The following is a 144,179-nucleotide window of genomic DNA, read 5'->3' as shown; positions in this document are numbered from 1 at the left end:
ACGAGTCCTTGTATTTTTAATATATATTTATTTAAATATTCAGGGGTTCTATCTACTCTAGCAAGGATTGCATATTTCCTAAATTTTTGTTCATATTCCCTTATATATGAAAGTTTACATAATTTCAATTGTTCTAACTTATGAAGGTATATTGCAGGTTCTTTTACATCTTCTTGTGTTGTTACTAAAAAATAAAGTTTTATTAGATTTATAAATACAGATATGATAAAATTATTTCTAACTTCTTGAAAATAACTACAGTTTTCTTGTTCCATGTTTCTAAAAAATTGTAGTACAGTTCCTCTAAGGGTGCTTTTATAAAATTCATAAATTTCTTGTTGGTTTTCAAAGGATACTATCACACCTACTAAATTTAAAGATTGCTCCCAATTTTCTATGGTTTTTTCTAAGATCTTGCGCATTATCTATATCTAATATTGTTCCATATTCATATACTGGTTGCAAAGAATTATATACTGGTTGCAAAGAACTAGAAGGTTCTATTTTAGTTTTCCATTGAGGTCCTTTTGGCTTGCTATACGGCTTATTATATTTTACTATTTCACTTTTTACAATATATTTTATAAATTTTTTTGGTTCTTATTTAACCACAAATTTAATTTTATTGTATAAAATAAGTAATATAAAAAATATAAATTGATAAAAATATAAATTTATGATACATAAGATATGGAAATATACTAAATTTAACTTAGGATAACATATCCCATGAAGAAAAAATGTATTGAAAAAAAGGTGAATAATATATTTCATTACTTATTCTATCTCATGTTTGATTGGATATAAGATAGAATAAATGATAAAATAACTTATCCTATATCATCATCAATCAAAAAATGGGTTTTGAGATTCTTAAGTGTTTTTTTCTTTTTTCTTTTTGGATATATACAAAAGTTTACAGAGATATTTATCTAGGTTGACCCATAGGTCCACCATAAATGATTTTTTCGGGGCTTACATATAACTAATTTGATAAGGCTATTTCTTTAGTTCCTTCATTGTCTTGATTGTTTCCAAACTATTGGAGAGTTTGACTAAGTTCTTGGCGATATTGTTCTAAATCTGTAGCTATTGCTAAGGAAGCTTGGCACTTGATTTTTAGAGTTAGGAATTCTACTTGATTTGGCCCTTGAGAAGAGCTTGTCAAACCTTTTGAATTTGATGATCTTAGTCTTGAAATTATTTGAAAAATCTTCTGTTGACATACAAACTCTTGATTGAATTTATCCCTGCATTTGATGTTGAATTCTTTGGAGAGAGAAAGTGGAAAAGGAGGAGGTTGCTCTTGCTTCTTGATAATATTCCATGTAAGAATCCATAGAATTCTTAGTTTGGAATAAAACGTCAAGAGTCTTGGTTGGCTAATGGATTGAGTTGAAGTCTTGCTCTTGTAGAAGTTGGATTTTTCTTGAATCTCATGAAGAAATATGGATTCTAGTAGATTGAAGAACGTCCATTTTTGAAACCAAGCCGAAAATTTGATATTACAACCTCTTGAAAACTGAATAAACCATGAATGTCGGTAGCTTTGTAAATAAAACATATTATGCTAAGCATCCATATAGTCTATGTTGTTATAACCCATGGGATGGAAAGGTTGACTAAATGCTTTGTAAGTGAAGGGTTTTTTTTTTTTTTTTTTTTTTTTTTTTATTCCAATCAACAATGGTCATGACTTTAAGAATTTTGGAAAATGTAATCCTTTAAGGATAATTTTTGTCAATATTATGAGTAATCTCAATTGAATCAGTATCAACTAAGATAAACTCCTAAAATTGACGAGTTTTCAAATGATCATTTGCATTGAAATTGACTCAATTAGGAAAGATGTAAGGAAAGATTCTAGGGATTTCTTCAAAATTAAACTCGAGCTTGATGAAAGCAATTTCTAAGGTTTTGGGTTTTTTGACATATTGGCTATTTATAAAACAAGAGGAAAATGGAAATGTTGAAATAGTACTAGGACTAGATTGACTCTGAATAGGAATACTTTTGGAAATTAGTTTAGAAGCTTGAATGAAACTTTTTGAAGGTTGAAGAAGAGGAAAGTCTGGAATCAGGATTTGAAAGGAATTTGATGTTTGTATTGGAAATGAAGGACAGATATTTGGGATATTTGAAGTCATAGCATATGAAGCTTTGGTTTTCTTACATGATGAAATAAGTTGAGGCCTAACTAAAGTACCCATTAGGATGGAGGAGGATCCTTACCCTACAAAAACTCCCGAGTAAGGAAGTCAGGAAGGGAATTCAACTCTCCTTTAATAAATTCAATTCAAAATCAAAGTTTGAATGTAAAGTTTGCCATCTTGAAAAAATTTGTTTTGAGACCAAATTTTTAACATCCTTTTGTAAAATATCTTTTGTAACTTTGCAATCAATTTTTAAAAGAATTTTTTTTTTTGTTTATCAAATCACTTTGAAATTTTGAAATGCATAAAACTATTGATAAAACTTCTTTTTTGACAATTGAATAGTTTATCTAAGCACTCAACCAAATCACTGAATGATATCTAACCATATGCACTTGATTATTATATTCTTGCTTTAATATGCCTTTATAACCTAAATTAGATGCATCTGATTCTATAATGAGTAATGCATTGGGATGAGGGATGTTAATGCATGGTAAATGTTTGACTCTTTGTTTAATCTCTTTGACTAACTTAGTATGAGACTCGGTCCATGGAGGTGCATTTTTATTAAGTATTTTATATAAAGGTTTACAAATGATTCTTAGATCTTTGAAAAATTGGATTCAATTGTCAACTGCTCCTATCGGAAATAGGATTGACTACGGATTCGAGCCATAGCACATGGTTTCATAAAACCGTACGATTTTCCCGATCTAAAGCAAGCAGTGAAGAAGATTTGGCTCAGCATGTTCTATTCGATACGGGTAGGAGAAGAACCCGACTCGGTATTCTTAAAAAAATAGAGGAATCAGAACCAAGTCAAGATGATACGGATCAACCCCTTCTTCTTGCGCCAAAGATCTTACCATTTCCGAAGGAACTGGTTCACAAATGATTCTTAGATCTTTGAAATAATCTAAGACATAATTTAAACATCTTAAAAATCTTTGCAATTGTTTTTTTTGTCTTTTATTTCATCAGGAAACTTATCAGCAAATTCTATTGACCGTTGAATTGATTTGGTTTTACCTTGATAAATCTCATGTCCTAAAAATCTAATCTTTGTTTGAAACAATTTAATTTTTGGGGTAGAACAAGCCATTCCATTTGCTTTGATTACTTAAAAAAAAAAAATTAATGAACAAAATGTTTTTCTATTGAATAAAAAAATATTAAAACATCATCAATATACACAATAATGAATTGAAATTGAGAGTTGAAAATGTCATTCATAATATTTTGAAACTCAGAAAGGGTAATTTTAAGACCAAAAGGCATGATATTCCATTCATAATGACCAAAAGGGACTGTAAAAGCGGTTTTGTATCTATCTTGCTCTTTAATTTGAACTTGCCAAAATCCTGATTTCATATCGAATTTTGAATAAACTACCGCACTATGGAGTCTTTTGAGTAAATCTTGTTTATTAGGAATAAGGTATATAATCCATTGTAATACTTTATTTAAAGGTTTATAATTAATGACTAATCTGGGTGCACCTCTTTTTAGTTCAACAACATTTTGGACATAAAAAACGACACAAATCCAAGGAGACTTTGAGAGTCTAATGAATTTCTTTTTTTATAATGAATCAATTTCTTGTTTACAATATTCTAAAAGTTTTTTATTCATTTGAATAGGTCTAGCTTAAGTGGGAATTTTGGACTCATCAAAATTTTGAATATAGGGTAGACTCACTTTATGTTTCTTTATGGTCCAAAAAGCATTTGGAAAGTCATAACAAATTTCTTTTTGAAAAAGATCTTGAATTTTTTTTTCTCTTTTGAACTTTATCTTCTAGAAGTCGTTCTTCTATTTTCTTATATTGAATTTCTTTTGATATGAAATTTATTTGAGCTTGTTTTCTTTGAATTAAATTTATCCTTTTATTTATTGAATCACTTTGGCCTTGATTTATCTCCTTTTTAGTTAAAGGTTATATATAAAGGGGAAAAATATGGTATTTCCTAATATTGTAGTTTTGACACCTTCATCAGTTATTTGAAATGGGTAAAGTAGTGTAATAAAAGGAGTTCCTAAAATTAAGGGTTCGGTTATATTTCTTACAAGCATAAATTGAGTTTGAAACAATAATTATTTTGACATATATGAACATTTTGAAGTTTGTATTCTATGTCTAATTTTCCTTTATTTGCAGCGAAAAATTCTTCTCCTATTTTTTCAAAATATTGAGTAGGGATTAATCCTTCTTATATACAATTCATATCAGCTCCTGAATCTATTATTGTTGTTATTTCGACTTCAAAATCTTCAATTATTACATTTGTATACCATCTTTGAAAATCTATTTTAGATATTGAATTTATAAATGATTCTATGAGTGTTCTTTATTTGGGATTATGATACCTGTATTTTGATTATTAGATATTTTAGTAGAATTTTCTTGTTTGTATTGTAGTATATTTCGTATTCGTTCATTTTCTTGTTTTATTTGTTCGTTTTCTTGTTTGAGTTGTTCTTTTTTCTTTTTTATTTCTTGTATTTATTCTTTTAAATCTTCAATAGTTATAGGCTTTTGAATATTTTTGAATCTTTTAAAAATTTCATCCCTTGAATATTGTGTAGGTCTAAGTTCTTGAGTTTTATTTCGGTTTTTTGTGGGAACTAAATTTTTTATTTTTTGCAAATATTGCTTTTGGGTTTTCTCATCATCTATTTTGTCTATAACATCAAAAAATGCTTGTTTATCTACTTTTGAAGATATTATATTTATTATTTTAATTTTATTTTGAATTTTTGTTGAATTATTGTTTCTTTATTTTCAATTCTTTGTACTTTACAACTTTCATCATTTTTTTTAGTCTTTTCAACCTTTTGAATAAGTATATTTATTAATTTGTCTATTGATATTGACGTTTCTCCTACTACTCTTAAATTCTTGGCTTTAAGTATTACTTTATTTATTTCACATGCCATATCTTTTTTACTTTTCTCATCACTTGTTTCATCTTCAATAATTTCACTTGATATTGTTTCTTCTTTCTCTATTATTGAAGTTGATGTTTCCTTCAGCTCTCCTGGGGTAGAAGTAAACAAAATTTGATTAAATTTCGTTTAACTTAATTCTTCTTGTTTGAACTTTGTTGATTTGAGAATTTTTTTATTATGTGTAGAATTTTCTATTGCTTGTTTTGAAGTTATTGTTGCAATTCTTTTAAGGGATTTCCTAAATTTGAAAAACCAGTGCATAAAAGGAATTTTCATCCTAGTTTGTTGCATATATTTTTCGTATTATTTTCATAAAGAGTTTCTAACTTGAGGAGGAAGTTATTTAAAATAGTTTCTTTTAGCAGTATTATAAGGAAAAAAAATCTAATTAATCCATTCTACATCAGGAATAAACAATTTTTTTTTTTAATGTATCTTCTTCTAATGATATTTATGTTTAAAGGAGGATTATTAGGATGAGGAAAAAGTATTGATTCATATTCTTCTTCAAAAATATGATTTTTTGGAACATAGTTTGACAAATTTGACAAATCTTTTAATTGATTTTCAAGTTGACTTATTTCTATGTTTATCTTTGAATTATTATATTTTTTTGGCTGAGATGATGACTTTAAAATTTTATCATGTTGACTATATGATGTAGCTAATGATTCTTTAGTATTTTCAAATCTATTTAACTTATATGAAGAACTTGCTAAATTACATGGAGAATTATATGATGCAAAATTGTCTATCCTAAGAGATCCGGATGAATTAGCTCTACTTAATTCTTTCATAATATTACTCATTGTCACAGAAAATAATCACAATCTTATCCTTAATCAATTCAAATAATTTCCCGAATAGGGACCACCATAAGTGGATCAATATGGGACTTACGCTCCTTCTACCCTTAAACATCGCTATCTAGGCTGATCAGGTTGTTCACAAGAAATTCAATTCGAACTAACTCAAAACTAAATTAGTGATTAAAGGTTGTTTCAAATCGTAATACCACTCGGTTCTTAAGCAGAACGTGGCTCTAACACCATTCACACCTAGGACGTAAAACAATTCATGCACACAAAAGATTAATTCTGTCTATGAATCATAGTAGAAAAACAAAAATTTAATATCTAATTCTGTTTAATTTATAACAGAAAATTGAACTTAAGAACACATAAATTGAATCTGAAATAAAAATTTTGTATTGAAAATTATACCTTGATTACAAGAGTGAGTTGTTGATTACAAACAAACTTGTTGATAGTAGAGGGATATGAATACAAAGGTATTTGAAAGAGTGAGATCACAAAAGCTATGAGGAATATTTTAGAGAACACTCTTGAAGGCTCTTGTTGCTCTTGTTCCACTCTTGTGCACTTTGCCCTGAGACGATCTTGATCTCCTTATTTATAAAGAAACTTAATAGACTTGAAGCTTGTTGAAATCCATGGGATCGAAACTTTTGAAATCCATAGCTTGAAGGTTATCTTGAATAGTTTTGAAAAGACTTGGTCTTTTGTCTTCTTCTACCAAACTTAACATCTTACTACTATTCACATTCTTTTTATCATTCAACTCACATCTTACAACTTGTTCTCAAAAAATTTCCTTTTAGCTTTTGTAATCTCTTTCCTTCCAAAAATCTCTTCCTTTGTATTCATATCTCTCAAACTTCTATCAAGTTTCAACTCTGTACTGAAGGTATAATTTTTAATACAAAAATTTCATTTTAGAATCAAATTTCTGTGTTTTTATGCTCACTTTTCTGTTATAAAGTAGACAAAATTAGACATTAAATCTTTGTTTTTCTACTTACTTGAAGTCTCTATTTATAGAGAGGTTGGATGGATTCGAGGCTTGTTGAAATCCATGGGTTTGAAAACTTTTAAAATCCGTAATAACATCGGGCTGGACAACTAGATGTCCTAATGAAGAAAATATCTTCTAGTGGATAAGTGGTCTTTGAGAAGAGTGCAAGGAGTGAATTCCTTCTGAAAAGAAATAAATTCACTTCTTTTATCCACGTTCTTTGAAAGTTACAATTTACTATTCAAGCACTATTAGAATAGTGTTTTGAATAGTACTAGATGCAGATTTTTATTTTTTATTTTTTATTTTTTTTACTTTTCATTCTTGCTTCTTTTCAATGATTTTTGGAAGGTGCAATACCTAATGGAAAGTATTGCATTAATGGAAGGTGCAATAACGATTTTTTTTATATTTTTACTTAGTTCTATATAAATACCTAATGGAAGGTGCAATATATTGGTATTCGTTAATATCTAGTCATTTACTTAGTTCTATATATATATATATATATATATATATATATATATATCCCCAAACCCTAGAACTAAGAGAGTTTAAATAGTATCATCAATGGCCTAACGTGTGACACACTCTCATTGGTTACTTATTACAAGGAAAAGTCATAAACAACCTCAAAAGCTTAAAAAATTACGAGTTCTAAATGAGTACAAGGCATTTTGAATTGAATGAAGGCATTTAGAACTTGTTTCCATGTGTCTCGGGGCCCAAACTCGATCACCAATGGCTGAGTTTGAAATTTAGTTGGTTCCTAATTCAATTTCATACTCATAAGTGGAAGAAGAGGGCTCAATTCGAAATCAAGATGGGGAGTTCGAAATTCACAAGGAATTTCAAACTCACCTACTACCCATGCAAAAACTCCATGTTTTTGGGTTCGAAATGCATGCCTCTTACTCGAAATAGGTAGGGGGATTCGAACTTAGCCTCTACCAAAAGTTTCCTTGCATTCCTTTAAGTTTTAAATGGCTAAAAACATTTTGAATTCAACTTGACAATTTTGAACTCAACTTTCCTATCTAACTGGTTTGCTTCAAATGCACATAACTTCCTCTTTTTAGCTCTGATTTGTGCACTATTTGAAGCATTGGATTCCTGACTTCCAGAGCTTTGAACACAATATATAGCTTGCCCAAAATGGACTGCAGAATATACTTTAAATGTAGCCTCAAAATCAAAGTATATGTTACCATTAGATTTGGAGTTCCAAATTTCCATGCAAACGTGACGAATCTTGTTTCGTGCGTCATTTCCCATGTTTATGTGCCTTATTTCTTACTTTGTAATGGTCATTACTCATTTCCAAAACTTATGATATCTTCTTCTTGTCTTTCCTCATATTGCATGAATCTTGACTCGCTCATTTCCTCTTTTAACCTTTCTTGATCTTTCAAATTTTAAAATGATTCAACTTGCATCCTTTTCTTCCTTTGAACCTAAGATAAATCTCCAAAATAAAAGTTGAACTTATGGCTAGGGCCTCAACATCGATTTGGACCAAGTAAGGTGACTTGAATATCTTTTAATGTACAAATCATATCGAATATGTGCCATCGAAAAACATATTTTAGCTCCAATCAAGTACATTTTTATGTTGCTCATTTGCATTAACAAAGTTAGTGCAAAAAAAAAAAAAAAAAAATCAATAAAATAGTGTATACTCAAACATGAGCAACTAATCTCAACCAATAATCCATGTATTCAAATACCATACACAGTAAGAATTTCTACATGCACACACACCACACAACCCATTAAACTATTTTCAAAACTAGATTTAACCAAATTTTTCATCCAATATTTTTTATAAATAACCAAATATAAAGTTTTTTTTTTAAAAAAAAAAATTTCCTAACTATTAACCATAAATCTCTATTATAATTAAAATACTAAAGCCTAAATATATGATCACCCTACCTAAGAAAAACTAAGAATGAGGTTGCCACAATTTTGTAGTATTTTAACTTATCGTCCTCTAGGACATCAACCTTCCATTGCTTTTTTCATATTATAATAACTTTCATCATCAAGGTTTTCCCAAAATGATGCGTCATTGTTGAGGTAAGAAGATGGTTATGGTATTTCTACACTGAGTTCGATTATAAAATCTTGCTCTTGAGGAGTAATAAAAGGTTTTGGAACAATAATGTGTTCTAAAGGTTTATTTCACCATATCGACATGGTTTTTGTTTCTCCAATGAGATGAAATAAGTTATTTCGAATTGGTCTAAGATCATAAATTTGAAGGGCTCTAAAACGAGTAAAAAATTTTGGGAATTCATTTGGACGGGTTATTTCCTATTCTGGTTTTTGTTGAGGAATCAGTGGTTCTTTATTACGTTTTATATATACATGGTGATAAGCTAGCACTACTGATCTATCGGTTTGAAATAAAGGTGGAATGGTTTCAAAAGAAATGTCTATCTGTTTTTTGGTTTTGAAAAGATAGGTTAAAATATCTTTTAATTTTTCTGGGAAATTTCTGGGATTTGAAATATGTGGTTCATAAAAATATTTTTTAAAATTCCCCGATCCATGAATTGGGATACTAAATAAAAAGTTTCTTTATTTACAGTAGACTTATTCACATAGGCTAAATATATAACAAAGAAAAATTCGGGGTCATGATATGCCATATACCTTGTTTTTATCCTGACATTTTTTGTTCTAAAATGTTTATACAAAAGTTCTTAATTTTTAAACACTTTGTTATATTGGGTTTTCAGAAAGAAGGTTTGGACTAAAGAGTAGTTATTAGCTCCAATTAGGTTTTTAACAATAAGTTTTTCATATTGTTCAGACAAAAGAGCTGATTTCTTAATTAAACAAAGTATTTCAGGTTGGCTATTCAAACATTTGGTTTGACTGGTTGACACTGTACTGGTTTTCAAATCCTTTATCAATCTTTCTTGATTTTCTTGGATTTTGAGGTTTTGAAATTTTTGGGTTTCTAAAGCAATTAGTTGGTTTTGAAGCTTTTGTAAATATTGGGTTAAAGTTAACACGGTTTTTCCATAAGCGTATTATAAATTTTGGTTTGGAAAGGTCTATGGTTTTAGAGACCAAAAATTATCTACAATAACCTTATGCTCTTCAAAAAGGTTTTAAGAAAATAAAGAGTTAAACCTTAAATTTGGATTCAACACTTCGTTCAGACATATGGTTCCATATTGAAAAGTTCTAGCTTTAGTGGGTTTTCTTTGAGCCATGTTCTTGTAACATAAAATCAATCATTAGTATTATAAACATGATTAATTATTCCTCTACTTAACCAATCTACTAATATATTATCTCTTCCTTTAATATGTTCAAATTTAGGTTTGAAACCAATTAAAGAGTTTGAAACTTTATCCATCTTTTGGTGGAAAATTTGAAGAATTTTTATTTTCAAAGAATTTTTTAATGTTCTCACAGTCGGTTCTTAAGGTATATTGTTCTTGGTTTAAAAATAATTGAAAATTTTCTAAGACTAATATTATTGCTTCAATTTCTAAGTTTGTAGAATTAAGGTTCTTTTGATAATTATAAAAAGTTCCACTACAATATCTACAAACTTTTTTTTCTCCTATATTAGTGACTGCTAAAAGTATACCTCCCCATCCCATTTGGCTAGCATCAGTTTGAACTATTTTATATTCACTTTCTAAGGGTAACTTCACAAGTCTTTTTATTTTTTGTACAAGTTTAATGTCTTCTTGGTTAAAATATCTCTATCATGTGTTTTTTTTTTTTTACTATAAAGGGGTCCAGCTAATATACTAAGGTTTTTAATATACGGTCTAGCATAGTTTAATAATCCTAAAAAAATTTGAAGGGTTTTTAAGTCTTCAAGTTTGTCTGGAATTTTATTTATTTTTTGTACTATATGATCTTGTAGTTTTATTTGTCCATCCTCTAGTTCTAATCCTAAAAATTCTATTTGGGTTTTAAATAATTTTAGTTTTTTTTTTCACTTTTAATCCATGACTAATTAGTCTTTCAAAAATAAATTCTAAATGCTCTATATGTTCCTAAAGAGTACATGGAAAAACAAGAATATCATCAATATATACAAGAACAAAAGAATATTTACCAAAAATATTATCCATCATTCATTGGAATATCTGAGGAGCATTTTTTAGTCCAAAAGGCATTACATTCCATTCCATTCATATAATCCACAAGGACATGAAAATGTTGTCCATGGTTTACTATCTTCTTCTAATCTAGTTTGCCAAAATCCACTTTTACAATCTAGCTAAGAAAAGTATTTACATCCTTGAATAGAATTAATTAAAAAATCTTTATGTGGAATTTTATAGGCATCATCATATGTATTTTCTTTCAATCTTATATAATTAATAACCATCCTAGCTTTTCCTCCTTTTTCTTCATTATGGTTTCTAACTAAAAAAGTTGAGGATCTATGGGGATTGAAGCTTGGTTTTACGAGGTTATTCTACAATATTTCTTCTATTTGAATTTTGAATTCTTTTGTATCTATAAGGTTACACGCTATATTTGCCGTTTTTATTTTTAAATCTGGGTTTTTAATTGGTATTTTATAGGTTGTCTTATTTTTATTCCAATGTTTTTGTGGATCGTTTCCTATAATTCCTATTTTTTTGCTTCTAATATAAGGTTTTTTTTTAACTTATGTGCATTTCTTAATTGTTCTAAATAATCATTAATTATGCTACCTTTTGTGCTTCTAATTTGTTAATTTGATGAGAGGTTACATTATTATTTTTATTTGATGCATTTTCCATGTTTGTATAAACAATTGTTGTGGATGAAAACTGACTTGGTTATTTTGTATTGTTATTCCTCCTTGTAAAGAATGTACAAAATTTATACCTAAAATAAAAGGATATAAAGTTATAGTAGGTACAAGGTAAGTTTGAGGAAATACTAAGGTTATGTTATTAATTATAATTGGTACATTTGAAATATACTTGGTTAGTATTAGTTTTAGTTGATTATATTGGACTAATTCTATTGGTTGAACTAATGTTTGCTGGTCTTCTTGAGGTACTAAGGTTTCAAATAAAAGGTTTTTACAAGCTCTATTATCTAACATTGCACCTACTTTTAATTCTATGGTTTTTAGTTTAATTAATTTTGGAAAAATGATAGATTTAACTTTATTCACCATATTTACTTGTTCTATTGTTTGTATAATTATTTTTTTCAGGACTTATTGGTTCTTTTATTTCTTTGGAGTTTGAACTACCTTCTTCTTTTCCTTTTATTATTATTTGTAAATATTTCCACATATTATAAGGTTTTATTTTACTTTCTAAAGGTTGTACAAGGTTTTCTAAATTTAAAGAGGTTTTCTTAGGTTGATTTTCCTCTTTTTCAATAATCATATAAATTTCTTCTCTTTCGGTTTCTCTATCATCTATACCATATACACTTGAATTTTCTCTTTCAAAATCCAATTCACTAATGAGTTCTTCTTCTTCATTGTGTACCTGATACTCATTTATTAAGTTGATTTTTGCTTGGGTTTTTCTACTTCGTTCATTTAATGGTTTTTTAAGTCTAAGACATTTCAATCTTATATGGCCTTCCTGACCACACAAATAGCATTTACACTGTCTTTTTCTTTATGTAGTTATTTTTCTCTTTTTCCAAAAATTTCCAAGTTTCTTATATCTTGTTTGATATGGTCGTTTTTTATAAAAGGTTTTTTATTTTCTTCTTAAAAATTTATTTTTTCTAAACTTATATTCTCTACATCCTACGTCTAATTTTCTCCTATATTTAATTTTCTACAAAGTTGTTGATTTATGTCTTGTTTCTTTATTCGGCTTCTTTCTCCTATACTTACACATTCTCTTTCTAACTAGTTTTTTTACAAATTCCATTCTAGCACATATGTAAGGAGAGTTTTTGTATTCGGAGGTTGAAAATTCATTCCATGGTCTAAGTCCTATAGGTCCTTGTATTTTTAGTATATATTTATTTGAATATTCAGGGGTTTTATCTACTCTAGCAAGGATTGCATATTTCCTAAATTTTTGTTCATATTCTTTTATATACCAAAGGTTACATAATTTCAATTGTTCAAACTTATGAAGGTATATAGCGGGTTCTTTTACATCTTCTTGAAGCGTTCCTAAAAAATATAGTTTTATTAAATTAATAAATAGAGATATGCTAAAATTATTTCTAACTTCTTGAAAATAACTATTGTTTTCTTATTCCATGTTTCTAAAGAATTGTAATACGGTTCCTTTAAGGGTGCTTTTACAAAATTCATAAATTTCTTGATGGTTTTCAAAGGATACTACTACACCTGCTAAATTTAATGATTGTTCCCAATTTTCTATGGTTTTCCTAAGATCTTGTGTACTGTCTATATGTAATGTTGTTCCATATTCATATATTGGTTGTAAAGAACTAGAAGGTTTTGTTTTAGTTTTCCATTGGGGTCCTTTTGGCTTACTATATGGCTTACTATACCTTACTAGTTCAGTTTTTACATTTACAAATTCCTTTTCTTCATTTATTGTATTTACTGATTCATTTGAGACTGTTTCTAAGTTTTCTTTAGCTCTTAGTTGAATGGTAAATTGATTTATTGTTTCTATATCTACAAGTTTTTTTATCAAGTTGGTTTTATAAAGTTGTTTTATTATCTGCTCATCTGTATAATCTTTACACATTATATCAACAAAGTTTTCTTGATCTACATGTTCTTCTAGTACTGTTGGGTTACTAAATTCTTTTAACATTATATTAACTAGCTTTGAGTTTTTGTATATGTTTTCTACGATTTCAATGTTTAGTAAAATATCTTCTTATATAACATTTACAGTTTCTATCTCACTATCTGACTCTACCTCTACATTTATAGTTTTATAGTTTCAAAAGGTTATACTTGTATTTCCGTCTTGATTTTCATATAAACTACTAGATGTTGATATTTTATTATTGGTTTATTTATTTGGGATAATTCCCACTCTTGTCCTAATAAATAGTCTGTATTTACAGGTTTCGCTTCTATCATATTTACGGCCTTACTCCCAAATGTTTTTACAATATCATCAAATTCCATCATACATTTTAAACTTAGAGCATTGGTGGTTTTTCCTATAAATCTTATAGCTATGCTAAGGTTCTTACTTCTTAATTCTGTATCATAACCTTTAGTATTTACAATAATTTTTATTTTTTTCGTGAATTCCTCAAGATCTATACAAAATTGAGGTATACAACCAATGATTGCATAATTTTGGTTCATATTTACTTCTGCATTGGCTAAAAGAGCTCGTCCTATTGTATTGTTTTTAGTATCTAAAAGGTTAATTTTTATAAGTGCTCCAATTTCTTTAGGGTGAAGTCCTATTATTCCTAAATGCATATATTGATTGGTTTTATTTTTTAATAGTTTATGTTTTGTTCGTGGAGAGACTAAGTCTAAATATACAATATTTCCTATTGAACTTATAGTATGTTGGTTTAAAAATCTAGTTATTTTAGAATTTTGAACTAATTGTTTTTTGTAAGGTGTTACTTCCTTTACTGCCTTTTAAAATTTTTCTTCAATAAATTCCTTTACATTATCTTTAGGGTTTATAGCTTCTACTATTTTCATGGTTTTATTGCTAAAATTTTTTGTTCAAAAGGATTTATTTTTCATTCTATTCTAATTACTAGTTTTTCTCCCAAACTAAAGTTTTCAAATTGTTTTAAAAGGTTATTTCATTTTTGTTCGTCCGATGATACTGTATTTCTTTGTTCTAAAAGTTTATCTACCTTTTGGTTAACTTTTTCTAATGTTTCTTTTAAATTTTGTTGTTCTAACTTTATTTGTTCTATTTCCTTTCTAACAAATTTTTCTTCTCTAACTAATTGTTCTTTAATATAATCTAGGTTATTTCATAGCAAGTTATGGTTCTTAAAGTCTTCCAGCTTCTTTTCTAATTCCTAAGACTGTGTTTAGTTTTTCTACGAATTTTATTTGTGTTCTCTGGATTTCTTTTAAACAATCTATATTATTTTGGTTTTCTTCTTGAATTTGTTTCTTATGTTCTTGTAATACTACATTTGTTATTTTTAATAATGTTTCTACTAGAAATTTTAACTATTTTACCTCTTGTGTTTGTAAATGAGGGTACATTAGTTTAATATTTTCTAATTAGATGAACTAGCATATAAATTATCAATATAATATTTTATAATTTCTCTTTTAATTAGGGTTTATGTAGCAAAAAGTTCGTCAAAGGCTTCTTGTGTAGCAATTTCGTATTCGTTCAAATATTTAAGAGAGGTTAAGTTTTTTATATCTGTGGTTAAATCTTTTACAGTAGTTCATAAATTATGCAATTTATCACAAAGTTCACTAAATTCTATCCGTTGAGCATACAATCTATTATTAAGTTCTTTTACACAATCATAATCTAAATTATATATACCAGGAGGATAAGGAATAAAAGACATCAATTCATATCAAATAAGCAAACTAAATGGACAGATCAAAGAAATATAATATCAGACTTTTAATAGGGTAAGATAAAGTTTGGTACTTTGAGAATTAATTTGAATCAACTATCTCTTTCCCTAATTAATATACTAACAATATACACTTGATTTGATACCAACTTTTCCCATCCACTTCCATAATTAGCTATTCACAGTCAAGGCAATGGCAGGAACTTTGAAATTTCTTATTCAAAATCAAAGTTTAAAACCAAAACCAATATGAATGAATTTATTATACTATTATTTTAAAATAAAAACTATCAAAATACAGTGTGAAACCATTTATTACATATTATTATAATATTTATTTAACTTAAAACTTTTGGTTTATAGTGTGAAAGCATTTATAACATGAAAGTTATGTTTTTGAAGATCGACTATTTAAAAAATTTAGAGAATAAAGTTAAGATTTTAAAACATCACTTCGTGTCAGGGTGATACCACCCTTCTGACCAAACAAAGTCTCACTAACATGCCAATTTTCTAACAAAAATGGGTTACAAGTTAAGGGTTAAAACTAAAGACTCTAGTTTCAAAACCTGATTTTACACCCAAAACTTTCTAAATAACCCGATCAAATATTTTATTTATTTTTTATTTTTTTTATTTTTTACACAGTCATTGGTTGTATACCTCTATTTTTTATAGATCTTAAGGTCTGATATGAAATTAGGAAGTAAGTACCTTAGCATAGCTATAGGATTTATAGGAAAAACCACTAATGCTTTAAGTTTAAAATGGAAGATTGAATTTGATGATATAGTATAAACCTTTGGAAGTAAGGTTGTATATATGATAGAAGCAAAACTTGTAAATATATATTATTTGTAAGGACAAGAGTGGGAATTACCTCAAATAAATAAACCAGTAATAAAATATCCAACATCTAGTAGTTTATATGAAAATCAAGATGGAAGTGCAAGTATAACCTTTGGAAATTATAAAACCGTAAATGTAGAGGTAGAATCAGATGGTGAGATAGAAATTGTAAATGTTATACAAAAAGAGATTTTATTAAATATTGAAATAGTAGAAAACCGATTCAAAAACTCAGAGCTAGTTAATATAATGTTAGAGGAATTCAGCAACCTAATGTTACTAGAAGAACATGTAGATCAAGAAAACTTTGTTGATATAATGTGTAGAAACTATACAGATGAGCAAATAATATAACAACTTTATAAAACCAATTTAATAAAAAAAACTTATAGATATAGAAACAATAAATCAATTTACTATTCAACCAAGAGTTAAAGAAAACCTAGAAATAGTCTCAAATGAGTCAGTAAATACAATAAATGAAGAAAAAGAATTTGTAAATATAAAAAATGAAATATAAGGTATAGTAAGCTGTACAATAAGCCACCAAGACCTCAATGGAAAATTAAAACAGAGCCTTCTAGTTCTTTACAACCAATATATGAATATGAAATAATATTAGATATAGATAGTACACAAGATCGTAGGAAAACCATAGAAAATTGGGAACAATCTTTAAATTCAACGGGTGTAGTAGTACCCTTGAAAACCAACAAGAAATTTATGAATTTTGTAAAAGCACCCTTAGAGGAATCGTGTTACAATTCTTTAGAAACATGGAACAAGAAAACAATAGTTATTTTCAAGAAGTTAGAAATAATTTTAGCATATTTGTATTTATAAATTTAATAAGACTATATTTTTTAGGAACAACTCAAGAATATGTAAAAGAACTTGCAATATACCTTTATAAGTTAGAACAAATGAAATTATGTAACCTTTTGTATACAAAACAATATGAACAAAAATTTAGAAAATATGCAATCCTTGCTAGAGTAGATAGAATGCCTGAATATTTAAATAAATATATACTAAAAATACAAGGACCTGTAGGACTTAGACTATGGAATGAATTTTCAACCTCTGAATATAAAAACTCTCCTTCTATAGGTGCTAGAATAGAGTTTGTAAAAAATTGGTTAGAAAGAGAATGTGTAAGTATAGAATAAAGAAGTCAAATAAAGAAATAAGACATAAATCAACAACTTTGCAGAAAATTACATATAGGAGAAAATTTAGACGTAGGATGTAGAGAATATAAGTTTAGAAAACCTAAGAACTACAATAAATTTTTAAGAAGAAAATCAAAAACCTTTTATAAAAGACGACCATATCAAACAAGATATAAAAAACCTGGAAAGTTTTGGATAAAAAGAAAAAGAACTACAAAAAGAAAAAGACAGTTTAAATGCTATTTGTGTGGTTAGGAAGGCCATATAGGATCGGAATGTCCTAAACTTAAAAACCCATTAAATGAACGAAGTAGAAAAACCCAAGAAAAAATCAACCTAATAAATGAGTATTAGGTAGACAGTGAAGAAGAAGAACTCATTAGTGCATTAAATTTTGAAAGCGAAAATTCAAGTGTATATGGTATAGATGATAGTGAAACCGAAAGAGAAGAAATTTGTATGATCATTGAAAAAGAGGAAAATCAACCTAAGAAAACCCCTTTAAATTTAGAAAACCTTGTACAACCTTTAGAAAGTAAAATAAAACCTTATAATATGTGGAAAGACTTACAAATAATAATTAAAGGAATAATCTCAGAAGAAGAGGAAGGCAGTTTAAATCCTAAAGAAATAAAAGAACCAATAAGTCCTATTAAAGAAATAAAAGAATGAATAAGTCCTAAAAAAACAATTAAACAAACAATAGAATAAGTAAACATGACAAATAAAGTTAAATCTATCATTTTTCCAGCAACGATTAAATTAAAAACCATAGAATTAAAGGTAGACACAATGTTAGATACCGAAGCCAGTAAAGACCTCTTTTTGAAACCTTAGTACCTCAGGAGAAGCAACAAACATTAGTTCAACTGATAAAATTAGTCTAATATAATAAAAAAAAACTAATACTAACCAAGTATATTTCAAATGTACCAATCATAATTAATAACATAACCTTAGTGTTACCTCTAACTTATCTTCTACCTACTATAAGTTTATACCCTTTTATTTTAGGTTTAAATTTTGTACATTCTTTACAAGGAGGCTACAAAATAACCAGGTCAGTTTTCATCCTAAAACCACAACAATTGTTCATACAAACATGGAAAATGCATCAAATAAAAATCATAATGTAATCTCTCATCAAATTAACAAATTAGAAGCACAAAAAGATAGCATAATTAATGATTATTTAGAACAATTAAGAAATGCAGATAAGTTAAAAAACCTTATATTATAAGCAGAAAAAATTCAAATTTAACAATAAAAACGACATATATAGCATGTAACCTTATAGATACAAAGGAATTCAAAATTCAAATAGAAGAACTGTTTCAGAATAACCTCATAAAACCAAGTTTCAGTCCCCATAGATCTTCAGTTTTTTAGTAAGAAACTATTTTGAAAAAAAAAAAGAGGAAAAACTAGGATGGTTATTAATTATAAAAGATTGAATGATAATACATATGATGATGCCTATAAAATTCAAAATAAAGATTCTTTAATTAATTCTATTCAAGGATGTAAATACTTTTCTAAGCTAGATTGTAATAGTGGATTTTGGTAAATTAGATTAGAAGAAGATAGTAAACCATGGATAGCGTTTTCATGTCCTTGTGGATTATATGAATGGGATGTAATGCCATTTGGACTAAAAAATGCTCCTCAGATATTCCAACGAATGAAGGATAATATTTTTGGTAAATATTCGTTTGTTCTTTTATATATTGATGATATTCTTGTTTTTCCATATACTCTTCAGGAACATATAGAGCATTTAGAATTTATTTTTGAAAGACTAATTAGTCACGGATTAATAGTAAGAAAAAAAAAACTAAAATTATTTAAAACCCAAATAGAGTTTTTAGGATTAGAACTAGAGGATGGACAAATAAAACTGCAAGATCATACAATACAAAAAATAAATAAATTTCCAGACAAACTTGAAGACTTAAAAACCCTTCAAAGTTTTTTAGGATTATTAAACTATGCTAGATCATATATTAAAAACCTTAGTAGATTAGCTGGACCCCTTTATAGTAAAAAAAAAAAACACATGATAGGGATATTTTAACCAAGAAGACATTAAACTTGTACAAAAAAATAAAAGAACTTGTGAAGCATCTCCCAACCTTACATTTACCCTTAGAAAGTGAATATAAAATAGTTCAAGCTGATGCTAGCCAAACATGATGAGGAGGTATACTTTTAGCAGTCACTAATATAGGAGAAGAAAAACTTTGTAAATATTGTAGTGGAACTTTGAATGATTATCAAATGAACCTTAGTTCTACAGACTTAGAAATATAAGCAATAATATTAGTCTTAGAAAAATTTCAATTATTTTTAAACCAAGAACAATTTACTTTAAGAACCGATTGTGAGAATATTAAAAAATTCTTTGAAAATAAAATTCTTCAAAATTGTCCAGCAAAAGATGGTTAAAGTTTCAAAACTCTTTAATTGGTTTCAAACCTAAATTTGAACATATTAAAGGAAAAGATAATATATTAGCAGATTGGTTAAGTAGACATAATTAATAATGTTGATAATGCCAATGATTAATTTTATGTTATAGAAACATGGCTTAAAGAAAACCCACTAAAGCTAGAACCTTTCAATTTGGAACCATATGCTTGAATTAAGTGTTGAATCCAAATTTGAGGTTTAACTCTTTATATTCTTAAAACCTTTTTGAAGAACATAAGGTTATTATAGATAATTTTTGGTCTCTAAAACCACAGAGCTTTCCAAACCAAAATTTAGAATATGCTTATGGAAAAACCATGTCAGCTTTAACCCAACATTTATAAAACCTTCAAAACCAACCGATTGCTTTAGAAACCCAAAAATTTCAAAACCTCAAAATCCAAGAAAATCAAGAAAGACTAATAAAGGATTTGAAAACTAGTACAATGTCAACTAGTCAAACCAGTTGTTCGAATAGCCAACCTGAAATACTTAGTTTAATTAAGAAATCGACTCTTCTGCCTGAACAATATGAAACACTTGTTGTTAAAAACCTAATTGGAGCTAATAACTACTCTTTAGTCGAAACCTTCTTTCTGCAAACCCAATATAAGAAAGTGTTTAAAAATAAAAAAATTTTGTATAAACATTTTAGAACCAAAAATGTCGGGATAAAAATAGGGTATATGGCATATCATGACCCTGAATTTTTCTTTGTTATATATTTAGCCTTTATATATTTAGCCTATGTGAATATGTCGACTATAAATAAAGAAATTTTTTATTTAGTACCCCAGTTCATGGATCGGGGAATTTTAAAAAAAATGTTTTTATGAACCATGGATCTCAAATACCTGAAAATTTCCCATAAAAATTAAAAGATATTTTAATCTATCTTTTCAAAACCAAAAAATAGATAGACATTTCTTTTGAAACTATTCCACCTTTATTTCAAACCGATGGATCAGTAGTGCCAACTTATCACCATGTATGTATAAAACATAATAAAGAACGATTGATTCCTCAACAAAAGCCAAAATGGGAAATGACCCATCCAAATGAATTTCCAGAATTTTTTACTTATAAAGCCCTTCAAATTTATGATCTTAGACCAACCTGGAATAAATTATTTCATCTCAATGGATAAACAAAAACCATGTCCATAAGGAGAAAAAAAAATTTAGAACACATTATTGTTCCAAAACCTCTTATTACTCCTTAAGAGCAAGATTTTATAATTGAACTCAGTGTAGAAATACCAGAACCATTTTCTTACCTCAACGATGACACTTCATTTTGGGAAACCCTTGATGATGAAAGTTATTATAATTTGCAAAATGCAATGGAAGGTTGATGTCAGCAATGACGACATTGAAGCAGTAAATGTCTTCAACTACAAAAATTTAATGTAGCAGTAGAAGTTCAGAATCAGTAAAGCCATGTACAAGCCACATATTCTGTATGTGATAGAAAAGAGAAGAAAAAGACAAGAAGAAAGTGACCAGACAGATGGTAAAAGAAGAAACAAAAGTCAAATCTTATAAGACTTTACCATCTTTGTATTTATTGTTAACCAAACCTCTAAACACCTTGTAAATATTTGTCCTGCCATCTATCAACTACCCCAGCAGCTTGAATTAAATTTCACTTGTCGTTTGTAAATGTTATGCCTATAAATAAGTCATAGAAGGAAAAAGAAAAGTAAGTGAGAGTGAAGTTAGAAGTGAGTGATCAGAGTTTCAGTTGTATCTTCAGCCTTGTAAATTTCTACGATCAACAATAAGAAAGTAATAAATTTGTGTTAAATTTATGCTCTCATTTTATTTCAAATTTATTTTATTTTGTGTCTTTTTTCTTACCTTTAGGGGGTAAAAGGGGAAAAAAGATAAAGTAGGGAAATGAAAATTATTTGATTCATAGTTCAGTTTTCTTTTACTAGTTAATATCTACAATATACATGGATCCTTTATATATAAAATATTCCCATCAAGATAAAATAAAATAAAATTGGGTTATTGAAAAAGTTTTTGGTGTAAAATCAGGTTTTAAAACTAGAGTCTTTAGTCTTAATCCTTGACCTGTAACCCATTTTTAGCGGAAATTTGGTGTGTTAGGGAGACTTTGTTTGGTCAAAATAGGGGTATTACCTTGACATGAAGTGATTTTTTAAAATCTTGATTTTTATTGCTTGAATTTTTTAGATATCCGATTTTCAAAAACTTAACTTTCATGTAATAAATGATTTCACATTGTAAACTGAAAGTTTGGTTTTAATTAAATATTATAATAATATGCTTTCACACTAGTTATTGAATGTTTTATATTAAAATAATTGTATAATAAATATGTTCACACTGGTTTTGGTTTAAAACTTTGATTTTTATTCAAAGTTTTTACCGATTGCCTTGATAATAAATAGTGGATGGGAAAAGTTGGTATCAGAGCTAGTGTATATTGTTAGTATATTAATTAGGAAAAGAGACTGTTGATTCAAATTAATTTTCAGAGTACCGAACTTTATCTTACCCCATTAAAAGTCTGATTATATTTCCTTGATCTGTCCATTTAGTCTGCTTATTTGATATGAATTGATGTCTTTTATCCCTTATCCTCCTGGTTTGAAAAATTCATGAAAATTTATTTCAAATTAAGAATACCAAAATATCTTAAGGCCACATATGCAATTGATCAATATAACATATAATAAAAACAAGGTAATAATTTTAAAAAATATTTCTCATGGGGTTTAGGAATCCTATTGCATATTTGGTAATTAAAAAATGGATAGAATCCAAATTAACAAAATAGCTTTACAACCAAAAATTAGGGTTAGTACAAATTGAAAAACCCTAAAATGCTCAATTGCAACAAAAAAAATCGACAGAAAAAGAGGCCCAAAAAATGAGACCAACAATCAAAAGGAATTGGACCTATATGTAATCCCATAACATCATGCTCTTTACATAACCTTACTTCAATTGGTTATATCTCCCTTGTTTCAACTTCGAATTATGATCCATTTGAAGCGTTGGATTCCTAACTTCCTAATATTTAGAATCATATGTGATTCGCCTCAAGAAACTCATGAGAGATAATCTCAATTTTGAGTAAAAGTTGATGTCACTATGCTTTCATGGATCCCAAAACAAGAACTTCTAAGAATCGTTCTTTTTTCCTAAATCACTATAGGATTTCAAAAAAGAAACTTTAAGATTCTTTCTTTTCTCTTAGATCATCATAGAATCTGAAAAAGATATTTCAACAATTTTTTCCCTCTTTGGTCACCATAAATTGATATATATATATATATATATATATATTACAATAATAAAAGTTCTTATGCTCCTATAATGAAACTTATAACCCATCTATTGAAGAGTTTGAAGGTCTTATGCACCTAAAATCTTCCACTCGATAACTTGAAATACAATCTTGGCATTCTAAAGTGTGGCCATTGGAAGTGAGTAATCATAGGCTCTATCTCTCTCTTTCTATGGAGGTGGAAGACAAATCTGATACCAAAAAAAAGTGATGGACACCCTAACCTCTAAGAGAGATTTATAGGGTTTTCCTACTAGGTTTAAGTGACTTGAGCTCAATAAGGCTTGGGTCACTTAATCTATCATAAAAATGAGTCCTAATTGATTAGTTAACCACACAAGGTCATTTAATTAATCAATTAGCCTAATCTAGAGACTGTTCACTATCCCTTGTGCAATATTGTGTATTTACCAAAACACCCTTATGCACATGAATGAACCTAAAGTCAATCCAACCCTCACAAACTATGTTATCATGGTATATGAGATCAAAGTAGGAACCATTGGAACTTAGAGGAGTATTAGCTCTCTCATAATCCAATTTTGAAGTTGATTCAACATTTCATTAAAGAGAATCAACTGCACTTTTGTACCTTATGTAAATAACAATGAGACAAAGTTCGAATTCGTAAACTACTATTCATTGCATGCAGACTCGCCATGAACTAGTATTTGTAATTTAATAAGATAGTGTTATAACTTATCAAGATTACCTTTCAAATCCTTGAGTTACAGATCTCACTTATTATGTGATCAAGTGACATACTTTAATTTCAAGGAGTATATGTCAAATTCCATTAAAGGAATTACTGCAACCACAGATTTCATGATCATATGTTCTTTACATCACCCAAGGGAACACACCGTCTCAATCCCATGAGATATTATGGTGCTCTTATTGAGAATACCTATTGCCACTAGCCTTCATCAATAGTGACCCAATTCATAAAGATATATGACCACTTTAGGGTCTCACTCATAGGTCAAAACATCCTATTGATTTTAACATAGACTCAATATCATCTAAAGGTTGAGAGTCCATGTAGTATAATAGCTTGGTAAATCATGATAATTGAAAGCATTGCCTCATGATTCACCATAGATCCTGTCCAATGTGCATCATATATACTAGTGCACTCACCATGGGAAACTCATCTCGATGGTCAAGACAAGTTATCCCTCCAATTAGGAGGTGATGCACTATAGTCTCTATTGGATTGCCCAAATTCATGAACTGATTATGGACAACTTATCTACTTATAAGGAACCTAAGAATCGTATCTTCTATGCAACTCCTAATAGAAGCAAGTCATGTACAGTGTAAGAGATATAGGTTGAATGCTTAAATTAGTATCAATGCATAAAAAAAAATAGCAAGGGAACAATCAAGTCTGACTTTATTACATCATGTCTTGCTTTTAGGGTCTCAATCCTAAGAGGTTTGTGAAGGTTGAATTGATTTTAGGTTCACTTTTGTGCATAAGGGTGTTTTGATAATTACATAAAGTTGCATAGGAAATAGTGAATAATTTTCTAGATTGGATTAATTGATTAATTAGATGACCCTATGTGTTTAATTAATCAATTGGGACCCATTTTGGGCTAAATTAAGTTACCTAAGCCTTATGTCACGGACTTAGTCTTTTCCTAAGCTCATGTGGCACTTAGACAAGTCAAGACACTTGATCTTACTAAGTCAGCCTTGCTCCAGATGCTTAGCTTACAAGGCTAAGATGCTTATGACTTGGAAGCTTTAAAAGTCATAGTAGGTAATTCTTGAGGAATGGAAGCTTTTATTACTTAAAGGAACCTTTACAAGTGTTTTGGAACTCACTTGCTTGGTTGGTTAGGTTCTTGGGTCGTGTCTTGGCCAAATGAGGTCTTAACCTATTTATAGGCACCTTAGGAAGTCTCTAGAACCTTGAAGGGTTCCTTACAAATCAAGAATAATCTAGAAGCTCCTACACTAGTCTATGTACAAGGGTATGTACAAGATGACTTTGGAAGATTCTAGAACACCCCACATTATTCCAATGCTCTCCTAGCCAAGTGTAAAGATATGTGGACATCTCTAACCCTCTCTAGAAGCTTCTATACTTTTCCACTTTGTAGCTAAGTGTAGATGTCTCCAAGGGTTTCTAGAAGCTTCTCACTTCTTATATAAGCCCATGGGAAGGGTCATTTGAAGCATCTTGTGACACTTTTCCCCACCCATGCTATCGACATCCCCCTCATTGCCTATTTTTAAAACATCTCGATGTGTTTCCAAAACCTTCTCAAGGCATCTACATGTTCCCAGCTTACCTACCTCTTAGGTAGTCATTTCTATCGAACTAGATACTCTATCACAGGAGGAACCCCTTGTCTCCTAATGACCCGTTCAACCAGGATATTCTTTACCTCATTTTCCCGTGAAGCCTCGAATGGATGTAGATACCTATACTTTCGATGCTTGGAGTGTTTCTTCCTCTTGCCCATCAAGTTCACCTTCCCTTGGTGACCCTGTCCATGTGTGTCAAGCTACCTCAGCTCACTCCCCTTTTGCCTTATTACTTGCACCCCTAATAGTAAGGGGGTCTTAGGCGTACTGGGCTTTAGGTTAACTTGGAGGGCACCTAGTAGCTGCATCTAGCCTATATGTGTTTTGTCTTCCTATTCCCTATTCTCGATCATGGCACTGAGCGCCTTCCTTTTTAGATAATCCTATGCCCAATGTGAATTGTCACATAGGAAGCATTTGATTTTAAGCATAAACTCCTTCCTTTCCACCTTACCCCTTCCTTCCCAGACGTTAGACGTCTTGCCTAATCCCACTTTAGGAGCATTGTGGTCCCTTGAAACCTCCTCCACCCATGGCATGACTATCCTCCAAAGACTCAACCTTGGAGGAGTCTCCTTCCTTGTAATCCGTTAAAGACTCTGCTACTACCATAGCAATGGCTAAGTCTTGAACACCTCGACACTTTAATTCCTGCTCGTCCCACCCTTGCAGGTTATCCATGAAGTTGAATAGAAACTCCTTCTCAGTCATGTTAGGAATCTCAAGTATGAGCGAAAAGAATTCCTTGACATAGTCGCGTATCAAGCCTGTGTGCTTGAGATGCCTCATGTTTTTCCTAGCCAAGTAAGCCTTGTCCTTAGGGTAGAACAACCTCTTGATCTCCCTTTTAAAGTCCTCCCACGTCTGTATGGTGCAAATGTTTTTCTCCATATTGGCGAACGTTTGACACCACCATAGAGTAGCTATGTCAGTAAGGTATAGGGTTATAGTCCTTACCTTTGCCACCTCATCAATTAGTGCGATAGCCTTGAAGTATCGCTCCATATGCCATAAGACGTTGTCCAACTCCTTGTCATCCCACTTGCCACTAAACCCTTATGGCTTCGGCACCTCCACCCTAGATGCCTCCTATGTGGCCATGACCGATGCCGATTCGTGTCCAGCTGGTGCTCCTTGATTGAGGGATTAATCAACAAAATTTATAACCTATTACACCATATACTAGGGTAGCAAAGACAAAGCTACTATAGCATAGTGGCTCTAGGATCGTTCACTGGGATGGGTTTTCACTTCACAAATGATATTAATTCAAAGCTGAATTGGTGCCTTTTCATTTCAAGGTTAGCTTTAAAAGAAAACATAAAGACGTTTGAATGAAAAAGGATTGGTTTTAAGCTAACCAAAAGTAGTAACTGATTTTACTTATAAAGAAAGGTGTTTCTTGGAGTTTAGATCACTGGGCTCAGATTCCTCATACAAAAAGGGAGTTCCGGTCACTTGTTTCTTTTCCTCGCATTAGAGAATTAACATATAGTTCCTTCTCCAACCGGTGTTGTACAGATGCTTCCCATTAATGGGTTCAAACACTAAATCCCTCTCACTGATGCAACTTGCAATGGCTCATACCTCTCACTTAGCACTTGCCATTCAAGGTGATCTTTAACCTTGGATTTCCCTTCACAAGCTCGCAAGAGATAACTAATGGATGTCTCCTTGGAGTCCAAAAGTTTACCAAGTGTTGGCAATTCTAGAAAATCCTACCTTCAACTCACCTCCCAGAGGCTCGCAAGGGGTAAACTAGTGAATCTCCATGGATGGAGATCACTTGCCTTACCAAGTGTTGGCCCAGGTGATTTAAAGGTGTTTTAAGTTAACTAAAAAGATAAAAACCATTCATGGGACACACTTACTCTTCATTCCAAACTAAAACAACAAAACTTCCAATTTATGCCTGAGGAAACTTACCCGGTTACCTTAGCTCCAAGAGACAAAGAGCCTAGCCTCTCATCCTCTGAGAAAACATCTCAGAGAATGTTTGGCTAGCAAGAAAATGAAAATGAAAGAGAAAATAAGAATATAAAGAAGAAACAGAGCAAGTGCTCTGTTCGTCAATTTCACATATATTATATGATGGATTATATGGAACAACCTCCTCCGAGAGTCCTCCTGAGAATTTATATAGGAAGGTAATTTACCCTTCCTTGCATACTTCCTAACTAAGGAATTACATGAGTGGCTGAATACAAGGAGAAAATGGAAATTTAGACACAAAAATATCAGAAGAAAAGATCTAAAAGAGTCGGTGCACAGCTATCGGGAAGCTTCAGGACCATTTCGCAGGTGAAAATGAGGTCTGCGAGATTTTGCAGGTGCATAAGAAGGGCTGCGAAATTTCTTTGCAACAACCAGCTGCTTCAACACCTTTGCAAAATGGACTTCCATCTTGAGGTGTTTGGCTTCCATCGTGGCGTGAAACTTCAGGGGAACTCCATAGCACTGTGCAAAAATGTTGCGAAATATCTCGCAACAAAAGGGTGATTCAGCAACACTTTGCTGAATCCTTCCTTCAGCTTGGAGTGATCAGCTTCCAACAGCTGTAACTTACTCATTTCAGCTCCAAATTGTACACGGTTTGAAGCATTGAATTCTTGACTTCCTGAGCTTTGAAATGGTATATAGCATGTAGAAAATGGACTTCGGGAAGTGCTCCAAAAATGCGAAGGAAGACTGCAGCTGCAGTCCTCTGTTTTCTTCTTTCTTTGCTTTTCTCCTCTTTGCTTCTCTCCTTGCATTCCGGATTTGCTTATGGCAAAGGACTTCAAAGCTTTGGTTCTTCATGTTTCTGAGCTCTTCATTGCTTTGCCATGGATTCCAAATAACTCTCCTCAATCTTGGATTGCTTTGGTGATCAAATTACTAACAAAAACACCAAAACTTACACAATTTGATTAGAAGTGATTGTAAGGGTCCTTAACATGTTAATTGGGTTAAAAGACAATAACTACTACTCAAAAGTGTTTAAAAGGATTAATTAGAAGCTATCAAATAGCACTTTTTGAGTAGTAATCACTCCCCCCAACCGACATATTGCTAGTCCCTTAGCAATGAAGGAGAGAAAAATAAAATAAAAGTACCATAATTTACAACATCATGCTGATCACTTCAAAAAATGTTTAAGTGGCATGACTAATCAAACTCTCACATGGAACATTAAAGAAATAAAACTCAAACTTCAACAAGAGTTATCAAATAATTTGTCTAATCACAATTCTTAAAGAGAAGGCATTATGCAAATTTAAGCTTCAAAATAATTTCCACTCCCAAAGGTCCAAACCTTACTCTTCCACAAAAATCTAAGTGTTACTTATTAGTTTCCGAATATAGTATGTCAAACTAATCTCTCCCCTCAACCTAGTTCTTTTCAAAGCTTAGCAAACTAATCAACCTCCAATAGGCTAAGAACGCACCTCTTTTTTTTCACAATTTTTTTTTTCATTGTAGGAGTACAAGGCTTAAAGGTATTCTTTTCTAAATTGTCCATGTAACGGGGGTCCATCGATGACTCCCAACCAATCAAGGTTTAGGGCATCAAGCTTTAAGGATTTTTCAACCACTAACTCCTCGGATTTCACCCCGGACTTTTGATAATGAATTTTAATACCCAAGCACCTATAGTATGTTAAACTCCACCTATCCACCCTTATAACGAGCATTGAGGTCGGTGACTCCCAACCAATGAAGGCTTAGGGCACCAGGCTTCAAAGATTTTCACCATATACCCCTCAGACCTTGCTCGGGTTTCAAGGCAAGCAAACATTTTTTCTTTCTTTCTCTTTTTTTTTCAAAGACTCACTGGCCTTTCATAAGGTGTCCCAACACTATTAAATGAGGTCAAAGGTACCAAGTCTAAATTTTCCTAAGTCAAGGGGGAAAATAGTTTTTCATCTTATACTCGGAACCTATTGTGCACAGTGTGTGGATAGCTTAAAGTGGAAGAACTAAGGTTGAATTCAATAGAAGTTACAACAATTCATCAACTTTAATAAGCATAATACAAACTCTAAGTCAAGTAAAAAGACAAAAATTCAATTTCTCCCTTTTCATTTTGAAAATTTTTCCTTAATAACCATGGAGAAAAATTTTAAATTTAAGCAAAAAGCAACTAAATTACCAAAATAACTTAGCATTAATAACAATACTTACTTCCTCAACTCTCCCCCCAACCAAGCTGAACATTGTCCTCAATGTGACAAAAGCGATTAAAAAATAGGGAGGAAGTGGTACCTCTTGAGTGACATGGAGTCTGAGTCGTAAAGGAGAAACCACATGTTTGAAAAAAAACAAAAGAGTTAGTGAGTAGAGAAAATAGAAAAATGCCAAGCTTAAACAAAAAAATGATGTCTATGTATACTAATATAATATGTAAAGACAAAAAATAAAAAGATGATCAAGTAATGGAAAGGTCCTGTGGAGCTGATGCATCTGTGGTGGCCTCTTGAGTGGATTGGATCAGGACTTCAACCTCTGTTCTGGTAGTCTCCTTAGATGGCATAGCCTTCTCAGCTGGAGCTCTCAGTTGGTAGCTATGGAATTTGATGGTTTTAAGGAGGTAAGAAATGGAATGAGAGGCTTCATGTGTGTGATCTCAGGGTGCACGGGGCTTTCCTCTAGTCTTGGCCATGGCTGAAATGGAGAGGTGGCTGTTCATGAGTTCCAGAGGGTACTCAGCTGGTGCGCAGGGCTCTGTTGGCATTTTAGCAACTTCCCTTAGCTTTGCAAGGTGTTTTTGCAAACTTCCCTCCATTTTTCAAGTCAATTTCACAATTTGAAGGCCATTTCGACTTTTGGTGGTGATATCGTAGCCATTTTGAAGCTTGGAGGTGATTTCGTAGCCCAAAAGTGATGAAAAGAAGGAAAAAATTTTTGGCAGCCCATTTTGCAGCTGCGAAATGAGGGTCACTGTGCTGCGAAATGGCACTCGTGTGCCAAGAAGTGGTTTCGCAGCTGCGAAACACCCTTCCAAATGGCGTCTCAACTGTGAAATTCCCGCTCAGCTTTGCGCGCTCGTCTTCAAACAACCATAACTTCTTCATTTTACCTCCAAATTGCATACCGTTTGAAGCGCTGGACTCCTGACTTCCCAAGCTTTGAAACGAGATATGGTATGCATAATTTGAGCTCCAGAAAGTGCTTCAAAAATGTGTCCAATAGTAGCAAAATGGAGGTGCGACATTTCCGCTCATGGTTTGCACAGTCATCTTCAAACAGCCATAACTTTTCCGTTTCAAATCCAAATCGAGCACCGTTTGAAGCTATGGACTTCTGACTTCCCAAGCTTTCAAACGATATATGGTATGCATGAAATGGACTTCGGAAAGTGATCTAAATGTGTCCAATAGTTGCCGAAATGGGGGTACAGCTATGACAGGTCTGTTCATGGTGTGTGCGCTGAAGGATTTTAAGGTGTGGAGGTTTCGTAGCCATTTTGCAGCTGCGAAATGAGTGTACGGGGCTTCCAAATGGTACTCGTGTGCCAAAAGTTGGCTTCGCGGCTTTGAAATCCTCTGCGAAATGGAGCTTTCCCTGCGGAAATGGAATCTTTCATGCTTTGGTGGTTCGCAGCCGTTTCGCAGCTGCGAAATAAGGGTTACTGTACCGCGGAATGGCGCTCGTGTGCCAAAAGTTGGTTTCGCAGCTGCGAAACACCCCGCGGAATGGAGAAATCGCTGAGAAATCGCTGCGGAATTGCATTTTTTTATGCCTTAGTGGTTCGCAGAGCACTTCGCAGCTGCGAAATTGGGGTTCCTGTGCTGCGGAGTGGCACTCGTGTGCCAAAAGGTGGTTTCGCAGCTGCGAAACACCCTTCCAAATGGAGCTTTCCCTGCGAAATGGAGGATTTCATGCTTTGGAGCTTCGCAACCCACTTCGCAGCTGCAAAGTGGGGGCTCCTGTGCTGCGGAGTGGCACTCGTGTGCCAAAGACCGGTTTCGCAGTTGCGAAAACTTTCGCAGAGGAGTCAATTGAGTTGCGAAACGGTTTTGCAGCAAAAGGCCGATTTCGCAGAGGCTGCGAAATCTCGCAGACCCCTGTTTCTCTCCTGTTTTTGCTCTGTTTTTGCTCTATTTTCGCTCCGATTTCTTCCCGATTTCTTCCTTTGCAATTCCTCTTGATTTTGATCATGCAAAAACCTATATTACATCAAAACAAAGTAGAATTAAAGCATTAAAATCAAAATTAAAGCATTGAAATCAAAATTAAAACATTGAAATCAAAATTAAAACAAGTAATAAATAAAACAAAAGGCTATGGACTAGCTAGTCTTTAGAAAGACTAAGTCCATCAAAAAATTTTGATCCTGACTCAGCTTGCCCGGATCCCATATGAAGTTTGCATCTCTCACTAGAGATTTTCTGAGTATGATGGCAACAAAACCAATTCCCTTTTTGCCATGCAAAGCTTGGAGAAAAAGCGGATGCATGTGTTTCTTAATTTTTTCCTTGATGACTATCCTCTGTGGTTCTTCATCCAATTTAAGATCATAGTCATCTTTCTCTATGCTTTTCCCATTTTTCTTTCCTTTGATTTCCTCCCTATTTTCTTTCTCTGTTTCACTCTCTACCTCATGCTCTAACTTGCATGTGGGCAGATCAACCTCTTTACCACTCCTCAGAGTGATCACTTCTTTGACTTCCCTCTTTTGTGAGGATTCTCCCTCCTTAGCCTCCATTTCATGGATACTCATGGAATTTTGATAAGGTTGAGAAGGAGAGTTTTCTTTCTCTTGCACTGTGTTGAGGTTGGCAAACCTTGAGATTGAATCTTGGAGATTATCTATCTTTTGAGATAGATCATTTTGCACTTTATCCATCTTTTTCTCTACACAGTCATTTCTTTGACTGAGCTGAGCATTGATGGATTTGTTAGCTTCAACAAAGTCTTCCATGACCTTGTTAAGATTCATCATAGCTTGTTCAAGGTTTGAGGCTTGCTGTGGTGCTTGAGCAGGTTGCTGATACTGAGGTGGCTGTGGTTTCCAAGAGAATGTTGGATGGTCCCTCCAATTGGAATTGTAGGTGTTGCAATCACCATACATTTCCCTCACGGCTGGAATGGTAGGACACTCCTTCACCAAGTGCTCATAAGATAGACAAATGGCACAAGGCATAGCTTGCAATGGTGTCTGAGAGATGGCTTGCACTGGTTGCATATTCTTCATTTCTAGCTCATCCAATCTCCTTTCCATAGCTGCAATCTCTGCCTTCATGTCCATGCCATCATTCAAAATATACATCTCACCCTAGCATTAGGTTGAGACATCATTCTTCCCATATCTCTAGCATTTGGTTCACCCCATTCTCTTGAAAGTTCAGCCACATAACTCATGAAGTTCATGGCTTCCTCTGCTATGGTATTCAATATGGCATGCACAACTAGGAATTTGTGAATTAAGAACAGAGAACACAAAAGAAAATAAAAGAAAATAAAATTCTAAAGATTAAGACTAACTAAAACTAGCTGAAAGGTTAACTAAAACATAAATAAAGAAAAAGAACAATTAAAAAGAGTTAGTAAAAAGAAAAGAAAAGTCACCAAACTTGTGATGAAGATCACAAGTGTTCTCAAAAGATCATATCACTGCAAAGTGGCACCATCCCCGGCAACGGCGCCATTTGATTCATGCCTAATTGGTGTCTCAGCCGATTTGTGTCCAGCTGGTGCTCCTTGATTGAGGGATTAATCAACAAAATTTATAACCTATTACACCATATACTAGGGTAGCAAAGACAAAGCTACCATAGCATAGTGGCTCTAGGATCGTTCACTGGGATGGGTTTTCACTTCACAAATGATATTAATTCAAAGCTGAATTGGTGCCTTTTCATTTCAAGGTTAGCTTTAAAAGAAAACATAAAGACGTTTGAATGAAAAAGGATTGGTTTTAAGCTAACCAAAAGTAGTAACTGATTTTACTTATAAAGAAAGGTGTTTCTTGGAGTTTAGATCACTGGGCTCAGATTCCTCATACAAAAAGGGAGTTCCGGTCACTTGTTTCTTTTCCTCGCATTAGAGAATTAACATATAGTTCCTTCTCCAACCGGTGTTGTACAGATGCTTCCCATTAATGGGTTCAAACACTAAATCCCTCTCACTGATGCAACTTGCAATGGCTCATACCTCTCACTTAGCACTTGCCATTCAAGGTGATCTTTAACCTTGGATTTCCCTTCACAAGCTCGCAAGAGATAACTAATGGATGTCTCCTTGGAGTCCAAAAGTTTACCAAGTGTTGGCAATTCTAGAAAATCCTACCTTCAACTCACCTCCCAGAGGCTCGCAAGGGGTAAACTAGTGAATCTCCATGGATGGAGATCACTTGCCTTACCAAGTGTTGGCCCAGGTGATTTAAAGGTGTTTTAAGTTAACTAAAAAGATAAAAACCATTCATGGGACACACTTACTCTTCATTCCAAACTAAAACAACAAAACTTCCAATTTATGCCTGAGGAAACTTACCCGGTTACCTTAGCTCCAAGAGACAAAGAGCCTAGCCTCTCATCCTCTGAGAAAACATCTCAGAGAATGTTTGGCTAGCAAGAAAATGAAAATGAAAGAGAAAATAAGAATATAAAGAAGAAACAGAGCAAGTGCTCTGTTCTTCAATTTCACATATATTATATGATGGATTATATGGAACAACCTCCTCCGAGAGTCCTCCTGAGAATTTATATAGGAAGGTAATTTACCCTTCCTTGCATACTTCCTAACTAAGGAATTACATGAGTGGCTGAATACAAGGAGAAAATGGAAATTTAGACACAAAAATATCAGAAGAAAAGATCTAAAAGAGTCGGTGCACAGCTATCGGGAAGCTTCAGGACCATTTCGCAGGTGAAAATGAGGTCTGCGAGATTTTGCAGGTGCATAAGAAGGGCTGCGAAATTTCTTTGCAACAACCAGCTGCTTCAACACCTTTGCAAAATGGACTTCCATCTTGAGGTGTTTGGCTTCCATCGCGGCGTGAAACTTCAGGGGAACTCCATAGCACTGTGCAAAAATGTTGCGAAATATCTCGCAACAAAAGGGTGATTCAGCAACACTTTGCTGAATCCTTCCTTCAGCTTGGAGTGATCAGCTTCCAACAGCTGTAACTTACTCATTTCAGCTCCAAATTGTACACGGTTTGAAGCATTGAATTCTTGACTTCCTGAGCTTTGAAATGGTATATAGCATGTAGAAAATGGACTTCGGGAAGTGCTCCAAAAATGCGAAGGAAGACTGCAACTGCAGTCCTCTGTTTTCTTCTTTCTTTGCTTTTCTCCTCTTTGCTTCTCTCCTTGCATTCCGGATTTGCTTATGGCAAAGGACTCCAAAGCTTTGGTTCTTCATGTTTCTGAGCTCTTCATTGCTTTGCCATGGATTCCAAATAACTCTCCTCAATCTTGGATTGCTTTGGTGATCAAATTACTAACAAAAACACCAAAACTTACACAATTTGATTAGAAGTGATTGTAAGGGTCCTTAACATGTTAATTGGGTTAAAAGACAATAACTACTACTCAAAAGTGTTTAAAAGGATTAATTAGAAGCTATCAAATAGCACTTTTTGAGTAGTAATCAAATCCCCCCTTTCAAAATCTACTCTTTTGTAATCATCTCCTTGTAGTCATCCCTCTGCTGTCAACAAGCCTGTAATCAACAACTTTTTGTAATCAAGGTATATTTTCAATACAAAAGTTATTTTCAGAATCAAATCTTTGTATTTTTATGTTGAATTTTCTACAATAAATTAGATAGAATTAGACATTAATTATTTCTGTTTTTATACTTGGAGTTCATAGACATAGTTAATTTGTTGTGTGCATGAACTAGGGTGTGAATGATTTTTTTGGTATGTTAATCTTTGTGGGACAAATTCCTATATAAAAGAAATTAAGATGAAAGTAAAAGACAATCTTTGAATGAGGGAAAATAATTAACATCTTATACCTAAGGGTTTGAAGATGTCGAAGAAGCAAAGGAATGAAGATTTTAGATTAAAAAATTAAGAAAAAATTTGTTGATCTCCCTCCATGTTGTGTTTAGATCATAAATATTTTGATTTGCTATTATAATGACCTCTCTTTGTTTGGTATCTTTTTTCACTTAATTTTTTCAAAATGCGGGAGGACATGAAATACAAGTGTGGAAGAGGTAAGGGTATTTATGTAATTTAATAACATTTCACCTTCCAACAAGACAACCAACTGAAGTCCCCTTCCTCTTCAGCACGGCTGCACCCACGCCTCAGGCACCTTCTAATTATTATTATTATCATCTTTATAATTATCGTTACTGTTATAAATTGTTTATTAGTAAGTTTATTAATTTTGTTTTGTTTATATTTATTTATAGATACAGATAGTATAGAAAGCACTCCATTTGGTTTCTGCTTTCTTAAGAAGCCACAGATAGGGCTCGCTTGGATTCGCGGAATTTCTGTGGAATTTGATCAAGGAAGAGAGGGTTCGTAGGAAGATTCGCAGGCATGGCTTTCCAGGCGAAGAAACTCATCAATGATCCAAATGGTTTGAATTTTTCCTTCTTCTTAGCATTTTCCTTTTAGTTAGGGAAATTATGTTGCAATTATGATTATTTGTCCTTGATTAGGTTTTGTTTATATTTTCTCGGCAGCCAGATACGTTTGATTTGTGTAAAGGGGTTCTAGTTCTGGTTTATTGTTAGAGTTATGATTCATACGTTGATACACGCTTGCTCCATTGACTTCAATATTTTTACTCTTTCAAGGGAACAAACTCGTCGATTATGGGAATGATCCCAATTTAGAAGTAAAATGCTTTTGTTATTGTGGTTGCAGATGTGGTAACGGAGTTCATCGAGGGTCTTGTGGAAACTTATCCTGGATTGCAGTACCTGGATGGTTTTCCTCAGGTCATTGATTTTTTCAATTTTTGTCTCTTTACCGTTCAATATTTCAATTTTTTTTTTGTACATATGTTTTACCATTCAGTGGTGGCATATCCCATGTTGTACGCAGGTTAAAGTGGTCTTACGTGCTGATGTTTCGGGTGCAACGTACAACAAAGTTGCAGTTATATCAGGTTTGAGATGCTGCATAGTGTTTCAAATTTTCGAATTGCTACTTCAATTGGAAATGAAGCATCAGTTACCTAATTGAAATGCATGAATCGTTATATATTTAAATAGTTTCTGCCTTGGAAAAGCGCTATGGATATGGGTAGATTTATTGTAGTTTGCACTTTTATTTCCCATGTTTTGAACAAGAAATGATAAATGATATTTGGAGCTTTTTGTTTAAGTGGTGTTCATTTTATTATTGTTTTTATTATTTCTTAGGCAATTAATGATATATTAAAGTGCCCTAAAGGGGTGAACAAAGGCCGGGCAAAATTAGAGAAATGGAAAGCCCAAAAGAAGGCCTGGCTAGAAAACATGCCAATGCCATCCAATCAATATGATCAAGACGTGATAAACTCCCTTCTTGAATGCCAGCACCAGGAATGCCATATGACTTGTGGATTCTTAGAACTTCAACCCTGAAAGCTCTGCCAAAAAAGGCCTTGTGCAGCTGTTTACTGGACCTTCCTCCTTTTACACCCAACCAAACTACCTTGCCATGACAAAAGGGTGCCCTTTAAAGCTTCACTTGACAATTGACTTTCCTTTTAAAAATTAGAAGTAACACTTGACCTTTGCTGCATAAACTTCCAGAACTAGTTTAGTAAATTATTAGAATAACTTTGTTAAGTAATGGGAATCTAATTGAATACCAATTTTTAGTTGATCAATTAACACACTGAAGAATGAAGGGCCATTGACTTTTGAGGAAATCCCGTATGATTTGGGGGGTGATTTGTAGGATATTGTGGTAGAAGATTGAGGCCCCAATTAGATCTAATATTTAGGCTAAATGTTTGGTTTGACTTTTATTTTTCCATATTTTGCTCTCTGTGTATATGTTAAATAGGGACCCGATTATGTAAAAAACATACGATTGAATATACAATTTTATTATTCTCAGTTTCTACATGGTATCAGAGCACGGATTGCTCTAAAACCCTAATCAATCCATGGCTGCCCTAAAAGGAGACAACCATGAGTCCAGTCAATTGGTAACCCAAGAAAGAGAGTCGAAGATAAACTCCTCCATGGGCTCAGCCGGTGCATTCGACAACTCCCCACTCCATCTTACCGTTGAAAAATTGAACGGTAAGAATTACAGAGAGTGGGCACAGGCAATCAAGCTTGTTATTGACAGAAAGGGAAAGCTAGGGTTTCTTACCGGTGAGACTTGGCGACCACCTCCGATTGATGCAGTAGCATCCCATAAATGGCGGTCCTAAAACTCCTTCATCACCTCATGCTTGATCAACTCCATGAAGCTAGCCATTGGCAAAACCTACATGTTCCCCCGACGACAAAGGATTTGTGGGATGTGATACGGGAAACATACTTCGATGCCGAGAATGCTTCCCAAATCTTCGAACTCAAGACGTGGCTTTGGCAAATGAAGCAAGGAGATCGGGAAGTCACGGAATACTACACCAAGATGTTGGGTTTGTGGCAAGAACTCGATCTCAGTTGCAAAAAGGAATGGGAGTGCACGGGTGACAGTGTGCGATTCAAGAAGAAGATGGAGAACAAGAGAGTCTTCGAGTTTCTAACGGGGTTGAATCACGAGCTTGACTATGTTAGAAGTAGAGTTCTTAGTCGTTGGCCGTTGCCTTCCATCCGAGAGGTCTTCTCTGAGGTGCAACATGAGGAGAGCAGAAGGAAAGTGATGTTGTGGGAACATCTCACTTCTGTGCCCGAGGCTTTAGCACTTGTAATTCGTGGGCCTTACGCTGGATCTGGCCTAAGACAGTCTAAGAGGACTTATTGTGAGCATTGTAAGAAAATGGGCCACACTAAAGACACTTGTTGGACTTGACATGGCAAGCCCGCAGATTGGAAGCCTAGACAACCCAATAAAGCCCATAGTCATCATGCCTCCACCGAAACCCAGGTAGGCAAAACACCCACAGAAAATCATCAGTCAGCTTCTAATGTGGGGTTTAATTATGACCAGCTTGCGAAATTATATGAGCTTTTTTTCTAATTTCCAAGCCTCTGGTCAATCTTCTACTAATTTGTCCTTTGATTCTTTAGCCCATAAAGGTACCTTTCTGACAACACTTAGCACCACGTCTCATATTACTCCCTGGATTATTGACTCTAGTGCATCTGATCATATGACTGATGCTCATCATTTATTTTCTACATACTCTCCTTGTGTCGGTAATTTAAAAGTAAAAATTGTAGATGATACTTTATCCCCAGTTGCTAGCAAATGGAGTATTCGTATTTCTGAGTCTATTATTCTCAACCCTGTCCTACATGTTCCTAAATTATCTTGCAATTTGCTGTCTATTAGCCAGTTAACCAAACAATCTAATTGCTTAGCTAAATTCCTACCCTCTCATTGTGTTTTTCAAGACCTATCATCGAGGAAGACGATTAGCAGTGCTAAGGAACGTGAGGAGCTATATTACTTCGATGAAGCTAATGTGCGTGGATAGTGTCCTCCTACTGTTTGTAATTCTAGATCTAGTCCTGGGGAAAGTGAACTTTTGTTATGGCACAAAAGGATGGGTCATCCTAGTTTTCAATACTTGCAACATTTATTTCCTTCACTATGTTCAAATAAAGCTTCATGGGATTTTCAGTGTAAAGTGTGTGAACTTGCCAAACACCATCGTGCATCTTTTCCTAAATATAAGTATAAACCATCCATACCATTTACTCTAATTCATAGTGATCTATGGGAATCGTCACGTACCCCTAATGGGACCCATAAAAAATGGTTTATTACTTTTATTGATGATCATACTCGCCTGTGTTGGGTATATTTGTTGACTGATAAAACTGAAGTTTGATCAGTCTTCATGAATTTTCACAATAGGATACAAACTCAGTTTCAGACCAAAATTCAAATTCTTCATACTGATAATGGTACTGAGCATTTCAATCACTCATTGAGCACTTATCTACAAAAAAATGGTATTATCCATCAAAGTTCTTGGTTTGACACCCCTTAGCAAAATGGGGTTGCAATACGGAAAAATAGACATATTCTTGAAGTTGCTCGTGCCTTGCTGTTTACCTCTCACATGCCCTCACAATTTTGGGGTGACTCCATTTTGACAACCACATACCTTATTAATCGAATGCCTAGTTGGGTCCTATCTTTTGTCACACCTCTCTAGAAATTCCAAGAGTTTTTTCCCCATTCTAAACTCGTTGCACATCTTCCATTTCATGTCTTTGGGTCCACTGTGTTTGTCCATGCTCATGCACCTAAGCGGAACTAATTGGATCCCAGAGCGCTTAAATGTGTCTTTCTTGGCTACTCTTCCACACAAAAGGGCTACAAATGCTATGACCCAATTTCACAGAAGCTATATGTTAGCCTAGGTGTCACATTCTTTGAGCATACTCCCTACTACTCGCTTCAGGAGGAGTCCGTGAGTGAAGCTAGACCAACCTTAACCTTAGACTACCTTGATGTTGCTGTGTTCAAATCCACTCCGTTCCTTATATCTACCCCTTTGCCTAATTCAGAAGGACACTTGAACTCAAGGAGAGATACGGAAATACAGACAAATAGGGAAACGCTGGTCTACTCAAGGAGGCCAAAATCGAAGTCCAATGAGACACTCACCTTCGAAGCACTAAAAGAGTCAGAATCGGTGATAGTTCCAACCCCTCAGGAGTCTGGCTCCAATCCTGATCAGGTAACAAATGACTTACCCATTGCTTTTAGGAAGCAACCTTGTTCATGTACTCTCCATCATATCTTGAAATTTGTGTTTTATAATGCTCTTTCTGCAAAGTGTCGTGCTTTTACGACTAACCTTGATAGAATCCAGATTCCTAAAAACATTCAAGAATCCTCGGAGATTCCAGAATGGAGAGAGGCAGTGATGGAAGAATTAAGGGCATTGGAAAAAAATGGGACTTGGGAAGTGATGACTTTGCCGAGAGGGAAGAAACCAGTGGGCTGTAAATGGGTATTTACAGTGAAATATAAGGCGGATGACATAGTAGAACGATACAAAGCCTACCTGGTTGCAAAGGGGTTCACTCAGACCTACGACATCGACTATATCGAGACATTTGCACCAGTGGCAAAGCTGAACACTATACGAGTTCTCTTATCCTTGGTAGCAAACAACAGGATCTTTGAGGATAAAGGGAGAACGGAAGAGGCGGTTTGGGATTTGATCCGGTTTTATTCTTCTCTTTGGGCGTCTTGTACTGAAGCTTTTAGAGGAGTTCCTCTAAGCATTCTACAACTCAATTGGATTGGGGTTTGCGTTTCAAGAGTTTGAAGATTGTTGGGGTTTCTTTTGTTTTTAGAGTTCTATTGTTGGGTGTTTTCCTTGGTATTTGTGTAGGAAGGACCTCTCATTCTTCCCTTGGTTTTTTTCTCTTTCTTTTGTCTCTTTTTTCTCTCATGTATTTGTTCTTTTATTAATATAATCTTCTTTGTTTCTGATAAAAAAAAAAAACCTAGACTGGCCACTCCATCAGTTTGATATGAAGAATGCCTTTCTGAATGGTGAGCTAGAAGAAGAAGTGTTTATGACGCTACCACCAGGGTTTTGTAAGGAAGAAGAAGAAACCAGGGTATGCAAATTGAAGAAATCTCTGTATGGTCACAAGGAATCTCCGAGAGCATGGTTCGATAGATTTGCAAAGGTGATTAAGAACCAAGGATACCAACAGGGACAGTCGGATCATACTATGTTCTTCAAACAGTCTAACGATGGAAGGATGACCATCCTAATCTTGTATGTTGATGACATCATTCTCGCTGGAGATAACACAAGAGAAGTGGAGAGGTTGAAGAAGGTCTTAGCCACAGAGTTTGAGGTAAAAGACCTGGGTCAAATGCGGTATTTCCTTAGGAATGGAGGTCGCTAGATCAAGGAAGGGAATTAGTATCTCCCAGAGAAAGTATGTATTTGACTTGCTGATTGAGACTGGCATGCTTGGTTGCAAGCCAAGCGATACCCCTATCAAGGCAAGAAAAAGGACGGAAAGTGACGGAAAACCCGTGGATAGAGAGAGATATCAACGACTAGTAGGTAGACCGATCTACCTTTCTCACACTAGACTAGACATTGCTTTCGCCGTAAGCGTGGTTAGCCAATACGTGCATTCACCAAAGGAAAGTCACCTGGAAGTAGTGTATAAGATCCTCAGATATTTAAAGGGTTCTCCAAGAAGAGGACTATTCTTTAAGAAGTGTGACAGTAAGAAGGTAGAGATCTATACAAATGCAGATTGGGCGGGATCAGCAGAAAACAGAAAGTCTACTATCGGCTACTGTACCTATGTCTGGGGAAATCTAGTAACATGGAGAAGTAAGAAGTAGAGTGTAGTAGCCGGAAGCAGTGTTGAGGGTGAATTTAGAGCAGTTGCACAAGGTATGTGTGAAGGACTATGGTTGCAGAAACTATTGGAAGAACTACACATTACAGTAGAGCTCCCCATCAAACTCTATTGCGACAACAAAGCCGCCATTAGTATGTCTCATAATCCTGTTCAGCACGATAAAGCCAAACATATAGTAGTGGATAGACACTTTATAAAGGAGAAAATTGAGAAGGGGACTAGTTGCATGACTTATATCCCTACAAGGGAACAATTGACAAATATATTCACTAAGGGGTTAAAGAAATCTAGTTTTGAAGATTTTATTTGCAAGTTGGACATGCTTAATATCTATGATCCTACTTGAGGGGGAGTGTGGAAATCCCGTATGATTTGGGGGGTGATTTGTAGGATATTGTGGTAGAAGATTGAGGCCCCAATTAGATTTGATATTTAGGCTAAATGTTTGGTTTGACTTTTATTTTTCCATATTTTGCTCTCTGTGTATATGTTAAATAAGGACCCGATTATGTAAAAAACATATGATTGAATATACAATTTTATTATTCTCAATTTCTACAACTTTATAACACCATTTGTGAGACACATCTCTCTTGGCCTATAAAAAAAAAGGCACATTTCTCTTGATCTTAACAATGTTCAAGAGTGGAGTATTTACCTATCTCTCAAGATGGTTCTAATCGGTGTTGACCTTTGCCTAGATATTTGCTTTGTTTTCTTTTCCTCCTCTTTTTCTGTTAGGAAGTTGAAACAATTTGTTTGAATTTCCTTAGACATTTGTTTAGAAGTTGAACGTCTCTAGTGATCCAACTCTTAGTTTTAATCAAATATGTATTATTGTTTTTCTTTATTTATTTTTTGGTACTGTCGACAACAATAAGAACCTTGAAAGATGTTATCATTTCCGACAATCCTGCATTAATGTGTCTTCACTTATGATACAAATTATGAGATGCCATGAAAAAACAAAGCAAATTATTAGTGTTATTTTTATTTTGATCAGAAACAAACTATTTGTTTATTGAAGTGCACAAACATATGCAGCAGGAAGTTATCCTTCTCAGGAAAAAGAAAACATCTGACCAAAAAAAAGAGTGAACCATAGAAAGAACAACATACAGGGTGAGGTGGAAGGATGCTAAAAAGGACTTTTTTTTTGCAGTCAAATCTTTTTATTTGGTATTGAAACCTGGAAGGTCAATCCCCTTTCCAACAAGCATTATTTGGAATTTGTGAGTCCCTTTCAAGGTGAGCTTTTTTTGTTTGGGAAGCCACTTAGGGAAAAGTTTTGATTTTAAATCAACTTCAAAAAAGAGGGTGATTGCTAGTGATAGACGTTTCCTTTGTAAACTAGAGGGAGAGACTACTGATCATGTTCTATTTCGTTGCACCAAAGTAAGGATTCTATGGCAGATGTTGTTTCCTTTTTTAGTGTAGTTTGGGTGATCACTTCTTCGGTGAAAGATAATCTGTTAAGTTGACATGACTCTTTTGTAGGGAAGAAAAGGACGAAGGTGTGGAGAGCCGCTTCTCTTTGCATTTTTTGGACAATTTGGTGGGAACTAAACCAAAAAGCTTTCAAAAACAAGGAAATTGTTAGATAGTGTACAGTTATATCAGTTATTTACTTTTCCTTTTCTTTCCTTATTGTATTGTGGGTCCCACTAACATGTATATATGTACCTAAGTCCAATGTGTATTATTAACAGTTTTTTAATAACAAAAATTAGGGATTCTCCCTTTTCTCTCTTTTCACATGGTATCAGAGCCTAGTGTCACGGACTTAGTCGTTCACCTAGCTCGTGCGACACTTAGACAAGCCAAGACGCTTGATCTTGCTAAGTCAGCCTTACTCCCCAATGCTTAGCTTGCTAGGTTAAGACACTTGCGACTCAAAAGCTTAAGAAGCTTGGTAGGCAACTCCTTAAAGAATGGAAGTTCTTATTAACTCAAGAAAGCCTTTACAAGTGCTTGGAAGCTCACTTGCTTGGTGCTTTGGCCAAATGAGGCCCTCACCTATTTATAGGCACCAAGGGAACTCTCTAGAACCTTGGAGGGTTCCTTACAACTCAAGACTATTCTAGAATGTCCTACATTATTCTAGGTACAAGCCTATATACAAGTATATACAAGAGACTTCTGGAATTCTCTTGAAAGCCCTAGACTCCTCTCATGCCTTCCATCATAGTGTAGAATTGTGTGGATTCCTCCAGGCTTCTCTAGAACCTTCCACACTCTTCCCACTCTAGGAGTCTCCAGAAGCTTCCTGGCTCTATATAAGGCCATGGGGAGGCTCATTTGAATCAGCTTGTGACACTAGGGAGAAAAAAACCTAATTATTTCCGGTTTAAACGTGAATCAATTATGGGAAACCTTTCAGTGACCGTGTTTCATTTTGGTCACCTTTCCCATTTCTTAAAGCTTTCCGGTCCACCGTATCGCTGTTAGAAAACCCTCACCGCCGGCAACTTTTCCGGTCACTTTTTCGGCGACTTTTCCGGCGAAGTCCTTTTCCGACACCGACCATACCATCAGGTGCGCAAAGAGGAGATCTTCAAGTTTTGTCAACGCACCGAAGGGAGAATCTCAGTCATGTGCCGGCCATGCGCGTTTCTTCTCCGGCGGCCTAAACCTCACGTTCCGGCACATGAGGGCGCGTGGAGGACTTTTCGGTCATGCGCTTCCACCTCCAGCCTCGCCTGACGTCGTCTAGCCACTCTCCATCTGTGCTTGTGCCATCCGAGCCCTGCAAGTGCATTTTTTTGGGGTTTTTTGTCTCCGCCAGCCCTTTAAACAGCCTTTCTGGCGACCTCCGGTGACTTCCTCTCCAGCTCGAGTCCTACACGTGTCTTAGGAAGTGTTCTTCTACCCTTCCAGTAGTGCTACATTTGTTTTTCTTTACTATTTGGTCTCTCACAGCCGCGGAATCCGGTTTTTCTTCTTTCAGTAGCGATCTGAAGCCGTATTAGGGCTCTCTTCAATCCAAACATATTTTGTTCTCCAGATAAGTAGATATGACTACTAAAAGTTCCATTTTTTCCTCTGTTATATTTGGATCTCCTATGATTACTTCGGAGAAATTGGTTGGCAGTAAAAATTATTTGTCCTGGTCTGCCTCTGTGGAGCTTTGGTTTATGGGTCAAGGTTATGAGGATCACCTTGTTACGCAAGAGGCGGATATCCCTGAGGTTGACAAAGTACATTGGAGAAGATAGATGCACAGTTATGTAGTGTGTTATGACAATCAGTTGATCCTAAGATTTTGCTTCATCTTCGGGCCTACAAAATATGCTTTAAATTTTGGAATCAGGCGAAAGGGCTATACACGAATGATATCCAACGTCTTTATAAGGTGGCTTCTTCTATTGTCAATGTCAGACAACAAGACATGAATTTATCTACTTATATTGGCCAGATTGCCTCTCTTAAGGAGGAATTCTTGGCCGTGATGCCTCTTGCTACTGATGTTGGGGATCAACGAACACAAATTGACAAGTTCTTCATGGTTCTTACGCTTATTGGCCTTCGTCCAGATTTTGAGACCGTTCGTGATCAGATTCTTGGCAGTTCCTCCGTTCCATCCTTGGATGATGTGTTTGCTCGCCTCCTCCATATCTCCTCCACTCAGACTTTGCCATCTGATAACACTTCAGATTCTTCTGTGTTAGTTTCTCAAACTAACTCTCGAGGAGGATGCAGTGGTAACTGAGGTAGAGGTCAACGTCCTCATTGCACCTATTGCAATAAGCTTGGCCACACTCGTGATCGGTGTTACCAGTTACATGGGCAGCCTCCCTGCACTGCCCACGTGGCCCAGTCATCTGATCCTTAGCCGCCTCAGCCTTCGAGTTCCTCCACATCTCAGGGTATTTCCCTCACTGATAGTGAGTATGATGACTATCTCCGCTCTCAAGCCACCAAGTCAGTTTCTGTTGCTTCTGTTGCCCAGACTAGTAATGCTTCTGCTTGTTTTACCCACACATCTTCTCTTGGACCTTGGATTCTAGATTCTGGCGCTTCTAATCACATATATGGTAATAAGGATCTTTTCTCTTCTATTACTACTACCCTTGCCTTACCTACCGTTACCTTAGCTAATGGTTCTCAAACTCTGGCTAAAGGCATTGGTTTGACACATCCTCTCCCTTCTCTACCTCTCACTTCTGTCTTTTATACTCCTGAGTGTTCCTTTAATCTTATGTCCATTAGCAAAATCACTCGTACTCTTAACTGCTCTATTACTTTTTCTGATAAATTTGTGACCTTACAGGACTGGAGTATGGGGAAGACGATTGGCATAAGACGTGAGTCTTAAGGCCTCTATCACCTCACCTTGCCTTCAACTCCTGCAGTTTGCATTTCCACTGATGCTCCCCTCCTCATCCACAGTCGCCTGGGCCACCCTAGTCTATCCAAGTTCTAGAAAATGGTCCCTCGTTTTTCGTCTTTGTCGTCGCTTGCGTGTGAGTTCTGTCAGCTTGGGAAACATACTCGTGTCTCGTTCCCAAAGCGTTTGAATAATCGGGCAAAGTCTCCTTTTGAACTTGTCCACACTGATGTTTGGGGTCCGTGTCGGACCGCGTCTACTTTAGGATTTCAGTATTTTGTCACTTTCATTGATTACTATTCTCGATGTACTTGGTTATTTTTAATGAAAAATTCGAGCTGAGTTATTCTCTATTTTCCAGAAATTTTATGTTGAAATCCAAACCCAGTTCAATATTTCTATTCGTGTGTTACGCAGTGACAATGCCAGGGAATATTTTTCTGCACCATTTACTTCATTTATGTCCCAACATGGGATCCTTCATCAGTCTTCTTGTGCTCATACTCCTCAACAAAATGGGGTAGCTGAACGTAAGAATCGACATCTTGTTGAGACAACTCGTACTCTCCTTCTCCATAGTAATGTTCCTTTTCGTTTTTGGGGGGACGCTGTTCTTACAGCATGTTATTTGATTAATCGTATGCCCTCATCTGTATTACACGATCAGATTCCTCATTCCCTTCTTTTCCCTGACCAACCACTTTATTTCCTTCCTCCTCGTGTTTTTGGTTGTACTTGCTTTGTTCATATTCTCACTCCTAGACAGGACAAACTTTTTGCCAAAGCCACAAAATGCATCTTCTTGGGATACTCCAGACTTCAAAAGGGTTATCGTTGTTATTCTTTTGAGACTCATCGCTACTTTCTCTCCGTTGATGTCACCTTCTTTGAGGACTCACCATACTTTTTCACCTCTGAGTCTCTTCCTGTTTCTGAAGTCTTACCCCTTCCCATTATCTCCCCACCTGATGCAATGCCTTCTCGCCCACTTCAGGTTTATGATCGCCGTCATCGTGTCCTTGTTCCTCCTTCTTTGGCCAAGGTACCTGCTGACTCACTTCCTATCCCTTCGGCTTCTCCTGCCCCAACTCTGCCTCCTTCTGCTGACTTACCCATTGCTCTTCGGAAAGGTAATCGATCTACTCGTAATCCTCATCCCATTTACAATTTTTTGAGTTACCATTGATTATCTTCACCCTATTCTGCATTTGTTTCTGCTATATCATCTATTTCTTTTCCCAAGAGCACCCCTGAGGTTCTTTCCCATCCAGGCTGGCGACAGGCAATGGTAGATGAAATGAATGCTTTACACTCTAATGACACTTGGGATCTTGTTGTTTTACCCTCTGGTAAATCTACAGTTGGTTGTCGTTGGGTTTACATAGTTAAGGTTGACCCTGATGGTCAGGTTGATCGCCTTAAGGCCTTCTTAGTTGCTAAAAACTATACTTAGGTTTATGGTTCTAATTATGGTGACACTTTCTCTCCTGTTGCCAAGATAGCTTCTATTCGTCTATTGCTCTCCATGGCTGCTATGCGTTCTTGGCCTCTTTATCAGTTAGATATTAAAAATGCTTTCCTTCATGGGGATCTTGCTGAGGAAGTTTATATGGAGCAACCACCTGGTTTTGTTGCTCAGGGGGAGTCTGGTTTAGTGTGCAGGTTTCACTGTTCTCTATACGGCTTGAAACAATCTCCTCGAACATGGTTTAGCCGCTTTAGTTCTATTGTTCAGGAGTTTGGCATGTTTCGCAGTACAACAGACCATTCCGTTTTCTATCATTATAACTCTTCGGGGCAGTGTATTTATTTGATGGTTTATGTGGACGACATCGTCATTACAGGCAGTGATCAAAATGGTATTCAGAAACTAAAGCAACACCTTTTCACCCACTTTCAGACTAAAGACTTGGGGGAACTCAAGTATTTCTTAGGGATTGAAATAGCTCAATCCAATTCTGGTGTGGTTCTTTTCCCAAAGGAAGTATGCTTTAGACATCTTGGAAGAAACCAGTATGTTAGACTGTAAATTGGTAGACACTCCTATGGATCCAAATGACAAACTTATACCAGGATAGGGGGAGCCTTTAGGAGATCCTGGGAGATATCGGTGACTTGTAGGTAAACTAAACTACCTCACCATTACTCGTCCAGATATTTCTTTTCCTGTAAGTGTTGTTAGTCAATTCCTATAATCACCATGTGATAGCCATTGGGATGCTGTAATCTGCATTCTTCGATATATCAAAAGCACATCAGGCCAAGTTGTGTTGTACGAGAACAGAGGTCATACCCAGGTTATTGATTACATAGATGCAGATTGGACTGGCTCACCCACAGATAGATGTTCCACTTCCGGGTATTGTGTTTTTATTGGAGGTAACCTAATATCCTGGAAGAGTAAGAAACAAGATGTAGTGGTCAGATCTAGTGCTTAAGCCGAGTATCAAGCTATGACTCTGGCAACATGTGAACTCATATGGCTGAAACATCTTCTTCGGGAGTTGAGATTTGGAAAGGATGAACAGATTAAGCTCATCTGTGACAACCAAGCCGCTTTGCATATTGCATCTAATCCAGTCTTGCATGAAAGGACCAAACTTATTGAAGTTGACTGTCACTTCATTAGAGAGAAGATCGCATCAGGATATATGGCGACTAGTTTTGTCAATTCAAATGATCAACTAGCAGATATTTTTACTAAATCTCTCAGAGGTCTTAGAATTAAATACATTTGTAACAAGCTTGGTGCATATAATATATATGCGCTAGCTTGAGGGGGAGTGTTAGATAGTGTACAGTTATTTCAGTTATTTACTTTTCCTTTTCTTTACTTATTGTGGGTCCCACTAACATGTATATATATACCCAAGTCCAATGTGTATTATTAACAGTTTTTTAATAACAAAAATTAGGGATTCTTGAATTGTCCATCAAGGGATCAAGCACTGTTAAGTTGTTTACTTGATGTCACTCATCCTTATCTTCATAGCTGTAATATTGAGATGGAATTGTCATTTACCCAATGATATCAGCAGTTATGTTGCTTGGTCAGTTTTGAATTATGTGTTGAAAGATTGAGTACAAAATTTACTGTTGGAAGGCCTGGTAATGGAAAGATTTGACGTGGAAAGAAAGGCTTTTCAGGTTAAGTTTGAAGGCATCAATGGGGGAATGTGGATTTCAATAACAGAGAGAAGCCGAGGTTATGCTGTCTCATTAGGCTTTGGTGAGGAGGAGATGGATTGGTTGGTGGAACATTTGAAGAAAGCTGTGGAGTTGGAGGCTTCCAGGGGTTTTACTCGGAAGATGAGGGGCAAAACGAGGACGCATTTGATGGAGATTTGCATCAATGGTAGAGGGAGATTTATGAAAATCACAGAAATTGTTGCAAAAGAAAACCTCTAGTGCTAATTGTTCCTGAGGGTGTTAAAGGCAATGGGTGGGAAACCCTTAGGAAGGCGATTTCTAGAGTCCAAGATTTGTCTGATCAGGCTGTAAGAGCCTCGAAGGAGAAAGATAATGAGTCTCAGGTGAGCAAAGGAATGTACAGAGAAGGGCGGTCCTATGCAGATGTGGTTGCAGAGGAAGGACATAGAAACCGAGCTTCGGTGCCAGTTGGAAAATGGGCAAGAGCTGTAATTTGTGAGAGTAAAGGAAAAATACTTGATTGGTTTGATGTAGGGAAAGGTATTGCGAGGATGATGGGCACGAAAGGGATGGTGTCGGTAACTCCCATTTCCGAATACAAGGGATGCTTTTTTGTGGATTCTGCAAGGAAAGCTATGTGGTTTCAAGACCAAGGGAGTTTAACAGTGAGAGGAGGGGTTGTTGCGTTGAGGAGATGGTCGCCAAAAGAAAACTCGGTTGTGGGTGGAAAGTTTAGAAGGGGTTGGTTAGAACTGAGAGGCTTTCCGTTCCATCTATGGGATGAGATTCATTTGAGGTACATTCTGCAGAAATGGGGGAGGGTAACGAAGGTGGCAAAGGAAACTTTGAAGCTCGTAGACTTGTCGAAGGCAAAGATGTGGGTGGAGATGAATCCAAATGTCGTGCTACCAGCATTGCTAGAGGTGGAAGATGGAGCCTGGTCATTTACGGTTGCAGTTTCCGTCATCGGAGAAGCTGAAGAAGACGCTCTTCTCAGGCCAGAGTCAAATCGCAGCAAGGACGAAGTTACGTCAGCGGAAGGTTGCGTCTATCAGAGGCCAAAGAATGTTGAAGGGCTACGAGCTACTGCTAGGGATAATGAGTACCACAGATGGAGGCCTCGTTAGCGCTTTCGTGCTCAGTCTTCAGCTTCAAATTCAGCTACTAAAGTGGAGAAAGGAAGGGGGAAGAACTGTTTGGGCCCAACGGAGGGAAGTGTTGACGGGCCAACAATTCTAGAAGCCATTTTTAAAGGCCGTTTTGCTAGGGCCCATTTTGAGGAGAAGAACATTGAGCCTTTTGCTGGTGCGGGTCCAGTCCACGAAACTGAAGCAGGGTCTTCTAACGATGGCCCAGCAACGCCTTCGTCTTCAAAGCTTCAGCGATCAGGAACCTCTGCAAAGGAGGTGTTGCCGAAAAACACATTCTCAAGAGTCAGCAAAGCTAGAAGGCAAATCAGTTACCGCAAGACGCAAGGCGAGGAGTTGGCCGCCGAGCCTAAAGGTGACGTCTTTTGACCCAAAGAGCAACCTAGATGGGGATGATGCATTGGAAGCAAATCGAGGCTTTATTTGGGGTAGATCAGTATTCAAGAAGGGCGCCCTTTCTCATGTTTCAGAAAAATCCCGACACTTCACCGGGGAGACAGAGGGAGACGAAGGGATCTCGCCTTGCAACTGGGTAAAAAAGGTTCGTCCTCCTTCCTTAGCTTTCTCTGAGAAGGGTCTTCCTTTGGCTGGGGCTTTTAATCCAAATATTCTTTCCGAATCCTTTGTTTCTTCGGTTCTTCCTTCTCGATGTCAGGCTTTTTCTCCGATTCCTTTGGAATCAAGCCCTGTCTCTCAGCGTAGTCCCTTTCCGAAATTTGCTGTTGTTGAACCCAGTCGTCATGTTGGCGTGTCCCGTTCTGAAGGAGTGGAGTTTCCTCTAGAAACCTTTAACCGAAATTCTGAAGACTGTCCTTTATCTAAGGATGCTCTAAGTAGCCCAGAGAAGCTTTGTGTCTCAGGGAAGGCTCCGTCCCCAAACCCAGAACCTCCCATCCTCCTTTGGAAGGTTTTAGGTTGAGGGACTCACGCCTAGAAATATGGTCAAGGTTCAGTCGGTTTTGGAGAGTTTGAGGATCAGAATAGTCAGAGAAAATGGAAAAGATGCGGAAGAAGAAAACCAGAGTAATTCTCTTGCGGACAAGGTTTATTCCAGAAGGAAAAGGAGAAATGCTTCTGGAAACCGAGGAGAGGATTAGGTTTGGATGCTGGTTATACTGGGTTATTTTTGGTTTATATGAAGATTTTAAGCTGGAATACGAGAGGTTTAGGATCCAAGAAGAAAAGGAGGACTGTCAGAAGGTTTTTAAGTACTCACAATCCAGATATTGTGATGCTTCAGGAAACAAAGAGGGAAACTTAGGACAGGAGGTTTATGAGCAGTGTTTGGAAAGGCAAGAGTTTGGAGTGGGCTGCACTTCCAGCCTGTGGGGCCTCAGGGGGAATTGTGATTTTGTGGATTCTAGTAAGTTTGAGTGTACAGAGAAGGTGTTAGGATCCTTTTCTGTAACTGTGAAGTTTAACTGTGGTGAGGAAGGATCTTTTTGGTTAACTTCAGTGTATGGCCCGATTAATCCGTTGTGGGAGGAAGGACTTTTGGTTGGAGCTTCAAGACCTATATGGTCTAACATCCCCAAGGTGGTGTGTAGGAGGGGATTTTAATGTTATTAGGAGGATATCTGAGAAATTGGGTGGGACCAGATTAACTTTCAACATGAGGTGTTTTGATGAGTTTATAAGGGAGAGTGGCTTGCTTGACCCCCCTCTAAGGAATGCCGGCTTTTACATGGTCAAATATGCAAGTTGATCCTATTTGTAAGAGATTGGATAGGTTCTTGTTTTCTTCTGAGTGGGATACCTTTTTCTCTCAAAGTTTTCAAGAGGCGCTTCCTAGATGGACCTCTGACCACAGCCCTATTTGTTTGGGAAACAAATCCTTTAAAGTGGGTCCGACTCCTTTTAGGTTTGAGAATATGTGGTTGCTCCATCCAGAGTTTAAGGAGAAGTTTAGAGTTTGGTGGCAAGAATGTACGGGTGAAGGGTGGGAAGGTCACAAGTTTATGAGGAAATTAAAGTTTATTAAGTCAAAGTTGAAAGAGTGGAATATAATGGCCCTTTGGTGATTTAAAAGAGAGAAAAAAGCTCATTCTGACGGACTTAGTAAGAATTGATCTAATTGAACAAGAAGGGAATTTGAATCTTGATCTGGTGTTAGAAAGGACTTTAAGAGAAGGGAGTTAGAGGATGTGTTATTAAAGGAAGAGGTTCAATGGAGACAAAAATCTAGGGTTAAGTGGATTAAAGAAGGGGATTGTAACTCTAAATTCTTCATAGAGTGGCCACAGGAAGGAGAAGTTAGAAGTTCATTAAGTCTCTGATTTCTGAGAGGGGGGAGACTTTGAACAGCATTGAGGTTATTTCTGAGGAGATTGTTAATTTCTTTGGGAATCTTTATTCCAAACCGGTAGGTGAGTCTTGAGGATTGAAGGAATAGACTGGGTCCTATTTCTAGAGAGAGTGGAGTTTGGCTGGATAGGCCTTTTACTGAAGAGGAGGTTCGGCATGCAGTTTTCCAATTAAATAAGGAAAAGGCCCCTGGTCCTGATGGTTTTTTACTATTGCAGTTATCAAGAGTGTTGCGATGTGATAAAAGAGGATCTTATGAGGGGTGTTTATTGAGTTCCACACCAATGGGGTAATAAACCAAAGTACAAATGCCGACCTTCATTGCTTTGTGCCTAAGAGAAGTCAAACTTTTAAAATCTCAGATTATAGACCCGATTAGCTTGGTTACAAGTTTGTATAAGATAATTGCTAAGGTCTTATCAGGGCGTTACGCAAAGTTCTTCATGAGACAATATCTGGTTCTCAAGGAGCCTTTGTTGAAGGGAGACACATTCTAGATGCTGTGTTGATAGCCAATGAAGTGGTGGATGAGAAAAGAAGGTCAGGGGAGGAAGGAATTGTTTTCAAAATCGATTTTGAGAAGGCCTATGATCATGTGGATTGGGGCTTCTTAGATCATGTGCTTCAAAGGAAGGGGTTCAGCCAGAAATGGAGATCATGGATAAGGGGCTGTTTGTCTTCTTCTAGTTTTGCAATCCTAGTTAATGGGAATGCAAAGGGTTGGGTTAAGGCTTCTAGAGGTTTGAGACAAGGAGACCCTCTCTTCTCCTTTCCTTTTTACTTTAGTGGCAGATGTTCTAAGTAGATTGTTGTTTAGAGCAGAGGAAACTGGATTACTGAGGGTTTTTCTGTGGGGAGGGATAGGACAAGAGTGTCTTTGTTACAGTTTGCAGATGACACTATCTTTTTCTCTAAAGCCTCTTTGGAACATCTTCAAAACCTCAAGATTATCCTTTTGGTTTTCGGGCAAGTTTCTGGTTTAAAAATCAACTTAGAGAAAAGCACCATGGTTGGTATTAACACTAGGCAGGAGCTATTGTCTAGTCTGGCTTCGGTTTTTGATTGCAAAGTGTCTGAGTGGCCTTTATCTTATTTAGGTCTTCCTTTGGGAGGGAACCAAAGACAATAGGCTTTTGGGACCCAGTGGTTGAGAGAATTTCGAGAAGGTTGGATGGTTGGAAAAAGGCCTATTTGTCTTTGGGAGGGAGGATTACTTTAATTCAGTCGTGTTTGTCTCACATCCCTAGTTACTTCCTCTCCCTATTTAAAATCCCAGCTTCAATTGCTTTAAAGATTGAGAAGATGCAAAGGAATTTTCTGTGGTCTGGGGCAGGGGAAGGGAAGAAAGATCATCTTGTCAGATGGGAGGTTGTTAGCAGACCAAAGGAGTTGGGAGGTTTGGGTTTTGGGAAGATTTCTTTGAGAAATATGCTCTCTTAGGGAAATGGCTTTGGAGGTTCCCTAGAGAAAGGAGTGGTCTTTGGCATAAGGTTATAGTGAGTATATATGGGACACATCCTAATGGATGGGACGCCAACATGGTGGTTAGATGGTCACACAGATGTCCTTGGAAGGCTATTGCTCAAGTTTTCCAGGAATTTTCCCCTTTTGTTCGTCTAGTGATGGGCAATGGGGAGAGAATTCGCTTTTGGGAAGATCTTTGGTGGGGTAACCAATCTTTGTGCTCGCAATTTGCTGATCTTTATAGAGTTATTTCTATGAAAAACCTCACTGTTTCAAATGTCCTTGGCAATTCCTTTCCATTGGCTTGGAATTTAAATTTTCGCCGCAATCTTACCGACTCAGAAATTGATCTCCTTCAGAGATTAATGTCCTCCCTCAGTTCAGTGCGTTTCTCTCCTTCTTTGGCTGATTATAGAGCGTGGTCTTTGTCTTCATTAGGCCTGTTTTCAGTGAAATCTTTTTTCTTGGCCTTGTCAAAAGTCTCTAATCCTATTTTGTTCCTTCCGGCCAAGTTTTTGTGGAGTTCAAAAGCCCCTTCAAAGGTTAAGGCCCTCGCTTGGTTAGTAGCTCATGGGAAGGTGAACACCAATGACAAGTTGCAGTTGAGAAGACCTTACAAGTCCCTCTGTCCTCAATGGTGCATTCTTTGCAAAGGAAATGGGGAGTCGATTGATCACCTTTTTCTTCATTGTCCTGTTACCATTGGACTCTGGAACAAGTTGTTCAAGCTAGTTGGGCTGGTTTGGGTCCCTCCAAGGAGGTTTGTGGACATGTTGGTTATTGCTTTTAAAGGCTTGGGGAACTCCTTAAGAGGCAAGACTCTTTGGCAAGTTGCTTGCCTCACTTTGGTTTGGATAGTGTGGCAAGAGCGAAACAATAGGATTTTTGAGGATAAGGGGAGATCGGAAGAGACGTTATGGGATTTGATTTTGTTCTATTCCTCTCTTTGGGCTTCTTGTTCTGCAGCTTTTAGAGGAGTTCCTTTAAATGTGTTACAACTCAACTGGAGTGAGGTTTGCGCTTCAAAAGTTTGAGTTTGGGGGTTTCTCTTTGTTTTTAGCTAATGTTGGGGGTTTTTATGTTGTTCAGATTGTGTAGGAAGGACCTCTCATCCTTCTTGTGGTTTCTTTTGTTTCTTTTTTCTTTCTTTCTCATGTATCTTTCCTTCTATTAATATATTTCTCTTCGTTTCTGATCAAAAAAAAAAATTAGGGATTCTCCCTTTTTTCTCTTTTCACAGAAATGATTAACCAAAATTTAAAACATTCTTTTCTTTGTAATCTTTCAACTTGGGTATGTGCATAAGAGAAGGCTCAATGCCATTGATTGATTTTCAGATTGGGTTAGGTCTTTTTAGATTGATTTTGTTAAGGGTGGTTTTTTGTGTCTTTTCTTTCAAGGCCTTTCTTTTTGGTGCCCCTCGTTTATGTGCTGTGTACTTTGGTGTACTTTTCTTCATTTTTAATCTACATGTATGTATCTTTACCTATCAAAAACAAAAAAAAAGGGTTCGAACAATAATTGCAAAAACACTCGATAATGAGTAACTCCAAAGCATACACTAGAACTACTGCTCAAGGAGGTAAAAATTCTCCACAAACTCAATGGAGATAGAAACTTGGAGACTTGGTTTTGTTTTGGGTCATTATTTGTTTTATTAGTCAAATATTAGTAATCATATATATGAGATTCCATTATTGATTGGTTGAGCTCCAAGTAGGGAGAGTGAAATTGTTTTTTGTTTTCTCTCTTCCTTTTTGCTTGCCTCATGGTGCTTATAGATGAGATTCCATTATACATCATGCTTACCTTGGTGCGCCATTTTTTAGACTTTTTTAATATATTTTCTCCTTTTGCCTTTAAAGAAAAAAGAGAGATTCTATAGAGAATTTATCAAGTACCCGGAATATGTGTTCAATTTTCAATCTGAAATCTAAATAAATGAAGTATCTAGACGAGTAATTAATTTTGTGAGTCCTAAGTATGCGTGAATTCATTAAGTAGTTGAACTCTTTAATCTTCCACTTTTAAAGTGTTGAGAGTTCCCATGATTCTACAAAAGAGCTTCATGTAGGAGTTTGAGAGGAATGAATGCAGATGAATAAGAGTGCAGCAGAGATTTATAATTCTTGTGAGTGATTCACAGATTCAGAGGGTATGGAGCCTTCTCTATGTGTGATGATACCTAGGCCCTATAAGTGTGATTGTAGTTGGTAATGTTACCCTAGCAGGTATTACTCTCATGTGTTTCTTCTTTTAGATAGACAGCATGGAATCTGATGTCCTCTTGCAAATGAATTGGGTCTGTCTTAGTTATACAGATGTGTTGCATGATACAGGAGGAGGAAGTGGTCATGAACCTGCCCATGCTGGTTTTGTGGGGGAAGGGATGCTGACAGCAGCTATATGTGGAGATGTTTTTGCCTCCCCATCAGTTGATTCAATTCTAGCTGTATGGTTTCTTGCTTTTTAATCTTATAAATTGAAGAAACATGCATATTATGTACCATTTGGAATATCATCTTTCTTTAGGTGACTACTGAATGATATTATTCAACTTTAGGGTATTCGAGCTGTTACTGGTCCCATGGGTGCTCTTCTGATTGTCAAGGTATCTTATCTTCTAAACTGGTTAGACAGCTGGAAATTCACTGAGTCGGTGTTTAGCGATGTTTCTATATGTGAAATGACATCTAGACCAGCAGACAGCCCATCCCTGTGAAATAGTTTATCAGCTTTGCTATTTATTTATTTTTGTAAGAAATTTGGTTGATTCAATTAATATCAGCACGGATTATATGAGGCATTCAGCTAATGTTTCTTGACTACTAGTGTCGTCTTCTGGATTTTGACAGAATTATACTGGCGATCGGTTAAATTTTGGTTTGGCTGCCGAGGAAGCAAAATCTGAGGGATACAAAGTTGAGGTATGTGAAGTCAACTTGAATTTTTTTTCTTTGAAAATCATTTAACAAATAATCAGAAAGGATAAAATCAATGGGAAGAAAATGATCTTTGCCCATTGCAGATTGTCATTGTTGGTGATGATTGTGCCTTACCACCACCTCGAGGCATAGCAGGACGAAGAGGCTTGGCTGGGACTATTCTTGTTCATAAGGTTCTTTCTGTGTGTGTGTGTGTGTGTTTACATATGTATACATATATGCATATATTTATTTGTGTCTATGTCAATAAGTGTGTATTTATATGTGTATGTGTGTATGTATACATATATGCACACACACACACACTCGAAGATTTTCTAGTATGGTCACAATGGTCATAAAAAATGAGGAAAAAGTTGTTGTCCATTTGAAATCCTATGCATGATATTTTAATACTATTGGCCTAGTCACATTTTAAATGTTATGAGAGAAAATGTAATCATTTTGAAGCCCCATCTTCTGTTTTTAATTTTATTTATTCATTTATTATGGATAGGCTAAAAAGCAGAATGTATTAAAAAAATGTGTCTAAAAAAAAATAGGATGCAACCCATGTACACACAATGTATACAAGCAAATCTCAGAAAAGTAGATTAACAACTTTGCTAAACTTTTTTGATAGGCAAATGATAAGATTTTATAAACAAGCACCAAAGGAATGGTATACCAAAGTACATAGGAAGCATACAATGTGTGTCAAAAGGCACAGCTAAAAAAATATGAAACACAAAAAAACAACTCCTTTTAGCAAGAACTCAACCAACAAAAAAAAGAAGATAAGAAATCCAAAAATCCAATTTAGCCTCTGTTTGCTAAACAACTCCCTTTATTGTCACACTACCCATAAAACCAAAAGAGGACAAGAAAGGAAAACATTGGTATATTTGGAAACTGTTCTCAGGAGCAGTTTTTTTTTTTTTTTTTTTTGTTTTTGAGAACAAAAAAATGTAAAAACATGTTTGGTCGTTAGTTGTTCCCAAAACAAGTTTTTGAGAATTATTCTAAAAACAAGGTGTTTTCTAAGAAGATATTTTAATTGTTTTCACTTGTTTTCTAGGGGCATTTTAAAAAATAATTGTAAAAATATGAAGAATGATTGAAAATGTAGCATTGCAGATAAAAGTTATTTTTAAGAAATTTTTGGAAACATAGAAAACAGGTTGAGAGCATTTCAAGTTCCAAAATTATAAAACATCAGAAATCTGTTTTCAAAACCGTTCTAAAAAACTGTTGTTTAAGAACTATTTTAAAAAATATTTCCAAATAAGCTCTTAGTTTCCCACCTAATCACAAGAATAGTCTTGAGAAGCACATCTTTCAACTCCACGCACGACTGCTCTAATCATTCATGTGTTATTCTATTATGCCCTCACCAAGTGATCTAGAAGATACATAACACATGTAGCCTCTAAATAAATAGCTTTGCTTTGGCTCCAACAAAAGTGTTGGGGCAACTATGAAGAATATCTCTAATTGAGTAGGGAAGTGCCCAAGAAGCGATAATGAAGGCATCATTGGCCATAAATTAGAAGTCCATTTGCAGTGGATGGGGGGTATAGGAAATAAGGTTGACCCCTAGAGGATGGTTTGAAGAAGATATCCTTCATGGGTATTGGAGGCAATGTTTGGTTTGGGATTGAGTCAAAATCTTTTGAAATTTCGGTTGAGTCTCTCAAAGGAAAGATTTCTGGTGTTATCACTGAGAGGGGGTGAAGTTTCTTGTTGTGGATTAGGTTTGGAGACGGGGGTCTTTCTCTTTTCCTAGAAGGGGTGGAGTTTTGTTGTCAGAAAGAGAACTTGAAGGTGTTCAGCAAGTCTTGGTTAGAGGGAGGGAGGAGCTACAGGCTCCAACTTCGAATTAATGAGGTAGGAAGGTTTCTCTTGTGCTCAATTTTTTCTGTGGAAGGTAAGAGGTTTGTTTTGATTTTTCCTAAAGGTAGGGACTGCCAGGAGGGTGGGCAGTGTTTGCTCAGAAGCTGAGAAGTTGTGGGGTGGTGCTTCCTCATGAAGTTGCTGAAGTTCTTTTGGCTGGGGATACCTCCATGCAGAGGAAAGCGGCTATGGGGTTGAAGGACTTGTTGCCTTTGGCGGAAGTGATGGGTGTGCCTCGGAGGGGGACGAGTGATATCATTTAGCTGCAATTTGGGGGTATTAACTCTTTTAACAAATTGCAGTCCCTCAACTGGTGCTTGGTGGGGCGTTGGGGTGATTTTAGCAACGATGCCCCACTCTTACCTCCATTAAAAGAATGGGTGAAGTTTCAGTGGAGTTTAAAAGGGTACTTAAAAGAATGGGAGGTCTGCTCAAGATGATTTTGAAGGATGGTTCTAAGGTGGATTTCTTGGTGAGTGGCATGAACCTTGATGTTGACGCTAAGGAAGGGGAGGAAGCGAGGCCTATGCAGGTCAATGGTCTTACCCTAGAGGGGTAGATGAGGAGATCCATTATGTTAGAAGATGGTTTCAATATGCTAACCTCTTTTAGCAAATTTGTGGGGCTACCAGTTGATTGTTTTGAGGAGGAAATCTTGGTGCTTTTAAGAAGCTTGGAGCTTTGTAAGAAAGGGAAGGCTATGAGGTAGGGGTTAAAGAAAAGCCTCTCAGTTGGCTTGAAGTTCGAGAGGGAGCTTTGAACGCTGGAATACTTTGTTAATTGTAAGTTTGATACTGCTAATGAGAGGAGAGGGGGGAGAGGGGGGGGAAAGAAATTGATATATAGCCAAAGTTTGTCAATGAAGCTTTGCATTCTATTGTGGAACGTTAGAGGGATAAGCATAGAATCATTAAGTTTATGATTTGTACGCATTCGGCTGATCTTGTCTGCCTTCAAGAAATGAAGGTAACTAGATGTCTGTGTCTTTGGTCAGGAGCTTGGGTATGGCTAGGCGTCTATAATGGGGGGCAGTAGATTCTAGGGGTCAAGCTAGGGGATTTTGGTTTTTTGGGATAACAAGGTACTACAACTCATTGAGATGGAGGTTGGGGCCTTTTTAGTTTCATGTCATTTGAAGAACTGTGAGGATAATTTTCTTTGGATGTTTACAGGCGTTTACGGTCCAGTTTTAAATGAGGAGAGGGAGTGGTTCTAGAATGAGTTGAGTGCTATTAGAGGTCTCTAGAATGACCCTTGGTGCATGGGAGAGGATTTCAATGTTGTGAGATTCTTGGGGGAAAGGAGGAATTGCTTTAGAAGTTTGGGTTCTATGAGGTGCTTCTAAGAGGTTAACCGCTTCCAAGAGGTTATTGAAGATCTGGAGCTAAAAGACCTCCCTTTATCTGGTGGTTCTTTTACTTGGTGTGGTGGTTTAAATAATAGGTTGGCTTCCAGGTTGGACCATTTTTTGGTTTCTAATGATCGGGAGGATCATTTTAACGACTTGTTCCAAAATAATAGGGGATTGGTTGGATCAGATGGTATATTTTCACAGTTCGTTCCTCTATTTTGGTCAATGGATCCCCGTTCGGGTTCTTCCAAAGTTCTAGAGGTTTGAGACAAGGTGATCCTATGTCCCCTTATCTATTTATCTTGGCAATGGAGGCCTTCTCTCGTATCCTTATTAGAGCGAAGGAGGAGGGGTTTTTTGAAGGCTTCTTAGATGAGGTGGAGGCTTTATTTATGAGGTTGCAAGTTCAGACAAGTAATAGAGATATTGAGGATAAAATGATTTGGCTAAACTCAAAGAGTTGCATCTTTCTTAGTTAAATCTTTCGATTTCTTTTCATCAAATGGAAAAAAGGAGGCGTTCCTGTTGGAAAATATGCAGAACCTGTATGAAGACTTTCCAATTGGGAAATATTTTTGAATTAATTTTTTCCTTATTAGTTTAGGTGAATGATTCTTTTTTGTGAATAGAGATATCCTTGGCTAGAAATGTAATGGTGGAAAATTTTAATTCTGTGGATGGTTCTGCATTGTCTTTCTCTTAGTCAAATGTTAATGGAGTCATGACTACCACTATTGTTACTGCCAATGCTATGAATTCAGGAAAGAAGGAAGGCCGAAAACCAAGTGAAAAGGACTCACTTTGGTGCAACTATTGCCACAAGAATCGTCCCTCCAATGAAAACTGTTGGAAGCTACATGGCAAGCCTTCAAATTTCTTTGGAAAAAATAATGGCAGCATAAGAGGAAATTCAGGTTACAAATCCCAGAGTTATGTTGCTGATATAGAAGCGAAACAGCTAGAAAATACTATTACAAGAGAAATTTTCAACAAGGAGGAGATTGATAAGCTGAAGCAATTTCCTTGTCTTATTTTTTCATAGTGCTTCCATTTCTTCTTTTATCACTTGAGCCCACTTCAGATTTGTTAAGGCTTTTTGTATTCTGTTGGGAACATTACATGAAGACAAGTTGTGTACAAACGCCTTGAGAGGTTTTGATAATCTCCAAGTTGATACATGGTTGGCAATTGGGTATGTTGATCTTCTTTCCTCAAAATCTTGTGAGTATTGATTTGGGGGCTTTCCACGATTATGTCTGAAAGGTAAGCTTCAGCCATGGTTTGAAGAGCTCGGCTATTAGGTCGCTTTTTTAGTTGCTATAGCTACCCATGAATTTTCCGGCAAGTTTCCTTGGTATGCGATGGTTTCTTGCAGTGATCACACCAAGGCTTTTTTCTCTTGTCTCCTTTCGATTAAGGGCCTTGTGAAACAAGGGCTGAGCTTCTAGGTTCTGTTTTGAGACTTGGTTCAGGACTGCTAAGCATAATTCTCTTCCTGCATTCTTCCTGCCTCACTTATGAGAAAACCTCATGGATTGATGAAGAAGGCTTTTGATCAAGAATCCATCCTTTCACCTCTTCCAAGCAGCCGTTTACACCTGTGAGAAACACATAAACCCGATTGTTTTCTTCACGCTTCATATACCTTGCATAATCATTGGGATTCTCCTAGACATCATCGTAGCAGTGGTCCAATTACTGCCACAAAGTTGCCATCTAGTTGTAGTAGACAATAACTTCATGATCTCCTTGTTTCAATTCAAAAATTTGGGAGGAATTCTCCAAATCAGAGTAACTCTCCCGTATAGAATCCCATATGGCTTTTGTTATAGGCATGAACATATTGGGCTTAGCAATAGACGACTCCATAGAGTTGAGAAGCCATGCCATCACTAAAGGGTTTTTTGATCTCCAAGTTCTAAAATTTAAGTCCCTTTCTGCAGGCTTCATCACTTCACTTGTCAGATATCCTAATACATATATTATATTTACATTTATATTTATTATTTATTATTTATTATTTATTATTTATTATTTTTTTTGATAACGAGGAGGCTTCCATGGTTAAGCCCTTAGGACTCTCCATGGGGACCCAAACCTTGGGTTGCTAACCGCCCCGCAACAACTAGTATCGGATAAATTCAGGGTATCATCAATGACAATATATATATATGTTGAAAGAGAGAGAGAGAAAACCTTAATTCTCATTCATATGTTTAACATCTTACAATAGAGAAATATATATACAAGGTTAGGTTGAATTAACTACCATATATGTGACTTATATTAAGAAAGGAAAGAAAGATTGTACACTGTAAATACATTATATTCAACACTCCCCCTCAAGCTGGAGCATATATGTCATATGCACCAAGCTTGTTACAAATGTATTTAATCCTAGGACCTCTGAGAGATTTAGTGAAGATGTCTGCTAGTTGATCATTTGAATTAACAAAACTTGTAGCAATACACCCTAATGCGGTCTTCTCTCTAATGAAGTGATAGTCAACTTCAATATGCTTGGTCCTTTCATGGAAGACTGGATTGGATGCAATATGTAATGTGGCCTGATTGTCATAGACTAGCTTTATCTGTTCATCTTTTCCAAATCTCAATTCCTGAAGGAGTTGCCTCAACCATATGAGTTCACATGTTGCCAAAGCCATAGCTCGATACTCAGCTTCGGCGCTTGATCTGACCACTACATCTTGTTTCTTATTCTTCCAGGATATTAAGTTACCTCCAATAAAAACACAATACCTTGAGGTGGAACGCCTATCTGAGGGTGAACCAGCCCAGTCTGCATCTGTGTAACCAACAACTTGGGTATGACCCCTGTCTTCATACAATATACTTTGGCCTGGTGTTCCTTTAATATATCGAAGAATGCGGATCACAACATCCCAATGGTTGTCACCTGGTGATTGTAGAAATTGACTAACCACACTCATAGGAAAAGAGATGTCTGGCTGAGTGATGGTGAGGTAGTTCAGTTTGCCTACAAGTTGTCGATATCTCCCAGGATTTCTTAGAGGCTCCCCTTGTCCTGGTACAAGTTTGACATTTGGATCCATAAGAGTGTCAACAGGTTTACATTCTAACATACCCGTTTCTTCCAAGATGTCTAAGGCATACTTCCTTTGTGACATAACCACACCTGAATTGGATTGAGCTATTTCAAGTCCCAACAAGTACTTGAGTTTGCCCAAGTGTTTGGTTTGAAAGTGGTTGAAAAGGTGTTGCTTTAGTCTTTGGATACCCTCCTGATCATTGCATGTAATGACAATGTCATCCACATAAACTACCAAATAGATGCACTGGCTCGAAGAGTTATGATGATAGAAAACTGAATGATCTGCTTCACTCCGAAGCATTCCAAACTCTTGAACAACTGAGCTAAAACGCCCAAACCATGCCCGAGGAGACTGTTTCAAGCCATATAGAGAGCGGCATAACTTGCACACTAAACCAGACTCCCCCTGAGCAACAAAACCAGGTGGTTGCTCCATATACACTTCCTCGAGAAGTTCACCATGAAGGAAAGCATTCTTAATATCCAACTGATAAAGAGGCCAATGACACATAGCTGCCATAGAGAGAAATAAGCAAACAGAAGCAATCTAGGCAACAGGAGATAAGGTATCACCATAGTCACAACCATAAATCTGAGTATAACCTTTAGCAACCAAGCGTGCCTTAAGGCGATCAACCTGATCATCAGGACCAACTTTACCAGTGTAGACCCAACGACATCCAACTGTAGATTTACTAGGAGGTAAAGAAACAAGATCCCATGTGCCATTGGAGTGCAGAGCAGCCATTTCATCAACCATTGCCTGTCGCCACCCAGGATGAGAAAGTGCCTCACTAGTGCTCTTAGGAAGAGAAACAGAGGATAAAGTAGAGACAAAGGCAGAAGAGGATGAAGATAATTGATGGTAGCTCAAAAAATTATAAATAGGATGAGGATTACGAGTAGATCGATTACCTTTCCGAAGAGTAATAGGCAAATGGTCAGTAGATGACAGGGCCGGGGTAGGGGAAATCGGTGGGACAGGAGGTGAGTCATCAAGTACCTGAGCTAAAGAGAGAGGAGGAGCAACAACACGATGTCGACGATGATAAACCTGAAGAGGACGAGAGAGCGCATTTGAAGGGGGGGATATATAGGGAAGTGGCAATACTTCAGAAATGGGAAGAGATTCAGAGGATGAGAAGAATGGAGAGTCCTCAAAGAAGGTGACATCAGCAGAGAGAAAATAACGATGAGTGTCAGGGGAATAACAACGATAGCCATTCTGAAATCGAGAGTATCCTAAGAAGATGCATTTCGTAGCCTTGGCGGAGAGCTTGTCCTGTCCAGGTGTGAGAGTATGAACAAAACAAGTACAACCAAAGACATGAGGAGGAAGGAAATAAAGAGGTTGGGTAGGAAAAAGGAGGGAATGAGGGATTTGGTTATGTAATATAGATGAGGGCATACGATTAATCAAGTAACAGGCGATAAGAACAGCATCCCCCCAAAAACGAAAAGGAACATGACTATGGAGAAGGAGGGTACGAGCTGTCTCAACAAGATGTCGATTTTTATGTTCAGCAACCCCATTTTGTTGAGGAGTATGAGCACAAGATGACTGATGGAGGATCCCATGTTGGGACATAAAATAAGTAAAGGGTGTAGAAAAATATTCCCGAGCATTGTCACTGCGTAACAGTCGAATAGAAACATTGAATTGTGTTTGGATTTCAACATAAAATTTCTGGAAAATGGAGAATAACTCAGCTCGATTTTTCATTAAAAATAACCAAGTGCATCTTGAATAGTCATCAAGGAAAGTGACAAAATACTGAAATCTTAAAGTAGATGCGGTCCGACACGGACCCCAAACATCAGTGTGGACAAGTTCAAAAGGAGACTTTGCTCGATTATTCAAACGCTTTGGGAACGACACACGAGTATGTTTCCCAAGCTGACACGACTCACACGCAAGCGACGACAAAGTGGAAAAACGAGGGACCATCTTCTGGAACTTGGAGAGACTAGGATGATCCAGACGACTGTGAATGAGAAGAGGAGCATCAGTGGAAATGCAAGCTGCAGGAGATGAAGGTGATGTGAGGTGATAGAGGCCTTGAGACTCACTCCCTATACTAATCGTCTTCCCCGTACTCCGGTCCTGCAAGATCACATATTTATCAGAAAAAATGATAGAATAATTAAGAGTGCGAGATATTTTGCTGATGGAAATAAGATTAAAAGGACACTCAGGGGCATAAAGAACAGAATGGAGAGGTAGGGAAGGGAGAGGATGAGCCAAACCAATACCTTTAGCCATAGTTTGGGAACCATTAGTTAAAGTAACAGTAGGTAAGGCAGAGGTAGTAGTAGTAGAGGAGAAAAGGTGTTTATTACCAGAGATATGATCAGATACTCCAGAATCTAGAATCCATGGGCCAAGAAAAGGAGATTGAGTAAAGCAGACAGAGGCATTACTGGTATGGGCAACAGAAGCAATAGAAGCTGATGTGGCTGCCTGATATCGGAGATAGGCATCATAATCACCACTAGTAAGGGTGATACTCTGAGATGTGGAGCTCGCAGCGGAGTTAGGTCGAGATAGCAGAGGATCAGATGACTGAGCAATGTGGGCAGTGCGAGGAGGCCGTCCATGTAACTGATAGCAACGATCTCGAGTGTGACCAAGCTTATTACAATAGGTGCATTGAGGATGTTGTCCTCGACCCTGATTGCCACTACGTCCTCCTCGAGAGTTAGTTTGAGAGGCTAACATAGATGAATCTGAAGGACCATCAGTCGACAAGGTCTGAGTAGAGGAGAGGCGTAAGAGATGAGTGAACACATCATCCAATGATGGCACTGATGGACTAGCAAGAATTTGATCTCGGACAGACTCAAGATCTGGCCGGAGGCCAATGAGGGTTAACACCATAAAGAACTTGTCAGTCTGTATTTGTTGAGCTTCAGCACCATTAGTGAAGGGCATCAAAGTTAAGAACTCCTCCTTAAGAGACGCAATTCGGCCAATATAAGTAGACAGATCCATGTCTTGTTGTCTCACATGAATAATATCAGAAACCACCTTATAAAATCGTTCAATATCATTCGTGTATAATCCTTTAGCCTAAGTCCAAAATTTAAAGCAGGTTTTGTAGGCACGAAGATGATGTAAAATTTTGGGATCAACAGATTGCCATAATACGCTGCATAATTGTGCATCGATTTTCTTCCATTGCACTTTGTCAATATCGGGTATAGCATCCTCAAGTGTAACAAGATGATCCTCATAACCTTGTCCCATAAACCAGAGTTCCACGGACGTTGACTAGGAGAGATAATTTTCACTACCAATCAATTTTTCTGATGTGATAGTAGGAGATCCAGAGATGGCGGATGTAAAAATAGGATTTTTAGTCGCCATATCCACTTCACTTGAGATTGAATCACGTTTGGATCAAAGAGAGCCCTAAAGGGAGGTTGGATCATAGCTGTGGAAGAAGAACCTGGTATGTCGGGACCCAAACAAAGGAGAAAAGTGACTGGAGATGAAGAAGAGGCCTTCCCAAGGCACACACAGGTCTCGGTCAAGGAAGGGAACTGTCGTCGGAGGCTGAAATACCAAAAAAAAATGGAGAAGCAGGGTTCAGAGAGGACTGACGAAGGCTTAGAAGTGCAAGACGACGCCGGACGAGCCTGCTGGTAGAAGCTCAACACCGGAAAGTGGGCCACGCACCCTCACTCGCTGGCACGTGGGATTTAGGCCGTCGGAGAAAAACGGTGTGTGGAGGCTCGTGGATCGGTGTTTGGCTCCGGTGCATTGAGAAAAGTTGCAAATCTCCTCTTTGCGCTCCTAATGATGTGGTTGGTGTCGGAAAATATTGTCGGGGAAAAGTCGTCGGAAAATATCGCCAGAAAAATGTTGACGGTGATGAGGGTTTTCTGACCACGATATGGCTGACCGGAAAGCTTTGGGAGATGGAAAAGGTGACTGGAATGAAACACGATCACTGGATGGATTCTCGGAATTAATTACACAGGTAAACCAGAAAGACTAAAGTTTTCTCCCTTGGCTCTAATACCATGTTGAAAGAGAGAGAGAGGAAAACCTTAATTCTCATTCATATGTTTAACTTCTTACAATAGAGAAATATATATACAAGGCTAGGTTGAACTAACTACCATATATGTGACCTATATTAAGAAAGGAAAGAAATATTGTACACTATAAATACATTATATTCAACAATATATATATATTGCGACCATTCTAAGTAATTCTTACCATTCAATTCATGAATGGTTATCTGCAGAGAGGAATTTGCAAATGAATGGTCCATGCCATTGGTTGTTTGGGTGGCTTCAGATGTAGCCTCAAATTCTGTTGATGTCATGTTGATTTTGGTCATCGCCATTTTAACCATTGAAAGATTGATCTAAGAGCCATAGCTCTGATACCATAAAGATTTTTAGAAGATAATACGATTTCTTTGTAATAATAAATCAGAATACACAACAACAAATAAATTAGACTCCTAGCACCACAAGATCCTAACTTGTGGGAGATAACAAAAAGAAAAAATATTATTACTAATCCAATTTTGTTACTTGGATTTTATTGAACAAAAAGGCATAAAAATCTTAACTTTCCTAACTATATTTGACAATTACCAATAAGACTTGAGCTTGGTTATCCCATTTTTGTTTTGGTCATCCATCTTTTTATTTGTTAAAAAGGATGTTTCCTCTTATGTTTGGAAAACTAGATATTCAAGGTTTTCATTGTGTTGTGTGTGAATTTGCTAAACACCACTGTGTGTCTTTGCTAAACACCACTGTGTGTCACTCCCTTCAGGGAGTAATTAAAGTTCCATTCTATTCAATCTAATCCACGCTGAGGTTTGGGGGCTTACTCAAATTCAAAGTATTTCTGGGGCAAAATGGTTTGTCTTTTATTGATGATTGGACAAGGGTCACATGGGTATATCTTATGAAACACAAATTTGATGTTACTACTATCCACCACCCACCCACCTTTTCAGTGAGGATGAGCCTAGGATAAAGTCAAAGCTCCCCCCACCGACCCACTATGCAATGATGAATGTCCTCAGAAAATCCCATTGCTTCCCCTTTCCTTACCTCAATCTACACCACCTCTCCGACTGCCAGATGAGTATCATCAATTGCCACCTGGCGAACTCTGACAGTGTCAACAAATGATTTTTCCTTCTTCAAAGCCAATGCATTACCCATTGAGGATGGGAAGGTCACAAGAGGGGCAGTAGAGGCACTTGAGGAAGGGGCAACACCAAAGTTTCTTAACTTCCTCACCAACGTAATCTAACCTCCCAGGTGCCCGTTTCCCTTCATGGAAGACCAAGGTAAACCTCTTAGATTCCACAAAGCAAATGGAACACAAAATAAAGTGACCTGCAACATTACTCTGAAGCTCCGACCTATAACTCGTCTCCCCTTTCTTCCATTCCTTGAAAGGCTTCCCTGCAACCTTTTAGGCAGCAATCCTCCACCTCTACAAGCAGGGCTACCAAGCTTCTTTCTCCAAATCTAATCCATCTTTAAAAGTCTTGACTCCTTTCCCATACCAGACCAACAAACTTCCCTTTCACCAACTCAACATAAATCTCCAAAGGATTTCCACTCCACTGCAAACCACCCTTTACCTTCCTTCATGGTTGGGTGATGATAATTAAGGTTATAGTTGCATAGTATGAGAATTTCAGAAAGTCAATTTGTTAATACTGTTTTCTCCTTTCCTATCTTATGAATACTTAAAACTTTCTACATCAATTTAAAACATTGTTTAACTTTGAACACACTTACGCACACAAAAAAGACCTATTAGCTCATAAACTAATTATGCATCATAAGAAAAACATCGTCATTGGTTCCACATCAATTTGTGTCATCCAAACATGCTTAACCTAAACTCTTGCAATGAGAATACCAAGTCTCCCAACTAATGTAAAAAGCTTTTGAAAGCCCTTGGTTAACATGTACTAGATACAGGGGACTGAAACCCAATCTAGTTATTGCTTTTCATTTTGAAATAATACTTGTTCTTTCTCCTTCAGGTGCTGCTGTAGATTCACTTGTTTTTATTGCTAGCTTGACAAAGTGACTAAAATTAGTTTCTATTTCAACTGCATATTTTGTTCTCAGAAAGAACAATTCATTTATATGTCAATCATAATTTCAATGAGTTCCTCAAATATTTTTTCCTTTTATAATTTATAAAAAATAGGTTGCTGGAGCTGCTGCTGCTGCTGGCCTTTCGCTTGCTGATGTTGCTGCAGAAGCAAGACATGCATCTGAAATGGTTGGAACGATGGGTGTTGCATTAACTGTATGCACACTGCCAGGTCAGGTCACATCTGATCGTCTGGGTCCAGGAAAGATGGAACTTGGTCTTGGGATTGTAAGTTAATCTCAATAAGTCCCCTTGTTCTCATTATTTCTGATCATTAATGCAGTTTGCATTAATTACTTAGCATGTATTTTGAATTGACTTTGACATGGAGTTTACTCTATATTTTCAAATTGTTGAGTTACAACTTTTGTTGGCTACTCTTGATGCTATGCACTTTACTTAGTGGCTAATTATTGATTATTATTATGTTTTTTGCAGTCTCCACTGAATAACTGGTGCTTTTTATTGATTTTACATTGTTTTTGTTGGCATTATTTACTAAATAATTGGTTCTTCTATTTACCTCTTAATTTAACTCTGATCCTACTTTTGAATATCCAGTTAGCTAAACATGCATTTCTTTTCAGCATGGGGAACCTGGGGCAGCTGTTGCTGACCTTCAGCCTGTGGATGTTGTGGTTTCTCATGTTCTTAAGCAGATTTTATCACCGGTATGTTCTGACATATATTCTGCCTTATCGTTTGGATAATTAAAGATAGTCATCTTTTTGTCAGGATTTCTGCTTTTAATAGTAAATTGTGTTGCAAAAATAATGTTCTAGGTTAGTCTAAGTTGACTCACACATGCTAAATTTGAAATGACAAACCTTTGAGGGGTTTTACAGCATTTGTGTGTCCTTGAAGATTTTTTGAGCACAAGATTTCTGAGTAATTTGATGTGCTAATTTCTTTGACCTTAGGATGTTAGGTAATCACATTAATCCTTAATTCATTTTATTAGAATTTGATGAATCAATTTGGAGCAACTTAAGTTGGATTGATTGAGCATTCCATGTGCTAGTGAGAAATTGGGCATCAAGAATCAGTAACTATGAAATACTATTGATGAAAGAAAAAGATGTCTACTAGGAAGGATGAGAAATTGTTCACAAGGAAAAGTTCCTGCAAAGTAAGGCCTTAGTATAGTCCCACTACACCCAAACAAATATCTCTTGGTGAATAGTGTTTTTTTAGGAATAAACAACTAGTTCATGCTGTATTTTTGTTGAGCATTACTTTGTAAGTAATCTAATTTTTTTTCATGCTCACTAAGTCATGGCAACATCATAAGCCTCATTTTTGGAACCACTCTTCTCTTCCTTGCAAACTCTTTGTCATCTCTTCTTGAATATGAAGCTACTAGGCAGCAAATTTGTGTTCATGCAATTTAACAAGAAAGTAGTTCAATTTTGAGCAGTTTGCTTTGCCTTTACTTCTTCTGTATGAATGCTTCGAAGCTAGTGTAATATAATAAACTTGTGTGTGTGTGTGTGTGTGTGTGTGTGTATGTTTAAGTTGACTATATGAACCATTGGATTTCAAATAATGAATTTGTAATATAATAAACTTATTTCCTTGCTTCTCTTTGGGTTTTCTGTTCCAAGGTTTTTAAGGGGACTCTCCTTAATGTGTTACAACTTGACTGGTTAGCGGTGTGTAATTCCAAAGGGTTGGTCTAATCTAGAGAGTTTGTTTGTTTTTATTGTGTACTTTCTTGTTTTTGTATTCTTGTAGTTTAGTTTTCTTTGGTGGGAGGATTTCTCATCCTTCTCTCATACTTCTTTTTTTCTATCAATATATCCCTTTGTCGTTTCCTATCAAAAAGAAAATAAAAATAAAAATAATGAATTTGTACAATCTTATAGGTTGGCATCTATATACAATAGAAAAGGAAAAACTAACTTCCCAAATTATTGATCCTAAAATCAAGGAATCACAATTACATTGAGAGAATAGGACAAAATAAGTAATTTCCTAAATTTGAAAATTAGGAAACAATCAACTTTTGGCTTCCCTATTCTATAGGGATGCTTAGCTGTACCGTTAACACTCCCTTGAAGTTGATCAATAGATATTGTTCATTCTTAGCTTGCTCCTGATCATTTGGAATCCTTGACTTAAAAGTCCTTTAGTTAAGATTTTTATCAATTGTCCTTCCGTTTGAAACATAAAGAGTGCAAATCAAGCAAATATTCAAATTCTCTTTGATGAAGTGTTTGTTAACTTTCACATGCTTTGTGTGATCATGTTGGATAGGATTGTGTGCAATATTAATTGTCCATTTGTTTTTCAAAATACAACTTCATTGTTTCTTTCCATTTAACTTCAAGATCATCAAGAATAATTCTCAATCAAAGAAGCACACATATTCCTTTAAACCTTGCCTTTGCCCTTGATCTAGCACAACTCCTCACTTCTTACTTCTCAAAGTAACCAAGTTCCTCCTAGGAACTTACTATATCTTGATGTTGACCCTTAAATCTATAATTGACCCCACCTCATTGATATTAGTGTATGCTTGCAAGCTCAACTCTATACTTCTTTCAAACAGAATACCTTTCCAAGAGTGAATTTCAAGTATCAGAGATCATATAGTCTACCCCAAGATGACTTTGTTTTGGTGAATGCATAGACCAACTTATAATGCTCGAGGCATAGGCTATATCCCGGTCTAGTATGGGATAAGTATATCGACTTTCCAACTAACCTTTGATGCATATGTCGGTCTACAGCTGCCTCCTCCTTAACATCATCAAGTTTGTGATTCTATCCACTAGGAGTGTCAACCGACTTACATCCTAGCATCCTAGTTTCCCTTAGCAGATCAGAAACATATTTTTGTTGTGATATAAAAATACCACTCCTTGAGTGAGCCACTTATATATATGCAAGAAATGCTTCAGTTTTCCAAGATCTTTTATTTCAACTTTGCAGCTAGAATTTTTTTAAGCCATTCTATTTCCTCTAAATCATTTCTAGTAACAATTATGTCATTTACATAGACAATTGGAGCAGTAACCATTCCTAAAGTTGAGTGCTTAAGAAAGAAAGTATGATCTCCTTGACTTTTTTGATACTTCACCCCCACTATAGCATTAGTGAATCTACCAAAACCATACTCTAGGAGATTGCTTGAGTGCATATGGAGCCTTTTTTTAGCCTGCACACATGGTTGTTATTGAAATTCTTATTAAATCTTGTTGGAGCTTCCATATAGACTCTCTTTCAAGTTACTATGTAAAAATGCATTTTTGACAACAAATTCCTACTAGGACTAACCAAGATTGGTAGTCAAATACAACTAGATACACATAATATTCATCTTTGCCCTTGGGGCAAACGTCTCTTGATAATCAACTCCATAGGTCTTAGCTACTAATATAGCTTTGTGTCACTCTAGAGTCCCATGTGCATTGTATTTCATGCCAAATACCCATTTACACCCATTTGGCATATGTCCCTTTAAGAAGTTATACATTTTCCCATGTTTGACCCTTCTTAAGTGCTCTTACAATCTTATTTCCTTACTTATGGCTTTTCTCTAATTCTCATTCCTAAATGCTTTGCAGAAAAATGTAATTTGTATGTAGGTTGGCAAATTGGCTAAATTAGGGAAGTTATAACTATATACTTCTGTAATTAAGGAGAGAATTAGGACAATCTCGTAATCAAGGGGATCTAATATAATTAGGTTAGGAAGGTTCCTATTTTTGGTGCTAGGAATAATTGTATAATATGTGAGTCTGTGTAGATTGAAATTAAGGAAAAATTTATTCTCTTTCTTCCTTCCAATTCCTTAGATTCTTCATGGTATCAAAGCTTTAGGCTCATAAATCTGGGAATCAAGCAGAGAAGTGTTTTTGGCCTTCATTATAAAGTTCGAAGATCATTGTCAACCTTCATTATTGACCTTTAAGGGTTTCCTACTCATCTGAATTGCGCCATTGCTGCAAACACGGTTTGTATAGTCACTCTTGTCTTAGCCTCACACTAAGCTGCAAACACAGATTGTGAACTCATCACCAAAGCAACAGGAGACCAACAACCACCTTTGTCCTTGCGCCATTGGTACAATAGGAGATTGAGAGCTTAATAGGAGATTGAGAGCTTAGGACCTCTGATGCAATTACCTTGATTGTCATTATCCTAGATTGCCACTAGCTAGGGCTTTAACACAATTCTGGGCTCTACGTGTTGTCTTCAACATGTTCTTTAACTTTCTAAAACCTTTGGAGTTTTTATATTTGAACCACAAAAAAAAAAAAAAAAAAATGTTAATGAGGTATTAGAAACTCCCACTATAACCACTCAGTCTGAGGAAGTTATAACCAGTCACACCATGGGAGAATTATAGAATATTCAAGCACCTACAAATTTAATGGGAACAATTATTTAAAATGGTCACGACTTGTTTGTGCCTTTCTGAACGAAAAAAGGAAATTAAGTCATTTCTTAGGAATTGGACCAAAGAGAGGAGATCCTCAGTTTGATACCTGGGACAAACACGACTCAATGATTATTTATTTATCTTATTTTGTGTATTGTTTGATACCGAGCCAAGACACCAAGACCGATATGCCTCGGGGCCCTCTAAGTCGATGATCGCTATCGCGATCGCGACTTTGAACCATGGTATAATTTTGTAATTAAGGAGAGAATTAGGACAATCCCATAATCAAGGGTATCTGATGTGATTAGGTTAGGAAGGTTCCTATTTTTGGTGCTAAGAATGTGGGTTTGTGCAAATTGAAATTAAGGAAAAATTTATTCTCTTTATTCCTTCCAATTATTTAGATTCTTCATGTTTCTTGGATTGTTTACGAAATTTCGATGAGATTTAGGTGACAAAAGAATGCTTTGTGTGAAGATATCAATTTGTCGGTTGAGACAATGGAAATTGGTTGTTGAGTGTGCTTTTGTGTTCCTTTTTTAGTAGCAATAGCCCTTAGGTATCCTCAAAATCAGGTTCATCATGAGAATCATCAACATTTTCCAACCTATTTTTATTTTGTTCTGGTCATGGTTGTTTCCTTCTTTGATAGACCTGCAATGTGGCGACACTAGGGCCTCCACAAGCCTGTTTAAGATTTGTGTTTAAAAACAGTTTTCTATTATGAAAGTGGGAAAGCTGTTTTCCAGACTTGAAAAAATGTTTGGTAATTTTTTGATAGAAAACAATGTTTTGAAAACTTGTTCTGAAAATAGTGATTTTAATATTTTTTTTTTCAGTTGTTTTCATTTATTTTCTAGGGGTTGTTTCAAAAAATAATTCTAGGAATATGGGAAATGATTGAAAATAAATCATTGTAGATTTTTATTATTTTTAAGTAATATTTGAAAACATAGAAAACAGGTTGAGAACATTCCAAGTTCTTAAACAACCTTTTGATTTAGGAAACATCAAAGAACTACTTTTGAAAACTATCATCCAAAATTATTTTTTGGTAAATGTTTTTGAAAATGTTCCCAAACAGGCCCATGTCTCTCACCTTTCATCTGTAATTTCAGAGATGCAGTAGGTGGGATCAAGGGAGACATAGATTGTTCAAGTTAAGAAAAAAGATGGCTTATTTTCCACTAAAGGCTCCCCTCTGAAGGTAAGTCTTGGGATAGAATGATTGGTTTTCCACAAAAATGACATCCATGGTTGTGAAGAACTTTTTGGAAGATGGGTGTTGCGTTTGTAACCCTTTTTTTGTTTCAGAATATCCTATAATTTGTTCTTCTTTTAAGAATGGATATGAACATAGGGGACACAACCAAACACTTTAGAAGGGAGTTAGCAAAAACCATTAACATCAAGGAAAAACTTTGAGAAATCAATCTTTGGAGATTGATGATTTGAGACTCTAAAAGCATTTTGGTTAGGTGCTCAACCTTTAAAACTACTTCCCCCCAATAAAACTCAAGCACATTTTTGAAATATTAGGGTTGTTATAACTTCTGAAGATGCCTATTTTTTCTCTTTGCAAACCCTTTTTTTATTATTTTATTTTTATTTTTATTTTTTGTTTTTGTGAAGAATCATTACAAGAACATTGATGAAATGATGCATGTTTCTTGGAAAAATGGTGCTAAAATTGGATTCAAGTATCCCCTCTCATTATTGTTTTTTGATAGGTAAATTTTTTTGTCATCATGGGGCTTGAACTTGGAACCTTCCACAAACCCTTCCCAACCCTTTTATCACATGAGCCAAGCCTCAAAGTATTCCCTCTTATTATTAGAATGAGAAAGGAAAAATGTTACCTTGCAATTTAAATCTTTGTTCATTTGATAGATTAATAAAAGATTAACAAATAGTTTTGGCACATGAATATTGACTTCAAGGATAAAGATGGTGACCAATTACTATTGCTAAAGTACCATAAACTATGTAAATATTTTTATTTCCAGGACATGAACTGTATGTAGAGAAAAAATGTGCATAATTTGTCATATGTGTGGAAGACTTAAATTAGGAAAGTCGTGATTTTGTGGAGAGAATTAGGTAATCTTGTGATCAAAGGGATTTTTTGTAATTAAGTTAGGAAAGTTTTCTATTTAGGTGCTAGGATTTTTTGTATTTATATGAGTCTTTGTACAGGCAAAAGATTAAGGAAAAGAATTTTTAGCTTGCATTCTTTCCAGCTCTCTTCTACAATATGTTCAGTAATGCCTGACTCATTGATCTTGGAGTTTGAGAAACAGTCTTTTGTGATGGTAAGAGCATGAGAATGAAAATAATTACTTGAGTGTAAAGAGCACAAACCATTTGGGTTTTCTAGTGATTAGAGGAGATTTCTAAGTTACTCAATTTTCTTTTTATTGAACTCTCCAATTTCAGTATTGTTTGTTGCATTCTCTTGGAAAACTTCTTCAGAATGATCAACATATGCTTGTCTTCCTCGCTTTCCAGTTTGTGCTCCTCGATTGTCATTGTTTTCGCTTACTGACTGAAGTTTGCCATGAAGCTTCCAATGGTTCTCCTTGGTCTGCCTTGGCTTTTTATTGTAGTTCTACCCCAAACCATCTTTATTAATAGTTGATTTGCTAGCTTCTATTTTCATGGATTGTAGAAAGTTTGCTGTTGTTATTCTGCAACCCTTAATTCATAACTAGCACTCTATTGTTCGGTTTGGCTGTAACAAGTGTTGAGCCTTTGATGGATTGATTATCAAGCATTATTGTCTGATGTCCTTCTTTAGTCTTTGTTATTGAGACTAGCCAGGAACTCAAAGATTCTCTCTCTCTTTTTTTTTTTTGCATAATTCTGTAACATAGTAGCATCTTCACTATACTTCATTTTAAATTTTTAGTAATGGTCCAACTCATAGCGCCTTCATTGTATTATAATACTCTGACAAACATGATTCCTTGTTTGGTGGTTGTGATTTTTGTCTTGATTTCATTGAATTAGGCAACATCTTTGACCTTGGAGTATGTTTGTCGCATTGCTTCCTAGATCTCCTTTGCTGTGGTTATGAGTTTACAAGTGCCACTGATCTCAGGTTGCATAGAACTTTAGAGCTAGGATAATCATCAAATTTTGTTCATCCCAAACATCAAATTTGGAATCATCACAAATAGGCTTTGGTCCAATTAGATGATTTAGCTTTCCTTTACCTTTCAAGAAAGTTAAAACAAGTTCTAACCAAAGGAGATAATTCTTTCTATTCAATCGATAAGATGCTTGAAGATTCTAATACTCGACTGTAACCTGTTGAGAAGCAACAACTTGGTTGTTTACCTCAGATATTTGAAACATGGTCTGTTGAGTAAAGGCTAAATTTGTAACTGCATAGAATGGTATGAAAAAAGAGATGAAAATGGTTCTTTGTTGCCAATAGCTGAAACTGTGAAATAACTAAAGAATGAAAGACAAAAGCTTTGATACCATGAAGTTGAATGTATGATTGATTATATTTCGAATAATGAATCTGTATAGTCTTATAGGTGTCTATATATAACTATTAAAAGAAAAAACCAACTTTCCTAAAATATCTGTCCTAAAATCAAGGAACCAAAAAGCCTGTGGCTTCCATATCCTATAAGGATTCTTAACTGATTCATCAACGTTTTTTATATTATTTCATTTGACACCTTAATTCGATGTTCCTTGTTTTTCTTATTCTTTAATCTGTTTTGCTTTAAATAATATAAAAGAAGTTTCTTATGGAGATGACTAAAAATTGCATTTATGCTTTAAATTATTCACTGGAATGACAGCTCATTGACATGAAACTTTCTCTTTGGACATCCAACTTGGTATTATTAGATGAATCAAGTATCACCTAGATAGCCTCAGGATTAATACCTTTTTATTTTATTTTATAATTTTTTTAATTTTATGAAATTTTAAAATGATGAAAAACTAAGAAATATTTATTAATGAACTTTTACTATTAGAAACTGAGAAATATTATTAATGAAACAAAAATAAGGGTGCTAGCAAGGATGAGAATCCTTCACAAGGAAAAAGACCTAGCTAAATAAGACCCCCTCAATGTAGTCTCAATAAGACCAAGCACATGTAACTAGACTTTTCTGGGAATGAATGACAATGGTCATGCTCCATTTTTGCTTTCGTAGTACCTTGTAGGTAATCTGATCTTGATTAACTCTTACAAAGTCATGGCAATATCATGAGTCTCACATATTATGAAACTATTATTCTCTTCCTTGCAAGCTCCATGTGTCATCTCTTCTTGAATATGAAGTTACTAGGCAGCTAATTTTGTGGGTTAAAGTATTGCAATTTAACAAGAAAATAATTCCATTCTATGAGTAGTTTGCTTTGCTTTGCTTTTTGCTGCTCTTACATGAATGCTTTTTAGCTAGTCTATTTCTTTATCCCTTTAATAGGATTAAACTTAATTTCTTTTATGTTATATCTCTTGTATTGTTACAAAAAACATATAATATCTTTTATATTTAACTTTACACCTGATTTGATATTCTATTGTTTTTCTCATTTCTTTTTATATTTGTAGGAAACTAACTATGTTCCGATCACTCGAGGAAACAGAGTGGTGCTCCTCATCAATGGGTATATTCATGGATTTTCTTTTATGCTTTCTAATCAAGTTAGGATTACTCCAACAATATAAAGGAAAATAAGCGCACCCTAATGTGAATGACTTGAATACTAGAAGTATATGCTTACCAATTGAGTAGAATAAATTTCTTGCTGTTTCCCTTGACTAGAAGAAAATGGTGGATGAGCAATGAGACTCAAAAGGGAATTAAAAATCAACATATGGTTTATTGACTCTTTTATTCTACCCTAAAAAAACATCTTGTCATCGGTACAATGAGAATTGATTTCAACTTGAAGCTTCATGTCAACAGTTATAGGTTGTCTTCATGAATCTTATTTTAGCATTCTTTCCATCTAGGTAAGAAAAATATGGAACGTTTTCTTTTCTTTTCTTTTTTTTTTTCTTTTTTTTTGTCTCCCATTTATAGGGGAATAGCTCATGTCTTAGTGATTTTTCATGGCAATCATACTATGGCTTTAAGAAGTAAATACCAATGACATACTACAGTTGAGAAGGCCATTCAAAGCCCTTAGCCCTGATTGGTGCACCCTTTGTAGGAGGAGTGGAGAGACAGTTGATCATCTTTTCCTACATTGTCCGATTACTTTAGGGTTATGACACAAGATATTCCCACAAGCTGGGATGGTGTGGGTTCAGCCATACAGTATTTGTGATATGATGGAGTTGAAGAATAGGGTTTCACGGGAATAATATTCTTTCATTGAGATTATTCTTTTATAGAGTTTATAACATATACAAATCCTTCAAATTACGAAACTAAATCACTGATTAAAAGGAAAGAATAACTCCTAACAATTACTTTCCTAAAAATACAAAGATTGACAACTAATAAATAACTCCTAATAATTACTTTCCTAAAAATACAAAGATTGACAACTAATAAATAATTTATAGCTTTACAAAGTTATTTCTTTCCATATCAGTTTCGGTTTTCCAACACTTTCCCTCAAGCTGGCTTAAAGATATCTTCCATAGCCAGATTGCCAACTAGAAAATCGAATTGCCTGTTGTGTAGTCCTTTGGTGAAGACATCAACCACTTGTTCCTCAGTAGGGATATAGGTTATACAGACCAATCCGTTGTCTATCTTCTCTTTAATGAAATGCTTGTCCACTTCCACATGTTTGGTGCGGTCATGGAGAACCGGATTGTGAGCTACTGAAATTGCTGCCTTGTTGTTACAATACAACTTCATAGGAGATGAACCCGTCATCTTTAACTATTCTAGTAATCTTCTTATCCACATAATCTCACAAATACCATGAGCTGCAGCTCTAAACTCAGCCTCGGCACTACTTTTAGCAACCACGTGCTGTTTTTTACTTCGCCACATAACCAAGTTGCCACCTACAAATGAACAGTACCCAGAGGTGGACCTTCGATCCACTATGCTTCCAACCTAGTCTGCATCGGTGTAGGTTTCAATTTGTAGGTGTCCTCGTGACTTGAACAGAAGACCTCTACCTGGTGTCCCCTTTAGATACCTTAGAATCCTGTAAACAACTTCAAAATGCTCTGGTCTAGGCGCATGCATAAACTGACTAACCATACTCACTGAGAATGCTATGTCAGGGCGTGTATGGGATAAGTAAATCAATCTCCCAACAAGTCTCTGATAACGATCCCGGTCCTTCACATTCTTGGCTTTTGTAGGTTGCAGTTTTACATTCAGCTCTATAGGTGTTTCATCAAGCTTACATCCTAACATACTTGTCTCATCAAGAAGATCAAGAACATACTTCCGTTGATTTACAAAGATACCTTCTTTGGACCTAGCAAACTCCATCCCAAGAAAGTATTTTAATGCCCCCAGGTCCTTAATCTCAAAGTCCTCAGCAAGTTTCCTTTTCAGCTTCTCTAGTTCATTGCAATCATCCCCAGTTAACACAATATCGTTAACATACACAATTAAAATGACTATTTTACCTTCATTTGAATGTTTGTAGAACATCGTGTGCTCAACTTGACTTTGAGTATATCCATAATGCTTTATTACTTTGCCAAAGCGCTCAAACCAAGCTCTAGGCGATTGCTTAAGTCCGTATAAGGACTTCTTCAATTTGCACACTTCCCAACTCCAAAACTTTCTTCAAAACCTGGTGGAGGACTCATGAACACTTCCTCCTCTAGGTCTCCATTAAGAAAGACATTTTTAACATCCAATTGGTGTAAGGGCCAATTGGAATTTACTGCAAGGGATAACAAAACTCTAATCGAGTTTATTTTAGCTACGGGGGCGAAAGTCTCTTGGTAGTCTATCCCATAGGTTTGAGTAAAACCCTTTGCCACAAGTCTGGCTTTGTATCTCTCAACACTTCCATCTGCTTTACTCTTTATTGTAAACACCCATTTGCACCCTACAACTTTTTTTTCCCTTGGTAAATCTACAACCTCCCAAGTGCCATTCTTTTTTAAGGCATTCATTTCTTCGAACACTGCCAATTTCCAACTCGGTTCATCTAGTGCTTCTTGAATATTTCTAGGTACCACAAGTTTTGAAATATTTGTAGTGAATGCTCTATAGTTGTCAGAAAGGTTACTATAGGAGATATATTTGGCAATGGGATGTTTAGTGCAGGCTTAGGTTCCCTTTCTAAGAGCAATAGGGAGATCAAGGTCAAGGTCCTGTGCAGGAACAATTGGGGCTAATCCTAAACCGGGTTCGAGTGCAGACATTTCTGGACTTGGACCAAAGTGTGATGGTAAACTTAGATCAGTAACAAAAGAAGAAGAAGCATGTATATGAGTAGGAATAGAAGGAGGGTTACCTGAGACATTTAGAGAGCCATCGCCCAGGGCTTTCGGTTGACCATGTGCTGGGATGATCGGCTGGTCTTTACTTCTTCCAGGGACTTTTTTCCTTGAATAAACCATAGGCTCAAGATTGTTTCTATTTTTTTTCATTCGTAGTATTTCTTCTTCTGACAGACCAATTTCAGATTCAGATTCAGTAGGCTTAGTTTTCTTATTTTCTTTTTCAAGAGAGATATCAAGAATTACACTAGGGAAAGGTTCAACAATTTCCCAAAAATTTGGTTCCACTAATTTCTCCCCCTGAAGTAAATTTTTGGTAAAATATGAGACATTTTCCATAAAGGAAACATCCATAGTTGTGTAAAAACATTTTGTAAGGGGATTAAAACATTTGTAACCCTTTTTATTAGGAGTATATCCTACAAAAACACATTTTTCTGCTCTTGGGTCTAACTTAGATCTTGACCTTTTTGGAATGTGTACATATGCAGTGCAACCAAATATTTTCAAGGATAATTCAGAATTAATTCGAGATTCTGGAAATACCTTTTTCAAGCACTCCAAAGGAGTGGTATACTGCAAAATTTTTGTAGGCATCCTGTTGATTAGATATGAAGCAGTTAGTATGGCATCCCCCCATAAGTATTTTGGAATATTCATGTAAAACATCATAGCCCATGCTACTTCTAACAAGTGTTTATTTTTATGTTAAGCTATTCCATTCTGTTCAGGGGTATCAGAACATGAGGATTGATGTAAAATTCCTTTCTCGTTTGAAAAGGTTTCCAAAACTTTATTAAAGTACTCAGTCCCTTTATCGGATCTCAAAATACTGATTTTTGTTTGAAATTGGTTTTCAATCATTCTGTAAAATTCTTTAAAAATCCTTTCGACTTAAGATTTTTCCCTCATTAAATATACCTAACAAAGACGTGTATGGTCGTTTATAAAGGTCACAAACCATTTTTTTCCTGAAATTGTGGTTACTTTTGAAGGTCCCCAAACATCACTGTGAAAAAGATAAAATGGTTTTGATGCATAGTAGGGTTTTGGAATGTAAGTTTTTCGTTGGCTCTTTGCCAATAAACAACTTTCACATTGAAATGATAAAGGATCAACCTTTTGAAATAACACTGGAAATAAATGTTTTAAATAAGAGAAACTAGGATTGCCTAATCTGCAATACCAAACCATTATTTGATCACGAACAAAAAGAGAACTAATACTACTTAGTTCTTGAGCAATTTAATTACTAGGTAAATTATCCTCGAAATAATAGAGACCATTGATCATCATAGCACTGCCAATCATCTTCCCCGAGCTCTGGTCCTGAAAAATACAATGGGATTCATAGAAGATAACACAACAATTAGAATCCCTAGATAATTTGCTAACAGACAAGAGATTACAAGTAAGTTTAGGAACATGGAGAACAGATTTAAGATCTATTTCCTCAGAGATTTTTATGAGACCTTTTCTTACAATAGGTGAGAAATTACCATCAGCTATCCGAACCTTTTTATTTCCAGGACACGGTGAATAGGATTCAAATATGTTTGAGGAATTGGTCATGTGGTCGGATGCTCCAAAATCGATTATCCATGGAGTAGATTTAAAACGACAAGATAGAGCATATAATTCATTACCTGTGTGTGCCAAAGAAACATTAGAAGTATCGGATGTCAAGTTAGATTTCAACAGTGCAAGAAGATGCTCCATTTGCTCAGTGGTGAAGGGGCTGGTCTCAGCCTCCTTAGCAGTAAGAATAATGGCTCGGCCTGGTTTGTTACCTGTTTTTCCTTTCCAATTTGTAGGTTTCCCATGGATTTTCCAACAGTTCTCACGAGTATGGCGAGGTTTGTTGCAAAAATCTCACCAAACCCGTGGTCTTTCATCTGATTTGCGCTGAAACGCAGCAACTTTATTATAGCCTCCACCTGTGGTAACCAAGGCTGAACCTTCAATAGCAACTCCAGGTACCTTCTTGCCCAGCATCACATTCCTCCGACTCTCTTATCTTTTAACTTCTGAAAAAACTTCACCAATTGAAGGCAGAGGTTGTTTTCCAATGATTCTCCCCCTTACCTCATCAAACTCGACATTAAGGCCAACCAAGAACTTGAAGATCCAATTGTCTTCCATGGTCTTCTTATGATGAAGTCCATCCTCGGCAGATTTCCACTCATAGGTGTTGAAGAGGTCAAGGTCTTGCCAGATCCGCTTCAAGGAGTTGAAGTACTTTGTGACGTTGTCCTCCCCTTGTCGTATCTCACCAAGTTTGAGGGTTAATTCAAAGATCTGTGATTGATTCCCTAAATCAGAATACATATGATTTACATTCTCCCAAAGCTCTTGTGCTGTTGGATAGCACATGTAATTAGAGCTAATGTCTTCTTCTATAGAATTCACACGCCATGTCATCACCATGGAATTCTCAGCATCCCATATAGCATAGTTCGGATCCTCCACTGCAGGAGCCTTCTTTTCACCCGTCAGGTCTTTCCACGTCCTCTAATGTACATCCGAACTGATTGAGACCATCTCAGAAAGTTGTCACCATTCAAGCAAATAGTGGTGATTTGGACAAAGTGAGATTCCGAGGTGGTAGGACTAATTTTTGAAGAATCAGTGATGATGGGATTGTTTAGAGAAGGTTGAGGAACAGTAGTGGACTCGTTTGAAATATCCGACATGGTTTCAGAGAACAGGGATTGAAAGAGAGGAAGAAGGAGGATTTCGGCAAATAAATTGCTAGCTCTGATACCAAATTGAAGAATAGGGTTTCACGGGAATAATATTCTTTCATTGAGATTATCCTTTTATAGAGTTTACAACGTATACAAATTCTTCAAATTAGGAAACTAAATCACTGATTAAAAGGAAAGAATAACTCCTTACAATTACTTTCCTAAAAATACAAAGATTGACAACTAATAAATAATTTATAGCTTTACAAAGTTATTTATTTTCATATCAGTTTCGGTTTTCCAACAGATGGTTATCTCCTTTAAGTGTTTTGGGAACTCTGTTAGAGGCAAAACTTGTTGGAAGATTGCTTGTCTCACTTTGTTGTGGGTTTTGTGGAGAGGGAGGAATGCTAAGATTTTTGGGGATACTTGGAAGACGCTTGAGATGATGTGGGACTTACTTCATTTCCATGTTTCTTTTTGGGCCCACTATATTGGCATTTTTAAACCATTTCCATTGAGTGTAATTTAGTTTAATTGGCTTTCGGTATGTACACCTCAGGGTTAGGCCTACTTGGTGAGGTCCCTAGATGAGCGTAAGGAGATGTTATACTTGTATAGGGCTTTTTTTTTTGTTTCTTTTGTATAGTCCTCCTTGTAAAGCGGAGGTTTCTTTGGGTCTTTTGATCAGGTTTGTATTTTATGGGAAAAATTTCTCATCCTTCTCATGTTTTTATTCATTTTAATTAATACATCTTTTGTTTCTGATAAAAAAAAATAAAAAATACTATAGCTTTATTTCTATCACAAAGAAAATATACATTAGATTTGTTGAAGGATTACAGGAATGTTGGGATGCAAACCGATTGACACTCCAATCGATGCAAATCATAAATTGGGAATGAATATTGAGAACAAGGCTGTAAATAAGGAGAACTATCAAAAACTGGTTGACAAATTAATCTATTTGTCTCAAACAAGGCCCAATATAGCCTTTGTAGTAGGAGTTGTCGGTCAATTCATGCATAACCCTAATGAAGATCATATGAATGCAATATTTATAATTTTGAAGTATCTGAAAGGGACTCTATGAAGGGGACTTCTATTCTCAAAAAATGACATGCTAGAAATTGAGGCCTACACTGATGCAGATTGGGTAGGTTCAATTAGGGACCATAGGTCTACATCTGACTACTGTACATTCCTTGGAGGCAACTTGGTAACATGGAGAAGTAAGAAACAATCGATTGTGGTAAGGTCAAGTACTGAAACAGAATTTTGGTCTCTAGCTTTGGGAAAATGTGAACTAATCTGGCTCAAATCCTTAATGCAAGAGTTGAAGCTAGTTAACAACCATCCTATGATACTTATTGTGATAATAAAGCAACTTTTGACAGCTCACAATCCAATTCAATATGACAGAACCAAGCATGTGGAGGTAGATAGACATTTCATCAAAGAGAAACTTGAGAATGGCCTCGTTTGCATGGCCTATATTTCCTTTGATAAGCAACTAGCTAATCTTCTTACGAAAGGACTATTGAAAAAAAAATTCCAGGAAAAATTGGGTTTGAATCATATTTCTGAAAATTTTGAACACTTGGCATGTCTTTGATTTTTCTCAGAGAAGATAAACCCATGTAATTCGTGTATGATCATTGGTGAATGTAATGAACCATTTTTTACCATTTGAGGTTGTGACTTTGGATGGTCCCCAGATGTCATTGTGTATCAATGAGAATGGTGTAGATGGTGTATATGGTCTTGGATGAAATGACACTTGGATATGTTTAGCAAGCTGACATATCTCACATTGAAAAGAAATCGAAGCTTTATTATCAAATAATGAAGGTAACAAACGTTTCAAAGATGAAAAATTAGGGTGGCCTAGTCTATGGTGCCACAATATTATTTCCTTAGTACTAGAAATTGAAACATATGATTGGAAGTGCTTGAATCAATGATCCAAGGTTCCTCAGAATAAATTGAAGATTTCAAGGCTGAGTGATGGTTATCGGATTGAGCGACTGAGCATGACCCTAGATTTGAACCTGCTTGAGAATAGAGATGAGGTGGATGAGGGTTGATTGAGAAGGCGATATAGATGTTCCACTTGTTCTTTACTAAATTGGATTGAAGTCCCAATTATTTTATTTTTTATTTATTTATTTTTTTTGCATTTCCATCCTTGTCACTGCTTGATTTAGTTTGATTGGCTCTTCCTTCTACTTGTCTTCGAGGTGCTCGATTGGATGGTTTATTATGAATTTTCTAGCATATTTCTCTAGTATGGCCGTGGCGATTATAGTGATCGTACCACATTCTTTCTCCTTTGCATGGAGTCTTTGGTTTGTTTTTGGCTTGCCCAGTTGGTGGAATATTTTTTTTTTTTTTTGATAGGAAACCACACAAGAATATATTAATAAAAAAAGAAGTACACAAGGAGGATGAGGAATCCTCCCTCAAAAAAACTAAACAACATGAAAAAATAACAATACACTAGGCCGTCCCATTGGAACTATTGGAACTACACACTGATAGCCAATCAAGTAGTAATACGTTAAGGGGGTGCCCTTAAAACCCGCTGAACAAAAAGCCCAAAAGGACGCAAGGAAATGAATGGAATCCCAAAGATTCCCTGAATTCCTAGCCTTGTCCTCAAATATCCTAGCATTTCTTTCCCGCCACACAACCCAGATTAACGCTATACTCGCGTTTTGCCATAGCATTACCCCTCTCTTGGACTTGCCGAATCCTTTGTAATTGATGAACATCATGTCTGAAATGCTTTTCGGAGGAACCCAATCCATCTTGGCTAGCTGAAAAAGTCTGTGCCACAACCCCAACGTCACTGAACAATGGAGAAAGAGATGATCTGCTGATTCTCCTTGTTCCATACACAACTTACATATGTCAGGGCTAATAGCTTTGTGGGGTCTCCTCAATTGTAGCAAGTCATTGGTATTCACCTTCTTATGTGCCACAAGCCAGACAAAGGCCTTAACTTTGAAAGGGACTTGAGATTTCCAAACAAACTTAGTGGGGAACAATGGAGATGAATCCGGCATTTGGGACATGGCTGTAAAGAAAGATTTGACTGTGAACAAACCTGAAGAACATAAGGACCATGATCTCGCGTCTGAAACGGAAGTGGATAAGTTCATACAATCTAGGGATTGCATGAGGCGTTCTAGATCTTCTATCTCAAAATCGGTTAGATTACGACGGAAATTAAAGTTCCATGAGAGAGGGCGAGACGATCCAAAGATTGAAGATATTGGAATATTTTTATCCATTACTACTCGATATAGTCTTGGATATTGGTCTTTTAAAGTTTGGTTCCCCCGCCACAAATCTTCCCAAAAGCGAATTCTTTCCCCATCTCCTACGATAAACCGAGTATACTTGGAAAAATCCTGAAAGCCTTGTGCTATGGCCTTCCAAGGACAACGGTGTGACCATCTAACTATAGTATTGGCATCCCAACCATTTGAGTGTGTCCCGTATATGCTAAGAATGACCTGATGCCAAAGAGATGTACTCTCCCTAGGGAACCTCCACAACCATTTCCCTAGAAGAGCTCGATTCCTTAAAGGAATCTTCCCAATCCCCAAACCCCCTATAACCCTCGGCTTGCACACTGCTTCCCACCTAACAAGATGATCTCTTTTACCTTCCCCAACCCCTGACCATAGAAAGTCCCTTTGCATCCTCTCTATTTTTGCAGCCACTGAAGCTGGAATCTTAAACAAAGAAAGGAAGTAGCTAGGGATATGGGAAAGGCAAGAGTGTAGGAGAGTTATCCTACCACCAAATGATAAGTAAGCCTTTTGCCATCCGTCTAATCTCCTAGAGATTCTCTCAATCACTGGATCCCAGAATCCACAAGCAGTTGGGTTCCCTCCCAAAGGAAGACCCAGATAAAGAATGGGCCACTCTGAAGCCTTGCAGTCAAGCAACACCGCTAACCTAGAGAGATGATTCTGATCAAGGTTGATGCCAAAAAGATTGCTTTTGTCAAGATTGACCTTAAGCCCAGAGATTTGACCAAACACTAACAATAAACTCTTAAGAGTTTGCAATTCTTCCTCTCTAGGGTTAGCAAATAGGATGGTATCATCTGCGAATTGCAGATGGGTCACCCTACATCTATTTCTGCCAACCCTGAAGCCCTCCAGCAAATTTCTTTCCTCAGCTTTCAACAACATTCTACTCAGCACATCTGCAACAATAGTGAATAGAAAAGGGGATAAAGGGTCACCTTGTCTTAGACCTCTAGCTGCCTTGACCCATCCTTTAGCATTACCGTTCACTAGAATAGCATAAGAGACCGACGACAGACACCCTCTCATCCAACTCCTCCATTTAGAGCTAAAACCCTTCTTCTCCAACACGTGATCTAAGAAGTCCCATTTCACATGGTCATAAGCCTTTTCAAAGTCTATCTTGAACACAACTCCCTCCTCCCCTGATCGCTTTTTCTCGTCCACAATCTCATTGGCTATAAGAACTGCATCCAGAATTTGTCTCCCTTGAACAAAAGCACCTTGAGTGGAGTGGATGGTCTCTTGTAGAACTCCTCTTAGACGCCCTGACAATACTTTTGCTATTATCTTATATAGACAAGTGATCAGACTAATAGGTCTATAATCCGAAATCTTCTTTGACTGACTCTTTTTAGGCAAGAGGACTATGAAGGAAGCATTAGTGTTTTGATTAATAATCCCACTATTGTGAAACTCTGCAAACACCCTCACTAAGTCTTCCTTGATCACATCCCAACAGTCCTGAAATACTGCTATGGTGAAACCATCAGGCCCCGGTGCCTTATCCCTATCTAACTGAAAGATGGCATTAAAGATCTCTGTTTCGGCGAAAGGGGAATCCAACCTAGAAGCACTCTCTTCTGAAATAGGGGACCAATCTATACCTTCTACTCTCCATGACTCGCCAGGAGGACTCGAGTAGAGCTTTTTGAAATATAGTAATATCTCCTCTGTGATTCTCTCGGAACTGTCCAGCACCAAACCACTTTCATTCTCCAAGAATTTGATGAAGTTCTTGTTACGTCTCCCATTAGCCACTTTATGGAACAACTTTGAGTTACAATCCCCCTCCTTAACCCATTTTATCTTAGCTTTTTGTTTCCAATGAATTTCTTCCCTTAAAATTAGCTCCTCTAACTCCCCTTTTCTTATAACTCTTTGAGCTACAAGATCAGAAGAGAGAGCCCCTTCTTGTTCAATGGCATCAATGTTAGCTATTTCATCCAATATGGTTTTTTTCCTTTCCTTAAGCATTCCAAAAGTATTCTTATTCCAGTCTTTCAATTTTGCCTTAACGAATTGTAACTTCCTCATGAACTTGTGACCTTCCCAACCATTTCCTTCAAATTCTCTCCACCAACTGCTAAAGCTCTCTTTGAAATTGTGATGTTGCAACCACATATTCTCAAACCTAAAAGGTGTTGGTCCCCACTTGAACGGGTTAGTATCCAAGACAATCGGCCAGTGATCTGATGTCCATCTAGGAAGTACTTCTTGAAGGCTTTGGAGTTGGTGGAATATTTTTGGAATGAAGTGTTGATCCATTTGGAGTTGTTTGACTTGGTGGTCTGTCATTTGGCAACATTACTCTCTGCTGACATTCTTCTTGTCAAACCTCAATGAAGGCTTTTTCAGTGTTTGGGAATGGGATTCTGCTCGACACCTGATCCCTGATTTCGTCGAGGTTTCTATTAAGTTTGACAAGGAAATCGTAAACACACTCCTTTTCGAGATTCCGTTGCTGTTTTACGTTGCACTCGACACATGTAGAATCGTCTTTGAGAAATAAATTGAGCTCCTACCACAGGTCTTGCAAATTAGAGAAATACTGGGTGACAGATTGAAATTCTTGTTTCATCTCTTTCAATTTCAATTGAAGTTCAAAGACTTGTGAAGTGTTCCCGAGATCGGAGTACATTCTTCGAGCCGTGTCCTTGACTTCCTTTTCTGTTTTAAGGAACAAATATTTTTTTTTTTGATAAATCATTTTAAAGAACAAATATTGACGGCTATTTTTTGGCTCCATCGAGTTAATGAGCCAAGCGAGTATGATGGAGTTCTTAGCCAACCATGTTTTGTACATTGGGCTGGTTGGTGCGGGAGCTTTAATTTCTTCGGTGTTGTATCCTAGCTTTCCTTTGCCACAAATGAAAAACTTGACAGATTGGGCCCATTGCAAGTAATTCTTGTCGTTAAATTTATGAGTTGTAATTTGGAGTGAACCTGTCTATCCTTCGTGAAACGTCGCTACGAAATGATCGATTCAGGTCTGGCGGCTGGAATTTGCAAACTTGACGATTTCTCCTTTTGAAGATCCTGTCATGGCAGTTTTAGCCATGTCGATGTAGCCCTTAGGTTCTGATACCATGAATACAGTTTGAATACTAATGTTGCGTTATTTTATTCAATTGAAGGTAATACATTTAAATAGACCATGGACGATCAAGGACTAACAACAAATCCCTAAACACACTCTTGGGATCACTGGAAATTGATATAGACCACAATATGACTTTATTTGAAATTAAAAGCAATTTAAAACCAAATCCTAACAACCGGAAATAACAACCAAATCTAAAATAAATAACATTGACTAATTCAAACCTCCTAATCAAATCAGATCTGATTTGATTTGATCTGCCAACAGGAATGCTAGAATTTTTTAGGACAAAATAAATCTATGGACAACCAATTAGAGGGTTTTTTTTTTTTGTTTTGGATGCTTGCCACCAAGGAGTTTTGTCTTGTGATCTTGCTCGACTGTAGATCAATTTGTTTCCCCAGAGAGGCAGTCAGACAGTCACCTGGAAGGAAGCTTTCACACATGTTCCGTAGGTGATCAAAGTTGAATGGGTATTGTTGGGCCATTTAGACATAGAGGGGTGATTATCAGGTATTTCTCAAATCAAGAAGGTTGTTTCTTGGGTGACTTGGGATAGAAAGGGACCTTGGAGATATGACCATCGGTTGTGGAGGATGGCACGCATTCCAACATGGTGGGATGATCACCAGAGGAGCTAGTCCCATTCTGCTTCCTTTGGGACTATCTACTCTCTTGAGAGTTTCAGGATATGTTTTGGTCAGGGGCTTTGTATAGGATGCTCTTAATTTTATCTTCCGTCTTCTCCTGTGTTTTCTTTTCTCTTTCTCTTTGTATCACATGTTTTTTTGGAGGATATCTCATCCTCATAAATTCTTCACTCTATGTAGAAACTGTTCTTGTTTCTTAGCACGAAAATATTTATACATATTGTTGACTGTCTTCTCCATCTTTCATATGCATCATCCAGCTTTTTACCTGCTTTTTACCTGTTTTTCCAAAGTCATCATCAGTCTAAAAGTATTGTTGTTTCTGAGGAAAGACTTGGCCACTTATTTTTGGTTCTTTTAATTGCAGCTTAGGTGCCACCCCTGCAATGGAACTGATGATTGCAGCAGGAAAAGCAGTCCCTAGATTGCAGCTGGAACATGGACTAGCTGTTGATAGAGTGTATACAGGATCATTTATGACTTCTCTTGATATGGCAGGTTTGTTATTGTTGGAAAGAGCTTTCTTTTTTGTCAGATAAATAGATGTTCTCAGTTCTGTGTTTTTGGCAGGATTTTCAATTTCTGTAATGAAGGCAGATCAAGCAATTTTGCAACGTTTGGATGCTGCGACTAAGGCTCCACATTGGCCTGTTGGTGTTGATGGTCAGTGATTGTGTTGGAACATGTGGTTTTCTCTCTAGTATCACTTTGTTTCAGTAAAGCTTCTCAGTAGAATCATGCAGTGATGGTCTATAGTATTCTTGTATCAAAATAGTTATCAACTTTTTCGAGTAATGACCGGCCATCTTTACATCTTAATACAGTGATAGAAATGAAGTTTGTAAATAGAGGCTAGAAAATAAATGAAATAGCTCCTTTAATTTATTTGAATGAACAACCAATACATTTATATAGGAAAATCTAACAACTAGATAGGAACTGAAAAAGCTTCCTAATCACCTACAACAACTATATTTAAATTTTAGAAAAAGAATATTAATAAAACTAATATAACAAACTTGATCCTAATCAATATTCTCTCCACTCCTCAAGTTGGGAAAAAATGTCTAGTATTCCCAACTTGTATGTTAGATCCTCAAAGTTTTGTCTTGGGAAGCCTTCTGTCAACATGTCTGCAGTCTGTTGCTTCGTAGGAATGGTGATGCATATTAGCTCTTCTTCTATCTCCTCTTTGATAAAATGATAATCAATTTTCACGTGCTTTGTTCTATAGTGATGGATTGGGTTGTAAGCTATACTTATGGTAGTTTTGTTGCTGCAATTGAGGTTCATAGGATTGTGTGAGGGCATCCTCGACTCCTTTAGTAGTAACTTCAACCAAATCATTTCACAAATCCTTAGCCATAGACCTTAACTTGGCCTTAACGCTGCTTTTAGCAACTACTCTTTGCTTTTTTACTTCACCAGATCACTGAATTTCCCTAAAGAAATGTGCAATATCTTGAGGTAGGCCTCCTATCTTCTACTAAGTTAGCCCAATTAGGATTGGTGAAAGCTTAAATCTTCTTCTCTACTCTCTTCCCTAAAAACAATCCCTTTCTTGGAGTACCTCAATATTCTATTCATTGCCTATAAATATTCCTCACATGGTGCATGCATATGCTGAATTACCACACTTAAGATGAATGCTAAGTCGAGTCTAGTTTGTGCTAAGTAGATAAGCTTACCAACTAGCCTTTGGTACCTGCCCTTATTCACGGGTGTCCCTCCTTTATTCCATCCAAATATATACACCTCTTCATCCAATTCTCCATTTAAAAAAGCATTCTTGACATCTAACTGGTGTAGTGGCCATTCTAGATTTGCTGTAAGAGATAGTAGAACCCTTAAAGGATTGAGTTTTGCAATAGGAGCAAAGGTCTTATGATAATCTACTCCATAAGTTTGAGTAAATCCCTTTGCCACCAGCCTCACCTTGTATCACTCAATTATGTCCTGTAAATTGTACTTTATAGTGAATACCAACTTGTAGCCCACTATACTCTTCCCTATAGGCAAACTCATCAACTCCTAAGTGCCATTCTTTTCTAATGTACTCATTTCCTCTTGAGCAACCTTCTTTTGCTCCAAAATAGCTAGTCTTTTCTAAGGACCTTAGGATTTCTACATTAAAGAGATTAGTAGTAAAAGCATGAAAGGAAGGTGATAGTTTTTTCATAAGACACGACCTAAGAGCTGGGATGAAGTGTACATGACTTGACTCCCTTCCAAAGGGCAATGGGCAAATTTAACACTGTAAGATCATGTTCAATAGATGAAATTGAGATGGGAATGGAATTGAGATTACATGAATTATTCTAGTTTGCCACTTCTGGTTCAAATTCTTGACCATGAGGAGACATGAGGTGTTGTCCACTTTGAGGTTTGAATCTCCTTAAATAGACATGAAGCCTTGGTTGGTTTTGCCTTTGAAAATCTCTCCTTGCTTCTAAGTTTTCTTGATTTGGTGATTACATAGTAGGTTCGACCATGACATAAGGAGAAGAAACAAAAGGGATTGAAGCAGGATTGAGCAATGATAATTCCCGAAAACAATCTTCACTTGGTATAAGGAGAAGAAATAGGAGGGGTTGAAGCAGGATCGAGCAATGATAATTCCTAAAAACAATCTTCACTTGGTTATGTCTCCCCTTGAAGTGAAGTGGCTAGGAAATTGGGTTGAGACTCAGAGAAGGTAACATCTTTGGACGTTAAGAATTTTTTTTTTGTAATTGTACAATAGCATCTATAACCCTTTTGATTAGGTGAATAACCAAGAAAGACACATTTAGTGGCTCGAGGCTCAAGCTTACTTTGGTTAGCTGAATGATTCTGAACAAACTTTGGACAACTAAAGATTCAAAGGTGTAGAGAATTAACAAACTTGAAATGGTGATAGGATTTAATGAGGGTTGAAATTAGAGTTTGTAGTTTAGGATCCTAGATGGCATTCTCTTTATCAAGTAAGAGGTAGTAAGGACGACCTCTTCCCATAGGTACTTAGGAATATGCATAGTGAACATTAAAGCCCTTGCAACCTCTAGTAAATGTCTATTTTTTCTTTCAAATCTATTGTGGAGTGTCCACACATGAACTCTAGTGAATTATCCCTTGTTTTGCTAGCTACTCTCCCAAGATATAATGGAAATATTCTCATTCATCATCTATTCTTAGAACTTGAATTAGTGTTTGGAACTGATTTTGGACTATGGAATGAGAGTTTTGAAAGATTTGGCAAGTTTCAAAAATTTCCTTTTAAGAGATAAACCCAACATACTTGTGTATGTCCATCTGTAAATGTTAAAAACCATTTTTACTAGAGATCTTTGTTACTCTAGAAGGCCCTCAAATGTCACTATGAATTACAAAAAATGGCTTTGAAGATTTTTAAGGTTGAGCAAGAAACATTGCACAATTGTGTTTGGCAAGTTTGACATACTTCACATTGGAATAAAAATGGATTTTAATTTCTGAATAACAATGGAAATAGGTTTTTCAAACAAATAAAGTTAGGATGGCCTAACCTACGAAACCATGACATTATTTCTTGATCACTAAAAACAGAAATAGATTTACAACTAGAAACTAGATTTTGTTCACCCTCGGGTTCTTCCTCTTTAAAGTAGTATAACCCTCATGTTCTCTACCATTGCCAATCATCCTCCCCAAAAGTGGTTCCTGAATTCATAGTGAGATGGAGAGAATGTAGCAACACATTTTTGCTAATCAAGAAAAGTTGGCAAGACAACTTTGGAACATGGAGAATTGAATGAAATGTTAAGTTTTTTGAGATTTTTATTGAACCTTTTCAAGCAACAATGAAAAGTAACCCATCGACTATCTTAACCTTGTAGTTATGAGAGCATGGAGAATGAGAAACAAAGGATTGTGGACTACAGGTCATGTGATTTGAAGCTCCCAAATTAATGATCCAAGTCTCCCTTTTATTTTGACCAGCATGAAGAGCAGTAACAAATGTACTTGTTTAGGCTAGAGTGCATGCGGAAATATGGACCATTGGCTGTGATTAAGATTGGGACTGATTTGGGAGCTTATACAGGTTGTCTAGCTGCTCTTTAATTTGTTCCCTGTTGAGTGAATTCTCCCTTGTAGTACTCTCAGATTTGGTGGCAGCATGATCATCTACTATTGCTTGGAAACCTCTTGCATTAGTTGGTTTACTTGGTTTCTAGTTTGGTGGCTTGCCATGCAGCTTCCAACTGGTTTCCTTGGTGTGGTGAAGCCTATGACAATGGTCACACAAGATGGTCGCCCTTTTGTAGAATACTACAATGTGTTAAACTCGATATTCATGGAGCTTGATTATCGAAGAACCACTTATATGACGTGTATAGCTGATATTGAGAAATGAAGGAAGCGTATTGCTGAGGATCGGGTTTATATATTTCTTGTAGGTCTTGATCATAGTTTGGATCAAGTTAATGATAGTGTTTTGGCACCTCTCCTTTACCAAGTCTAGATGAAGCCTATTTGCTAGTCCGTTGTGAAGCGCAGAGGTAGGTCACCATGGGAACAAAAGATTACTTTGAAACTTTTGCAATGGTTGTCTATAAGAATAACACATGACCAACATCTTTTACTCCTACTGACTGTTCTTTTCGCTTCTGCACTCACTGCAATAGCATCAAACATACAACAAATGTTTGTTGGAAGAAGCATGGTTATCCAGAGTGGTACAAGCTTAAACAAGCTAAAAGGAAGTAGAAGAAATCAACTCAGATTGCTCTTACTGATGTTACTTCTCTAGCTTTTGCTTGTCAGGTTTCTTGATTATCTTCTCAAGAAGGTAATTTTGGTTTAGCCTTTATTTCTATTGCCTCTAATACTTGGGTTATTGATTCAAGTATGACTAGGCATTCTTCCTTACTTTACTTTCTAATGCCCTCACTTGTTAAGTCTGCTCAAGTTGCTAATGAGACTCCTATGCTGATTTCAGGAGCCAAGAATGTCTCACTTTCCCCCACACTCTCCATGTCCTTTGTCTTACTTGCGCCGAGTCTCTCTAATAGTGTTCTTTCTATTAGCAAGATTACCAAACATCTAAGCTGTTCTGTAACCTTCCATTCTACTCATTGTGTATTTCGTGACAGTTTTATGAAGATGACAATTGGCATTGGTAAGGAGACGGGAGGTCTTTACTACTTAGAGGGGGTAATAGAGTTACAATCTGAATTTGATCATATTTTTCAAGTAGCTAGAGAAACGTTTGATACAGAAAAGATCTTTTGTGGCATTGCTAATTAGGTCATTGATCTTTTTCTTATTTGGAACGTTTATATCCTTGGTTGTTTCGAAATATTTCAATTTCTAGTTTAAGGTGTGAACAATGCATTTATGCTAAAAATCATTGTGTGCTGTTCAAAATAAGTCTCATTAAAAGCCCGGTTCTTTTTACTCATGTTTTTACAAATGTTTGGGGTCCTTTTTTTACTCCTTCTGCTTTGAGGCATATATACTTTGTGTCTTTTATTGATGACTGTACTAGGGTGAGGTGGGTATATTTGCTTTAGTCTAAGAATGATGTTTTACATGTTAATCCTCAATTTTCCAAAATGATTGCCACACAATTTAATACTCAGGTTAGGGTTTTTCACTCTAACAATGGTTGTGAGTTTGTGAATTAGTTTTTGTTGATTTATTCAAAGAAAATGGAATCCTCCATCAAACAATGTGTACATACACACCACAATAGAATGACATAGTAGAGCGTAAAAATTTAGGTGGCCTAAGCTTTAAGCTTGAAGCTTTACCATGTGTGTTCCAAAACGTTTTTAGGCTAAGCCTGTCATGAGTATTGTCTTTCTCATCAACCGAATGCCTGCTTGTGCCATTGATTATCAAACTCCTTTGCAAATGTTATCACAGTTTCACTTTATTCGTTCTACTTTGAATATTTGTCCTAAAGTTTTTGGTTGTGTATGTTATATTCATCTACACTCTCATTAAATGGGTAAGCTTGGTCCTCATGCTTTTAACTGTGTCTTTCTTGGTTACTTTAATTCCAAAAAGGGTTATAAATGCTTTCATCCTCCTACAAGCAAATACTATGTCTCCATTGATGTTCAATTCTGCGAAGGGGAGTCTTATTTTTCTGGGAATGTGTCTTTGGTTCCTCTTCAAAGAGAGATTAGTAGTAAGGAAGAGGAAAGGTTATGGTTAGAAGAGAAGAGGTTATGGATTTCAGGTCGAGAAGGATTCAATTGATTTGGGAAAGGGGGAGTCTTTAGATACTCCCAACCCTATGACAATTGAGTTTGAATTTGAGGAAAGAAGGGATGGAAGACCAACCAAATTATTTCAACAAAGTTATACAAGGAAGAACAAAGATTCTATTGTTATACCGCCTTCAAGCTCTAATACTCCTCTTGATGGTACTACCATGCGACCGGATGACTCTTTTGAGACTAAAACTGAGGTACGTGTTCCTTCACCTTTAACTTCCGAAAATGCTACCTTGAATCCACAAGTTGGTGAACAAGGTAAGGGATATCCTCTTCGTGATCGTAAAAAACTTGATAGGTTAGGTTTCTCAAAATCATCCTCTAATGTTGTCTATCCACTGCCCAAAAAGAGTATGACAAAGAAAATCTCATATTTTAGACCCATTAGTTTGATCACTAGTCTCTACAAGATAATAGCCAAAGTGACTGAAAAAATTGCATTTATAACAAATTCATACCAATCCCCATAGTTATTCAAATTTTTATGTAAAAGGTTTGTAGCCGGATTTAACCATTTCGATAATATATCAAAATCCATTCTTTCTTGATTGAAAGGAATTCCTATGGCTCCAACGAACAAAGTAAATAGGGCTAATGCAAACAGAGGGAATAACATAGTATTGTCTGATTCTTGGGGATACAAAAAAGTGTTAGAGGGGTCCTACATGAAACCATCCACTCAACTCAAGGCTCTTTTGTTCAAGGGAGACAAATATTGGATGCGGTTCTCATAGCGAATGAGATAGTGGATGAGAGAAGACGATCAGGGGAGGAAGGTGTCGTCTTCAAAATTGACTTTTTTGGATCACGTAAGGTGGGATTTTTTGGATCAAGTGTTGGAGAAGAAGGGGTTCAGTCCTAGATGGAGGAAATGGATGAGTGGATGCTTGCCCTTGGTATCTTATGCAGTATTGGTGAATGGTAGCGCTAAAGGGTGGGTTAAGGCTTCGAGAGGATTAAGACAAGGTGACCCTTTATCCCATTTTTTGTTTACTTTAGTAGCAGATGTACTGAGTAGGATGCTTTTGAGAGCAGAGGAGAGAAATATGTTGGAGGGTTTCAGGGTGGGTAGAAACAGAACTAGGGTTTCTCATTTGCAATTTGCCGATGATACCATCTTCTTTTCTAACACTAGGGAGGAAGATTTGCAGACTCTCAAGAGTCTTTTGTTAGCGTTTGGGCATATTTCTGGGCTCAAGGTCAACCTTGACAAGAGTAATATTTATGGCATCAATCTGGATCATGCTCATCTTTCAAGATTGGCCGAGACGCTTGACTGCAAGGCTTTTGGCTGGCCTATACTCTATCTGGGTCTTCCTTTGGGAGGGAACCCCAGGGCGGGTGGATTTTGGGATCTAGTGATTGAGAGAATTTCAAGAAGATTAGATGGATGGCAAAAGGCATACTTATCCTTCGGAGGGAGGATGACTCTTATCCAATCTTGCCTTCCCCATATGCCCTATTACTTTCTTTCTTTATTTAAGTTACCCGCTTCAGTCGCTGCAAAAATCGAGAGGTTGCAAAGGGATTTTTTATGGTCAGGAATTGGGGAAGGCAAAAGAGATCATTTAGTGAGGTGGGATGTTGTGTGTAAACCGAAGGAAATAGGGGGTTTGGGTTTTGGGAATATTCTCTGAGGAATCTCACTCTTTTAGGGAAATGGCTGTGGAGGTACCCTAGAGAGGGTTCAACTCTTCGGCATCAGGTCATACTAAGCATTTATGGTTCACACTCCAATGGTTGGGATGCTAACACTTCAGTCAGATGGTCACATCGCTGTCCTTGGAAGGCTATTGCACAAGTCTTTCAGGAGTTTTCCTTGTTTACTCGGTTTGTGGTAGGAAATGGGGAAAGAATTCGGTTCTGGGAAGATTTGTGGTGGGGGGACCAACCTTTGGGAACCCAATATCCAAGACTATTTAGAGTAGTCTTGGATAAAAACATCCCTATTTCTTCAGTTCTCGGTCCTACTCGTCCCTTCTCTTGGAATTTAAATTTCCGTTGTAACCTGTTAGATTTTGAGATAGAGGACTTAGAAGGCCTCATGCGGTCTCTCAATAAATTGCATTTATCTCCTTTGGTTTCAGATGCCAGATTTTGGCCTTTATCTTCTTCAGGGTTTTTTTCAGTTAAATCCTTCTTTCTAGCATTATTTCAATTTTCTGGACCTCCTCAGGTTTTCCCTTCTAAGTTCGTTTGGAATTCTCAAGTTCCTTTCAAAGTGAAGTCCTTTGTCTGGTTAGTGGCACACAAGAAGGTGAATACTAATGACATACTACAAGTGAGAAGACCCTACAAAGCCCTTAGTCCTGATATTTCTATTCTATGCATGAAGCATGGGAAATCAACAGATCATATTTTTCTTCATTGCTTCTTGACGATTGGGTTGTGGCACAGGTTATTTCAATTAGCTAAGATGGATTGGGTCCCCCCAAGGAGCATCTTTGACATGATGTCCATCAAATTTAATGGTTTTGGTTCTTCTAAGAGGGGGATAGTTTTGTGGCAAACTGCAAGCATCGCTCTTATTCAGGTTGTGTGGTGGGAAAGAAATGCGAGGATTTTTGAGGATAAAGCAAGGAATTCAGAGTATCTTTGAGACTCTATTGTTTTCCTTGCTTCTCTTTGGGCTTTTTGTTCCAAGGTTTTTATGGAGACTCCCCTTAATGTGATACAACTTGATTGGTTAGCGGTGCATACTCCATAAGGAATGGTCCTTTTAGAGTGTTCGTTTGTTTTTCAGTGTAATTTACTGTAGTTTAGCTTTCTATGGCGGGAGGATTCCTCATCCTTCTTTTTGTACTTCTTTTTATCTATCAATATTTCTTTGTGTCATTTCCAATAAAAAAAAAATGTTGTCTATCCCATTTCTGATTTTGTCCTTTATCATCACCTATATACGACTCACCTTGCTTTTGCTCTTCAGTTATCCTTTGTGTCTATTTCTAGTCATCACCTATCTAAGTGAAAGTTTGTTATGGTAGAAGAGATGAACACTCTTTAGAAGAAGTCTACTTGGGAGATGGTTGAGCTCCCTTAGGAAAAGAAGATAGTGGGATGTAAGTGAGTGTTTTTAGTAAAGTAGAAGTTAGATGGGACAATTGTAGATACAAAGTTAGATTGGTTGCTAAGGGATATACCTAGACTTACGGAATTGACTATCAAGGGACTTGTGCCCATGTGGCCAAGATGAACACGGTTAAGAGTCATACTCTCTCTTAGGGTCAATCTGAATTGGCCATGAAGATAGTTTGATGTAAAGAATGCCTTTCTCCATGGTGATTTGTTAGAGGAGGTGTACATGATCCCCCTTTAGGGTTTACACCAAAAAGAAGCAAGGTATGCAAACTAAAAAAGCTTTGTATGGATTGAAGCAGTCATCAAGGGCATGGTTTGATAGGTTGAGTTAGTCGATGGAGTATGGTTTTAAGCAAGCGATGACATATCACACTTTGTTTTATAAGAGAGATGGTGATGACATTACTTTGCTTATTGTTTATGTTGATGACACGATTGTTATAGGTAGTGATTTTACAAAAATAGAGAAGCTTCAGAGCTATTTGGTCAAGGAATTTGAAATGGACTTGGGTGCTCTAAAATACTTCTTGGGCACTAAGATGTCTCGGTCCAAGCAAGGACGCTTCCTCTCATTACGGAAGTATACATTAGATGTCTTGGTTGAAACTCGTAACTCTGCTTGCGAACCTATAGATACTCCAATTGAGATAAATCATAGCTTGTTCATTTGCCCTGATCAGATTCCAATGAACAAAGAAATATATCAAGGACTAGTGGGAAAATTAATCTATTTGACCCACATTAGACTTGACTTGTCATATGTAGTTAGTGTTTTAAGTTAATTAATGCATAATTCAAGTGATTGACATATGAATGAAGTAAATCGTATCTTGACCTATCTAAAGTATTCTCTAGGCAAAGGCATTATGTTCTCCAAACATGGATATCTAGATGTTGAGGGCTGACTCTAACTTTATTGGATCCCATATTGGATAGAAAGTCTACTTCAGGGTATGTGTCATTTGTAGGAGGGAATTTGGTGATCCGGAGGAGTAAGAAACAAAATGTGGTCTCGTTATCTAGTATAGAAATTAAATATTGTGTGTTCCATCATACGACTATGGAACTTACTTGGCTAAGAATTCCCCTAAGCTAGCTTGGGTTTAGTCCTAGGAAACCTATGGTGCTCTTTTGTGATGATGCAACAACTATTGAGATTGCTAATAATATGGTACAAGATGATCAAACTAAGCATATGGAACTTGACAGGGACTACATCAAGGATAACCTAGATTCTATCATGATAAAGTTTCCCTACATCAAGAGTGCAAATCAATTGGCGGATATGATGACTCATGCTGTTACTAGTGGTCCATTCTATGCATTATTATCCAAGTTGGACGTGTGCAATATCTATGCACCAACTTGAGGGGGAGAGTTAACATATACAATTGTGATGTATAGTTGTGTATAATTGTGTACAACTGTGTATATAACCATAATTGATTGTGTAGTTGTGCTTTATACAACAGTACATTATTCTGTATAATTGTCTATTATTTTGTATAGTTGGCTATCCTAAAATAAATCAAGCTCTTGCCATAAGTTCTTCAATGCATTATAGTATTGAGTCACAGATTGACTACCTTGTTTTATATCCCATAGCTTTGATTTGATCTCAAATACTTGTGTAGAATTCCCCAAATTTGAGTAATTCATTTTTATAGCTTCCCTAACATCCTTTGCAGTTCGCAAAAAAAGGTATGTTTGGCCAATTTTAGTCTCCATAAAATTAATCAGCCACACAATTACTATTCAATTTTCTACATCCCATCCTTAAAAAGTAGGATCATTCTCCTTTGGTTGATCTAGTCAAGTGTCTGAATTTTCCTCACTCTCGAATAACCAATTTGACCCACTACGACCATTGCAAGTAATTTTTGTTGTTCAACTTGTGGGCTGTGATTTGGAGAGACGCGTTGTCTCCTCCTTGCAATATGCTTGTCCCAACCATGATTGTTTTAGCCATTAAACTCTTAGACTAGGGGTACAATTCTGATACCATGTAAATAGAGATTAGAAAATAAATGAAATAACTATCTTAATTTATTTAAATGAACAACCGATACATTTATAGAGAAAAACCTAACAACCGGATAGAATCTAGGCTAAGCAATATCCCTAGAAAATAGGAATTGAAACTTCAGAGATAAACTTTCCTAGTCACCTACAACTTTATTTTAAAATTTTAAAAATAATATTAATAAAACTAACATAACAAATTTGATCCTAATCAATATTCTCTACAAGGTTGAACATGCATTTCACTTTTCCTGGATTCGGGGATTATTGTTAATTGCAGGTAATCGCCCAGCTGCCAAGATTCCTGTTCCAATGCCACCTTGTCGTTCAACAAAGAGTGATGAGGTATGTCTTCAAATTTCTTATCACCTTCTAATGGATTTTGTCACGGAAAAACAAGTTTATTCTATGAGAAGTTATTTACTTGCTTTGAATTTAAAATCATACTAGCTTTTGTTGTATAAAATAGTAGTTTCATGAGGTTAAAGCCTGCTAAAATAAGATGGCGCCTTCATTTTAAATCCATATTACGTATTAAACATTTGATGACTGATTGGAAAATATGATATTATCAAAATGTGAGGGGGTATCCTATAGTGATGATTGAAGAAATATTGCATTCTTTTAACCCAGATGTTCTGGAACTTATATTTTATTTTCATTTTTTTCCTTATGTTCTCAAAGCTTTATCTGTGGCAACTTGGTACTTATTGAAAGATCAGAGTTTAATTCTTTTTACCAAAGCTATGGGATACCCCATATTAGTACCAAAAAATAGTTGAATTTGAACAATGATGGAAGTATTAGTATATGATTTGCTTTTTATAAACAAGATTCAATAGAAAATAGTATAGATAATGACTTGGATTCAGAATTAGAGACTGGAGAAACATTTATGATGGATTCATTTACCAGTGAAGATATGTTAAAATTGATTGATGATAGATGGAATGTTATCTTAGAAGAACTCAAAACTAAAAATGGACATTTACAAAAAGAGGCTGTAGAACACTTAGTGTTGGAGAGTATGATATACATCATGAACCTAAATCCTACAAGCTTAAGATTTTAAGAAAATTGGTAGTTTAATATAGTATCAGAATAAGTCAGTGATTGACTTGTATTCTGTCTTTTTGTGGCCTTCATTGTGCAAAAACCCTTTCTGTTTTCAGTGGCCTTCATTGCCAAATATTTTCCTTTCTCTTGTAATCTTTCATACCCATAACGTCATTCCTTTTTGGCCTAAATTGCCATTGTGAAACATTACTGTTGAAATTTGGCATTCAAAGTTAGGGTTTTTAATTTAGGAAAGTATTTTAGGAATAAAAAAGGAGAGATCATTTAGGATGATTCAGTTTCCTAATTTTAGGAGAGAATCAAGCTAGATTGATTTTTTCTTATTCAGTCATTTGTGTATATATATGTGTATGGTGTGTACCTAAAGTATCAATAAAGGAATTCAAAAATTCTTCATGGTATCAGAGCCAGTTTTCTGAAACCCTAATCCCTTCTGGCCATCTCTTATTCAGGCCATCATTCATTCCGGCCAAATCTCTCTGGCCATCTCTCAATCCGACCATCTCTCATTCCGGTCATCAGTCCCTGTTCTCAGAGCCAAGGGAGAAAACGCTTTCCGGTCGGTCGAATCGTCGTCAGAAAAACATTCACCGCCGGCGAACTTTTCCGGCGAACTTTTCCGGCGAACTTTTCCGGCGACGGTTTTTTTTCACACCGTAAGGAGCGTCTAGAGGAGATCTACAACTTTTCCAAAAACACCGGAGCCAGAAAACCATCCACGCGCCGCCCACGCGCGTTTTTCCGGCCGGCGACTGCATCTCACGCGCCGGCGCGTGAGGGCGCGTGAGCCACTTTCCGGCGACGCGCTTCCTACTCCAAGCTCACCTGACGCCGACCAGCCACCCTACGTACCTGTTTCTGCCATCCAAGCCCTGCACGTGCCTCTTTTGGGGTCTTTTTGCCTCCGCGAGCCCTCCGATCAGCTTTTCCGACGTCCTCCGGCTATTTTTCCTCAACTCCAATCCCTGCACGTGCCTTGGGAAGTGTTCTTCTACCTTTCCGGTCCATGACGAAATACGGAATGACATCATCACAAGTATCCAGCGTCACGTCACCAGAATTAGGAGGCAGATCTGAAATTCCAAACCTTAGTGGCAGTGATTCCTCTCCTATTCTCATCACAGGACACAAATTAAATGGCCATAACTACTTACAGTGGTCACAATCTGTGTTGCTGTTCATTTGCGGTAAAGGAAAGGATGAGTACCTCACTGGAGAAGCAGTCATGCCAGAAACTACAGAACCGGGTTTCAGGAAGTGGAAGATTGAAAACAGCATGATCATGTCATGGCTTATCAATTCCATGAACAATGACATAGGTGAAAATTTCTTGCTGTTTAGGACTGCAAAGGACATATGGGATGCAGCCAAAGAAACTTACTCAAGTTCTAAAAATATTTCAGAACTTTTTCAGGTTGAATCAGCCCTACATGACTTCCGCCAAGGAGAGCAGACAGTTACTCAGTATTACAACACACTCACAAGGTATTGACAGCACCTTGACTTATTCGAGACTCACTCATGGAAATGTCCTGATGATGCAGCAACATACAGGAAAATTGTGGAACAAAAGAGACTGTTCAAGTTTTTCCTAGGACTAAACAGGGAATTGGATGATGTTAGAGGCCGAATCATGGGCATTAAACCCCTGCCAAGTCTCAGGGAGGCTTTTTCAGAGGTTAGGCGTGAAGAAAGTAGAAAGAAAGTGATGATGGGATCCAAAGAGCAACCTGCCCCAACATTGGATGCCTCTGCCCTTGCGGCTCGGTCATTTAATAGTAGTGGTGGAGATCGTCAGAAACGGGATAGGCCTTGGTGTGATTATTGTAAGAAACCAGGCCATTATAAGGAGACTTGCTGGAAGTTTCATGGCAAACCGGCTGATTGGAAACCAAAGCCACGGTCTGACAGAGATGGCAGAGCACACGTGGCTGCCAACTCTGAGAGCACATCTGTTCTCGAGCCGAGTCCATTCAACAAAGAGCAGATGGAGATGCTACAGAAACTATTAAGCCAAGTTGGCAGTGGCAGTACTACCGGTGTAGCCTTCACTGCTAATCGAGGAGGAATGAAGTCGTGGATAGTGGACACAGGTGCTTCTGATCACATGACAGGAGATGCTACCATTCTTCAAAATTACAAGCCAAGTAATGGTCATTCATCCGTCCATATTGCTGATGGTTCAAAGTCAAAAATTGCCGGGACAGGTTCTATAAAACTTACTAAAGACTTATATCTTGACTCTGTTCTCCATGTTCCAAACTTGGATTGTAATCTTTTGTCCATTAGCAAATTGGCCCGTGATCTCCAATGTGTTACTAAATTTTATCCAAACTTGTGTGTTTTTCAGGACTTGAAATCGGGGAAGATGATTGGCAGTGCTGAACTGTGTTCCGGGCTCTACCTCCTCTCATGTGGCCAATTCTCAAACCAAGTCTCTCAAGCAAGTTGCGTACAGTCTCAGAGTATGTTAGAGTCTTTCAATTCTGTGTCAAATTCTAAGGTCAATAAAGATAGTGAGATTATAATGTTACACTATCGCCTTGGTCATCCTAGCTTTGTTTACCTTGCAAAATTGTTTCCCAAATTATTTATCAATAAAAATCTAGCATCTTATCACTGTGAAATTTGTCAGTTTGCAAAGCATACTCGAACAGTCTATCCTCAAATCCCATACAAACCTTCGACTGTTTTCTCTCTAGTACATAGTGATGTGTGGGGTCCCTCCTGGATAAAAAATATTTCTGGCACTCGATGGTTTGTGACATTCGTTGATGATCATACACGGGTAACATGGGTTTTCCTTATGAAAGAAAAGTCAGAGGTCGGGCACATTTTTCAAACCTTCCATCTTATGGTTCAAAATCAATTCAATTCCAAAATTCAAGTCCTCAAGTCAGATAATGCAAAGGAATACTTTACTAGTAGTCTCAGTACTTATCTTCAAAATCACGGCATTATCCACATAAGTTCTTGCGTTGACACCCCACAACAAAATGGGGTGGCTGAACGCAAGAATAGACATCTCTTGGAGGTTGCCCGGTGCCTTATGTTTTCCTCTAATGTTCCAAACTATTTCTGGGGGGAAGCTATTCTCACAGCTACTTATTTGATTAACCGTATGCCATCCAGAGTGCTTATCTTTCAATCCGCACGTCAACTTTTCTTAAAACAATTTCCTCACACCCGTGCAGCCTCTTCTGATTTACCACTCAAAGTATTTGGTTGCACGGCATTCGTTCATGTGTATCCTCAAAATCGTAGCAAATTTGCTCCTCGAGCGAATAAGTGCATTTTCCTAGGGTATTCTCCAACCCAAAAAGGGTACAAATGCTATTCTCCAACCAACAAAAGATTTTACACCACCATGGACGTCTCTTTCTTTGAACATGTCTTCTTCTATCCCAAATCTCATGTTCAGGGGGAGAGCATGAATGAACATCAAGTTTGGGAGTCTCTTCTTGAGAGTGTACCTTCTTTTCACTCAGAGTCACCAAATCCTTTTCAATTCGCGCCCACTGAGTTGTCCACACCCATACCGTCATCAGTCCAGCCATCTCCTGTGACCATCCAGTCTCCCATGCCTATTCAACCTATAGCTCCACAACTTGCTAATGAGAACTTACAAGTTTACATCAGGAGGAGGAAAAGACAGGAATTAGAGCACGGATCACAGTCAACATGTGGCCAATATATTGACTCCAATTCAAGTCTTCCTGAAGAGAACATAGGTGAGGATAGGGCTGGAGAGGTGTTAATTCCCAGCATTGATGATTCTACTCTGCCGATTGCATTGAGGAAGGGTGTTAGGAGATGTACAGATCACCCAATTGGGAATTATGTTACATATGAAGGGCTATCACCATCTTACAAAGCATTTGCTACTTCTCTTGATGATACTCAGGTTCCCAACACAATACAAGAGGCATTAAAATTTCAGAATGGAAGAAGGCAGTACAAGATGAGATTGATGCACTTGAGAAGAATGGGACGTGGACTATCACAGATTTGCCGGTTGGGAAGAGGCCCGTGGGGTGCAAGTGGATTTTCACCATAAAATACAAAGCAGATGAATCAGTCGAGAGATTCAAGGCTCGTTTGGTAGCTAGAGGGTTTACACAATCCTATGGGATAGACTATCAGGAGACTTTTGCTCCTGTTGCAAAACTGAACACTATCAGGATTCTTCTCTCATTGGCTGTCAATCAAGATTGGTGCTTGCAACAACTGGACATAAAAAATGCGTTTCTAAATGGTGACCTAGAAGAGGAAGTCTACATGGAAATACCACCTGGTTTCGAAGGAAGTATGGCAAAGAATCAGATTTGCAAACTCCAAAAATCCTTGTACGGCCTTAAACAATCTCCCCGAGCCTGGTTTGATAGATTCACAAAAGCAGTCCTGAAGCTGGGTTACAAACAAGGTCAGGCTGATCATACTCTATTTATCAAGAAGTCTCATGCCGGGAAAATGACCATATTGATAGTCTATGTTGATGATATCATTCTATCTGGGAATGATATGGAGGAATTACAGAATTTGAAGAAGTATTTGTCAGAGGAGTTTGAAGTTAAAGACCTTGGAAATTTGAAATATTTCCTTGGTATGGAAGTGGCTAGATCAAGGAAGGGAATTGTAGTCTCTCAAAGAAAATACATACTCGATCTTCTTAAGGAGACCGGTATGCTTGGATGCAAACCAATTGATACTCCTATGGATAGTCAGAAGAAACTTGGTATCGAGAAAGAAAGTACACCGGTAGATAGGGGGAGATATCAGCGGCTCGTCGGGCGCTTGATTTATCTCTCACACACTCGGCCAGATATTGGCTTTGCAGTGAGTGCTGTAAGTCAATTCATGCACAGCCCCACTGAGGAACACATGGAAGCAGTCTACAGGATTCTTAGATATTTAAAAATGACACCAGGGAAAGGTCTATTCTTCAGAAAGACAGAGAACCGTGACACTGAAGTATACTCAAATGCGGATTGGGCAGGAAACATCATTGACAGGCGGTCCACTTCTGGATATTGTTCTTTTGTCTGGGGAAATCTTGTTACCTGGAGGAGTAAGAAGCAATCAGTTGTAGTCAGAAGTAGTGCAGAAGCTGAGTACAGAGCTCTTGCACAGGGAATCTGTGAAGGGATTTGGATAAAAAGGGTTCTTGGTGAACTGGGGCAAACGAGTTCATTTCCAATTCTGATGATGTGTGATAATCAGGCAGCTATAAGCATAGCAAAGAACCTCGTGCATCATGACAGGACCAAGCACGTTGAGATTGACAGACACTTCATCACAGAGAAGGTGACTAGTGAGACGATTAGATTGAACTATGTTTCTACCAAGCACCAAACCGCAGACATCCTCACCAAAGCTTTACCTAGGCCTAACTTTGAAGACTTAACTTGCAAGCTGAGATTATATGATATATATTCTCCAGCTTGAGGGGGAGTGTTGAAATTTGGCATTCAAAGTTAGGGTTTTTAATTTAGGAAAGTATTTTAGGAATAAAAAAGGAGAGATCATTTAGGATGATTCAGTTTCCTAATTTTAGGAGAGAATCAAGCTAGATTGATTTTTTCTTATTCAGTCATTTGTGTATATATATGTGTATGGTGTGTACCTAAAGTATCAATAAAGGAATTCAGAAATTCTTCATTACCTTGTCCTATCTTTCCTATATCTGCATTCGTAACTCAGCAAAGAGGTTGTGGAAAAGGAGGAGGCCAATGAGCAAGCCTAGGCAAGATCATCAAGAGGAGATCATGGAGAACAATTCAAAAACAACATTTTTTAGCAATGTTGAACTGGAAAAGCTGAGAAAATTACTGAATCAGTGGGATAATGTGGGTCTGAACTCCACTCAGGTTACAGATACTTGTTCCATGGCCCCCCCAGGTAATAGCTATACCTGAAATGGCTCTTTTGAAAATCATTCCAACACTTGGATCATTAATTCAGGTGCTTTTGAACGTATGACAAGTTATTCAAATTTTTTCTCAACATATTCTACTTGTTCGGGAAAACAAAATATAAAAGTGGCAGATGGATCTTTCTCTGCTATTGCAGGCCAAAGACCAAGATCAATAAAATAAATCCTTCTTTAACCCTAAAATCAATTCTCCATGTCCCAAATTTATCTTACAATTTGTTGTCCATTGAAAAACTCACTAAGGATCTGAATTGTATTGTGATGTTTACATCCACTGGCTGCATCCTTCAGGACTTGGCAACTGGGAAGATGATTGGGCATGTTGAAATGAAAGAGGGGTTGTACTGGCTGGATACCACCAAAGGGATGGCATTGTAGAGCCTCAAGGTTTAGTTTCTACTTCTTCCCAAATAGTGGAAAAATATGTCTTTGGCATGGACGTTTAGGCCATCTTCCTTTTCCTTTGTGAAAGAAGTTATTCCCTTCTTTGCTTGAAAATAGAAATTTTGGTAGCTTTCATTGTGATGCTTGTGAACTTGCACAACATTGTTGTGTTTTATTTCCCCTAAGAAGTCCAAAAATTATTTCAACATTTAGTTTGATTACATAGATGTTTGGGGTCCTTCTCGTATCCCAAATATTTTAGGTGCTAGATGGTTTGTTACATTTATTGATGAGTGCACTAGTATTATTTAGGTTTACCTTATGAAATATATATTAGAGGTTACATGCACTTTTCTTATTTTCCATGAACTTGTTTCTACTCAATTTGGGGCAAAAATATTTACTCTTCAATCTGACAATGATAGGCAATATTTCAACCAAACGATGATAAAATACCTAGAAAATGAAGGGATTGTATATCACTCATCATGTGTGGATACACCCCAACAAAATGGGGTTGTTGAGAGAAAAAACTGACACTTATTAGAAGCGGCTTGATCACTTCTATTCCAAATGAAAGTTCTGAAGCACTATTGAGGAGATGCCATATTAACAACTGCCTATTTGATGAACAATCTACCATCCTGAATTCTTGGTTTCATATCTCCTATATAAAAGCTTACCACTTTATTTCCAAATTTTCAGGGAGTTGAGAACCTTCCACCAAAGATATTTGGTTGCGCCTCATATGTCCACATTCATAACCATTTGAGACGTAAATTTGATCCTATGTCTCTTCAATGTATATTTCTAGTTTATTCTTCCACACAAAAAGATATAAGTGCTATCATCCACTCATTAGAAAACACACATGTTACCATGGATGTAGCTTGTGTTGAACATCAACCTTATTTTGGGAACATGTATCTTCGAGGGAGAATCGTAATAGTGAGGAAGATAAGTTATTTTATAACTATGGGAATGAGAGTAGTAATCTGAATGTTGCTCAAAACCAAATTGTTCCTAGTCTTCCTGATCTAAACTAGGTCCCACCAATGTCCCCAAACAATTTCAATACAAAAGAGTCCCAAACCATACTTCCATCAAACCATTCTCTAGAAAAAACACCTGCTCAAAATTAAAAAATGCAAACCTCTCCCATTCCTATGAAAACTAAGAACTTGAGGTCCAACATGCTTAATATGAAGGTGTATTCTAGGAAAAAATAGCTCTTTGTCATTCCACAGGTTATAAATTTGACTTGGTATTAGGTAATGAGAATGTAATCATGATGTTAATATTAACAATGATTTGGATTTGCCCATTGCTCTTAGGACGGGAACTCGGTCATGCACTCAAAATCCAATCTCTCACTTTGTGTCATTTGAGAGACTGTCACCACCACAATATCGTGCTTTTATTTCCAAAATATCAACCCATAAAATTCCTACAATAGTTTATGAAACATTGTACATGAAATAGTAGAAGGAGGCCATGGATGATGAGATGCGAGCCTTGAAAAAAAAAATAAGACAGGAAATTGTAGACTTACCCAAGGGGAAGAAAACAATTGGATGTAAATGGATCTACACCATCAAATACATAGTAATGGGGTCATTGAACGATACCAAGTAAGATTGGTTGCTAAGAGGTACACTCAAATATATGAAGTGGATTACCGAGATACATTTGCACTAGTAGCAAAGATGAACACCATCAGGATTCCATTGTCTTTAGCAACTATTCTAGACTGACCACTGCAACAATTTGATGTAAAGAATACCTTCTTTCATGGCGATCTAGAAAATGATTTGTACATGGATGTCCCACCTGGATATGTTCACAAAGTATTGATGATGAAAGTGTGTAGATTTAGAAATCTCTTTGTGGACTCAAATAGTCCCTACATGCATGGTTTGGGAGGTTTGCAAAATCCATGGTAAAAAGAGGGTACCTCCAACATCTAGGTGAGCACACCTTGTTTATAAAGCATTCACCCCAAAAGAAGGTAATTTCTTTAATTTTCTATGTGGATGACATTATAGTCACTGGAGATGATCAACGGGAGAACTTGGCAAACAAGCTTGAAATTAAAGATTTGGGAAGTAAACAATATTTCTTGGGTATAGAACTTGCTCAATCTAAACAAGGGATTTTAATCTTGCAACAAAAATATATGCAAAATTGGCTAAATGAAATAGGTACAATAGGATGTAAACCAGTTGAGACTCCTATCAAGGTAAACCACAAGCTAGGGGAGAAAATCGAAGAAGGTTCAGTAGATTAAAGCACTTATCAATGAATGGTGGGAAAATTGAACTATCTATCACACACAAGGCCAAATATTGCTTATGCCGTAACTACAATCAGTCAATTTATGCATGCTTCACTCAAATCCCACTTAGAAGCTGTATACAAAATTATCAAATACCTGAAGGCTACCCTGGGTAAAGGAGTTATGTTTCAAAGAAATGGTGACTTAAGGTTGGAAGCCTACATTGATGTAGATTGAGTAGGATCTATAGTAGATAGAAGGTCAACAACTCAATATTCTATGTTTCTAGGGGGTAATCTCATCACTTGGAGAAGTAAGAAACAACCCATTGTTGCTTAATCAAGTGCAGAAGTTGAAGGAAGCTATTAATATAGTTCACAACCTGGCCCATCATGATTATATGAAACATGTAGAAATTGATTGACATTTCATTAAAGAAAAATTGGAGACTAGCCAAGTGTTCATGCCTTATATATCTTCATTAAAACAATTGGTTGAAATATTGACCAAAGGTCTCCCTAATTTGACATTTCATCAAATGTTAAACAAGTTTCAAATGCAAAATATCTTTGCACTCACTTGAGGTGGAGTGTTGGAAGATTTATGGCTGAATATGGGCCTAGTTACACACATTTCTTTTGTATAAGTACTCTTGTATAGTTGTACATGTGACAACTATCTATATAGTTGTTAGATATCTGTTAGATAGATGTTTAATTGATACAAATTGGGTCTGGAATTTGGCTATCAAATCTGTAATTAGGCTAGGCATATTCTTTCCTCATTTTTTAATTTTTTGACAACTCTTTTCTATTTTAAATACCCTGCATAGACTCATAATAAAAAGAAGAGAAGAAATATTTTTTCCTTCACTACTTTCATGGTATCATAGCCTCGTTTTGGTAGTAGGTCAGGTGTTCGAACCTCACCATCATATGTTTATTTCCCCAATTTATTAACTCACCTACGTGTGATCCCAAAAAAGGAGGCTACATGTGAGGGAGGGTGTTAGAGAGTATATTATATATTATGATTCCAAATCCAACAAGGTTGGGCTTTTAGGAAAATTGGTGGTTCAACATTTAGAAGCATAAAATGATATATTGCATAAAGGACAAGACTGTATAGACATTTATTTTAAGGATGAAACAATAGAAGAAATGATGATGAACATAACACCTCAGGACCCACAATCAAGTAGACAAAGTAGTACACCTTTATCAGGAGCTACATTTGTAGGAACAATACCAGTGGTAGAAAGAGGAGACAATTAGAGTGATCAGGAAACCATGGGTTCCAACGAGATTTTAATTTTTTGCATGGGAGTTATCATGGGGAAGAACCATGACTTTAGATTGCTTGAAAATAAGGGGGATTTCTTTGGTAAAGAAAAGCTTTCTATGTTAAAGGGAGGAGGAGTCCATTGACCACTTGCTTCTACATTGTGTTACAATTGGTTATTTGTGGCAGCTGATGTTTTCCTTATTTGGGTTGCAGTGGGTGATGCATTCTTCGGTTAGATTGATGTTGCTAAACTGGAGTGGGGTTCAAGTAGGAAAAAAATGGAACAAAGCTTGGCTAGCTGCCCCTTTGTCCTTTTGTAGGTCATTTAGTGTGAACGAAATTGAAGGGCTTTTGAAGACGTGGAAACTTCATATCAAGCGCTTAAATCTGCTCTTTTGTCTTCCTTACGGCACCATGTTAGGATTCATTTAGAAGGAATTCCTATGTCTTTGATCGATTTTGTATATTGACTAGGAGCTAAGTAGTTGTGGGCAAGTGATTTTGTTCTTTGCCTTTCTTTTTCTTTGTTCTTCCCTCTTGGCTCCCTTTGTCTACTCTTGGTGTATGTTGGCCAGTTTCAGCCTTTCTTACTATCTATAATATTTTCTGCTTACTTATTAAAAGAAAAGAAAAAAGAGTTTTGTTAAGTATTGCTAGTCCCTATTTGATTTTGGATTATATGGCAGGAAAGAAATGTGAGAATCTTTTAGGATGTTGGGAAGATACTACAGCATTTTGGGACTGGTTTCACTGTTCTTCCACCCTATGCTAATGAAGCCTTCACATGTACTTCTTTGAGTGTTTTTTATTAGATTGGAAACTTGTATGCAGGTTTAAGAGGTTGGATTTTCATGTAGCTCGCCACCTAAAGGTTTATGTTAAGTTGAACTTTGATGAATGTTCTTTGGGCATGTCAGGGCAACTTTGAATTGGGGGAGTGCTTACACATTATTGGGTATAATGATAAAAGCATACACTAAAAGTTTAGGTGAAGGTGTCACTGTTAAGTCTGAGATTCTGGCTCTTCTAGAGGGCCTTCTGTAGGCCAAAGCTTTGGGGCTTTCCATCCAATCTTGTAGTTGAGGGATTCTATTGTTGTGGCTAAGAAGCAAAGCAGCTCATGGAGTTGAGGTGTGCTTTTTGCTTAATTCCTTAGCCAATCAAGTGGTGGACCTTCAAGCCAAAAAAAAAGGGTCTCTTTAGTTGGTGATTTTTTGCCTCTCTAGGTTGCTATTAGTTTTTGTTTTTGGTTTGCTTTTAGATTTTGTTATCTTCCTCAGTTGTGCAGCTTGCACTACTTCTCTTCAACTGAGGCTAACATGAAGAATTGCTTAAGATGGTTTGAGCATTTGCAATGGAGATCAATGGATGTGCTATTCTGGAGGGTTTTTTATTCAGGTTGAAGTTGCTGCAAGGATAAGGGAAAAGACTAAAGGGAACTTGGTCAAGGTGATGAGAAAAGACACAGTTGTCTTAATTAGTCCAATGCGGAATCTAGACAGAGCTGAATTGGCAGTGGAGAAGTCATGTGACAGATCCCAAATAATTCAGAATTATGGCTTCATTAGATTGGTATTGTTGTGAATCTTGTTCAATCAGTAGAAGCCATTGGCCATTATTGAATATTTGTGTAATGTGACTATTAAATTTGTACTTTTGATGTTCTAAATGGAAGGGTATAAATAATGGATTAAGTTACCAGGAGAAATTACTCTTATGAGGCTATGGGCACATGCTGATGTAAATAATCCAGACTTTGTAAGTGAATGGATCCTGAAATGAAGGGGGCATTCATTAGTCTAAGGTGAATGCTACACACTCTGGTTCCTCTTGCTGCATCAGGTATAGATAGTTCATTGTAGATTCTAATGTAGGATACTTGTGTTTGATTGCTAGAAGGCTCTGAACCTTCCAAGAAATCTTCAAATGGAGGCTGGTTCTTGGGCCTTGAAGGAAGTGTTTCTTTGTATGGTTGTATGGACTCTTTTTGAAAGAAGCAATTATAACTGAATAATAAATATAATGCACAATAATATATATATGTTAACACATGAGAGTTTTGATAAGACCAAGAGATGTCAAACAGTGATAGCTCTTGATGACGGTTAGAGCATCTTGTTCATAATGTTTTTCTTCATATTTGAATAATGGTTTTTAAATTATTTCCAATAAGCAGAAGATTTTCAAGACTGCTTAGTGTATATTGGCTGACAACCCTTCCATAGTCTAAGTTATTCTTGTGCTGAATATGGAGCACAATGACAAATGGTGTGATGAGCTGTAGTATAAAAATGGTGTGTTGGTGCTACAACATCTCCCCTCCTCTCCCCCCCCCCCCCCCCCCCCAAAATTCACTTCTCTCTTCTAACATTTTTCCTATTTTACTATTACCTTTTCAAAACCTGACCACCATGTCTTCTTTTGTTCAGTCACTAAGCCGGCCTCAACTGCTGAATGAACAAGGCTGTATTCTTGAGGTGGCTATTGAAGCAGCAGCAAACTCAGTTATCAATCTTAAGGACTGGTTAAATGAATGGGATAGCAAAGCAGGTGATGGCGACTGTGGGTCTACCGTGAGTCCTCTCTAACCCTATTTTCATCTGCCATGCACTGCACTTCTTGGTGCACATCATTGACATACTGGATATGATTCCTTTTATGATTGCAGATGTTTAGAGGTGCAACAGCTATTTTGGAGGACATGAAAAAATTGTAAGTTTCCTTCTCAGTTGTTTTATATTGTTGTTCTTTGTTTTATTAAGAAAATATATGACATCGTAGTTCTGGTTTCTAGTAAATCTTTAACAGTACGTGCATATTGTAGGCATATTATAATGTACTGTTCAATGGATTATTCAGAGTGGTAGGCTGAAATTTGAGGATAGTTGATGGATGTGGTCACATTTGATTTGATTTGTATTTAAAACACTTTGAGAAAGTGCCAGTGTCTTAGAGGGGTAGTGCCAAACACAGTGCTATTGTGTTTGACCTATGATACTTGGACTCTCCATCTTCAGCCATCAGACTAATGTAGACATGGTTTGGGTGTGGGTGTGAGATCCTTGTCAGATACTCCTATTTTGCTTTGATGATTTCCAGTAGGTTTTTCTTTTACTATTGTCATGCCCAGGTATTCATACCTATTATTACAGATATTTTTTACCTAAGTTCTGTGGCCTAAATTTGCAGGCATGAAGGCTGAAATGCCTAGACACATAGCAGCACCTGAGTCCATACAATATAGTGCTTAATAAATATTTTAGGTCATTTGTATAATTTTATTTCATCCTATGTTGCTTCCTTGGTACCATGTGCAATTCAAAAAGGAGTCATGTCTGTTTTGACATGGGTGGCCATGTGCTTGACATGTCCTGAAGAGGTTTAAAAATTGAATATTTTTTCTATTTTTTTTTTTAAATTCACAAAATGAATCTGTGTTTTAAGTTTCCTGCAATGTATCTCATCTCCGAGATGCAGAAGTTCCAAAGAGAATTTCCTAGCCTAATTGGTGCAGTTGCTTTGAAGTTTTTAAAAAGGCTATTTCTTGTTGTTCTATGTCTCTCTTCTGTTTTCTATGCAATAGAGCTGTTTCTATTTTTGTTTTTCCTTTTTTCTTATTTCCAAATTTGTTTGGGCCCTTTGGCTAGAGTGGAAAGGCCCTCCTCCACTTTGTTTCTGATAGCTATACCATTCAAACTTGCCTGGTGGCTTAGAAATTTTCATATTATTCAATTGTGCTCATTCCAATGTTGTGAATATGAAATGGATGCTTTTGAATTTCTGAATTGTGTTCTGAAGTTTTTAACTCTTATAGAATGATGCAAAATGAACTTTTTCCATTGGTTCCGAATGTTTGCAATTTCATATTAACTTTTTATTGATGGAAAATTGTTTCCTGTCAGTTATCCTCTGAATGACCCTCCAGAAACAGTAAATGAAATTGGATCTTCTATCAGAAGAGCTATGGGCGGAACGAGTGGGATCATGTATTGTGTTTTGTCTTCCTTCTTCAAGCTAGGTCCATTCAAGTTGCATTAGTCATAATCTCACATCTCTCTTTGGAACAGATATGATATATTCTGTAAGGCGGCATATGCACAGCTAAAAGGCAACACCAAAACAGTTGTTACAGCAAAACAATGTGAGATAATGATCTTAATGTGATAATTTTCAGTCTCAATACGACTTGATTTAATGACTAATGGTTCAGGGAAAGATGCACTTGAAGCTTCCATTGCTGCTGTCAGTAAATATGGAGGGGCTATTGCAGGCTATCGCACAATGTTGGATGCTCTTATTCCAGCATTAACCGTTCTTCAAGAGGTCATCATAAATGGTCACCTTGTTTTGCATTCTTTTAGTTGATATGGCTTCATATCCAGCTATTGATGCATCTATCTCAACAGAGGTTAGATGCTGAAGATGACCCTGTCACTGCTTTTGTTCTTTCATCCGAAGCAGCATTGGCTGGGGCTGAGTCCACCAAACACATGCAAGCACAAGTAAAATTCTAATTTATCCTTTTCTCTTTTTTCTTTTGCATTATTAACTCTATGGTTTTAATTTTTCCTATTGTTGTGTGAATTTCATTTCTTTGATGAAAACCACATGTGCAAGTTTCCTTTGAATTGCTACAGCTATGGTGACGCATATTCATCTTTCCATGCTGCACAACAAAGTTGGAAACAATTTCCATAATTTTTCTTCTTTATTTCATTTTTATTTTCTTTTTCTGATGAGAAACAAAGATAATTGATGCCTATAACCCCTTTTTCAGCCTTTAGTGGGAAGAGTTATCAAGAATGTTGGGTACGAGGGGAATGGCGTCTACAGTCCCTTTTTGGGCCTTTAAAGGGTTGTTCTTTGTGGACTCCATTGAAAGAGTAGTTTGGCTTCAAAAGTGAGATGGTGGTATTAGTGAGGGGAGGCCATAGCATAACATAACATTAAGGAGATGGTCAACAAGTGCTTGGAAAATTTAGGTAAGGATGAATCGAACTAAGAGGCTTTCCTTTCCATCTGTGGTTTTGATTTAGCCGGAGGTGGCTTCTTCTCAAGGCAACATCAGGTGTTGCGAACATGTGGCAGCACCAGGGAGAAGATAAGAAACAACGTTCCCTCATTTCCTCTCTTTTCAATTTCAAATTCAAATATAAAAGCCAAATGGTGGCTTAAAAAAGAGGACAACCCATTCTCAGGGGATGAGAGGCCCAGCAGACGAGGATAGCAGCCCACTTAGTTGAGGAAAAGGTTTAAGAGAAAGCAGGCCCAGTTCTCCTTTAATATACAAGGCCCAATTTGGTGGGAGCTCAAATCATGCAATAAACTCCGGACCCTCTGTCTTAGCAATAGGGAGGCGAGCCCATTTAGACAAAGGGAGCCCAAGTAACATATTGGGCCATAATCAAATTTGAACTGTGTTGAAACCTAATTTTTTGAGGAAAATAAAGCATGGTTCCAGAGTAGGGAGGGGGCCGTACTGCAAGTTGGGTCAACCATCGTTGATTTTAGATGTTGGCTCATTTGCTTCCAATCTTCCAAAGGCCTATGATAAATTATAGGTTTCTTTTTTTTTTATAGTTCATTAAGCCTTCTGGGTTTTCTAAAGCTTATAAGTAAGACAATTTGATATAACCAAGAGATTAATGAATGAATGAATGAATGATACATTATACCAAAACTTCAGCATACCTTGTAACTTCCAATGGTGAGAGCCCATTGTCTCTTCTAGCTGAGACTCTTACAGGCCCTTAGTGAAAACTCTAGGTTTTTCTATCTCTTCATTTTTTTCCTGTTTTTATTTTCTTTTCCCTGCTGTCCTAACAGTTCCTTGTTCATCTTCTTAAATTCTAAATTAGTGAATGCCCACCGTGTTTGATTGTAGACAACTGCCCCTGGGTTGTTCTACATCATTTCAGGTAGAGAAATATATGAGGAATCCTTCCAAGTTGAAAAAAAAAATAATTAAAATTTAAATGAAAGGAGAAAAAAAAGAAGCAAGAATAAGACCATCAAACCCCAACAACTGGTCACAAGGAAATGATTTCAAGTGGGAATATGATCTCCACGAATCCAGAAGCAGAATTAGTCCTCTTTTAACTGGTTGGCTTCCTGATTTAATATCTTCCTCAAATTCAGAGAAAAAAAAAATCTCCATTTACCTGGCTAGAAAGAAAATTTGACAGAAGACTTAAAAGGAAGGTGTAAGGCTGCTAATCATGTGATCATCCATGTTGTTTGATGAGAGACAACTGAAATACAGGACAACTGTTGGTAATTGATCTTCCTACTAATCACTAACCAATGGACACTTCATAAACTATTCTAGCAAATTAAAAGTGGAAGACTTCAATAGAAGTGGGAAAAGGAAAAGATTTCTTTAAGAAATAGAAGTGGGGAGATGTGGGAAAAAGGAAAATATTACTTTAAGAAATAGAAGTGGGGAGATGAGGACTAGTTTTCTTGTCTTTTCATGATGATGCAAATTGTTTTCCTCATCTGCTCAAAGCATAAACCACAAAGTTGAAATATAATGCTTTCTTTAGTGACAACACATGATCATCATTAGTTTCTATTTTAAGTTGAAGTTCATCATTAGTTTCCTATTTTAAGTTTATTTGCTTTACTATTTTGTTTTAAGATTGATATCCTAGTTTCCCTAGTTTCCAATTATTTTTAGTTTCCTATTTTAGTTATTTCCTTTAGCATTGCAAACATTCTTTAAAGGCTTATTGTAATTGTTAGAATCAGTTCAATATAATTTATTAGAATTATTCTCTAATTTTCAGATCCTATTGTGATCTTTGTGTTTGTTTTTGAGTGTTTTTTCATTTTGTTTTGAAACAAACCTTCCGTTGCACCAAAATTGGTATTAGAGTAAGGATTTTTACTTCAATCTGATGGTTGACAATGGTTCTAGTGGGAAATGAACAACGGTTCGAAAAAATTGAGCAATGGCTCAACGGGATCGATGAAACTCTTTGCAACCTCACGTAGATGATGGCTGTGTTGACTATCGAAGGGAAACATGGACCCATGGAGTGACTACCAGACCAGTGTGGTGACCTATAGGAGGGTGGCTATGATGATTGATGCCGGCCACAAATCTGGTCAAGAATCAACGGCGGAGATGCGATTCGCGCGAGTCTAGTCGTGAATTGCGATTTTCGTGAGCCCCTTCCATTATGGGTGTATGAGTGTCGAAATTGAGGAGCTCCTAGGCAGTGTGACGACAACTCCCTTTAGTGAGGGGTTTCGATTGGCGGCAATGGTGAGTTCAAAGCTGGTGGTGGCCTTCCACGAGTGGCTGCAAGGGTTTTTGATGAGCAAGATGAGTTTTTTTCCACCTTTTCAAGATGGTGATGATTTTCGACTTCCATAGTGAAGGAATATTCAACAAAGGCAGCAATGGAGGCTGGATTATTCATTTGGAGAAGAAGATGATTTCCCTTTTCAATTATCAAGCTAATTATTAGGGTCAAAATAACAAAAAATTTAAGATGAAGATGGATTTACCGAGTTTCAACAACCGATTACACATTGAAGATTTTCTCGATTGGTCCATATCGTCGAAAACTTTTTCGACTATTTGAATACTTCAGAAGAAAATCAAGTAAAGCTTCTGGCGTATAAGTTGAAAGGTGGAGCTTTTGCATGGTGGGAACAACTTCAATATAATCGTCAACGGCAAGGAAAACAACGTGTTTGTACTTGGCCCAAGATGAAACAGTTGTTACAAAGGCGATTTCTCCCTCTGGATTATGAACAATTTTTGTACCAACAATATCAAAATTATCTACGGGTCAACTGTACTGTGAACGAATACACAGAGGAATTTTATCAATTAAATGCTCAAGTTAATTTATTTGAGACGGAGGTGTAGACATCAAAATTTTTAGTGAAATAAACTCTCACTAAATTGGTCTTAAAAAAAAATGTGGCCACCCAATTCAACAAAATTTAGGATCGACAAATGATATAGGTCTTACACACATTTGCTACGTGACATATATTAAAAAAGTGACAAGTGGTGAAATTTGGAAGACTACAAAATTTAGTTTTGAAAATAAAATCGAATCTTTCAATTGTTGTGTCAAAAGAGAATTAAAAATAAATAAATACTCTCATTGACAAATTTCCAAAGAAAATAAATATTCCCACTAAAATCAAAAGAGACTAAAAAAAATAAATAAATATTCTTTTGTTGACAAATTTTCTTAATGAAAAAGACAAGTTGCTAAAATCAAGGAACCAAATTCTTTGAATTAAGTAACTAAATCTTGGGGAATTCCAAAATTTACTTCCCTAATTTCACTTATAAATAGGGGTGACTTCCTTCAATTAGGGGATTTCCTTCAATGAGGGGACTTCTTCAAATTGATAAAAATGACTCCACATGAGAAACAAGACTTCATGAAGAAGAAAAGGCTTCACAAAATCTCCTTATAAGTTCAAGAAATTGTAGAAGAACTACATATGTGTTCTTTGCCTTTTTGACAAAGTTATTTAGGAATAAGCCACTATAGGCCTTCGATCAACTTTGAAAATAAAGAAAACATCTTCGTCATCTACATACGCAATCTTTGCCATTCATCGAGTTCATTTGGGAACAAGGTACTTGTGGCCCTCGATTGATCTTTGAAATCAAGAAAACATTTTTGTTGTCTCCCAAATTGTGATCAAGGTGAAAGAATAAGAGGAATTTGTTTTTTTGTAGAATAATATTACCATGAAGATTGTACCCTATAATTTATTAATTTTAATAAAAAAAATTGTTTCGCATTATTTTTCTTATTGTTTTGCTTACATTGCAGGACCTTTACGAAATTTGTGCACGTACAAATTTCAGGCACGCTTGGTGGGACATCTTTGCCTCTCATTTCTTTCGCTAAAAAATTGATCATTATTAAGATGATGACATCTAAAAAAACTCAAGCTACGCATGTCAAAAAGGGTGATGACAAGATTGTCATTACTCAAGCAACAAGTAGTACCTCTTCGGGCCCCATGACTAGTAACAAAGGGAAATCTGAAGCAAGATGTTGGCCATTTCGTCGAAACTTGTAGCCAAGTAGGTATAGAGTGTGACCTCTTGGTCAAACAATTTGTTCAATCCCTTCAAGGGAATGCCTTTGATTGGTATATTGACCTTACACCCAAGTGCATTGACAATTAGGACCAAATGGAGTGTGAATTCCTCAATTACCTCTATAACACTTGACAAACTGTAAGTATGATTGAGTTAACCAATACCAAGCAAGTGAAAGACAAGTCGGTTGTTGACTACGTTAATCGTTGGCGTTCCTTAAACCTTGACTATAAGGATAGGTTATATGAGGTGTTAGCTATGGAGATGTGCATACAAGGCATGCATTAGGGTCTTTTGTACATTCTCCAAGGGATACGATCCCACACCTTCGAAGAGTTGGCTACACGAACACATGACATAGAGTATGTTATAAAAATAAATGAAAGTAAAAGCATGTCTATGGAAGAAATTGAAGATGATAGCACTAGAGACAAAAACATCACTAATGAGGATGAAAACATCACTGATATCTTTGAATACTTTTCCCCAAATGAGTTTTCTTTGCAACCACAAAACTCGAGAACGAGTTTTCTTCAAGTGGAGGGGATTGATGCAACACATGATCATCATTAGTTTTTATTTTAAGTTCATCATTAGTTTCTATTTTAAGTTCATCATTAGTTTCCTATTTTAAGTTTATTTGCTTTACTATTTTGTTTAAGATTGATTTCCTGGTTTCCATTATTTCTAGTTTCCTATTTCAGTTATTTCCTTTATTTTTTTTATTACATTGGAAGGTTTATTGTAATTGTTAGAATTTGTTCAATATGATTTATCAGAATTATTCCCTAATTTTCAGAACTTATTGTGATATTTGTGTTTGTTCCTGAATGTTTTTCCGTTTTGTTTCGAAACAAACCTTTCCCTTGAAGGCTTAGAAAGGAGGGGAAATAAAACATTCAAAACTGGAATTAAAGGGCTTTTTTTGTAGTGGAAATGAAAATAGTTGTCTTTTTGGCTAGAACTTTGTCATTCTACAAAATGAGATTTTATATTTTTTTAAGGACTATTATTCTTTAAAAATTTTGTGGTTTCAAAAAGCCTTATGTTTTCTAAAGGGTTTTTTTTTTGGTTATGCTTTAGTTTCAGTTTTTGGAAGATTTAGGAGTTCTATGAAAAGAATTAGAATATCTAATATAGGTTCAGTTTCTCTTTTTCTTCTTTTTTTTCTTCCTATTTTTTTAAATAGTTTCTTTGAGTCTTTTAAGTTAGTATGAGGAATCCTAGTAATAATTTGCATCCTTTGCATCTTTTTATGTTGAAAATACGGTATTTTTCCTTGGAGGTGAGACTCTTAGAAGGCCTTATTGAGAATTTTAAGATTTTTTTCATTCCTTTTTTTTTTCTCTTTTAAATGAGAATTCTAAAAGGCCTTGGTGAGATTTTAAAGTTGTTCTTCTTTCTCTTCTATCCATTCTTTATTTTTCTCAGTTTTATTTTTTGCCTACTACCATAACCATAAGTATTTGTTCCCTTGAACCCTAAAAAATGATGCTACCTCAACCTTATTTGATCGTTGGCAACCGCCTTAGGATTCTTGTTCCATTGTGAGCCATGATGCTTGGTCTTGTACAGAATCAAAATTATTGTAGCCCAATTAGCATTTATAAGGCCTCAACTTGCCTTTGTCATGAATGCATATACCAATGGATAATATTAATAGTGGAAACAATGCTTGGTCTTGTGGGGAACAAATGAAGGAAACTTTCTACAAGTCTCTAATACATAGCTTAATTTGTTAAGAAGAGCCCACCTCATCACATAGCCATGGCTCTCAAGAATTGGAGCTTCTCCCATCACTTTGGCCTTTTAGGTTTAGTTATCAAATCCAAAAACATATTACCTTTTTTTCCAAACAAAGCTCAAGCAAATTTAAGATAGCTATAACCCTTAGTCTTGAACTCCATTCCTAGGTATCGTTTCAACAAGGAGAGCTTTGTCGCATCATTACCTGCTAATACAATGTCATCTAATTTGACAATCAAGCTCTAAGGAATCCCAGTCTTAGTCGAAGCTCCATTGAATTACTCAGAGCACACTCTAGGTGATTGTCTCAAGCCATACATCAAGTTTCTTTGGGAGGTATGATTCATCTTCACTCCCTAAAGCCATGGATATGTTTTTTTTTTCCTTAAGATTTCTAAGCAAGAAACATTTTTCACATTTAATTGGGAATAGAGTCTAATTTTGATTTGCAACCAAGAGCAAACAAAAGGTAGAGTTCATCTTAGTGATGTGAGGATAGGTCTCCTAATGGTGGCTATCATTTGTATGGATAAACTCTTCAACTATAAGTCAAGAAGATGCTATTTTTGAGTCATATCTAAGTATTATTCAAGATTATTATTTAGCCAAGTCCTAATATCCCAAAATTTGAGATGTGAAGGTCCAACACCTAGACATGCAACCACACCCACCCATACTTGAACCCATGTCATGTAGCTCTTCACACATCCTATCCTACATAAATTGCTTCTTTTTACCAAGGGTTATCCTCTCATGAGTTAGTATATTGTTAAAATATTCAAGCTTAGGGTAGACAAAATTATGAAGGACCTCACAAGGAAACACCCCTTCACATCCTTTAGGACTTAGCCTCTAACAAATTGAATGTCCTCCAAAAATTGACCCCCTAGCCCTAATTTCTAATCCTTAAAAGACTTTCAAAAGCAAGGCCTCTAATGACCCTAGGTTGCCTTTCATTGCCATAGCTCTACCAACTCTTGCATTATGCAGTAGCAAGATCATAGAGACAAGGAAAAACGTCTTTCAGTGAGTGCTCCTTATAACCCATCTATCTAACCAAAACTTGATCCTGAGTCCATTTTAAATTGAAATTGAGGTTTTGTGCTTGAACTCTTTCCATTCCCTTTCAATAACTTCACACGAACCCACCCTAAAAAGCCTCTAACAAATTGAATGTGCTTCAAAAATTGACCCTCTAGCCTTAATTTCTAATCCTTAAAAGACTTTCAAAAGCAAGGGCTTTGATTGCCCTAGCCGCCCTTCATTGCCATAAATCTACCAACCAACTCTTGCATTATGCAGTATAGCAAGATCATGGAGACAAGGAAAAACTTCTTTCGATGAGTTCTTATAACCCATCTACCCAACCAAAACTTGGTCCTAAGTCCATTTTAATTTGAAATCAGGGTCTTGTGCTTGAACTCTTTTCGTTCCCTTTCAATAACTTCCCACGAACCCACCCTAAAAGCTTCTCTGACCTCTCTTATGCTCCAACCTCCACTCCCTAAACTTTCCTTGAATGACCCTCCTCCACAAGCTTTCCATCTTATTTGTGCATCTCTACAACCACTTCCCCATCTTCTGGCTGGGCCTATACTTTATCTGGGTCTTCCTTTGGGTGGGAACCCCAGGGCAGGTGGATTTTAGGATCCAGTGATTGAGAGAATTTCAAGAAGATTAGATGGATGGCAAAAGGCATACCTATCATTCGGAAGGAGGATAACTCTCATCCAATCTTGCCTTACCCATATGCCCTGTTACTTTCTTTCTTTATTTAAGTTACCCGCTTCAGTCGCTACAAAAATCGAGAGGTTGCAAAGGGATTTTTTATGGTCAGGGATTGGGGAAGGCAAAAGAGATCATTTAGTCAAGTGGGATGTCGTGTGTAAACCGAAGGAAATAGGGGGTTTGGGTTTTGGGAATATTTCTCTGAGGAATCTTGCTCTTTTAGGGAAATGGCTGTGGAGGTACCCTAGAGAGGGTTTAGCTCTATGGCATTAGGTCATACTAAGCATTTATGGTTCACACTCCAATGGTTGGGATGCTAACACATTAGTCAGATGGTCACATCACTGTCCTTGGAAGGCTATTACTCAAGTCTTCTAGGAGTTTTCCTCGTTTACTCGGTTTGTGGTAGGAAATGGGGAAAGAATTCGGTTCTGGGAAGATTTGTGGTGGGGGGACCAACCTTTGGGAACCCAATATCCAAGACTATTTAGAGTAGTCTTGGATAAAAACATACCTATTTCTTCAGTTCTCAGTCCTACTCGTCCTTTCTCTTGGAATTTAAATTTCCGTCGTAACCTATCAGATTCTGAGATAGAGGACTTAGAAGGCCTCATGCGATCTCTCGATGGATTGCATTTATCTCCTTCGATTCCAGATGCCAGATTTTGGCCCTTATCTTTTTCAAGGCTTTTTTTAGTTAAATCCTTCTTTCTAGCTTTATCCCAATTTTCTGGATCTCCTCAGGTTTTTCCTTCTAAGTTCGTTTGGAATTCTCAAGTTCCTTTAAGTCCTTCGTCTGGTTAGTGACACACCAGAAGGTGAATACTAATGACATGCTACAAGTGAGAAGACCCTACAAAGCCCTTAGTCCTGATATTTGTATTCTGTGCATGAAGCATGGGGAATCAACTGATCATATTTTTCTTCATTGCTCCTTGACGATTGGTTTGTGGCACAGGTTATTTTAGTTAGATAAGATGGATTGGGTCCCCCCAAGGAGCATCCTTGACATGATGTCCATCAAATTTAATGGATTTGGTTCTTCTAAGAGGGGGATAACCTTGTGGCAAGCTGCAAGCATTGCTCTTATTTGGATTGTGTGGTGGGAAAGAAATGCGAGGATTTTTGAGGATAAAGCAAGGAATTCAGAGTATCTTTGGGACTCTATTGTTTTCCTTGCTTCTCTTTGGGCTTATTGTTCCAAGGTTTTTAAGAGGACTACCCTTAATGTGATACAACTTGATTGGATAGTAGTGTGTACTCCATAAGGAGTGGTCTTTTTAGAGTGTTCGCTTGTTTTTCGGTGTATTTTTCTATAGTTTAGCTTTCTTTGGTGTGAGGATTCCTCATCCTTCTTTTGTACTTATTTTTATCTATCAATAAATCTTTGTGTCGTTTCCAATCAAAAAAAAAAAAAAAAAAAAAACAACCACTTCCCCATAATGGCTCTATTTAAAGTGGAAAGCCTTTGATTCCCAATCCCCTCCAACCAAGTCCCTCTGTAAGAATTCTCCTTGGTTTTTATTTCAATTTGATTCTAAGCACCATAGGTTTGACAAACAATGAAATGAACTAAATCAGCAAACTTGTGATGGGAGTCAATTTACCCACTTAGACAAGTACTAGTTTCAAGAAGCTAGCCTCTTTTGAAATTGATCCTCCACATGAATCCCATAGTAAGAGTTAAAATAAGCTTCCAATGGAAGTCCTATATAGATGGAAGGAAAGCCACCTATGCTATAACCTAACAAAGAGGCTAATCTTTCTAGTCCCTCCACTCACCTACCAAAATCATCTCCCTTTGTAAATTGATCTTCAGTGCAAGGTAAGCTCAATGCAAATAAGTATTCATTGAAGGTACCTTGTCTTCTCCTTGCAAGCCTTAAGAAACAGGGTATCATCTGTAAAAAAAAAAAAGGAGACAAGGAACCTTCACCTTTACTCCTCCCTTACCTCCAAGCTTGAAGCCAGTGATAGAACACCCCCTTGCAATGCTTTGAAATAAAACAAGAGCTTCCATGACCAACATAAATAAAGAGAGAATGTGTCATCTTGCCTCAAGTCCTTGGAAATTTTTATGGGAGTGCCATTCACCAACACTAGAAAACTTGGCTATACAAATGTTTGCAGTTGTTCCAGCCCATCCATTGCTGCCTTGATCTTGATTTCTCCATAACTGGTTGCAAAATAGAATAAAATTGGATATTGATCCAACCTTTGGTTTACTGGTTTTTTCTTTATCCAACTTGCATATTGATCCTACTCTTGAAAAATGGAATAAAATTGGAATAGGATTATAAAAGAGAAATCATTTATTGGAACTTTTCTTTTATTTATTTATTTATTTTAAAATTTTCTTTCCCTTTTCTGTCGTTTCCTTTCTCTTTCTTGCTTCCTTAATAAACTTTCTAAGCTATAGACAAAGCAGAAGTATACTGAAAAACTTGAGAGGGTGCTGTTAGTAAAGGTTAGTGCTAAGAATGAATCTCCCAGATCTACTCAAGGGAAGGAAAGGAATAACTAAACTTTACGAAGGATTAGTGTTAGTTGGAATTAAATTAGGATTAGTATTTGTTGGAGCCAAATTAAGAGTAGCTAATTAGGTTATAGGAGAAATTAGAATTAAATTCATGATAGGTTATTATAATACTCATAGAATTTGGATTTCTAAAGAAGCCCATAAATAACGGCTAAATGATGTAAATCAAAGTATAAATTATTAATAATATTATTGTTAGATAGTGTACAGTTATTTAGGTTATTTACTTTTCCTTTTCATTTTATTTCCTTATTGTATTGTGGATCCTACTAACATGTATATATATACCCAAGTCCAATATATATTATTAACAGTTTTTCAATAACAATAATTAGGGATTCTCCCTTTTCTCTCTTTTCACATGGTATCAGAGTCTAAGGAGAAAAAAACCCTAGTTATTTATGGTTTATCCGTGAATCCATTCTGGGAAATCTTTCAGTGACTGTGTTTCATTACGGTCACCTTTCCCATCTCCTAAAGCTTTCCGATCAACCGTATCGCTGTCAGAAATACCTCATCGCCGTCAGAAAACCCTCATCGCGGGCGACTTTTCCAGCGACCTTTTTCTAGCGAAGTCCTTTTTCGACACTGACCATACCATCAGGTGCACAAAGAGGAGATTTTCAAGTTTTCTCATAGCACCGAAGGGAGATTCTCAGCCACGCGCTGACCACGCACTTCCACCTCCAACCTCGCCTGACGTCGTCTAGCCACCCTCCATCTGTGCTTGTGTCATCTGACCCCTGCAAGTGCATTTTTTTGGGTTTTTTTGTCTCCGTCGGCCCTCTAAACAGCCTTTCTGGCAACCTCCGATGACTTCCTCTTCACCCCGAGCCCCGCATGTGTCTTAGGAAGTGTTCTTCTACCCTTCCAGTAGTGCCACATTTGTTTTTCTTTACTATTTGGTCTCTCACAACCGCGGATCCTTGGTTTTTCTTCTTTCAGCCTTGATCTGAAGCCGTATTAGGGCTCTCTTCGATCCAAACAGATTTCGTTCTCCAGATAAGTAGATATGGCTACTAAAAGTTCCACTTTTTCCTCTGTCATATCAGGATCTTCTATGAGGCATTCGGAGAAATTGGTTGGCAGTGAAAATTATTTGTCTTGGTCTGCCTCTGTGGAGCTTTGGTTTATGGGTCAAGATTATGAGGATCACCTTGTTACGCAGGAGGTAGATATCCCTGAGGTTGACAAAGTACAATGGAGGAAGATAGATGCACAGTTATGTAGTGTGTTATGGCAATCAGTTGATCCTAAGATTCTGCTTCATCTTCGGGCCTACAAAACATGCTTTAAATTTTGGAATCAGGCGAAAGGGCTATATACGAATGATATCCAACGTCTTTATAAGGTGGCTTCTTCTATTGTCAATGTCAGACAACAAGACATGGATTTATCTACTTATATTGGCTAGATTGCCTCTCTTAAGGAGGAATTCTTGACCGTGATGCCTCTTACCACTGATGTTGGGGATTAACGAACACAGATTGGCAAGTTCTTCATGGTTCTTACGCTTATTGGCCTTCGTCCAGATCTTGAGACCGTCCGTGATCAAATTCTTGGCAATTCCTCCGTTCCATCCTTGGATGATGTGTTTGCTCACCTCCTCCGTATCTCCTCTACTCAGACTTTGGCATCTGATAACACTTCAGATTCTTCTGTGTTAGTTTCTCAAACTAACTCTCGAGGAGGACGCAGTGGTGACCGAGGTAGAGGCCAACGACCTCATTGCACCTATTGCAATAAGCTTGGCCACACTCGTGATCGGTGTTATCAGTTACATGGGCGGCCTCCCCGCACTGCCCACGTGGCCCAATCATCTGATCCTCAGCCTCCCAGTTCCTCCACATCTCAGGGTATTTCCCTCACTGACAGTGAGTATGATGACTATCTCCGCTATCAGGCCACTAAGTCAGCTTCTGTTGCTTCTGTTGCCCAGACTGGTAATGCTTCTGCTTGTCTTACCCACACATCTTCTCTTGAACCTTGGATTCTATATTCTGGCGCTTCTGATCACATACCTGGTAATAAGGATCTTTTCTCTTCTATTACTACTACCTTTGCCTTACCTATTGTTACTTTAGCTAATGGTTCCCAAATTATGGCTAAAGGTTTTGGTTTAGCTCATCCTCTCCCTTCCCTACCTCTCCATTCTGTCCTTTATGCCCCTGAGTGTCCTTTTAATCTTATTTCCATCAGCAAAATAACTCGCACTCTTAACTGTTCTATCACTTTCTCTAATAAATTTGTGACCTTGCAGGACCGGAGTATGGGGAAGACAATTGGCATAGGACGTGAGTCTTGAGGCCTCTATCACCTCACCTCACCTTCAACTCCTGCAGTTTGCATTTCCACTAATGCTACCCTCCTCATCCACAGTTGCCTGGGCCACCTTAGTCTATCCAAGTTCCAGAAAATGGTCCCTCGTTTTTCATCTTTATTGTCGCTTGCGTGTGAGTCCTGTCAGCTTGGGAAACATACTCGTGTCTTGTTCCCAAAGCGTTTGAATAATCGGGCAAAGTCTCCTTTTAAACTTGTCCACACTAATGTTTGGGGTCCTTGTCAGACCACGTCTACTTTAGGATTTCAGTATTTTGTCACTTTCATTGATGACTATTCTCGATGTACATGGTTATTTTTAATGAAAAATCGAGCTGAGTTATTCTCTATTTTCTAGAAATTTTATGTTGAAACCCAAACCTAGTTCAATATTTCTATTCGTGTGTTGCGCAGTGACAATGTCAGGGAATATTTTTCTGCACCATTTACTTCATTTATGTCCCAACATGGGATCTTTCATCAATCTTCTTGTGCTCATACTCCTCAACAAAATGGGGTATCTGAATGTAAGAATCGACATCTTGTTGAGACAGCTCGTACTCTCCTTCTCCATAGTAATGTTCCTTTTCGTTTTGGGGGGGACGCTGTTCTTATAGCATGTTATTTGATTAATCGTATGCCCTCATCTTTATTACACGATTAGATTCCTCATTCCCTTCTTTTCCCTGACCAACCACTTTATTTCCTTCATTCTCGTGTTTTTGGTTGTACTTGCTTTGTTCATATTCTCACTCCTGGACAGGACAAACTTTCTGCCAAAGCCACAAAATGCATCTTCTTGGGATATTCCAAACTTCAAAAGGGTTATCGTTGTTATTCCTCTAAGACTCATCGCTACTTTCTCTCCGCTGATGTCACTTTCTTTGAGGACTCAGAGTTCTTCTCCACCTCTGAGTCTCTTCCTGTTTTTGAAGTCTTACCCCTTCCCATTATCTCCCCACCTGATGCAGTGCCTTCTCTCCCACTTCAGGTTTATCATCGCCGTCATCGTGTCGTTGTTCCTCCTTCTTTGGCCAAGGTACCTGCTGACTCACTTCCTATCCCTTCGGCTTCTCCTGCCCCGACTCTACCTCCTTCTTTGGCCGAGGTTCCTGCTGACTTACCCATTGCTCTTCGGAAAGGTAATCGATCTACTCGTAATCCTCATCCCATTTACAATTTTTTGAGTTACCATCGATTATCTTCACCCTATTCTACATTTGTTTCTGTTATATCTTATGTTTCTCTTCCCAAGAGCACCCCTGAGGCTCTTTCTCATCTAGGCTGGCGACAGGCAATGGTAGATGAAATGACTGCTTTACACTCCAATGGCACTTGGGATCTTGTTGTTTTACCCTCTGGTAAATCTACAGTTTGTTGTCGTTGGGTCTACACAGTTAAGGTTGACCTTGATGGTTAGGTTGATCGTCTTAAGGCCTGCTTAGTTGCTAAAGGCTATACTTAGGTTTATGGTTCTGATTATGGTGACACTTTCTCTCCTGTTGCCAAGATAGCTTCTATTCGTCTATTGCTCTCCATGGCTGCTATGCGTTCTTGGCCTCTTTATCAGTTAGATATTAAAAATGCTTTTCTTCATGAGGATCTTGTTGAGGAAGTTTATATGGAGCAACCACCTGATTTTGTTGCTTAGGGGGAGTCTGGTTTAGTGTGCAGGTTACGTCGTTCTCTATATGGCTTGAAACAATCTCCTCGAGCATGGTTTAGCCGTTTTAGTTCTGTTGTTCAGGAGTTTGGCATGCTCCACAGTACAGCAGACCATTCCGTTTCTATCATCATAACTCTTCGAGGTAGTGTATTTATCTGGTAGTTTATGTGGACAATATCGTCATTACAGGCAGTGATCAGAATGATATTCAAATACTAAAGCAACACCTTTTCACCCACTTTCAAACTAAAGACTTGGGGAAACTCAAGTATTTTTTAGGGATTGAGATAGCTCAATCCAGTTCCGGTGTGGTTCTTTCCCAAAGGAAGTATGCTTTAGACATCTTGGAAGAAACCGGTATGTTAGACTGTAAACCGGTAGACACTCCTATGGATCCAAATGTCAAACTTATACCAGGACAGGGGGAGCCTTTAGGAGATCTTGGGAGATATCGGCGACTTGTAGGTAAACTGAACTACCTCACCATTACTCGTCCAGACATTTCTTTTCCTGTAAGTGTTGTTAGTCAATTCCTACAGTCACCATGTGATAGCCATTGGGATGCTGTAATCCGCATTCTTCAATATATCAAAAGCACACCAGGCCAAGGTGTGTTGTACGAGATTAGAGGTCATACCCAGGTTGTTGGTTATACAGATGCAAATTGGGTTGGCTCACCCACAGATAGACGTTCCACTTCCGGGTATTGTGTTTTTATTGGAGGTAACCTAATATCCTGGAAGAGTAAGAAACAAGATGTAGTGGTCAGATCTAGTACTGAAGCCGAGTATCGAGCTATGGCTTTGGCAACATGTGAACTCATATGGCTGAAACATCTTCTTCGGGAGTTGAGATTTGGAAAGGATGAACAGATGAAGCTCATCTATGACAACCAAGCCGCTTTGCATATTGCATCCAATCCAGTCTTCCATGAAAGGACCAAACACATTGAAGTTGACTGTCACTTCATTAGAGAGAAGATCACATCAGGATGTGTGGCGACTAGTTTTGTCAATTCAAATGATCAACTAGCAGATATTTTTACTAAATCTCTTAGAGGTCCTAGAATTAAATACATTTGTAACAAGCTTGGTGCATATAACATATATGCTCCAGTTTGAGGGGGAGTGCTAGATAGTGTACAGTTATTTAGGTTATTTACTTTTCCTTTTCCTTTTCTTTCCTTATTGTATTGTGGGTCCCACTAACATGTATATATATACCCAAGTCCAATGTGTATTATTAACAGTTTTTCAATAACAATAATTAGGGATTCTCTCCCTTTTCTCTCTTTTCACAATTATGTTTTCTTGTATGCTTTGCAATTCTCAATGGCAATACTCCATTAATTTTCTTTTTGGTGAAATTCCTAGAACGCCTTAATGCTACTCTAAGGTTTCCATTCTTCTTCTCCTTATCTTCTTTCGCTATATTTTTTATTTTATTTTATTTTGTAGCCATAAACTTTATCCGTTAATCCATTCCTTAAACCCTGAAAGATAAAAACCCTAGGGTTGCCCTACATTAGTTAGCCTACCTAGTTGGTTTAGATATTAACTTTAAAAAATGCAAGTTTCCTCTCAAAAATTCCTCCACCAAATTCTGTACTACATTATATTTGAAGAAAGTACCCAATAACAAATCCATATTGGAAGACAAGGAACTAAGCCGCTCTACACACATATATGAAGTGCAAACAGTCACATTCTCCATATTCCCTTCCCCCCCCTCCTCCATATTCCCCACTGGAATAATTTCTTTCTTATGTAGGTCTACTTTTAAATTGCTTCAGTGATAGCAAGATACACTTGAGATGCAGCAACTGCTCACCAGCCATGTCACACCATAACAGTGTCATCAGCAAAAGGAAGAACAAATGGGATATCACCACCCCCTAGCTGCCTGCTCTTCCCGCTCTACCAACCAGAATAAAGCAGCCTTGACCAAGACGAATAGATAAGGGAAGAGCAGATCTCCTTATCTCAGACCACAGAAAATCTAGAAAATAATAATAATAGTCATAATCTGCAGGAACTCCATTCACCAAAACTAAATTCTAACAATAGATACTCAAATTCTATACGAGCAACTGCCCATAGCAACCCTTTCTCTACTTCAATCCAACTTGGTGGTCCAGCTTTTTCTATTTCCAACTTACAATCTCATTTGGAACTCTGTAATTTAGAATAAAGAGTTCCAATAGAAATGAGAATAGCATCTAGGATTTGTCTATGCTCAGCAAACACATTATTGAACTCCAAACCACATGCCTTAGCCTGTTCGCAAGAGTGTCAGCCAGAAGTTCATATAAAACTCCCATGAGCTTAATATGCCTAAATTCCTAATATCCTCTACTCCACCTTTTTGAGGAACCAAAACTAAAATGTGGCTTTTAAACTTTTCTTTGTGAAAACAGAAACCCAGAACTTCCTCAAAAACCCCAAAGCATGCTCTTTCATAGTCTCCCATTTTGTTTCCTAAATGCCAAAATAGAGTTGTCAGAGCCAAGGACCTTATCCTCATGCAAATCATGAAGCACCACCTGCAATTCCTCATCAAAAAACTTCTCAAGAGTAGTCCTGTCATCCTCACCTATAGATTGATAGTTAGCCCACTCCATAACAGCCTTCTAACAATCTGATCTTAATATAAGAACAGGAAAAATGGCAACACTCCCTAATGTTACAAACTTCTAATAACAAAAATCAGCTACCCATGCCCCCCCAAGCCTTGTATGTAGGGAGAGCAAATTGACAACTACTAAAATATTCTGATTTAATTAATAATGTAAACTCCCAGCATGACTCACCACCACTTATCATGAAACCAATTGTAATAAACCATTCGACAAGATTCAAGAACATTCATTTAAAAAAAAAAGAAAAAGAAAAAGAAAAAGAAATGATGACATATTACCATTGTCTTATGCCAAGGTCTTTAATGTTCCCAATATTTTTTTGTCGATATCAAGAATGTCTTACTGTTTTATGGTGTGTTTATCTTTTATGGGTCAAGTTATATACTTATAATGCTATTGTCTATGTGAAGTTTTAAAAGCCTTTCCAAAGAAAGAGATGTTCAGAATAAAATCCCAAATTCGTGATGAGAACCCCATATACTGCTTTATCATAAGAGGTGCATACCGCAGGCATTGATAAACCTTGATGCTTGCTGGGGTATTTCTTTTGAGAGCCTCAGACTTAAAAGGCTTGTTGAAATTTTGAGGGCCATTGTTATTCAGATAGCTATGGCTAACATGATGCCGTATGGGATCAAGATCCATTATTGGGCCCAACCTAAGCTAGGTTGAGATTTATCAGCCTAGCTTGTGTTTTTTGTGCTTGGTTTGGGGTGGTTTGTCACCCTACACAAGAGATGAATTATATGTCATTTATGTGCACTTTATTACTATATGTAATGCCTGAGCTCCAAAATTTTCATATCAGTTTACTTGTAAATGGAAGTCTGACCAGTTATCTAATGTAGGCTGGCCGCTCAAGCTACATCTCCGGAGAGATACTAGCATCAGTTCCAGACCCGGGTGCCATGGCTGCAGCGTCTTGGTACCGAGCAGCGGCCTTAGCTGTCAAGGACAAATGCATGGCTTCATGAGGAGCTCTACTCCTTTTTGGTTGCGTATTTTAACCAAGTAAAATTTTTGCTCATCTCATGACTTTACATCAGCATGTAACAAAATTAGGGCTTCCGCTGTCAGCTCTCCGCTTATGCAATGTATGCATAACGCTGAGAGAGTAATGCCGAGAAAGTTTCATCCATTCGATCCGGCAATGTAAATGTGGAGATTGTTACCCGTCAGTTGAGAACAATGCCCGTCAAACTCTGAGCAAATGATTCCAGATCTTTATAGTTTAATCTTTTTATTATCACTGTTGGAGAATGCCAAATCTTGCAATCACTGCCAACAATTTGGAAAAATCCTTCATTTACTACACTCGTACTCGTGTCTCAATTTTAGTCTTTGAACCTTCTTTTTTCCCCCCTTTTTTTCTTTTTTTAAGCAGTACCATTGTGGTGGTTTAAGGGGTAAATCAAACAAATGTTTTATGCGACTCTTAGGTTTTTTAATCTTCTCTCTTCTTGATTCATCAATTTGAAAAGAGAAAATTGGGCTCTTTCAATTCCCGGAAACTTCCAACCGGTGATTGAAAATCTACAAGGAGAAATATTTCCATCCTTTCAAAATAATATTGTAGTTTTGATGAACCCTGATAAAACTCCTGAAAATTTCAAAGTTTTTATTGCAAAAAGAAAAAAAAAATAAAGATCGAGGGGTCCCTTAGCTCTGTCTGTCAATGATTCAAAAAAAAAAAAAAAAAAATCAGCTCTGGATGGCTGCTAGTAAAAATAGTTATTTCTTTTTTGAAGGACAATTTTATTTAGAGATTTAAGTATAAAAAATAATCATATTTTTCTTTTTCTAAAGCAAGAAAACATTAAAAACAAGTGAAATTTGTTCTTCGAATAGATTTATTCTCCGTGTATTCTTATTTCTAAGAATAGTCTATAAAAAACAAGCCAAGACACTTGAGTAAAAGATTTGTCACATCATGTTTTTAATATGCTTAAAGGAAAAAAGCTAGTGCCAAGAATAATTGCCAAAAGAACTTTTAATTGCTTGTCTAAGAGATTTGACTTCTTGACTTTAACAACACAAGAAAAATAGGTTTTGAGTCGCTAATTTGAAAAAATATAAAAAAAAAACTTCAACTTTTATAAATTAATTTTATTTTTATTTATTTAAAAATATTTTTAAATATATGAACTTTTATAATTATTTCCCTTTTACTTAATAATATTAAATAAAATTATCAAAAAATTAATTTATCATTTTAATTTGATAAAAGTATCTTACATATAAATTATAAATTGTTTTATTTATATCATAAGAGATACAAATCATTATGAAAAAATTATCTAGATTCTCTATTGATAAATAAAATATTTCTAATTCACTAATAAATAATAATTTTATATCTTATATTATATAAATCTACTCAATTTTTTTTTAATAAAATTGAATAAAAATCTTGTATGTTGACATCAACAATAAAATAAAAAATTTAAAAAATTAAATACAATTTAAAAAATTAAATTAAATTAAATACAATTAAAACCGAAAACTTAAATTGACTCCCATTGTATTTCCAACTCTTTCTTGAATCTAGATTTTCTACTAGAGTGATTTAGCAAAATGATAGTTAATATTTTATTTTTATATTTTTAGGTTTAAAGTTTTTCAAATAAGTTCTCATGATATATATATATATATTGGTGTGATTAATTGAACAAGTAAAAGGTGAAACAATGATTCCACTTGTGAAAAAGTGCATATATTTTAAATATATTTTTAAATTGATGGAGATAAAATTGATTTACAAAAGCCGGAGTTCATTTTTCTATATTTTTTAAAAATTAGTGAGTCAAAATCCACTTTTCCCTAAAATAATTTTGTAATAGTTAATATAATATTTAATGAAATAATTTGTTGGAGATTTTGTGCTGTAATTGTTGGCTTATATGACTTGTATGGGTTGAAATTTAATTTGGGATTGTATGTTTTTTTGGTATAATTGACTTAATATTTATTTTCTGTAATTAATGGCTGATTTAGTGGCTAATTTATATCTTGTAATTCGTGGTTGATTTAGTATAGTAATTGTTGGGTTGGAATAGTTAATATTGTAGACATTATAAATAGATTATAAATATATTTAGTGAATACGTAGTATGCAGAAATCATTCTCTTATTTTGAAGGTATCATAGCCTTGAATGACGTTGAGATTTTTTCCTTTCTTTCATTGAATAGTCCCATTTGTTGGCATCAAGGATGAAGATATTGTTTTTACTGGTATATCACGGTGGATATTTTAACAAAAAAAATCCATAAAGGGAAATCAATTAAAACTTCAAAAGGATAGAAAAAACAATAACATATACATTGAAAATGTTTTAAGGAAGAAATGAAAGTTATTTTAAGGAAGAAATTTTCATATATATGATAAATTTATAATATTAGACAATAACATATTGAATTTTAAAATACATTAATATTAAAATGAAAATATATTTAATTATTTTTTTTTTAATTTTGAAATGTTGAAAGTTTTATTTATAGATTTATATTTGTCTTGTATTTAATTTATTATATTAAAATACATAATAATATACTTAAAATTAACTTATTTATAAAAAAAATTATTTTAATTCATTTTCAATCTATAATATATATATATATATATATAGTGCATTTCTAATATTTATAGCACATTTAGTTTGGTTGGTAAAGGCCCATTTGTTTCACACTAAAGACTCAAGTTCAAACCTTGATCTTCGAGGTTTTTGTGTGTTCAACTCTTGAAGAATCCCACATTGAATTCTCAAAGATAAATAATGTTGTATTTAATGAAACAGAGCTTAGGTTGACATCACAAGCCACCACTAGGGTTGAGATTGCACAAGTTGGCTATTTTTCTGTTGGATTGGGTTGTGATCCACATTCAAGGCCCAAATAATTTTGCCATTAAATTGGAAAAGTGGGCGGGCATGGCCAAAAAAATTGGCGATAATGTCGAAATATCATTAAAATATGAAAAATTGTGACATTTTTGTCCATGGTTGGCATTAGTCACAATTGTTTCTAGCTTTGATTGTTGGAATTGTTTATGTATTCTTTTGGCTTACATTTGTTGTTATCTTAGATCTAAGCAATGGAAGCAATACCAAATTTATACAAAAAAAAAAAAATGATCTTTATGGTTACAGTACTAATCTTTAGGTTTGGATGTTCCCAAACCTTAAATTCCAAGTGTTGAAAAATTAAATCAATATCCTTAGAAGTTTCGTAGACCCATGATCTTTCGTGTTATGGCTTTTTGTTAATCTTGTACACTTCTAGTGGGGGGAAGAGAGGGTGTAGGCTACAACTCTCTTTTTCTTTGGAGGTGGAAGACAACTCTATGGAAACCCTAACCCCTAAGAGAGTATTTATAGGGTTCTCCATTGGGCTTAAGTGACTTAAGCTCACTAAGGACTTGAGCCACTTAATCTAGCTTAAAATAAGTCTTGATTGATTAATTAACCCAATAGGTCCTATTAATTTCAATTAACCTAATCTAAAGACCTTAGAAAAAAAAAAAGGAGAAGAGAAAAAGTGCATGTATGTTTGTGTATAGTATCTTACTCCATTAGATACGTATATTGACATTTGAGAGTTGTTTGTTGGATTTGTCTATTGTCGAGGGTTTGTGTGAGAGTTCTATGAGATGAGTGAGAAATGAGTGACCTTTGCCTAGGGACTTTGGATTATTGTCCATTCCCATCATTCCATCTATTAGTGATGTGATCTTTTCTCATGTTTCGTGTATGAGTTGATCAACATTCTTTTGTCTCTATATTTGCCTCCTTTTACCCTCATTATTTCTCCTATTCTATTTCTTTTGGTTTGCTTTCTTGTTTTACTCTTACCCTGATACACATTTCAGATTTGATACCTTCTTCGCATCACTCTTACATATCTTGTTGATCATTTAACATTTCTCTATTTCATTCTTCTTGCTAGTATATTCATATTAAACATATTTAGGTTCATGGTTCATGAGATTTTCTGTAAATATTGCATTTTATGCATAAGGGTATAGGATTTTACCATTAGGTTTATTGAGCCTAGTTTTCTTTCATTTCTTCACCTTATTGCCCTAGCCTACATTATATCCCAGGTCTTAAGTCCAACCTTAGGCTGCAACATCACATATCATGTTTGATATCTCACACATGGGTGATACTCAAGATTGGTTGGAGATCACTTGGATTATCATGGATCAAGAGTTGTGGTAGGACCCTACATTGGGGCATAGCTACCTTGGAGAGCCTTTATTGGATATGCAGGCACTCTGCTTGATATCTTACATTGGGGCACCCCTCCTAATCAGTGGTTGATTTTTTAGATGACAATTTACATCAGGGCATCTTAGCAATGATTGATTTGGAGACATTGCCCTACACTAAGGCATAACCTTATCATCGTTGATGGTTGATTTTTTTAGATGTCCTATACTAGGGCATAGCCCTCTTAGTCAGTGGTGGATTTTCGAGATGACGGTTTACATCACGGGCATAGCCATCCTTTGGTGATGATTAGATTCATTCTTTTTATTGGAGCATGGCGAGTGGTATGTAGATTATTGGGTAACTTTATATTATTATTCTTTTACACAAGGTCATATCTTTCTCAGTTGATGATGGATTTTTGATGTATAATCGTTGATTTAGAGGAAATCAAATTTTCTTTTCATATTAGAGTGTGAGATGTGGTTGGGAGATTTCCTTTAATGTGATTATACAGAGATATAACTCTCTCATTAATGTTGATAGATTTTTGAGATGATTTGATAATAGTGGAGCATGGTCATTTAAGAGATTGTTTTACATTGTGCCATAACTCTCTCATCAGTGATTAATCTTAGGGATACCAGCTTACAATGAGACATAACCATGTAAGAGAGTGAGTTTGTTGAGACAACACTTTGCTTGATTTCCCACAATGGGACTTGCTCATTCTTGGGAGGAGATAAGATACTCCATTCATGTTACAGTATAAGGAGACTTCGAGGAGCGGAGTTTCATTTTGATCACTTGAGGTAAAGGAAGTGTGTTAAAGTAAACTAAGACCATAGTAGTTTCTTAAGTAGAACTTAACATAAGCTTTTTGTGAGTTAGAACATGTCAATTGATCACATAATAGGAGGATTTGTAACTCAAGGATGGTATAGATAATCTTAAGAGGTTTATAGTGGTCACCTTGTTAGATTACAAACATTAATTCATGAGGAGACTCTATATAATGGATTGTAGTCACAAACTCAATCACTTTGTACCTTGTTTTTATTTACATAAGGTACTGGAGTGCTGTTGACTCTCTATAATAGGATGTTGATCAGAATTGGATTATAAAGGAATCGGTATTGTCCTATGGGTTCCAATGGTCCTCGTTTGAGATCATATACCTTGATGGAATGATTTATGAGGGTTAGATTGGTTCTTGGTTCACTTATGTGAATTAGGGAATTTTGATAAATAGGTAAGCTTGCACAAGGGTTAGTGAAGAGTATCTTTGTTGGGTTTGAGCCCCTAAAAGTAAGACATGATATAACAAAGTCATACTTGATTGTTCCCTTGCTAACCCTTTTATACATTGGCATTGATTTGAGAATTTGACCCATATCTTTTATATTGTATATGACTTGAGTGCATTAGGAGTTGCATAGAGGATACAAGTCATAGGTTCCTTGTAAGTAGATAAGTTATCCATAGTTAGTTCATCGATTTAGGCAATCTAGTAGAGACTATAGTGTACTACCTCTTAATTAGAGGGATAACTTGTCATGTCCATTAGGATAGGTTTCCCATGGCAAGTGCACTTGTGGACCCTCCCCCTATCCATCGACCAACTCAACTCGCGATTAAAAATATGTGGAGAAAAAGTGTTTTTCGAGTTTTGGAAAATCCGTCCTTGATGAGGAACGGTTTTTTTTGGAGTTGTTACTTACTTTTTATTTTTATTTTTGAAATGGGGAAAATTAAGTAAGAACAAAAACCCCTTAATGACTCGAGTTAAGAAAAAGCGGTCCGTGAAACTCGATTTTTGGGTCCGGGGATCAGGTTACCTATTAGGAAGGTACCTCATGTGAGGTAGTACCCCTCTAGGCCTGGGGTTTGGTCTCTACTAGTGAATTGGGTACATTGGAGCATATATATGGGTCAAAGATCAGTCAGTCCCCCCTAGGCTACATGGGTGGCAAGACTCATACAATCCTAGTTGGTATTTGGCATGCATAGGAAATCGCCAATCAAAACAATGATGTGTACCTGAGGTCCCTAGCCATGCGCTGCGGAAAAGGGTGAGTCAATAAGCACAAGCACACAACATATGCAACCACCAAATGTACTAAAATTTAGTTGTATTTCTACTCGAATTAAGAGAATTTTCAACCATGACCAAACCCTATATATGTAACCTCTAATCTCCACCAAACGGCCACCAAAATGCAGTTATGAAACTACGTTACGTGGTTGAAATTTAGCTATTCCAATTACATTGACTTTTAGCTGGGAATTAACATTGTTTCCACTTGAATTTCATCCACTAACAACCACAAATTCCATAATTCTCCATAAAAAAATTCAGCTGCCAAAGATCAATTATAGGCCACCGAATTCATGAAAGTCACATGCATTTTTTCATTGAAAAAAAGATTCATCAATTCAAATATTTAACAGCCACCACTTTCACTCATTCTTACAATTAAAATAACAATTCAAGCCTCCAAAGGTCTCACCATGTTGCTGCCACCTTTTCCATTAAACTTACCAATTTCCATTACTTTAACTAGTACCGATTGATGGGAGAGTGACATATGTGCATTAGTACAATTATTGGTAGCATTATATTCGGGTATCCAACCGTGCTGGATGCGGCATGAACTTCTACCCCAAATCTCCATGTCCAACCTTGAATTTTAATCAATTACATCATTTAAAACTTTAGCAAATTTATACTTGAAATTTCAGCCATGATTTTCATTAAAAATTTAAGCAGATAATCACTTGAATTTCAGTCATGGGTTTCATTAAAATTTCAGCATTTCTCTACTTAAACTTCCATAAAATTCAGCCACTTTATTTAGCAAACACAGCCACTAAAATTCAGCTTTGAATATCCATTAATGTGACCACTTTTCTCCATTTTTTCTCTAAAAAAATTATCCATAGAAATTCACACACACAAGGCCACCATTTCCATAATTTTCCACAAAAAAATCAGTCATGATAATTCACCCATTTATGGCCACTAAAATCAGATTTTCAACTGCTGAAAGAGCTCGCTACTAGTTCGCCATGTTTCCAATTCAAGCATAAAAAAAAAAAAAAAAAAAAATAGCATGTTATAAAGAAAACAATGAAGAACAGAGAGTTGACGATCCCTTCTCAGATCTGATAATTTGTGATCATCCACTACCCAAAACCACCAAGACTAAAAAAAAAAAAAAAAAACAAAACAAAAACGAGGATCAACAAGGGGTTTCAAGGCTTTGAATCTACTTCAAGTGAAGATCAATCAAACAAGGGACCACCCAAGTATGATCTAATCTTAAACAACAAAGAAAAAAGACACAAAATTAAACACCCTTCAAAAGAACCAACACAACCCAACCTAACATTAGACAGAAAACCAAACAAAGATGAAAATGTAGTAGAAACAGAGAAAAGAGTGAGTTGTAGAAAGAGTAGTCATATTTAGATAAAAAGAATATATATATATATATATATATATATATATATATATATATATATATATATATGAGAGAAGAGTATTACAACCCCACATCCACACCCCAAAGAATTGAACAATGCCTAGAAAATTAAAGATAACTAGAGAGAATGAAAGAAACGCACCTGGAAATACTCATTCCAACAAGAACAGTTGGGCTCTAAGCTGCTCTATTTTTT

The 144,179-nt window shown here is 36.4% G+C and overlaps 1 protein-coding gene across 2 annotated transcripts; it reads left to right on the top strand.

Moving 5' to 3' along the window:
• Positions 1–35,796: 35,796 nt before the first annotated feature.
• LOC117905096 (putative 3,4-dihydroxy-2-butanone kinase) lies at positions 35,797–136,604 on the top strand. 2 transcript variants are annotated; one of them, XM_034817999.1, is made up of 21 exons: positions 35,797–36,036; positions 36,327–36,400; positions 36,507–36,570; positions 56,662–56,774; positions 56,886–56,933; positions 57,178–57,249; positions 57,351–57,440; positions 69,769–69,942; positions 70,302–70,385; positions 78,687–78,742; positions 91,640–91,770; positions 91,843–91,935; positions 102,895–102,959; positions 115,996–116,139; positions 116,235–116,278; positions 117,469–117,552; positions 117,634–117,707; positions 117,777–117,889; positions 117,973–118,068; positions 122,380–122,423; positions 136,139–136,270. In XM_034817999.1, the coding sequence occupies exons 1-21, from the start codon at positions 35,997–35,999 to the stop codon at positions 136,173–136,175; spliced, it is 1,740 nt and encodes a 579-aa protein (XP_034673890.1). In that variant the 5' UTR covers positions 35,797–35,996; the 3' UTR covers positions 136,176–136,270. The 2 variants fall into 2 exon arrangements, with proteins under 2 accessions (XP_034673890.1, XP_034673889.1); XM_034817998.1 differs by lacking the exon at positions 122,380–122,423 and having other exon boundaries at positions 35,799–36,036; positions 136,139–136,604.
• The last annotated feature ends 7,575 nt before the right edge of the window (positions 136,605–144,179 follow it).

The sequence above is a fragment of the Vitis riparia genome, chromosome 17 (assembly GCF_004353265.1).
Source record: "Vitis riparia cultivar Riparia Gloire de Montpellier isolate 1030 chromosome 17, EGFV_Vit.rip_1.0, whole genome shotgun sequence".
Lineage (NCBI taxonomy): Eukaryota > Viridiplantae > Streptophyta > Magnoliopsida > Vitales > Vitaceae > Vitis > Vitis riparia.
Note: the sequence above shows the minus strand (reverse complement) of the source record. Positions and strands in the feature narration are given on the sequence as shown.

What these genes read in the sequence shown, in the direction of transcription:
- LOC117905096 (XM_034817998.1), top strand. Translation starts at nt 35,997, where the DNA reads ATGGCTTTCCAGGCGAAGAAACTCATCAATGATCCAAATG. An exon ending in GTGCTCTTCTGATTGTCAAG is followed by an intron (nt 56,934 to 57,177) that starts GTATCTTATCTT and finishes GGATTTTGACAG; the next exon opens with AATTATACTGGCGATCGGTT. An exon ending in GACTTCTCTTGATATGGCAG is followed by an intron (nt 91,771 to 91,842) that starts GTTTGTTATTGT and finishes TGTTTTTGGCAG; the next exon opens with GATTTTCAATTTCTGTAATG.